General features: G+C 44.3%; 1 protein-coding gene across 4 annotated transcripts; it reads right to left on the bottom strand.

The window, feature by feature from the left end:
* Window positions 1-11,138: 11,138 nt before the first annotated feature.
* MGLL (monoglyceride lipase) lies at window positions 11,139-95,838 on the bottom strand. Of its 4 annotated transcripts, none has more exons than XM_030570903.1 (8): window positions 95,630-95,838; window positions 94,134-94,272; window positions 67,070-67,176; window positions 33,027-33,163; window positions 30,817-30,927; window positions 25,314-25,403; window positions 17,190-17,405; window positions 11,139-15,317 (listed from the first exon to the last, which is right to left on the bottom strand). In XM_030570903.1, the coding sequence occupies exons 2-8, from the start codon at window positions 94,256-94,258 to the stop codon at window positions 15,192-15,194; spliced, it is 912 nt and encodes a 303-aa protein (XP_030426763.1). In that variant the 5' UTR covers window positions 94,259-94,272; window positions 95,630-95,838; the 3' UTR covers window positions 11,139-15,191. The 4 variants fall into 4 exon arrangements, with proteins under 4 accessions (XP_030426763.1, XP_030426762.1, XP_030426761.1 ...); XM_030570902.1 differs by lacking the exon at window positions 95,630-95,838 and adding an exon at window positions 94,818-95,610; XM_030570901.1 differs by lacking the exons at window positions 25,314-25,403; window positions 95,630-95,838 and having other exon boundaries at window positions 94,134-94,294.
* Window positions 95,839-111,361: the final 15,523 nt, after the last annotated feature.

Genomic DNA, 111,361 nt, shown 5'->3' with positions numbered 1-111,361 from the left:
AGTGAGGGTTAGAAGCTGCTGGGAACTTTTTTTTTTAATGGGCAATAAGGTGCATGTGATACCGTTTATAGCTGGACATTTCAGGAGAAATGGAATAGAATTGAACTTTCTGTAGGGGAGTTTCCCTCCCTCTAATGGCACACTTGTAATGCTCCCCCAAAGTGCCAGGCTCTTTGACGGGGGCTGGTCAGTGGAGCCCATCAAATCAATGACATTCCCCCTGGGTGAGTGAGGGGCCAGATATCAACAGATCATGGCAGACTAATAAAAAAGTATAAACAATGAGGGGGTGCAAGTGTCAGGGTCAAAATGAGGGAACCAGGAGGGGTCATGGAGCAGAAAAACTCAGACAAGGCCCACTGCTGCAAGGTGTCCAAGGAGTCAGGAGATGCCATCCAGTGGCACTCTGCCCAGGTGTGTGAATGGACAAGGGCCCAGAAAAAAGACCCCACAGTTGCAGAAACCCCTCTTCCTCTGTGCAGGTTCCTCTTGGAGCATGCCAGCTCTCTATTATCCATGGATAAGTACAGTCTAGCACACACGGTATGAGTACAAGTGTCCCTCACAGCAGATACACCCTCATCAGTGGTAGGCACCAGATAGCTGTTTACTCTCTCAGGCCCATTCATTCGTTTGCCCAGCTGCTTTGGCTGCCAATAAAAGTATCGCTTGTGGGGGAAACTTTCTGTGATGTGAGCAGATGTCCCGCAAAGAACTGCACAGAGAGCACTTCATTTAGGCCCCTGACAGCTGTCCCTAGGCAATGACTCTGTCACTGTTGCCCAGGGAAAATTTGGCAAGCTCTCTTCAATTGCTAGTCCCCTGAACTCTCCTGCTCCTTCTGCCTGTGGAAGTAGAGAGCCAGGCCCTGTGTGGTATGTGCAACGGTGCGTGCTGTCTGGGTGGCGAAAGTGGGAAAGCAGAGCCAGGCATACCAGTGACCGTGGTGTGTTGCCTTTTTCTGCTTTGGGGGCTCCTGTGAGCAGCTTTGAGCTGTGTCAATGAACTTGCCTTTGAAACTGTGTATTTAAAAACCACTGCCACTGTGTATTTAAAAACCTCATTTGGGAAGTGAGAGCCAGTGACCCCAGAGAACCTGATAATTTGTTTACCATCACAGAATTGTGCCTGTAATTGGAAACTGAAGCTAATTTTGAAATAATTAGGCAGCTGCTTGTGTAGTTTGCATTTCCTCTGACAAAAGAACCCTACTCCAGTATGCAATGGAAGGGTTAATAGGCGTCTCCGAACTCTCTTCTCTTCTCTTCCACCTGTGCCCAGGAGCAGTGCCTTGCCCCACACAACACGTGAGGCAATCCTTCTTTTCAAAGCAATCTGAAATGTTGTAGACGGTCAAATGCTCTGCGTCCATTTAGAAATGGGTAACACTGAGCTTCCATTAGCCATACGTTGGAGAGCTTCATTGTGCTTCAGAGGGGTGTAGTAAACAAAGAAGCCACCCGTGACAGGAAATAAGTGTTTGCCAGAGAACTGCTCTGAACATTAGACAGAGTCTGTGGGTTCTACGTGATGTGTGACTTTGGGCAAGATGCTTATGACCTGATCTTGTGCTGTTCAAGCCACCTTCAGGACACAGATTAGGAGTCTGATTCAATTGTCCTATAAGTAAGATTGGGAAAAGCCTATTCCCCACCTCATAGAAAGGTCTAATGTATATGTATAAGGCAGTTCAAAGATTGGTGCTATAGCAGTGCAAAGATTTATAGCAGGGGTTGGCAACCTTTCAGAAGTGCTGTGCTGCGTCTTCATTTATTCATTCTAATTTAAGATTAAGCGTGCCAGTAATACATTAACATTTTTAGAAAGTCTCTTTCTATAAATCTATAATATATAACTAAACTACTGTTGTATGTAAAGTAAATAAGGTTTTTAAAATGTTTAAGAAGCTTCATTTAAAATTAAATTAAAATGCAGAGCCCCCTGGACCGGTGGCCAGGACCTGGGCAGTGCGAGTGCCACTGAAAATCAGCTCACATGCCGCCTTCAGCACACGTGCCATAGGTTGCCTACCCCTGGTTTATAGTCTAATATCAAGTGGCACAACACTTAATTCCTCTGTAATGCTGCTGCTGTTTTAACTGTAGGAACCTGAAGAGAACATATGTATCAAAATAATAAGAGAAAATAGTGGGGTGGTTTTGTTTTTTTGGTTGTTGTTAAGCATCAAGGCTCAGTGATCAGATTAGAAAGGCTGGGGTCAAAAACCCAAGGTTAATTAGGTGACAGATTGCACAGCCCCAGGTGGTGATGGTGTCATGCCTGCCTGCTGGAAAAACTGCAAAGCACAAAAGGCGTTTGCATGTGCATGCTGCTCCTCTCCCTTTTAATTTTTGGACAATTATCAGGAACTTATTTTTCCTCCCTGAGAGTGCGGCTTCTACATATGCCTACTTGTGGGGGGCAGGTGTGCAAGCTCATGTGTTTATAGAGAAGGCTATCGGCTGAGAGCCACTTGTTTCTTGTGCAGATTTCTAAGATTACAGAAGAGGGAGCAGCCCCTCCGGTTCTGGCTGACTGCAGTGAGCTCAGAGCTCACGCAGGGTCCTCACGCTGCCCTTGATTTCTCCTCTTCCTCCCCCACCCCCAATGCTTATTGAACCAAGTGACACCCTGCTCCAGCAAGATGCTTGTGCTGGCTGCTGAAGGAGTTCATTGCAGGGCAGTTCTGTGGATGCTGAGAAAAAAGTGTGCGACTGAACTCAAGAGCATGTGCAGCACAGAGTGGAGAAAGCAGAGCAGACCTGCACCTAAACGGTGCCTGCTGTGCAGTGGGACAGAAGGGCTGTTTGTGCCACTGTGCCTATCACACTAACACCCCCTGCCCACATTGACACTGCACCAGTATTAGAGATCATTACAGAAGAGGACCACGCAGCAGTTGACCTTTGGAGGGGAGGGATAGTTCAGTGGCGTGAGCATTGGCCTACTAAACTCAGGGGGACACTTAGGAATCAGGGGTAAAATCAGTACTTGGTCCTGCTAGTGAAGGCAGGGAGGGCTGGGCTCAATGGCCTTTCAGGGTCTCTTCCAGTTCTATGAGGTATATATTATATTTATAATTTTTATTTATTAGAGAGCATCTACTTCAGCTGGTGGTGTGGATTCTTCCAAGGTCTGATCTGGATCCTGCCTTGATTCCAGTTTCCACAGGTTTACATGAGCATAATCAATTGGAATCTGGCTCGCTCAGGGATTCTCTCCTGGATTCAGGCCTTGGGGACTTCCTGTGGCTTTTTTTAGTCAGGCTGATGAAATCAAGGGTTGGATTTACCAGATTTCAGTATCTGTCCATTTGCTTCTCATGGAGAGCAAGCTTCTTACTTGGACTAGACACTTGTGCAGCAGACTCAGAACTGCCACTGTGCACATTATACCCATGTGTGGGCGGCGAGGACCTTGGGTCTGGGTTCATAAGTAAGAAGTGCTTCACAACCTGCCTGCTTGCTCCCTGAAACGTGCTCCGGGAATGTAGAACCTATCATCTGACCCTTGCTACTTCTGGCCAGCGTAATTGAGTCAGCATGGCTGGGTGGGTGTAATGTGATGTACCATCTCCAAATAGTTTCTCCTTAGAATAAGAAGGAAGTGAGAGAGGATTGAGTCAGACTCACAATACCCTGAGGTGTGATGTGACTCATGTGCTCCCCATTTCCGAGGGCAGTGTCTAAGGTCACAATCTAGTCCTTTAAGTAGTGAGTATCCAGAAACCATAGAAATCACCCACTCTGTGCTCTCAGTTTTGATCTCTTCATCTCCCACTGAGGAGTCTGAGTCGGGTTGATTGACCTTCTAGCACTACATGGTTCCCAGTGGAACCTGTCAGGACTCTTCCAGCTTTGCCTCAGTGTGGATCACACAACAGCTATCCCATGTGCACCATTCGCCTTGAGATGCAACATGTTTCCTTCACAGCAGTGTCCTTCCTCCCCCTCCCCCCGCACCCCCCCCCCAAACACACACCCACACAAAATGTGGGCTAGCTCTCTCCCAACCCATCTTCTCTTTGAACCTGGCGAGTTCAGTGAAACTCAGCATCATGACTTCTCAGTGGGGTCTGAAAGGGCTTTTACTGGAATGCAGGGGGCTGCCTCACTAGCAAAGGCGAGCTAGAAAATGGCTCTGAATGCCTTGCAGATCCCAGACATTTTACTGGGTTGACCCTTTTCCCCCCTAAACTCTCTTCCCAGTGTCTCTTCAGCCTTCACCATCACAAGAGACCACACCAGGTTCCTGACAGTATTTTACAGGTAGATTTTTTTTTTCCTAGCCAAACAAAGGGTTTTGCTGGACATAATCCAAAACCAAAAGGACCTCAATCCACCTTTGTGATGTGTGTTCTGAGACGAGCTTCGATGCCTGGACACTGTTATCCCAGGTGGGGCCCTGAACTTGGTTTCATTTTCAAGGTGTTCCCCAGCCTCTGGTCAGTGCATTTACCATACATGGGTTACTGAGTGGGGGAATACTCTGGTGGTGCCAGCAGGCTTGGATTTTAATGTGTGTCTTTTTTGCCCTACTCTAGCATGCAAAGCTGTAACCCCCTACAACCAGTGCCCAGATCCTTATGTGCAATAATACCACTTGGTGCTTACGCCACCTTTCAGCTGAGCCTCATCATGTGCTTTGTCAAGCTGGGTTAGCATCATTATTCTCCTTCTTCCCATGGAGGCATAGAGTGATGGGACTTGCCCAAGATCACAAGTCAGGACAGAGCTGGGAACAGAAGCGAGGTCTCCTGAGGTGCAGACATTTTTCATAAATGTGTTACAGAAACAGGCAGGACAGCTTCACAGGAAAACTGACTGGCAGACACTTTGCCACACACAGCACAACCCAGGCATGTGGATATATGGTGCAAGCCTTTGCTTTTACACTATTGCTTCAATAAGCAGGGATGCTAACACCCTGCCCTGTTAGGTAGTCCGAATCTCCAAATCGATGTGCAGTGATGGTCACTGGCTTAAAGAAGTCATGCTTTTAGCTCCTCACAAAGTTTAAAAGGATGTTGGCCTGGTGCCTGCTGAGTCTGCATGTCGCTTTCCTTCCAGTGATCTCCCATTAGCTAAAGGCCTTTTCCCTTTTGTCCTCCTGCCAAGGCCTTACGTGAAGTGGTCAGGAAGAAGCACTTGCCTTTACTTTATTTTAAACTCCTTGAGCCTAGCACACGTATGTTCCCTTCTTATAGCATGTTATGGGTGAATTTCTCTTCTCATATGTATTAAAGGGTGCTCGCTCCTGCTAGCCTCAGAGGTCTAGTCTCATCTCTTACCCAAGTCTGAACATCTGACTTCAAACACTGAAATGTATATGATGTGCCTAATCACCCACAATGGCTCCACCTCTAGTCTCCATCAGCACAGTGGAGCTACACTGACAGACAGCTGAAGATCGAGCCCTAATTCTCCTTTGTGAAACTGTCAGGATCTTAATGCCTCTGTTAGTGTCAGGACAATGCTGCACATGGGCAGAAGGGCAATTTTCAAATGTTAACAACTTGGTAGGATGACAAATGGGAATGAAGATATGGAGGTAGATATTACCACATCCGAGGTCGAGTTTGGCTTCTACTAGGTTAATGGGACTAAATGAGGGGGCCCAGATAATCTTCATCTAAGAATATTAAAGGAACTGGCACATGAAATTGCAAGCCCATTAGCAAGAATTTTTAATGAATCTGTAAACTCAGGGGTTGTACCGTATGAGTGGAGAATTGCTAACATAGTTCCTATCTTTAAGAAAGGGAAAAAATGTGATCTGGGCAACTACAGACCTGTTAGTTTGACATCTGTAGTATGCAAGGTCTTGGGAAAAAAAATTTGAAGGAGAAAGTAGTGAAGGACATTGAGGTCAATGGTAATTGGGACAAAATACAACATGTTTTTTACAAAAGGTAGATCGTGCCAAACCAACCTGATCTTCTTCTTTGAGAAGGTAACAGATTTTTTTTAGACAAAGGAAACACAATGGATCTAATTTACCTCGATTTCAATAAGGCATTTGATATGGTTTCACATGGGAAATTATTAGCTAAATTGGAAAAGATGGAGATCAATATGAAAATTGAAAGGTGGATAAGGAACTGGTTAAAGGGGAGACTACAATGGCTCGTACTGAAAGGTGAACTGTCAGGCTGGAGGGAGGTTACTAGTGGAGTTCCTCAGGGATTAGTTTTGGGACCAAACTTATTTAATCTTTTTATAACTGACCTTGGCACAAAAAGTGGGAATGTGCTAATGAGGTTTGCAGATGACACAAAGCTGGAAGGTATTGCCAATACAGAGAAGGACCGGGATATCATACAGGAGGATCTGGATGACCTTGTAAACTGGAGTAATAGTAATAGGATGAAATTTAATAGTGAAATGTGCAAGGTCATGCATTTAGGGATTAATAACAAGAACTATTGTTATAAGCTGGGGAGACATCAGTTGGAAGTAACAGAGGAGGAGAAGGACCTTGGAGAATTGGTTGATCACAGGATGACTATGAGCCACCAATATGATATGGCTGTGAAAAAAGCTAATGCGGGCTTGGAATACATCAGGTGAGGTATTTCCAGTAGAGATAAGGAGGTGTTAGTACTATTATACAAGGCACTGGTGAGACCTCATCTGGAATACTGTATGCAGTTCTGGTCTCCCATATTTAAGAAGGATGAATTCAAACTGGAACAGGTACACAGAAGGGCTACTAGGATGATCTGAGGAAAGGAAAACCTGTCTTATGAAAGGAGACTCAAAGAGCTTGGCTTGTTTAGCCTAACCAAAAGAAGACTGAGGGGAGATATGATTGCTCTCTATAAATATAAATATACCAGAGGAATAAATACCAGGGAGGGAGAGTGTAGCAGGGTGGACTCCTGCTCCGGGAGAGAAGGGGTTAAAACAGCCCTGGCAAGGGGCCATAGCTGGAGCCAGAAGCCTGGGCTGATGGCGGGAGTGGCTGCAGCTGGGGGCCATGCCCCCAAACTGAGAGAGAGAGGCAGGCAGGCAGGCCTGGCTGCTCGGGGACTCACCCAGGGGACCTAAAGGAAGGTAGAGCTGGGGGAAAAGCCTTAGGAGCTGGGAAGCCCTAGGCCAGCAACTCCCCAGGCTGCAGGGCCTAGTTCTAGGTACTGGGCTTGCAGAGGGGCAGTCAGAGGGTGGGTAAAGGCAGCCAGGCCAAACCCGCTTTGCCTATGATGAGTGGCTGATACTGCAGTCTGCCCCAGGGCGTGGCGGCTAGACAATGACTGGGCAGTAGCCAATACTGAGGCAAAGTGGGGATAGTGGGGAGGGGGTTCCCCTGGGAGAGGGGAGACCCAGGTAAAGGGGCACTGAGGTCCAGGGAGGGGCCTGGGGCCAGCAGAGGACAAGTGGATCACTGGCCTGCAGAGGGTGCTCTGTAGCTGGAATTGAGCTAATTCCCCGAAGCAACCAGCAGGAGGCGCTGCGGGGGTGAGTCCACACAGTTACAGAGAGGAATTATTTAAGCTCAGTACCAATGTGGACACAAGAACAAATGGATATAAAGTGGCCATCAGGAAGTTTAGACTTGAAATTAGATGAAGGTTTCTAACCATCAGAGGAGTGAAGTTCTGCCCCCACTACTCCCCTTGGAAGGCTGTTGCAGAAGACATATCTGGCTTCAAGACTAAGCTTGATAAGTTTATGGAGGGGATGGTATGATGGGATAGCCTAATTTTGGCAATTAATTGGTCTTTGACTATTAACGGTAAATATGCCCAATGGCTTGTGATGGGATGTTAGATGGGATGGGATCTGAGTTACTACAGAGAATTCTTTCCTGGGTGTCTGGCTGGTGAGTCTTGCCCATCTGCTCAGGGTTTAGCTGATTACCATATTTGGCGTTGGGAAGGAATTTTTGTCCAAGGAGGATTGGCAGAGGTACTGGGGGGTTTTCACCTTCCTCTGCAGCGTGGGGCACAAGTCACTTGCTGGAAGATTCTCTGCATCTTGAAGTCTTTTAACTATGATTTGAGCACTTCAATGGCTCAGACACAGGTTTGATACAGGAGTGGGTGGGTGAGATTCTGTAGCCTGCATTGTGCAGGAGGTCAGACCAGATGATCATAATGGTCCCTTCTGACCTTAAAGTCTATGATCTATGGTCATTGCGAACATGAGGGTCTATTATTATCATTATTTCTTTGTAGGCCAGTAGTGCCTATGGTCTAGATCTTGGCCAGGCCTCTCCTGCCGTTGGTGCTGCACATACGCACAGTGTGCCATGGTCTCTGTCCTGCAGAGCTGGCATCCCATCAAACTGACCAGGGCGCTGGGGAAAGGGAACAGGAGTATCCTGATTTAACAGATTTGGAACTGAGGCCCAGAACTAGTCAATGACTTGTTTGCGGTCACAAATCAGGTTTGAAATATTTCGTCTACTCAAACCAGAGCCTTTAATTCTTAGGAATGCTGATTTAGCACTTCCCTTTCTACAGTAGTAGCAATAATAACTAGGGTTGCCAACTCTGTAATATTTAAGAACCAGACACTCTAGCAGGAGTGCCAGAACCTCCCCTGCCTTACCCTTTCCCCATATGCCCTGCCCCTTTCCCCCTTCCTCCGTTGCTCACTGCTTTTACCCTCTCCACCCCCTTCCTGTGTGGGTCGGGAGGGACTTGCCTGCAGAGCCAGGCCTGAGAGTTGCAGCCACCTTATGCAGTAGGAGGTGACTCTGGCTAAGTAGAGTATGGCATGGGTGATGACTCGGTGCCTGCAGTAATTGGATTTTGGGTAAATCTGACCGGACACCATCAGTCTGCCTTTTTTTTTTTTTAACCAGACTTTCTGGCTGAAAACTGGACACCTGGCCACCATAGTAATAACATGTAGCAAGCACATATGTGAAGTGAGTCCCATGTAGTTCTCTGTGTGTGTGTGTGTGTGTGTGTGTGTGTGTGGTGGAGGGGGGCGGCGGCTAGCACGGAAGCCTCTTCAAACTGGGCGACTCCCTGCTCTCCTTGGACAGTGATCCTCTAGTGCTGTTTGTAAATGGGGCTGGAGCATGAGAGGAAAATATTTCTTGTGTTCTTGGCCATAACCCACCTCTCTGCCTGAGGTTGTGCAGCTGTGTATGTAGGGCCCTGATCCTACAGCTCTCTTCATGTGGCTGGATCTCTTGGCCTTTATAGAGCCCCAGGGACTTCAGCAGGCTCTGTCTGGCACAGCAGGTTTGCACATGCACAGCCAGCTCCAGGATCAGGGCCCTAGTTTATAAAGGGGAGCGCTCAAGTAGATGGGTAGGATCTTTGGGGAAGGGCTTGTACCTTCATGTGTGAGGGCAGCCCCTAATGCTCTGAGGGTGCCCCTGAAATGTAACCAAAGGGCCAAGTGAACCTCAACTTGGGAACTACCAGCCTCCTAAACTTCTTGTTTCAAAGGAGAATGCCCCAGTCTCCAAAGCATGGTTCTGAGTTGCAGCCATGGCCAAAGGTAGCGTTTAAAATATTTCTACGACTGTAATGTTACAAACTCTTTTGGGTTGCTTTCAGTAGTTGTAGAATAACAGCTCTCATGGGGTTAAAAACTGGTTTGGTAACTTTCAGCTCAAGTCATCTTTTCAAAGCTTTTTATAAACCCTTGAAAACTGGCCTGTAGGGAAAGGTGAACAGTCCCTTCCAGCGGGGGTTACTGCTGTGTAGTGAAGGCATTAGGGCAGGCTATTGGATTACAGGAGTGGCAGGGGCACAATCAGGATCCAGTCCCCATGGTGCTCAGGGTTGTGCAAACATGTAACAAAAGGACAGGCCCTGTCCTGGAACGCTCGGGGCTTGTTTGCACTTGGATTCCTTGCATCAGTGAAGCGTCTCTGATCCAAACCTGAGGGTATGTCTATGATATAGTGGCACAGCTGCAGCTACGTTGCTGTAGTGTAGACACTTACTGCAGTGATAGAAGGGGTTTTTCTGTCACAACAGTAAATCCGCCCTTTTGAGAGGCAATCGTTAGGCTGTCGGTCAAGCTAGTGGTGTCTATACTGGGGTTTAGGTTGACTGAACTACTTCTCTCAAGAGTGTGAATTTTTCATACCCCTGAGCGATGTGGCTGGGTCAGTCTAAGTTTTAGGTATAGACCAGGCTTAGGGCATGGCTACACTTGCAGTTGTAGAGCGCTGGGAGATAAACCAGCCTTTGGAGACCGCAGCAGGGAAAACACTGCCGAGTGTTTACACTCTCAGCTGCCAGCGCACTGGCATGGCCCTATTAGCAGCTCTTTCAGTGTCACAAAGAACAGTGCATTGTGGTAGCTATCCCAGCATGCAAGTGGTTGCAACGTCCTTTTCAAATGTGGGGGGTGGGGTGGAGTGTGACAGGGAGTGTGTGTGTATATGTGGAGAGAGAGAGAGAGTGGGTTTTTGGGGGGCAGAGAGCATGTCAGCATGCTGTCTTGTAAGTTCAGACAGCAGCAGACCTCCCTCCCGACCCCCCCGCCTCTCTCTCACTCACTCACTCACTCAAAGCAAGCAGCATTCCTCAGTAATGGTTCCTTTGTCCCAGAGCAGATAAGCATCCGGCTGTCAGAAACAGAGCTTTGAAAGGGCATATCCACATTCCTACAGCAAGTTCAAAACAATGACAAAAGTGGTCACTTGACTTAAGGGGATTATGGGACTTTTCCAGAGGTCAATCAGAGCGCAGTAATGCAACACCTCATTCACACTGGTGCTGTGGCACTCCAGTGGGAGCACAGCAAACGTTATTCCTCTCACTGAGGTGGAGTATCAGGAGCGCTGTAGCCATGGAGTCAGAGTGCTCTACGTGTCTTGCCAGTGTGGACAGGGAGTGAGCTAGTGTGCCCAGGACTCCTTTATTGTGCTGTAACTTGCAAGTGTAGCCAAGTCCCTAGGTATACTGCGGGATAGCTACACTGGTGCAGACTTCCCCACCCCAAGTGTAAACTGGCCTTTACATTGCAGGTTTAGGACAAGATGACAAGTGGTAAAGTTGGTTGCACCTGCTATGTTGCTACACTGGAGATTGCTGTTCAGCACTATATCTGTGGCTCAACTATTTCCCCCCCTCCACAGCTGAAGTGTTTTAATAACCCCCCTTCTTTCTACTGTTCTTTCAATATAATCTGACGGCAGCAAGTAACGCTCCCAAATACACCACGTTCAGAAAACATAACTTTATTATTAGTTGCAATATACATTGTATTCCTTTAAAGAATCCTAAACTTGTACACACTTTTTGCACTGAAAATACATGTATGCACATGTGTATATATTGTATTAAACTGGAGCACAATGGAATGACAGGCTCAGAAATTACTTGGAAAAATAAGTGATCTCTACAGGTTTATGTTGATGGTGTGCTAGGGTGACCAATATAAAAAGAGCAGATTAAATAGAAAACTGTGTGCATTACACATTATGAGTATGGTCTTTCGATGCTATGCTTGATACATGTGGTATATACAGTAGTTACAGACTACTATTGCTCGGTCATAAATGCATTCTATTCTCAGAGGGAAACTATTCTCGTTTGCCTCAGCAGAGCAATCTGGAAGTTCATAAGGCCAACAGTGCTCCCCCTCAAGTGTCCCTGGGATTGAAAATAAAGATTTAAAATACATTTTCACTGGGGGCAGATCTGCCTGCTGCTAAAGAAGTTGCTCAGGAAAGGATTTCCACTAGGGCTTGGTGGAGACTAAATGTGCTAGTTTAAACCAGTTTCGACCTGTGGCAATGGATCAACTAGAGCAGCAAGAGTTTAAATGTGGGGCAGATTCCTAATTGCTGTCAATCAGTGTAGCACAAATGACCTCACTAGACCTATGTTGATTTACACCTGCATCCAGGAGTCTATATTGAACAGAACAGTCATTTACACCAGCTGAGGGTCTGGCTCTGTTTCTATATTAAACAGTGAGATTTGAGTTCTATTCTAGTTAGAAACCAGCCCTCAATTTCTCATTAGGTCTTCCCGAGGCTCAATTTCTCAGCTAGGTCTTCCCGAGGCCCAATTTCCCAAAAGATAATGCTTCAGAAAATTGTCTGAAAGCAGCAGCAAGTTCAGCTGTGTCAAATGTCATCCGAATATTTTATTTTCAAACACAGTTTCCCCTGCCTGGGTGACCTCGCTGAGCTTAGTTGGACAGAAGGACAGGTCTTCTTTTCATCATACTCGTTTTCTTCTTATATATTGCTTCCAAGCTCAGGAGGAAAGCAGCTGTCTCTCAGGCTAAAGAACAGAACTTATCAAAGGGACTGACCCCAGGCCTTCCTATGGCCACATACAGGTTCTAAGGAGCAGCAGGGCTGTGCCCATCACGCTGTAGGGTTAGTTCTTTTTTTCAAGTGCTTGTTCATTTTGGATTCTCTCCTCTCCCCTCAAAAGAGCTCAGCACTCAACTAATTCTGCTCCAATTTAAGTCAATGGTAGCAGACTCAGGACAACATTGTGTGCTTTTGAAAATCATACCTTCTAATCACCTCTTTTTTTTATTTATAAAATACTTCTAGTACTCCCCATGTTACCCTAGCACACATCCCTGTGTGATTATACCTATCCTAATGCATGCTCGAGGCCTAAGAGGTAGGCAGGGTCTCCCACCACTGTAATGTCTCCATGCTCCCCATCTCATGGTTACTGTGTGTGGGAGGGGCTGACCTATAGGAGAACAATGCAGCAACTAGTTCTTGAGCGTGCAATGCCTGAGCTTCATCTTGCGTTGATACCCAAAACCATTGTAGGGGATTTACAGTTGGCGGTGGTAGCAGTTGATTGGCTGGAACAGGGTTTTAAATTCAAGTCCAGCTGAACTGCTGAGATCTATAATGATTTCTCAGATTGCAGCCAGGAAGCTAGAGCTGTACAAATGCCAGAGCCAATCTGTAAAGAATAGCATTTCTGATTAGATGCACTACACAGTTGCAAGCACAAAGATGACTTCCATTAACTTCTCAAACCTTTGTTAAAGAACAGGTCTGAGCTCACGAAAGTCAGTCTCTGATGGTTATTGTTATTGCACAAGGTTATCTTTCCTGAGTCCTGCCAGAACGGGTTTCAAGGGGAAGTGAAATATTGGTGTAATAGTGGTACATTGCCTTACAAGCCATGGAAGCAGCAGCAATCTCTCATGATGGGAATACTACCCTATTCTCTTCCAGGCCAGAGTTGGAAAGGGAACAGCGAGGACCTGTGATAGCTCCAGCTGCTGTATCATGCCTGTATAGGACACATGTCCCCTCTACAGTGGGAGCCATGGAGGATACTAGCTTTTCTCTGTACTGAAATGCTTCCCCCATCTTTTGCAGAACTTTGATGGACTTATTGTTGGAATGCCTAAGGGAGTGGGAGGAAAAAGCTAAACTCCCTCCTGCATGTGGGCAGAGGCCTATTACTAATGGCATGGCTGCATGGGGCATTGCTTGGCAAAACTATCCTGGTACAATTATACCAGTATAACTGATCTAAGAGTGTCCACTGGTATAACTGCGTGGACACTTGTATGTTTAAACACGGAGTTTATACAGGCATAACAACAGTGGTATAACAGTATAGTTTTGGCAGTAGATTTCCCCGTGTAGACGAGCTGTAACCCAACTACCAGAAGAAAGGCTAACAGGTTGATGCAAACTCACTTGCCATGTGAGTGAGTTTTCACATGGAAAGTTCTCCTAGAAGTCCTCCTCTAGCCTTGCTAGTATGAAAGACCAGTCAGCTCTGGCACTTGGAGCTGTAGCTTCCAACCAGTATCAGAATCTGCTGGATTTACAAACTTTCTGGTGGCAGCTGTCCTCATGGTAGTTCATTAATATCCTTCTGTACAGCTTGTTCTATGTAGCCCCAATATTCAGATACAGATGTTTGGCTACCTAGTGTGCTCTATGATCTGCTTTTAGCTGCCCACCTACCTCTCAGGAGCAAGTGTGATCCTTCATTGCCACCCAGCTAAGACACAGCTGCTAAATCTAGGAGAATCACCCAAGAAATGACCATTTCACAGAATCAGAAGTGCTTGCAGGGGAACCTAATAACATGAGACTCTAAGTAAATAAGTGGACTGTGAGGGTACATGTCAGCCATCTCAATGCCCTTCCCTTCACTAGATGTTCTGAGCTTGACTAGCATTTCTGGCCATCTCCAGCTGATGAGGGGGAAAGGCCAAATGATTGCTGTAGAGTAGTTATGACAGGAATGGACCATGGTGGAACAACCTTGCCATGGCTACCACAGTGCAGGGGTGAGGACAGTTATCTCCTTCTTCAGACTCTGCTCCCTTCCTCTGTGGCAGCTCTCTAAGCTGCCAAGATACACATCATATAGTATATTAACATTTCCTCTTAAATAAAATTTTGACTTTACATCTTAAGTATCAGTAGCACAAGTAATTTTTTTTTAAAAAGCAGCCCCTAGGAATATTTACAGAGTAGCCCCTCTTGCAGAGGGGAGAGGGTTTGGTATCTGGAAGTCACGTGGTTTGTGTGTGCTTAGTAGGTTTTAAGTATCTTCTTTTACATTAGTCTTTCTCCTCTGTGAACTCTGATGCTGGGAATTAAAGAGCTGTTAAACAAGTCTTTCTAGAGTGCAAACTGGTAGGGTAGGTCCCTACCCTTCAGAGCTCATGTGCTAAAAGAGTTTGCTTCAAATTGGTTTGACCAAGAAAATTAGCTTTTCATTTTCAAGTATGGAATTATTCCTCTCTTCCCCATCCCCAAGCTTTCTTCGCTAACTCTCTCTAGTGTTCCCTTCTCAAGGATCAAGACTACTTATACAGTATGTTCCCCAACTGCGGGAGCAGGGAAAGGGACCATACTCCGCAGGAGTAGAAACAGAATGAAATGAAAGATGTAGAACTACTGAACATTCCAAAGATTATTGCAGAATAAAAACAGCCTTGGCACATCAGGAATTCCAGAGAAAACAAAGAACATGGGTGGTGGTAGTAGTGGGGATTTCTGAACAGGAGTCTTGTAGTACAATAACCAATCTGGAAAGTTTTCAGTGACAACTTCTGCTGCCATAACCCCGTTTCCTGCTTTAGGGCAATGGCCTCTTTAAATGACTGAGTGGTGTCTCCCTCCTATGTGGATGTCTATTCATAGCAAAGTATCCTAAGAGTCCCTCTAAGTTAAATCTTTTCCAGAGAGACTTTTTATAAACAAATAAACAAACAAAAACTTCCATCCCCAGAAGACCATTGAGAAGGTAACAAGGTGGCTTAAGTGGTGCTGGGTCCTCCAGCTGCTGAGACCTTCTGACCAATCCATGTTAGTATTTCCTTAAACACAGCAGTGCTGACCTCAGGCAGCTCTTTATGGAGAGCATGATAGGCCTCGTCATACACCTGCAATCGGAGAAAGAACACAGGTTCAGACAAAACCCCAAGAACAAAGCAGCCCTTAGGTCCCACTCACCAGTGCCCGCAGTCCTGACATGCCCTGCACACGTCTCGTTGGTCTTCCTGTATTTCTTAGACATGGTGAATGATGAAAATTAAGGGACACCACCAACTTGAGATCTAGTCTGGTTCAGCAAGGGAGATAATCTGGGAAATCCTGTTTCACACCTGTCCGCCCTGCACAGGTTTGTGGTGTTGCAATCACAATTCCGTCTCCTCCTGCAGTTCTTTATGCTCCCCTCTCCATGCGGGGAAGACTCACCAACAGGAGAATGTGACACATGATCACAGGTTCAAAAATGGCCTCTGATTTTGGGTTCCTGACTTGAGACACCTTTCTTCAGCAGTGCTGAGCACTCGAAGCACTGACTGACTTCAGCTGGAGTTGGGAGTGCTCATCGCCTTTGGAAAAAACAGGTTCCAGGGCCCAGAGCCACAAAAGTATTTAGACACCTAAACTCATTTGGTGCTTAAGTTTCCAGGTACTAGTTCCTCCTGTGCTTAGGCTTTGGCCTCTGGGCATTTGCACTGCTGTCTCACTCTAGGCCTCTGTCCATCTAGCTCCTGCCTGAGCCCTGGAGCAACTCTCAAACTGGGGGAGGGTGGGTGTTTGGCTGTCTAAGTCGCATGCAGAACCTGACCCTGTAGGTGGCCTCTGAGTACTGGACCCTGAGTTTCCCACCTCCTAGGTAGGCAGCCTAACCACCGGACCTCAGAGTCATTCTCCCCGCCTCCCTCTTTTTCTCTGGCACAATGATTGTTCCACTGTGGATAAAGACTTATAAAGTCATTGGGCCAGAGAGAGACCGTGAGAATAACTCTGTAGTCCAGTGATTAGGGCACCCAACTGGGAGAGGGGAGAGCCAGGCTCCAGTCTCCCTGCTCCCACCATTCTCTTTGATTATCCATAGTGGAAGAGCTTCAAGAGGAGAGAGTGCCCCATGCTGCTCCACACCCTCTGTTGCAAGGGGAGTTTAATAGTGCAAACTCTGGAGATGGCAGTGATGTTATCAAACCTAGACCCGCCGTGCCCAAGCAGAACATTCCTTTGCTTCGTGCCCTCTAGTAAGGGAATCAAAGCCATGCAGACCCATTGTCACTCTTATTTTAATCCCTATACAGTGTGTATGCTGAGAAGCACAAGTCTCTTGCGAGGGCTGCTTTCATGCACGTAAGCAGTGGATACAACCATTCCCTCAGAGTCTCACACCCACCTTCCCAGTCCGTGTATCCAGTGAGCCAACTGTAGCATATCAAGCTTGCAACCCAACGAGAGGCAGGAAATATTAATCACACCCTTGGTGTGTAAATGCAACGGGAGGTGTTCCTGCAACCCCATGTGTAATTTCACTCTTTTGATGCCTGGTATAGTTATTTTTCTGACCACAAAAGCTTTTGCTTGGTCTCCCCATCTCCCTTTCAAGCTCATTCATGTGCTAACAATTGGTTAATCAGCTATGTGCTCTCTCCAAATTGGCAGATGGGGAATGGCTTTTGTTCAGTTGCTTTTGGAACGTTCTTGCTGTACCTTTACGCCGTGAGGTGGGCTTGGTGTGAAAGCAGCCTGCCCTGTTGCAGAGTTTGGGGGCACTGAGTTACCTGGGTAAGTGCCCAATCCTGGAATGTGCCAAGTTCTTTCAACTCCCTTGGGAGTTCAGCACCTCCTAGAATCGGACACTTTCCCATGCTCTGCAGTCTGTCAAGTGCACCTGGCACCTGTTCTGACAGTGACTCAGTCAAATCCTTAACCCTACACTGAGCAAAGCAGAGGCTGATATGCACAACATTACACCCTTCAAATACAAGAAGCAAGGTGACCTTGAGTGTTTTGTCCTGACTCTGCACGGTGTCCATCAGTAAGTAGGAACCTTTGATGTCGCAGAGCTTGTCAGGCAAACCATGTAGCACCAGGATTGGCAGAGTCAATTTAGGCAGGGATCGTTCTATTTTGGCAATGGCATTCATCAGCTGGATGACAAAGGAGATCTTCATGCCCCCATGGTAGACCAGGGGGTCTGAGGTGTAAGATTCAACCTATTGGGAGGTGGGGGGGAGAAAAATCATTGTCAGCAACAGTCTGTTCGGAAAATGCAAGGCAGAGCCCTTCATGTATGATGAGTCTGTTACCATCTATTGCTTAGGCTATCCATTTCCCACCCTCAGTGGGCTCCTGTGCCATTTCACCCTCGATCGGGGTAGTCCATTATTTTTTGTCAAGGTCCAAATTTCTTGGTCAAGGTATAGTCAAGGTCCAGACTCCAGAGAAAATAATAAAAATAATTAAATAAATAGATTTTGAGGTCCTTTCAAAAGTGCCTGGTGGTCTGGATTGGCCCATGGTCTGCCTATTGACTACCCCTGCCCTAGAATAATAACCCCAGTTAGCAGCCAGGGCCCATCACCTCTTGTGCAACTGGAAACTGTGCTACTCCAAACTCCTCTCTTACACCACTGAAAAATGTTCATGAGTCAAAAATGCTGGGGCAGGCAAACAAGCAGCATCGGTCAATGACTTTGCCCAAGGGAGCTCCTTTTTGCACTTACTCATGTTCTGCCCTGGTCTCCTACCACTCAAAGGAGGAAGCCTTTTTTCCCCCCTAGGCAGTTTTTCATTCTGCTTTATTGCAAAGATGATATTGATACAAACGATTCCTGAGTACCAGTTCTGTCTCTGATGCTGAGTGGCCCTGCCATGAGTCACTTTATCTCTTTCCCTCAGTTTCCCCATCTGCAAAATGGGGATAAAGATATTTACTTGTCTCGCAGGAGGGTTGAAGGCACTGATTAGCTCCTGCTTCCAAAGCACCACTAAGATGAGGAGCTCTGTGCTGGTGTTGAGTGTGTATGTGGAGATGGTGCCTGCAATGATGATGGGTCTCGACAAGTCGTGCTGCCTTGCGCCTAATGGAGGCTGCTCTGCTCAAGCTGGAGCATTGCCTGTTGAGGCCTGTAGTCTCCATGGGCCACCCCTCTGCATTAAAGACGAAGGTAACTTCAATCTGCACACTCTATGCGCTCACTATGTATGGGCCTTGAGCTCCTGATTGGGCAAAGTTTTCCTTAGTTTAAACTATGACATAAAGTGCCAGTAGTGTCTCCCCCCCCGACCCCCCCCAAAAAACCCCACCAAACCCAAAAAAACCACATACCCCAGCACTTCACTTGCAAATTTTTATCCTTCTCTTACGAGCTGGCTAAGAGCAGAGAGTCAGCACGAAAAACCTGAAGTGATGAGAGTGCTGAAAATGAGGCACTGGACTAATCAGCACAGGGTCTGGGAGCTAGGAATGGGTAGTTACTGCATTAGGCATATCTACAGTAAATATTTGTATGCTGTATATAGAGAAACGAGTGTTGGCAGCCTATGCAGGCTTTACCAGCTCAGTTTTTGCCAGAGTGTTTTGATTATAGGTGGATCCCTGGCACAGCCGTCGATTCCTCTAAAGTCTGATGCGGTTTTAAAAAAAAATTTATCATCATTTATTTGTACGTTGGCGAAGGAAGCCTAATTTTTCTTCTCTAAGGCAGTGTTTCCCACAGAGTGGGTCCTGAGCCACGGGTGGGTCGCAGGAAGGTTCTAGATGGGTTGCCACATCCAGGGCTGGATTAACCAATCACCGGGCCCTGGCCCAAAGCAAATGTACACTTCTCCTAGCTTGGTGCGGAGGGGACACCCCGGTGGGGGTGTTCGAAAGCAAGCCTGCCCCGCTCTCACCCCGCACTGATAGCGCCTGCCCTGCGGGGCTGGGCATCGCTCCCCACTCTGGGCATTGAGACCTAGTGCATGAGGTTGCAGCGCCACTCGGGCTTCGCACGGCTGCTTCTCCATGACGAAAGGGCAGCCAGGCCAAACTGGGTGACGCTGCACTCATGTGTGCCAGGTTGCCGTGCTCTCAGCAGGGAGCTACACCCAGCCCTGTGGGACAGGAACCGTTGCTGCTGGTTCTGTGTGGGGCAGGCTTGTTTTTGTACACCCTTGGCCTCCTCTCCTCTCTGCACCAGGCCATGATTAGGGGAGTAATGCCAGGGTGGAGGGTGCCTATGTGTAAGGATGGGTCCTACAAAAAGCAGTTGGTGGATTAGTATGAGACCATTCAAAAATAACCCCTCTCCCCCGCTCTGGTAACAGTTCAATAGACACCAAAGTACAATGAATTCTTTGGCAGCTGACACGCCCTCGTAAAGTCAGTCAATTACAAAGATAGTTATTCTAACCGATGAAGTGTTTTAAAATGTGCCCGTTGCACCCTGCACTAATTCCAATGAGCACACAGGTTAGTCTAAACTCCCTCCTCACTGTGCTTACACAGACACCACATCTGAGCATTAGAAGGCTCAGAGATCGATTCTCTGCCCCAATCCGGTCTCTTTGACAGGCTCAGGTGGCACAAAGGGAGTGGAAACCATCGCCCTTGTTCTGGATACCGCCCATGTGTGGGGGGGAGTCCCCAGTGGATGTAGAGCCAGCCTCCCTCCCCACCACTCTTAGCACAAGAGGTGTGTTGGGGAAGGGACGGAATGGCTAGGACACAATGCACTCCAGCAATCCCTAGTTGGTGGGTGGTCCTTAGAGGAGCATAGCCAGCAGGCACAAGTTAAAGTGGCTTTTAGGCTGTGCTAATCTTTGCCAGGGCTGGCCCAGAGAATCGGGGAGATGTAATTAGCTACCTGATGCTCCCTGCTTGGCTGGCCCAAGTGCAGGAGAGAATCTGCCATCAGTATCCAACTCAGGAGCAGCTCCTCTACTCATTCACTGACTAAGCCTAATTCCATAGATTATTTTAGCAGGGCGATTATTTTCCTTTCCTTCCCCTAGCTGAGTTCTCACGAACTAAACAGTCTAAGGGTATGTCTACACTGCACTTTTGTCAGTAAAACTTTTGTCAGTATGGGGTTTGAAAAAATACCCCCCGACCGACAAAAGTTTACTGATGGAAAGCACTGGAGTGGCCAGCGCGTTGTTGGTGGGAGATCTTATTTTGCTGGCATGAGAGCTCTCTCCTGTTGGCAAAGAGTGGCTGCCCGGGAGACCTTACAGCGGCACAGCTATGCCACTGTAAGGTATGCAGTGTAGACCTAGCCTAAGAAGAACTCTCATTCTCTGCTGGGCTGATGGTCTGGAGGGTGATTACAGACTTGGGCAGAGAGAGAAGTCTTATTCGGAGCCCTGAAGCTCACCAAACTTGGGCTCTGGGTGACCCTTGCAGAAAGCAGGCTTCATAGAAATGGTCCTGCCACTGAGACATCCATGCTGCAGAACTTGGAGAGCTCAGCCCTAGGAATGGAGAAAAGTGACCCACATTGCACCAGTCCTGATGGATTATAGGAAACGAGAGCGAATCAGTCAGACCGCTAGGTCCTTGCCCATTTACTTGTGAATGTTGTCCCAGAGCGCCAGCATCCATCTGACTTCACTGGTAATATGGGATCCTTTTCCTGACCATGCTAGTGCAGTCTGGCTTCTCCTCTGGAATCACTTAAACTTCTTTCAAACAGCATACTCTGCTGGAGACAGCAAAGGGTCTCTTTTAGAGCCCCGCACAGTACTATTTTTTAATCCCGCTCCCGCTATTATGGCAGCGGGTCCTGCAAGACCCATAGGATTCCAGACCCGCTGCAGGGCTCTAGTCTATTTCCCCTGCCATGGCAGGTCCATAATCCCCATTACTGGAAACTCAAGTTATGGGCATGCTGGAGTGGACCCTGAAGTGAAGGGCAGTTACTGGAGGGGAGACAAATGCAGTATGGCTCCCCTCATCTTGATGACACACCCACCCTGAGGGTCTGAGACCTAGCCTCTGGGAAATGCTTGGAAGATCCCACTGGGGAGGTAAAATGCTGGCTGAGGTTGAGCTGTCAGGGCCTGATCCGAGGAGGTGGTAAGCATCTTCGACTCCCAGAGAAGTCAAAGAATCATAGAATATCAGGGTTGAAAGGGACCTCAGGAGGTCATCTAGTCCAACCCCCTGCTCAGAGTAGGACCAGATTTTTGTCCCAGATCCCTAAATGGCCCCCTCAAGGATTGACCTCACAACCCCTCAGTCAGTATCCACATAGTCTCTTCAGTGCCTGGAAGTCTTCTCTAGAACAGCTCTGAGGTTGCACCGTGGCTGCTGTAGGTACCTCTAACCTCCTCTGCATCCCCTACAGGCAGGCAGCCTTTTTCAGTGGGACTACACTCTCGTGAGATACAGCCCTGCTCATTTTAAATATCTGTCCTGTTCTGTAAACTGTCTCACTCCCGAGAGAGGCTGCCTTTCGTGAGAAGAAACCGACCTGCCTGTGAACGGGCTCATGGAAAAAGTTACACTTTGGCTTCTGGAACACCCAGTGCATCTAATTTTGTCAACTCTCACTTTAGCAGCTGGTAACCTGACATTTTCACCCAAACCCATTGACTTTTCATCTGCAATTTAAACAAAAGCACAGGGTTCCTCTGGCTACTTAGCAACTGGCTTCAGCCTAATCTGGGAGTTATTTGTTTGGAGCTGTGTCACAGCACTGCACTAAGGCAACACAGCTTTGAGGGATTTTTTTTTTTTTTTTACTGAAAGCAACAGATGAAAGACTCCGGGGAAAAAAAATCAAGAGGGGTGGGTGGCTGGATTGACAGACGTTGCCTTCCCATGGAGTAAAATAATGTAGATTAATTCATATGAGCTGCCCCCTTCCCCGCCCCCGTGTAGTGCCATAAATGCCAAGAGATGGCCTAATGCGTTTCTGCCTTTTTTTTCTCCCCTCCCCCCCAAAACAAGGAATTTTTAGTTACTGAACAGCAGACAAATCTTTTTTGTGTAGTTTGGGGGGGTGAGGGGATCTTTGAGAATGGTCGATATTGTGAGAGGGATAAAAAAAGCTAATGAAAAAAATTCTTATCAGAAAGTTAATGATCTGTGCATGGGGCTAACGCACTGCACAGGGCATGTCTTGGTGAAAGGAGGAGGAAAAAGGGAGAAGGCTTTATCTTGAGCCTTCAAAAGAAGATAGAGAAAAGGGGAAACCACTGTGCAGCAGGGCAGCTCGTAATGGGGCAGAGGATGAGGTTTAAAGAAATGTTCTCTAGAATACTGGGTGTGCTGAGGATTAGTTGTAGGGAGGGATAAGAGAAATTGGGGTGACCTTCTAGGCTCCGCATCACTCTGTCCACCTCAGTCTCTGCTCTTGTTTCTTAGCACTCCCCCCTGCCCACCTTCACTCTGCCAGTGAATCCTGACTCATCTCTTCCTTTGTGCCTTCTCCTACTCTCATGTCTGCATTCTGTCTGTTTAGGAAACCCTGGGTCACCTCTGCCTCCTTCCTCTGTTTCCTGTTCTTTCGTTCTTAGTTACAGCTAGCAGGGCCCCGCTTTCCAGGATAGATACCTTGGACAGAGTCTGCATAGTGGATCTGGTCTAAATATTTGGATCAGGTTCAGTCCATTGATCCTTTCCAGCCCTGGCTCGGGGTGGGGTCTGTAGAATCCATCACAACGGCCACCTGTTTTTTAAAAGATTCTCTTCAAGACAGAACCATCCACCAGGTCTCCTGGTGCATTTGGTGTTGCCCATCTATTTAGACCAGTGGTCCCCAACGCATGGCGCCTGTGGGGCATTTATGTGCGCCCGCCTACTGACAAAGGAGTGCTTCTGCTGGATGATCCACTGCCGAGGAGCACGGCCGCTGGACAACCAGCTGCCGAAATGCCACCGAGAAGCGGCAACGCCAAGAAGTGTCGCCGCTGAAATGCTGCTGTTTCTCGGCGGCATTTCGGCGGTGATGCTTCTTGATGACACCAGCTGGCGGCATTTCGGCGGCTTGTCGTCTGGCACCCGCCACACTCTTCTGGGAACATGAATATGCTATTGCAACAGAAAGGTTGGGGACCACTGATTTAGACTATAAGCTCTTCTGGGCAGGGGCTGCATCTTTCTTTTCCATCTTGCACAACACTAAGCATGCTGTAACAATATTTAGCACGTTCTTAGCATCTTCCATCTGAGGACAAACCTCTTCAAGGTAGGTATTTTTACAACCATTTAACAGATGGATAAACTTTGGCACAGTGAGTTTAAGTAGTCACATAATAAGTCAGTGGCAGAACCAGGCAGGGAAACCCAGGAGTCCCTGCTGTAACAGCCATGGCACGTTGTCTTCTAATATACAGGCTGTGACTTTGATAGATCTTTTACTTTATAAACCTGGTACCATTTATCCTTTACAACCTAGGAATATAATTCTTCCTTCATATGATTTTATTGTACCTCTTCTCTCCTCTGTTATTACTTACACAAAGAATTATTGGTAACACCTTCCATATGATGGAACACTAGCGAGTACGATGGTGTTCCTATAATAATGGAAACTGACCGTATTTATTTATTTACCTATGTATATTTTGTACATCTTTGTTATGATAAGGCTTACCAAAATATCTGAGGACATATACATTACCAAGTGGATGTATACTAATGCTTTCTATGTTGGTTCTTATACTGTGTCCAGTATCATGGAATTGCTGCATTTGCCCTATCTAATTCTCTCTTCTCTAGCTGAAAAATCTCAAAGAGCTTTTCAGTTGTGATGTTTTTAACCCAGTGAAGTATTAATCCCCTTTTAGAGGCAAGGAAACTGAGGCACAGAAAGAATAAGTCACGTGACCAGAAAATCTGTGTCAGAGCCAGGTACAGAACACAGGAGTCTATGTGGTTCATCCACAAGACCAGTCTTCCTTCCAATTTACCTAAAGGGCAGTTTGGCAAGTTGAATGTGCAAACAAAAGTTAAGTGTACTGTACTTTAAATATGTATTACCACCCTCTTTGCTCCTTATCTAGTCAGCCGGCATTCTGATGTCAGCATGGACAGGGACCCGCCTAGCCACCCACAGCTGGGGGATTCATTCGCATCTATTTAAAATAAGAATCCAGCTCATCTAGCCAGTCAGAGACATTGAAAAATTACAGCATGCCTCGGGGGCACGTGGGCTGCCACAGAAGTAAGCATTCACTACATTTACAAAGCGCTCCTGCTTTTTAGAGAGCCTTGGATGCCATCTTCTGTCATTCCAGTTGATCTTAGAAATGAACTAAAATCCTGATTTGTGATCCCTTTCCAGACACAGCTATTTCATTCACTTTTTTCCCTCCTCAGCAGTGCAAATACAAACCTAACCCTACATGTGGCTGTTTTTGTTCTGAAAGGTGTAGGAGCCTTTTTAGTTGTGCTGCTGCAGCAGTTGCCAAGACATCTGGTTTTGCCAGTATTGCCAAACCAGGCAGTCTATAAGCAGGAGGAGGGGTGTTGCTTTTCCACACAGCAGCCTGGTCCTACAAGCCTTGTCTAGACTGGCAAAAATGGGGGCCTACAATTCACAATGGTAGAAGCTCTAATTAGTTAGTTACAGTGGTTAAATGATGGGGCAGGGACCATCTTTGTACAGCACCTAGCACCATGAGGTCCTGCTCTATGACTGGAGTTCCTAGCCACTATCTCAGTACAATACAAATAATAGTAAGTGTAGCTGAGACTCAAGCATCCTTTGCTACTGTACTTGTGTGAAAAGCAGATTTAGACAACATGGTCTTCAAAGTGTCTGAACCCTGTTTAAACTACAACTTCTATCACTGCTGCCCCCTTGGAACTGCACTTGGTGGTGAATTATGGGTCCCATTTTTTTTTGCCATAGTGACCATCACACAGCTCAGATCTTAGATCTCCTGCCCAGAACAGGACATGGATGCAGAGTGCACCGAACTGGTGACTGAATGGTTCCAGACTGGACTAATCAGCTTATGAGCCAAATTTTCTGTTGGTGTAAATGGGCACAGATATTGGCTGTAAGGGCATTTCACCCATTTCCACTAGCAGAGAATTTGGCTCGAGGTCTTTAGCCCCATTGCAGAGGGCCAGCGGTGGGGCTATGTACCACCGTTCCAATGCCTTAAAATGATATTAACATCCTCACCTCCTTTTTGTTCCGGGAAACCACATTTGGGTCTATAGCTCCCAGTGTCAGATTTGGTAGAACAAAGTTGAGCACTTTAGCTGCAAAAACCTGTGGAAGATGAATGAAATGAATTAACTGGGAAGCAAGGAGAAGAAATATGTGAGCCAAAGCCTCAGCTGGCATAAACTGGCATAACATAGCACCACTGAAGTCAATAGAGTGTCCCTACTTGACACAGGCTAGGGATCTGGCCCTATAGTTACAAAACTGTCACAAAACCAAAGAATTTGGATTTCCACTGGCATCAATTACAAGAATGGGCACAATACTATGAAATACTCACAACTGCCCTCATACTACACTCTGCATTTCTTCCCCTTGCAGATGAGAGATCAAGTCAATGTGGGAAAGGCCTGGCTTAAGCAGCCTGCTAAGGGCCATTGTTTTACGGAGCTGGTGGTATCGCTGCTGCTGCTGCCCCTTCCTACCATCACTCAGTTCTGATTTCAGGCTGCAGCACTTAAGTGATATTCTGTGCAATTTACAGTACTTGCCTAGGCTGGACTCTCTTTGCTAAACAGATTCTCCAGGGAGTCTGCAAATAAACAACAGTAAAATGTGTATGCATTGACTAAGGAAATCTATCGCTCGCTTGTCTCCTGGGAATCAAACACAAAAACATTCAGCAGCCTGAGCTTGAAAGCACTAGCATGAGAAAGAACATCCTTTATTTCAGTAACATTCCACAATCCCCGCCCCCAATGCAAGATTCTTATCTGATCTTTGATAACTGTCTTCTAATTAAGTGGTCACCGCTTAGAAAAGATGACAATGTGTAATTGGCCTTTGTACTATCTTACTGTATCCAGAGACACTACCTGCAAGATTAATTTGTAATCTGCAGACTCTGCTTGTGTTTGAAAGCATAGACTGTAATCCATTACACAGGATTGTCTGATACTCTTGTATCAAAGATACTCTCCGAAGGAAAATTACCAGGCTGAAATTAGAGTTCTCCAAGAGTAGGAAGCAGTGAAGGCTCATAGTAAATATCAAGGAGACCCCATTCCTAGGGGGATATGTAACTTTCACCTTGTCTACTGAATACCCCATTGGTACTCCAACCCCATGTGCCAAATTCATCTTCACTGAGGTCAATGAAGTTGCACCAGGAATGAATTTGTCACCATGGGTATAAGTACAAGTTCATAACTTCAGATAAGATTCCTACCTAGGGATGGAGTGAATTTCCTCTGGTCTTCTTTAATTTAAGATACATTGTTATTACCTGCTCTCTCTGTAGGTATATTTATTTATACCCTCATGATGGGAGTCTTGCAAAGAGAGAGTAAACCCTGAATTTTTCCACATGTGAGCACATACTACTCTAATGAGGCTCACTTTTTGTTGTCTTGGCTCCACACACTTGTGGTTACCTAATCTTTAGAACATAAGAACAGCAATACTGGGTCAGACCAAAGGTCCATCTAGCCCAATATCCTGTCTTCCAAAAGTGCCCAGTGCCAGGTGCCACAGAGGGAATGAACAGAACAGTTAATCATCAAGTGATCCCTCCCCTGTTGCCCATGCCCAGCTTCTAACAAACAGAGGCTTGGGATACCATCCCTGCCCATCCTGGCTAATAGCCATTGGTGGACCTATTCTCCATGAATTTATCTAGTTCTTTTTTGAACTCTGTTATAGGGTTGGCCTTCACAGCATCCTCTGGTAAGAAATTCCACAGGTTGACTGTGTGTTGTGTGAAGCAATACTTCCTTTTGTTAGTTTTGAACCTGCTGCCTATTAATTGCATTTGTTGGCTCCTAGTTCTTGTGTTATGAGAAGGAGTAAATAAAATAATAGGAGATATACCAATCTCCTAGAACTGGAAAGGACCTTGAAAGGTCATTGAGTCCAGACCCCTGCCTTCACTAGCAGGACCAATTTTTGCCCCAGATCCCTAAATGGCCCCCTCAAGGATTGAACTCACAACGCTGGGTTTAGCAGGTCAATGCTCAAACCACTGAGCTATCCCTCCCCCTTCTTTATTTACTTTCTCTACACCAGTCATGATTTTACAGACCTTTATCATATCTCCCCTTAGTAATCTCTTTCCCAAGCTGAAAAGTCCCAGTCTTATTAATCTCCCCTCATATTCTTCTTTGACCTTCCTAATTATATTTTTACACTCCATTTGCCAGAGTTTATGCTCCTTTCTATTTTCCTCACTAGGATTTAACTTCCACTTTTCAAAGGATGCTTTTTTGCCTCTCACTGCTTCTTTTACGTTGTTGTTTAGCCACAGTGGCTCTTTTTTGGTTCTCTGACGATGTTTTTTAATTTGGGGTATACATTTAAGTTGAGCCTCTATTATGGTGTCTTTAAAAAGTTTCCATGCAGCTTGCAGGGCTTTTACTTTTGGTGCTTTACCTTTTAATTTCTGTGTAATAACCACCTCATTTTTGTGTAGTTCCTGTTTCTGAAATTAAATGCTGTGGTGTTGGGCTGCTGTTGTGTTTTCCCCGCCACAAGGATGTTAAATTTAATTATATTATGGTCATTATTACCAAGCGGTCCAGCTATATTCACCTCTTGGACCTGATCCTGTGCTTCACTTAGGACTAAAACAAGAATTGTGTCTTCTCTTGTGGGTTCCAGGACTTGCTGCTCCAAGAAGCAGTGATTTAAGGTGTCAAGAACCTTTATCTTTGCATCCTGTCCTGAGATTGGTACATGCTCTGGATATGTTCTCAAAGCTTTGACACATTTATGGAACCCTCGCCAACTTGAGTCAATAGCAACAAACCAGAACAGAAAGAGAGTGGGCCTGGTTCTGATCTCACGCACCTCCAGTTTTACACCGGTGTAGCTCACTGACTTCAGTGGAGTTACTCCTCATTTACAACTGCATGAGAGAAGAATCAGGCCGTGTGTGTATGTATGTTTGTGCATGTGTACACACCCACATCCTCTGTGTGTGCATATATACAAATATTACTTATGCACAGATATAACTAATCTTATGGTCAAAATGACTGACTGACAGTGATAAAGAGGTACTCGGACACTGTCCTCATAAGGAATTTCAGATATATGTGAAAAGCCACATTACCTGTGTACATTTAGTGTAGGGGGCATCAGTCAATACAGCTTATAGCTCAACAATTCATTGCCACTGGAAAAATAATCTTTCATGTTATAAATCTGAGCTTCCAGGGTCAAAAGGATCCAATGTGGCATCACTGATTTTGTGAGGGCCATGGTGATGGTCTATAACACAATGGGCTTTTAATTAAAAATACTGTGTTGAATACCCTAGCCACATTTGATAGCTGAAGATTTGATCTCCTAACGGGTTTGAAGCAGCAGGTGATGTAATATGGATTATTTAGGGAGTGGTTGGCAGGCCAGACTCAATAAAATGGAGAAGACAGTAATCAGGCAGTTTTGGTCTGGGATAAAAGAGAAGTGCACAGTACATCCATTCAGGCATGGCAAACCATTCAATCTTACCCTTGTCCACCCCAGTCTGTAAGAGAGAGATCCCAGATTGAGATGGAAAAAGGTGTTTTGAGTCTGAGGGCTTGCTACACACCAGTCCGTATGGGTTTTTAACTAGAAGTGTGCTTTAAAACTGATTTCGTTAACCTGGTGCAAAAGGCTTTGCGGGAACGCCTAAACCAATATATACTGGTCTTATATTGATTTATCCTAAATTGATTAGGAACAGGTTTAAGCTAAACTGAAACAAACCACGCTTAAACCAAAATAAGAGTGTCTACACAGGGTTTTACCCCAGTTCAACTACATCATTTTAAAAACAGATTTAGTTAAACTTAAGCAAACAAGTGAAATTATACTGTGTGAAAATAAGGCCTGAGTGATCACAGAAGTTGTAACAAGAAGTTTATTGGGACCAGGCACAAAGAAAAGCGAATGGCTCTGGTCAGTAAAGGCCAAGTGGAATGGAGAATTGTAACACAAGTCATACAAGTTAGAGATGGAAAAATCACATTGGGTTCCATCTAATCCTCTCCTGGGAGACCAGTGCGGGATTGTTTCTTACAGAAAATTTTCTTGGGGTTTATTCCACCCAGTTATAAATGTTTCAAGCAATGCTGCCTCTACCAGTTCCCTTCGGGCGCAAACAGATTCCAGGGCTTACTAGAGACATGCTTTCTATTATTCATCTTACATTTTTCTTTTCATACTTCTATATAAGAATGGCTGTACTGGGTCAGACCAAAGGTCCATCTAGCCCAGTATCTGTCTACCAACAGTGGCCAAATGATTCTCCCTGGTTCCATCTCCTTGTGCCACCAGAAATAATCCCTTGCCTTCTTGCTATTTACATCCTGCACATGCTTGAAAACACAGGGCCAAATTCTGGCTGCTCTTACCTAGGTGAGCAAGAAGGGAAGAAAGTGCATTTGTGCAATGAGTAGCCGGGTGTTTTCATTCTCTGTGTGAGGGAGTCACAGGGCACGGGGATAACACAGGCTGCATTTCTTTAAAGTGCATAGTGGCTGCCACTCCTGCATGTGCTCCCCCAGCACCCCTTGAGCTGTTCTTCCTGACTCTGTCCTCCACAGCCAGAATGCCTCCAGGTGCTGTCCTGGTTGCAGTACTTCTGTACCCCTCTTCTAACATTCTTGTGGCTGGTTAAGCTCTGTTCTGTGGCAGCAGTGTCTGAGGGATCTGGGCCTCTCTTATGTTCCCTCTGATTGTCATTTACCTAGGCCACGTCAAACTCTTCTTGCCACAAGAGGATGAGCGTGCTGGCCATTGCTCTGTCACCAGGGAGCAGGTTCGGGCACTACAAGTAATAACAGCTCAAGGGGCTATAAGCACCACTGTTAAAGCTACTGACTTTCAGCCATTCCTGAGAAGAGCAGACAAATGACCTGATTGTTTTTCTTTGTTTCCATGTAGAGTTTTAGAGCCTTACTGTGCAAGGTGCTGTGTGTCCGATGGGGAGCCCAGAGCCCTCCTTTCTTGCTGACTTCATTGGGTGCTGAGGGTACACAGTGCCTGGCAGGATTGGACCCCAAGTCAGTTGCCTCTGCATGCTCTGTTCTCATCACAGACTCTCTTCCCGCTTCAGTGCAGGAAGAATTTAACCATCTAGATTTTTAAATCACTCTTCCCTTTTCCGATTTGACTAATTAAAAAAACAACTTCCTGAACCAGAGGCCACAATTCATTCTCCTTTTTGAATAAATAGAATTTGCATAGAAACAGGGGCTGATGGAGGAAGAAAGTGATGGCCGGACCCCACCTGATGCAGAGAACGGAGATCTAGGTAGGATGCCTGCAGTTAGAGACAGGATTCCTTTCAGAGTTGCTTCTTTAAAATGATCTGATCACATGAAGAACAATGTGGTCCCACTCTTTCCTGTTTTGGTGTGTGTGTGTGTGTGTGTGTGTGTGTGTGTGTGTGTGTGTGTGTGTGTGTGTGTGTGTGTGTGTGTGTGTGTGTGTGTGTGTGTGTGTGTGTGTGTTTTACATCCATTGTTATTACCTTGATAGGCGTCGCTGCCTCTGGGCTTGCTACAACTAAAGGAGAAATTAACACCAGGCCTGAAAACTCGGTTGGTCTCTCGCAGGCAGTTAGGATGGAGATGGCTCCTCCCTGCAATACAAAAGTGAGAGGCAGCCTGAGCACTAATACAGATGATCAGACTTTACTATTTGTACAGCATGGTGGTGTGCTGGGCACTTTCCTGGCAGATACAAAACAAAGTTCTCTGCTCCAGGGAGCTTCTAATGAGCTAGACACCTTTGTGCAAGCAAAAGATGGAATAACTAGAAGCAAAGGGGTAGATTTGGTTGGGCTTGTTTTGGAGAGGGGTGGCTTTTGGAGAGTGCAGGTAGGATATTTTTTTCTGAGCAAGGCTTCAGCACTGCAAACCCTTATGCATGTGCTTAACTATATGCACGTGAGCAGTTCCAGAAATTTACTGGATTATTCATGTGCATAAAGTTTGCAGGTTCAGGGCTTGAACAGTCCTCTGTGGGGAGGACTAAAAATTAAAGGTCTCTTGGAACTAATATAAATTTCACATGAGACATGAAGGAAGAGAAGTAGGGACGTGGGGGACTGGAGCAGAGAGGTGGCTGCATGACAGAAGGGGTGGAGATGAGTGGGAATGGGACACAAAGATAACGAAAAAGCAGGCAGTAGTTTTACCCGGTACTTCCGAGTTATACTGGTATCCATGGGTAACAAAATATTGTCACCTGGGAATGGAAACCATAAAAGTCTGGATAATTACTGTAGGCCCCAAATTATCCTCTTGCAAATGTCTCTTTCCTCATTCCCCCGCGCCCCCCCATCCCAGCAAACAATTCACAGAGCTCTACTATCAGCAACCTACTCATGGGCTGCAAGTTAAACAGAGGTGCATTCCCACGTAGTTTCAAGCCAAGTGTTGGCAGAATTGCAGAAACTGTGTGAGAATTGTAGGAATTGGTGTGCTTGGCTCGCTTGCTCAGTAAAGATCACAGAGGATTAGTTGTTAAGGAAAATGCTTGGTGAACTTACATGCTGCTGAAGAACCAGTGGCTTGTTTAAATGGAGCAGCAGCAAAAAGAATCTCAATGACCTTATTTGGCTTGGTACTTGGAAATTAGCTCCCTGTTACAGAGGCTGAGAGCATAGTGAACTCTTAGAAGCACACCATGTGCTTTAGATCAGAATTGTTGATTATTGGACCATGGGGTTAAATCCTGAAGTGCTCATTCATTTTTTGTACGCAGGAACAGTCACTGTGACACCAATAGGAATATTGCCTGACTGAATCCACGGGATTTGGCCTGTGCTGGCAGAATCACACTTAAAATCTGCTCACAAAACCAATCCTTCTTTTGTTTTTCATCCCTAATCCTTGAAACACTGTCCAGTACAGTTATGTAACAGAATGAGGCTACAGTGTGTCGCCATGTTTTATTCCCAATCCACTCACAAGGCCACAGAGTGTATAACCTCCTGGTTACCAGTTCAAATACAAGCCTAAGTTGTTGGTGAATGAAAGAAGTTACCATCTGCCAGTTGTTCAGTGCCCCCCCAATGAGGAATGTCTTGGTGGAACTCAGTTCGGTTCCTAGTGGGTTGGTAGGGATGCGCATCATGAATTAGCCCATTGTTGCAAATGGCACTAATTAGCATCCTGATCTCAACAGAAAGGCCAAAGACGGTCACAGAGACTGAAGGTTCCTCTAGGGGTGAGGCTGTGAGGGGAAGCTTGTACAGTAGAACCTTAGTGTTATGAACATCTCGAGAACGGAGGTGGTTCGTAACGCTGAAATATTCATCATGTTGAACAAAATGTTTTGGTTGTTTTTTCAAAAGTTTACAACTAAACATTGACCTAATGCAGCTTTGAAGCTTTACTCTTGGAAGAAAAATGCTACTGTTAACCATCTTAATTTAAACGAATCAAGTACAGAAACAAACTTTCCTTTTATTTTTTAAATAGTTTACATTTAACACAGTATTGTACTTGGGAGGTTTTTTGGTCTCTACTGCTGCCTGATTGTATATTTCCAGTTCCAAGGTGTGTGGTTGACAGATCATCTTGTAACTCTGGTGTTCATAATTCTGAGGTTCTACTGTTTCTTAATTTGCATTTCTTATAGTAGGTTGTGTGATTCCCACCCTCCAGAATGGGATCCATAATGCTGTGGCAGATGTAATGATGACTATTAAGGTGTACGGTGTAGCATGCTTACCATGGAATGCCCCAGAATGAAAACTGGGAGGTCTGGGTGATCCTTCCTCATGAGTTCAATGTGCTGCAAGCTGTCTCTGATGAAAACATGGAAATCTGACACGACCATGCGGTCACCTTCGCTCTGCCCGTGGCCAACTGTATGGGGGAAAGGAAAACGTTGCTTCTACATCACACAGAACAATATTAACATTTTATTTGGCACCAAGATACTCCAGATATGGGTGCATCAGAAATGCGATAGACAGGTAGGTAGGCCAGCAATGTTCTAGTTCCCCCACACACTGCTTATTGCATAAATCCAGTCCCACCCAGCTTCCTTCCCCAATATCTCATAATGGATAACGTCAATGTCCTGTAGAAATACGCAGTACAACACACAAGAGAGAAAAGCAAGCTTATGGCTCCCTAGGTCTTGCCTAAGAGTGTTGTTAATTCTTCACATACACATGGGCTCCCCATCACTGGAGATAGGCCTGACGAACAGAGTTCAGATCTAGTCTCTGACTACTCTCAAGTTCAGGGGCTGTTCAGTTCTGGGAGTTTGGATTGGCCTATTATAGATACAGAAGGCAGATGCCAAGTTCAGAGTTTGATCCTGATCCAAAGTTACCCAGAATTTGTGGACGTTAAGATGCAGACACTCAGATGCCATGGTGAGGGGTGCAGTATATACACACAGAGAGACAAATAATTTTAGATATTGGATTAGACCAGTGGTTCTCAAATGTCATTGCACTGTGATCCACTTCTGACAACAAAAATTACTACGTGACCCCAGTCCCCTGTGTTACTCTAGATTCTAGAGTCTAGAATCTGGGATGGCATTAGGAGGCGGTAAGCAGGGCAATTTTCTGGGCCTGCATACCGCAAGGGGCCACACGAAGTTCAGTTGATTGGGCTTCGGCTTCAACCCTAAGCAGCATGGAGTCTAATGATGGCCCTGGAGGCCCCATTAAAATGAACTTGTGAGCCACTTTGGGGTCACGACCCACAGTTTGAGAACTGCTGGATTAGACTATTATAGGCATAGCAGGTCTCCTGCAAAATTCAGACTTTTGTGTACAAACTCTCCCAAATTCTGGGGCTCTTGAGACTCTGGACTTTGATTTTGCCACGTCTGTTCCAGAAACAGTTTTTATGTTTGGAGAGACCTGCCATGTCCTCTCCTGCTGTTTGGGGGCAATGGGTTAGTGCGCTAGCCTTCATCGATGGAGAGCTGAATTCAAATGTCAGCTTACTGTAGGGCCACAAGCGTGGGGAGTGTAAACAAGGCTCTCCTCCTACACAAGTGGTAACGCAAACCCCCAGCCTCCCACCCTGACAGTCTATTTATGCTACACACAGCATTTGTCTTGTTTTTGATCAATTTTTAGTCTCCTCTGCCTTTTTTCCTCTTTGAAGTACACTAGTTACTATGGAAACAATGGTATCTTTAGTAGGGGAGGGATTGGTGACATCCATAAGCATTGTACAAAGTCCATTTATTAGCATGCCAAGGTTAGAAACGTATACCACACATTGTGGAAACAACAGAGTATATATGATGATTATCATAACCACACACATTGTGTGATATATATATATATATATATATATATATATATATATATATATATATATATATATATATATATATATATATATATATATATATATATATAATTATTTTTTCCCAAAAAAGAGCCTTGCTGTTTCTATTCAATGTAGTTTGTCATTTAAGGAGATTTGGGGGAAATAAAAATTACTGGTTCCATGTTACAGGCTGGCCATGTCTGCCTCTAACACCCACCCTCTTCGCAGGTGTTGCTCCTGCTACGAAATGCTAAGTGGGCCCTTCTGACTCAGTGATGTATGTGCCTCTTACTTCCCCTGGATGTTAGGGAGGTGAAGAGGAGGTTCTCTAGAAATAGAGGATCTAAGGTGTGGGCTGAGCAAGCCAGAAGGAGGAATCCTGGGAGTAGCCAAGTCTAGGGAAAAGGTGTGAGCAACACTTTATATGATCTTATTAATTTCTGTGTTTGAAATCAAATACCAGGCAGAGGGTGAGTTTGGCTTCCACACAGTGTGTGGACTGTGTTTGTAGAGCAGATTGGGAAAGGCACTTGCTCACATTCCATATTCTTTCTTAAAAACATCAGTTTAAAATAAATCTCATCACTAACTCTATACATGGCTTCATTTCCACAAAAGATTAAATTCTGCATTTATTTTAATATTTGTTGGTCATTTAAAGCTGTTTTCAGTCTACGGATGTATGGAAGATACTTTGGGAGAAATATGCTAACTGCTTGCTAATGTCTCTACAAATGGTACAGTGATGTACTGTACCATGTCATTTGCAATATACTAGCATGTTGCCAACATGTGGACTGATCCTGCAAACGCGCTATTGATTTTAGTGCTTACTGCCCTGGTCTCAGAGTCAGGAAAGCACTTAAGTGGGCACTTTAGCCCCACTGACTTCATTGGCATTACTAAGAGTAGAAAGCATTGTGCCTGGTGGCTTTTGAAGGCTCAGACCCTCAGGGGGTCCCCTCTTTATTATGTGTAGTTGATTTTTTTCTCTTATGATAGATCCTGCCATGAATAGCATACAATCTTATATTCTGTGTTTGGAAAGTTCCTTGCACATGGTGCATGCTACCACATTTAGGCCAGGTGTACACCAGAAATTTTTGCCATTATAGTAATGTTGGTTTGGAGCCTGACTTATTTGTTTTAATGACATTTCTATACTGGCAAAAGTCCTAGTGTAGTTGTTGTTATGCCAGCATAAAAATGCTTTTGTTGATTCTAATGGGACATACATAATCCAGTGATACAAAAAAGAATTCAATGGAGCCAGAGAGCAGTTAGTGCACTTAGTTACACCTGGAGGATGGGTCAGGCCCAATTAAAGATTAGGCCTAGCTGTAGCAGAGTGGGGGTGCTTTAATTAGTCCCATGTGAGAGGAGCCATGGTCACTAATAAAGGAAGGCCTTCAGGGCAGTAGAAGGGAATCAGGAGACTGAGGAACAGAGTAGGCCTTGAGATCCTGTCTCAAGAAGGGAGCTTTGGCAAAGGGTTGAGAGAGATACTGGGAAGTTTCAGGGGTGTGGTGAGCCTTGACAAAAAAACAAGACACCCAGAGAAGCAAGACTCCAGAGGTTGAATTTCAGGAGGAAAGAGAGAGGTGTACACAGTGCCTTGAGAGAAGCAGACAGGAGCCAGATCTCCAGGGCAAAAGCCCTGGAAGACACTGTTCAGTTCAGGAGTTGCAAAGAACTCTGCAGAGCCTGGGGAGGGGTGAAGGTCTGTGGATGAGTGAGCCCAGGTAGGGGCTGGGGAAAAGGAGACAGAGACAGGCTGAGGAAGGCAGCAAGGAGTCTGAAGCAGCAGATGTTAGTTGTTTTCACCCATTAGACAAGCATTCCTCTCTCAGACTTCATAAAACAACGGATTAGAGGGATTTCCCCCTGTATGTGACAGGAGTGATGCATGTGTAATAAAGGGAGAACAGACTCCCCCTTCCCCTGTTAATATATTTTTATTTTTGGCATTGATACTATTATTAGCGATCCAGCAGTGTTAATGAGAGTCTGTGTAGATCACACTGACGTTCTTTTTTCCCCTTCATTTTATTTTAACAGAGCAGTCACTGCACTTTTATCTTTTTCTCCCTGAGAAACCAAACCTGCTCTGAACGGTAATGAGTCCATTAAAAGTTAGACTCTTCCAACTGACAGCTTCTCAGGGCAGGGAGCTGAATGAGCTAAATGAAAGGAGGTGGCACAATCAAACATCAATACAGTAAAGACTGCTGATATTTTTCATTCGAATTTTACAGACTTCAGAAGAGTTTGTGAGAGAGTAAAGGGGCCAAATGCATCCTTGATGAAACCCCAATATCTGCAATGGGGTTACACAAGGGACGAATCTGGCCTAATGGTTCTAAAAAGCCAGTTTCACGAAAGTCGGTGCAGAAAAAAGCTACATCTGTGAAATGTCTGGAGGATGAAACTAAGCAAGTGATGCTCAAAAGCAAGGAGCACAATAGTGGGTCACAGAAACGCCACAAGCTCCAAAGCCTGGTGATTTGGACAGCTTGTCTTTGAGGCGAGAAATACCAAAATACACGATCCAGTGAGCCCCTTGCTCAGAACTTTTGTCTAACGTACAGAGACAGACAGCCATTTTAATGACATGCCTTTCAAGACACTTAGCTGAAGGGGCTGAAAATGGAAGAGATATAATCACCACACAAATTCTATAACATGGGCTTGATTTTCCAAATTATGCCTACACAATTGTATATCTAATTTGCCCACTCAACCACTACTATTGCATATGCAAATAGCCAGAGAGATGACAATGCAATGGCTGTAACTAAGCACACAAACTCAGTGTACAGCTGCATGCATGTTGTTTTTTAAAAATAAATCAGGCCACTATTCTTTTTTTTAAATTGTTATTCGTAAAATGAGACGGTCTAATCTTGTCTTCTTTACTCCAGCAAAAGCACCTTTGCAAAATGTTGTGGTGTTTTGTCTGAGTAAGGACTGAAGGAGGATTGCAGGGATTTGGCCCACTGACATTAGAAAAGGAAAATAAGCATTAGGCCATTTTATACTCCTCCATAGCCAGAGCAGGACTGTTCCCTAACCTAGTCTCTCCACATTATAATGATACCTTAGAGTCCAAAACCAAAACAGCAAGAGGAGTGGATGATAAACTCAACCATGTCTGAATGGGGCCTTGGGCACATGAGTTTCAGCCAAGAGTCATAGTCATGGAGTTTAAGGCTAGAAGGGACCGCCAGGTCATTTACTCCAACATCCTGAATATCACAGGCTACCAGCACCTGCACACTAAACCCAACAACCAGAGCCATAACTAGGCATTTTGGTGCTTGGGGCAAGCAAGCATATTTGCATCCCCTACCATTTTTTTTCTGCCCCCTCAGCTTTGTTTCCCGCTCGCCCCATCTTGGTTACAGCCCTGCCAAGAACCAAAATTAGACCAAAGTATTATAGCTTTCAGGAACCTAAACTATTATGTGGAGTGTAGATCCTTCATTGTTACACATCTTTCCAGAAGAGGAACTGCTGACTAGCCCTGCTGGAAGGTGGGTGTGGGGGGGATGGAAGAGGGAGCATTTGGGGGTATATATATAGAGAGAGATACAACCATATAAGCAAGGATTTGCTAAAATATTCATCCTCCCTGTGTTCTGCTTGCTCCTACATCCTACAAGTACTTTGACCCCAGCCCCCTGATGTGATGGAGTCTTGCTCTTGAAAAAAGACTGCAAGGTGAAGTCAGCAACCCTTCAAGCTGCTATTAGTTCACACTCTTTAGGAGCAAGTTTGCAGAGGTGCTCAGCAAAAATGCACAGTGTAATTTACACACTTTAATACAGGGTGAATGGTGCATCAATGGCTATCATCCAGGATGGGCAGGAATGGTGTTCCTTGCCTCTGTTTGCCAGAAGCTGGCAATGGGCGACAGGGGATGGATCACTTGATGATTACCTGTTCTGTTCATTCCCTCTGGGGCACCTGGCATTGGCCACTGTCGGAAGACAAGATACTGGGCTACATGGACCTTTGGTCTGACCCAGTATGGCCATTCTTATATTCTGACATTTTCTGATGAGTGAGCTCAAGGAACTTGCACAGCCCTGCACTGCCATCACTGAAGGAACTAACATCACCCACAATGATAAAACCATGCTATGTGCTCAGGGTGACCAGATGTCCCAATTTTATAGGGACAGTCCTGATATTTGTCTTATATAGGCACCAATTACCCCCCCATCCCCTGTTGTGATTTTTCACACTTGCTCTCTGGGCACCCTATATGTGCTTCACCCGAAGCTCCTGCTGGTGACAGCCTGGGGAGGATTAACATATAGCATGATGCCTTCTCCTTGAAGTCAATTGGAGCTGCAGTTCTCAGCATGGCTGAAAAATCAGGCCTTTAAATACAGTAAATTAGAGCAGCAGGGCATTAGCCACAGTGGATTTCATGGTAGCATCTGCTGCTCGCCTCTCCCAGGTCCTAGGACCTCTGTCACATTATTTCACAGCGCACAGATGTATTAAAGAGTTGGTGAAGACTGTTTAAACCTCATCAAGGTCAAGATGTGGAGAGTTTGCTGGAGAGACCAGGTCCTTTGAAAGACTTTTTATAAAAGGTGCTAGCAGCTTTCATTGCAAACTTAGAGAGGAGTAAAGAGAACTAGGCAATGCGCTGATGTTTTTTATAACCTGGTTTCTTCTCCACGTCACAAAGTGATCTCTTCCTGGGGGAAGGAAGGCTCCAATCTTCCTGGAATCATGTAAATTATTGATGGAAAAATCCCACTAAGTCTTTCAGACCAGCTCCCTGTCCATGCAGGACAGGGGTGAAAGTAATACTAAATTTTTACTGGTACGGGGGCCAGCTCTGGGCCCCCAGAAGGGGCGGGGCCTCGGGCAGAGGGGCAGGGCTGCCACGGTAGCAGTGGCCAGGAACCCAAGGCCCTTTTAAATTGTCGGCCCTGGGGCAGCTGCCCCTTTTGCCCCTTTGTCGGTGGCCCGGGAGGGGACAAAAGGGGCAATGACATTAAAGCACTGCCATGGCAGCACTTTAACATCGGCTGGGTACTATCCGGTACCAGCTTCTTACTGGTAAGCCGTACTGGCCCGTACCAGCCCACTTTCACCCCACTGTAGGATTGTTCTTTATCAAATGACTGTTAGTTTTCTCTTTAGTTTTAAATGTTTTTCACATGATGATGGTTCCACTACTTCCCTTGGGAGATTATTCCATAGCCAAAAAGATCCCACGATCATAATTTCATCCTATTCCTCTGTTATCGCCCTTAAGGCATTTCTGTGTGCTACACTCCCTCGTTGGTGCTTAAACCCCTCAAATATTTGTAGACTTTCATCATCACTTTACATATTAGTTACAAGCCATACATATTTATTTATTTTAATCCTTTTCTGTAAATCAAGCCTTCTAAGACAAAGGCAGCAGCCTAACTCTGTTTTTTAGTGAATCGCTTTTCACAGCTTTATCTAGAACATTTCATTGCAGGACGATTAAGTGGTCAGGGAAAATGCAGCGACAGATACTGATCTCAGTTGTGCTGGGGTAAACCCGTTCATTTAGTGGAATCACTCCGGATTTGAAATGGTGTCAGTGAGATCAGAAGTTCTGGGCATATTCTGCCCTTTATCCCTTCACTCCCAGTTTACCACTGAAAAAACATGAGACTGGGAAGCATGGGGTGAAAAACCTTCAGCCTAGAGAGGAGCTGAGAGTGGTGTTTGAATCTGGATCCAAAGTTCAGCAGAGGTCAGGTCTGGAAGTCTGGGTTACATCCATTTTTACTTAAGACAAAGGTCGTTTAGTAACCAGGGAGCAGGATATTATCACAGGGCTCCCTGATGGAACTCTGTCCCTAAAGGTATGTCTACACTGGAGCTGGAAGGTGTAATTTCCAGTTTGAGGAGACATACCCATGCTAGCTCTGATTGAGCCAGTCTGCTAAAAATACAAGTATAGTCATGGCAGTGCGAGTGATGGGATGGACTAGCCACCCCAGTATGTACCTAAGGTTTCACACAGGATCTTATGAGGGGTGGCTCGCCCATCCTGCTGATCATGCTGCTGCCACTACACTTTGATCCTGCTAGTGCGTTAAAAATAGAGCGAGTGCAGGTACATCTGTTTGAGTTGGAAAGTACACCCGCAGTACAGACATCCCCCGATCCAACAGATTGTAAAATAAGGGGAAAGAATAAGATATGGCTCTCCTTTTACTCATGTTCTAGGTCACAATTTCCAACTAGGCTTTCTCTAACTTCTAGGCTTATCGCTTCTACAGTTCAAAGGGGAAGTTATTAACAGATGAAGGAGGGAGGGAGAAGATCATAGTCTACCAGCCCAAGTAGTGCTTTGCCTGTAGCCAGAACTCAGCTCTCACTCAGATCATAAATAAATATTAAATCCAAATGGCACTAAGAAAGAAGGTTGGATCCAGAGATTTTATTAAAGGTAGTTAAAGGTGAAAACTCTGTCATTACCCACATAGTCAAAGCAGAATCCACACATAAGGGATGCTTATTAATTATGCCACGAGGCCTTCAGCAAGGCAGAAATTAGATTCAATGCAGCGGTAGTGTGGCTGATTTAATAAGCTGGAGTGCAGCTGAGAAGCTCCTTTTCAATTCCCAATAGAGCCTTTTGGAGGCTAGAAAGGGCGGTTTTACTGCTTCAAAACTAGCTGGGCCGTAGCAGCAGGTACATTACAGAGGACCCTGCCATCACTCTCAGTGTAGCGCAAAGGAGGGTGTTTCATGAGAGCTCAAACCAAGTTCCGACTCATTAGTTACCCCACTGCCTCTCGGCTCGATAAGCCCATGCGGGAACCCAAAGAAACAGCAGGGAGAGATTTTTCTTACAAAGCAATCTAGTGGATGAATATCCAAAGCCTATGGGGGTAGGAGCGCATTATCCTTATTAGACCCCTCCCCCCAACAAAAAGCAGGGTTAAAACCCAGTTAAAATTGCTGTCAGAGTTATTGGGTGTGCTGCCCCTTTGAGGCTCCCTTGAGCGCCCCCCTCAGGGGACAGACTTGGTTTCCTGCACCTCACTCGAGGTGGAACCACATGGTCTAACCACTCTTAGACTGGATCTCTGCACAGCAGCCCTGTGTTTACCAACTGCATTTATCTGACAGGCCCAGGCACCCATAAGCTGTTTCCTCTGGGCACATGTGAGCAGCAGCTGATTAAACTGACTCTAAAAAACAGCCTCTTCAAAACAGCGCATTATTTATTCACCCAAGGTACACAGCGTCCAGACAAAAGGGTAAAAACAAGGAAGGTCTAGATGCATGGGTATTACCTACAGTCCTGCACCTTAATCTTGACCTTTCAAGCTTTTGAAGTTCTCCTCAGCCCAGATACCTTCATCTCTGGAATGAGTGAGACAGGATTTGAATAACTCAGACATAGGTTAGGGGTTTGTTATTGAAGTGGATGGGTGAGATTCTGTGTCCTGCATTGTGCAGGAGGTCAGACTAGATGATCATAATGGTCCCTTCTGACATTAAAGTCTATGAGATCGCCCTTCTGCAGCTTCTGCCTTGTTCTCTCTGCCAGAGGCTCATCTCTAGCCACTCAGACTGCCTTCCTCCCTAGGTCAGCATCTTTAAGGTTTAGGAGCCCCTTTGATCCTCCTTGGCTTTCAGCCTTGGGAGGAGTAAACTATGCTAGCCTGGTGGGAGCCAGGCAAAGGTGTTCCCCAATTAATAGCTTCCTCTGGGAACGCATTTGTTTCCTTATCTTTGGCATTGTTTCATTTCCTGTTTGCTTCCTCCTTGAACTTAACTCCTAGCAGTCAGAAGGCTAATATCAAACAGAAACTGAATTACCGATAATTCTGAAAAAAATACACAGCGTCAACAGAGCCATCAAAAAGCTATGAAATCACTGGTGATGTCCTCACCCATCTCTTGCAACCTACACCCATTATTTTTCTCCTCTCTACTTTATCTTGCCCACATCCACCTACCCCCAAAACATGGCTTCTCCCTCCACCTCCACACCAAACATGTGACTTTCACCTCTGACCAGGTGGAGCGGCTAGAAATTGAGGTGTTCCGGTTTTTCAGTGTTGAACTGGTTTTGTACTGAAGTTGATGGTTAGTGTGTAGATTTTTAGTTGATGGTTATGCTGAAGTGAGTCATGCTGGATAACTGTCAATAGCAGTGGAAACAGTTTGCATAAGGGTTTGTTAGTTTTGGAAGCCATAGGAGTTCAATTATTTAAGTAATGGGATTATGAAGAAGTAGGGTATTTTTATCATCTGATGTCTGTATTTAGATGATATGTACTTCAATTTAAAGCTTGTCAGGGCATCGGCTGTCTTTTGTGTGTGTGCAGCACCTAGTATGGTGGAGACCTGGACTCTGACTGGGGCCCCTAGGTGCCACAGCAATACGAATAATAAATAATTATGACATGATCAGATATAAGGTTGTACATTTTGTGTGGAGGCAGGAGGAGGCACCCAGGTAGTGGATGTGAGTGAGAAAATGAAAAGACGCAATCATAAATGTAGGTTGCAAGGGCTGTGTGAGGACGTGATTTCCTATTTTTTTAAGGTTGATGTGGAAAAATACCAAATGTACTAGTAAACATTTGAAATTACATCAGAACAGAGCAGAACACACTATTCAAAAATGAATCAAGTACATTCTTTTTATTGAGTGAGCAAAGTTCATTAATTAAACATACTGGATTTCAAAGCTCCTGACGCGGTTTTCATCATTTGTTTAACAAGTCACATACCTCATCTGCCATTCAGACACAAACAACTAAAGCAGCAGGAACAAACATCAAAGCAGGACAATCAACATCTGGAAAAGTCAAGAGACTGTTCCATATCCTTCATATCACGCAAAGCAAAGGCTACGCTCACAGAACAAACACACACAGGAAGCAACTCAGACTTCACCAGAAAGATGGGGAGCTGCAAAACAAGCTTCTTCATGCTGGGAACCATCTCTTAGCAACAAACACAAAATGAACTTGTTCTCCATCCACCTTCCAACAATCAAGGCAGGACTGTTCCCTGCAGATATTCCCCAGTGTCTGCCTAGGTAATTAGATGGCCCTCATTACCCTAGTATTTGAGCACCTTACAATCTTCAGGTTTCAGAGTAGTAGCTGTGTTAGTCTGTATGCACAAAAAGAACAGGAGTACTTGTGGCACCTTAGAGACTAAAAAATGTATTTGACCATAAGCTTTTGTTGGCTACAGCCCACTTCATCAGATGCATAGAATGGAACATATAGTTCTTACTATACGTTCTTACTATATGTTCCATTCTATGCATCTGATGAAGTGGGCTGCAGCCCATGAAGGCTTATGCTCAAATAAATGTTAGTCTCTAAGATGCCACAAGTACTCCTGTTCTTTTTACAATCTTCAATGTGTTTATCCTCACAACATGAGGTAAGGCAGTACTATTATCCCCACTGGACAGGTGGGGGACCCAGGCGCAGAGAAACTAAGTGACTTGCTCAAGCTGATGCAGGAAGTCGGTGGCAGAGAAGGGAACTGAATGCAGGTCTCCAAAATTCCAGGCGATCATCCTAACCACTGGATCATCCTTCCTTCCTTTCTTCCTCTTTAGTGTACTGAACAGTCTAGTTCTGAAATGTCTCTCAAAGCCCATTTTAGTGAACTATGTCATCTTCCACCTGCGCAGAACACACCAGCTATAGTTTATCACCTGCACACACAGCTAGTATATATAGTGCTCTCAGATGCTATGATGATGGGCATGTTATAAGATTATAGAGGGAGAGAGACCCTAGTAATATCCCACTCATCCTCTGTACAGTACACACCAAGGATACCATGCCTGTGACCTGCATAGGAGATGTGTCCCATCCGTCCTCTATAATACAGTGGGTTTTTCCCTACAGGATCAGGATGATCCATTTTCTTTCAGCATTTACAGGATGTTTTTTTTCCCATCTCCTTCCTCACACAAACACTGCAGTACACTGAGAGCCTTCTCCTCCCACATCAGCCACACATTTGCAGAGCCAGGATATTTTTAGACTAGCGCATGCACACACATACATTATTATTTGTTGCCTTGGCAAAAAAATAATTGGAAATGTGCAATTTTCTAGGCTAAAATTATTAGTGTCTTATTGCTTGGGATCTGAGAACTCCTGTGAAGCCATTCAGTCTTTTCTGTGCTCAGATGATAAACAAAATGACCTAGTATATGAGAATAGCTGTTAATTCTAACAGCTAGTCCAGCAAGGTAAACTGTAGTTCTGAATTTCTGTCAATGTTAAGGATCAAATTCAGCTCTGGTATAAGCAGGCACACTCTTTTGAGTTTAGTAGAATTGTCCCTCCTTTAAAGGAAGGCTGGATTCGGCCCGGAGTTATATTTTCTTAAAGGACATTATTGGAAGGTGATATTGATAATCCCACAGCAAAACTTCAAAGTGAGCATGTTGCAAAGTAACAGGGTCTTTGCAGAGTTCACTTGCAAACAGAACTGCAACTGAACTGGAAATCTTAAAACTAACTCCTGCAATGCACTGTAATATACGGGATGCAATGGTGGTGTGAAAAGCATCGTTTAACTAGCTAGTCCTTGTACCCAGCCCTGCCATGGAAACATTCACTGCAAAATCTTTGCACAGTTTTGAATGGCTTCTGAAGGGGTCAAGGCAGACGTTCTATCTCCTTCCAATATATCCCTCCACATTCATGGGAGATGCAGTTCTTTATTCAGCTACTTTTGAAATGCAGTTTCTCAGGCCAGCACTGAGCCCACTACCTTCACGCATATTAAGGCAACAGGCTGACAGGAATGGATGACCTAGTCTATCGATTAACTGTGATCAGTCATCCTAAACTGTTATGTAATGCTGCTGCGTGTGGTTAAATAGCTGTTGAGTTCCACCCCCAAAAGCTGCATTTCCATAGTAGATGAAGGGATTCCTATCAAATATTCCGTTCCTCGGGAAGAAAATCTCTATATAAATTTAAGATCTATAATCAGTGATGCACTCTAAGGAGCTATATATCCAGGCGTTAAGTGGCTGTGCTAAAGGCCCTGTAACAATTTTTCACTGTTGCTTCAGCAGAATGTCATAGATTTATCCCTCCTAACTGAACAGTGTTTGATTGCCTCCAGGGCAGAAAGGTGACAGTGGCTAATATCAGAGTTTGTCTCCAATGACATATCACCCTGGGAACTTTAAGATGACACAGGACTATGATGGGGTGTACAAACCAACCCTGCAATGGGCAGAGAGGGGTTCACTAGTTACTTTGGGCCCAGGAGGCCACACACCCTTGCCCTTGCTGGGCATGCTCCTGGTGGAGGAAGTATATAAAGGGAAGCAGTTCAGCTCAGTCTGGGCTAGCTGAGGAGAAGATTAGATCTGCCACAGGCTCCTGTGGAAGAACTGCCAAGATTTCAGATTGCCGAGGCGGGGGACCCTGACTGCGCTGCAGAGAACCTGTTGACTGTGGGGACTGAAGGGGATGCCAAGCCACTCTCAGCTGAGGAGATGCCTGAGGCAGGCATAAGGGTAGGAAGCGACCCAGGGAACACATTGGGTGACACAGAGATCTAAACCCTGCATCAGGGGAACTGGTTTTGCAGATCCCTGGGTGGGAACCTAGTGGAGTAGTGTGGGCCCAGGTTCCCCTACCCTCCCTGCACCTACGCCGAGGCGCTACTGCCAGGGACTGTCAGTGCTAAGTGCTATTGCTTTGGACTATTGATACTGCTGCTATTGCCTGAGGTTGCTGACAGTAGGCACTACAGTTGGAGACTATCAGTACTAAGCGCTACAGCCATGGATTGTTGATGCAAGGTGTTACTGCCTTGGACACTTGCCATTAGACCTCGCTGCCCTGAAGGTAAGAGTGACTCTGTGGACATTTGCCACTAGGCCTTGCTGCCCTGAAGGACAGGGTGGCTCTGAGAACCCATACCATTAGATGTCGCGACTGCAGTAGAGGGGGCAACCTTCATTAGAACCCTGTTGTCCCACGTGACAAAGACCAATTTCTACTCTGTTACACAGGAAAATGTTATTGGAGTTATTCTGGCTTCATACTGGGTACAACAGTTCAGAATTTGGCCCCTATGCTGCAGATCTCTTATGAACAGTGAGGGGGGTCTATATATTCTGTTTTTCCAGCACGAGTTAGGATTCCATTAATGGGCGTGAGAGTTTCACACCCACAGGAAGAGAAAATGAATGTCTGTAGCAGCCAACAAAATTTCCTTGCTATTTTTAATCTAGTAAGATTGCCAGAAAAACACCAGAAAAAATGCACAAAAGACATGCTTTTTTGTTGCTTTAGAACTACATGCAACATAATTGGGTGCATGTCTTTTTTTCTATTTATAAATAAGGAGAAAACAAATCTACCTTCATTAATTTGTTGGTCAAAATCCAAACAAAAGTGCTTTAAAAACAGTTGAGGTACTAACTCAAAACATCAGAGTTTCCTCTTGAAAAAACCCCACAGACCTGCAGTGGAGCTGTGAACTATACTTCATGATCACCCCCCCCCCCCCGCCCTTTATTTCCCAGCCATTGTTGGTGTGTGGATCTGCTTTCCGACACGCGCATGCTATTAAGTCCTAAATGATAGCTTGTTTAACTAGAAAACATTTCCATTTTTCCTCAGCAAAAGCCATTCATTTCTCACTCTTCTGTTTGCTTAAAGACTTTCATTCACTCTGCCTGAGAGTTCTGTACGACCTGTTTGATTGTTCCTCTTCTAATAGAGTCGCAAGTTAAAGATCCACCTTTTGATCTCTGAGGGGGGAGCCCTGCCCAGTGCATTGCAAGGCCTTCTGCATTCTATTAACCTTGCAGACTCCATACATGGGCCTCAAATATTTTTATGAGTGAGAAAACATGCAAATCAATTTATCTCGGGAAAGACAGTCCTGATTCTTCTCTGCTGAAGCTTCAGATCAGGCACCACGAGGAGAGGAGACAGAGAACAGGACTTGAAGTCACCTTTAATAACTTCATCCATGCTGCCTTCTCTGCTTGGAACTCCTTCCCTATGCTAATATCTCAGGGGCCTTCTTTCAAGCCCTCGTCAAAAAATTCTCCTTTCATGAAGACCACCCAACACGAACCCACATCAGTAAAAAGCTGTCACTCACCCACGCTATTTATTTTTAAAAAATAAACACATGCGCTTATATAGAACAAGGGCTCCTAGTACATTCTGTTTTGCCGGTAAGGTCCCTGGGGCTGGGAGTGTATCTTGTGTGCCTTAAGCAATGTTGGTATTTTAACAACTAGTAAATACATTTTATGCTTTTTAAAACAAAAAATGCTGCAGAGCATTGCAAAGTATTTTATACGTTAACCCACCAAAAGTATGTTCGCCGGCAACATTTTCAAATTCATGAATTTTGGACCTGAGTCTCTACTACCTGGCACCTTGTGTTGTCACTTACACCTGTGCAAAGTAAGTATGGAATTAGGTACAAGTAAAACACCACTATTCTGGGCTGGTGGCATTTTATATTCACTTTGCACAAGTTCATTGAGTACACAAGGCAGTTGGATTAGTTAGACAATAGTGTTTGGAAATACTCTCCTCTCACCGGGTAAATACCTGGGGAACCAGAATGGCAGAAAATAGCTCAATTCACCTTGGCATGTAGCAAAACTGCCTTCCTTTCTTATAGCGGATTGATCTCACTGCTACTGTTCCCTCTAGTCTTTAGCATTTGATTTCCTTTCTCTTCAATCCTCTTCCCTGTGATCCTGAATACTTCATCATATGCTCAGGCAATACAATTACCGGAAGAGTTGGGGTCAAATAGACACATTATCAACTTTCCCTGCCCTATTATGCAAATTAAAACCACAGTTGGTTTGTTGTAGACAGTGAATAGCACCTAACAAAACTGTGCTACTTTAAAACCCACATTTACTGCTTTTGAACTGTCAATGATCAGGGACCTGTATGTTGCTCTTCGGTGCTGCCAGAGCTATGCCACAAGACCTTAAACCAACCATAAAAGGGAGTTCCTCATCTTGCTGCTCTCTCTGCACCAGAGTAGGTTGTATGCTAGGTGTGGGAAGAGGCATGCGAGAGTAGGGGGGAATGGGGTCCCAGTGGACTGCTTCCGCCAGTGCAATTTAGAACAGCCCTCAGGCTGCTCTAAGTTACACCAGAAGCTGTTTATGGCCCCAGATTTTGGAACTGGAAAGGTGTCATGGCGCCACTTCCCCCCCCCCCCCCCATAGCTGTACTGAGCATAAACTTGGCACAGCTGAGGCTCTTGGCCCTCTGTACCTTAGTATTATACAAGGTGCCAGGGCTTTCCAAAGCTCTTTTTATTCAGCTCCAGAAAATAAATGCAGCTTAAAGAATGTCAATTTTAAGGGATCTCGGCTGGTAACATTCATCTTTGTATCATCTACAATTCAGCAATTTTTTTCTTCCAGGCTGAACAAGGATTTTCAAATTGCAGACTGCTGCCAAAAACACTGAACAAATCACAGCATTAGAGATGCTGTTGGCATAACAGCTTTTCCCCATGAATTGAATCAGCAGATAGTCTCTTTCGAGAAATTAACCCCTTCATGCCATGTGTTGGCACATCTCTTTGACATCTGTTTGACGCACTGAGAAATCTTGCCCTCTGGCGCCCAATGATTGATATTAGTTATTTTAACCCAGGGGAAAGAAAGCTGAAGATGGGAGCTAGAAAGCCAGGCCCAAAGCAGACATTTTAAGTAAAATACAGAATAACTTTAGTGCCTGGTTTGCAACAAATTGGGCATGGAGGTGCAATTACATGCACAAAGCGGGTAGGCATGCAGATAAATAATCAGTATCACATCTCACCAACCATTTGTACATGCAATTACCTGATGCATTCTTGTAATCTGAATAATTACACATACAGATTGGGCATGCAGTTGCTTACATGTTTTCCACGCAGTTGCATGCTTACATTATTTTAAAATCTTACAGTTTAGATGTTCTGAGATGCACTGTGAGTAATGCTCTTAAACATGTTACTGTAATTCTTGCCTCCTTGAAATATTTGTATTTCATTTATCCTAGGCGATAAACTATTTATTGCGGGGACCATATCTTGTTTTAAGGTTTTTGAAATGTCATTCATATCTATAGGCTACATGCTCAGCACTGACTCAGGGCTTTTCATTTATAGATCTCAAAGCTCTTTACAAAGGTGGGTCAGTATCACTTTCCTCATTTTACAGCTGGAGAAACTTAGACTTCAGGAGGTGGGTTTCGCAGTTTTAAGCGTTCTTAAATCTGTTTCTGTGAAGATTGACAGAGTCAGAAGGGTACCAAGAAGTCACATACTACAAGACAGGCCCAACAAAGAAAGTAACAGAACGCCACTAGTCGTCACTTACAGCCCCCAATTAAACCTCTCCAGCGCATCATCAAGGATCTACAACCTATCCTGAAGGACGATCCCTCACTCACAGACCTTGGGAGACAGGCCAGTCCTCGCTTACAGACAGTCTCCCAACCTGAAGCAAATACTCACCAGCAACTACACGCCACACAACAAAAACACCAACCCAGGAACCCAACCCTGCTACAAACCCTGGTGCCAACTCTGTCCAAATATCTATTCAAGGGACACCATCATAGGACCTAACCACATCAGCCACACCATCCAGGGTTTGTCCACCTGCACATCTACCAATGTGATATATGTCTTCGTGCCAGCAATGCCCCTCTGCCATGTACATTGGCCAAACCGGACAGTCTCTATGCAAAAGAATAAATGGACACAAACCTGACATCAGGAATCATAACATTCAAAAACCAGTAGGAGAACACTTCAGTCTCTCTAGTTACTCAATAACAGACCTCAAAGTGGCAATTCTTCAACAAAAAAAACTTCAAAAACAGACTCCAATGTGAAGCTGCAGAACTGGAATTAATTTGCAAATTGGATACCATCAGATTAGGCCTGAATAAAGACTGGGAGTGGTTGGGTCATCACAAAACCTAAACTTAATTTCCCCAATACTAATTTCTCCGTACTGTTACTCACACCTTCTTGTCAACTGTCTATAATGGGCCACTCTCTTACCACTTCAAAAGTTTTTTCCTCCCTTGGTATCCTGTTAATTGATTTATCTCGTTAGACTGACCTCACACTTGGAAAAGCAACCCCCATCCTTTAATGTATTTAAACCTGCTCCTGTGCTTTTCACTTCATACATCTGATGAAGTGGGTTCTAGCCCACAAAAGCTTATGGTCAGATAAATTTGTTAGTCTCTAAGGTGCCACAAGGACACCTCGTTTTTGTTTTTTTTTCTTTTCAGTCAAAGAGAATCTTTCCATTCGCTGCAATAAACTTTTGATAAGGTTCTACTTGTGCAACTAAGAGGACTGGTAATGAGTTATGAAGCTTTTCAACCTCAGAATCATTAGACTGGGGCTGGCCCTGGTTGGGACTGACCAAAAAGTGTTGTGAGCTGATCATAGGTGAGGAGAACTAGCTCAGTGGTTTGAGCATTGACCTGCTAAACCCAGGGTTGTGAGTTCAATCCTTGAGGGGGCCATTTAGGGATTGGTCCTGCTTTGAGCAGGGGGTTGGACTAGATGGTCTCTTGAGGTCCCTTTCAACCCTAATAATCTATGATGGATGGATGAGTGGTGGTCTTTGTGAAATGAGTTGGTGAGTTCTCACTCCTGTACTTCACAAACAGGTTTCCACTTCCAAAAATTCACCACCAGAATAGGCAGCCTCACAACTGATCTGGTGGGAGATTTCATAATGGGGGGACAGCATAAACCTTCAAATGAGATTTATCACATCTGGCCACTGTCTGAGTGAGAGCAAATGTTTTTCTTTTGCAATTCCACTTTCTTGTTCTATAGAGCAGGAAGGTACAACCAGCCTAGAAAGAATGTGGCTGTGACGCTGGAAACTTGCAGGTGGTTAGAAAGTGTGCCAGATGCTAACCAGATGCTCTGTTCAGTGTCACTAATGGGCTCACAAATGAAGATGCCCTCACTGTCAAAAGCTTTAAAAGATGATAATTAGACTTTAAAAAATTTCAGGAATCTCTCTCCCAAATCATCAAACCGACTTTTAAAATAAACATAACCTGGTTTCTCGAAGCTGCCTGTGCACCTCTGTCAACTGAAATAAAGGAATTTTTCTTCATTTTTAAAGAAGTGGTCCCATATATGTTTGTTTATTTTCTTAAATAACAGAATAGACATTATAATCCCTGGGTCAAATCCTGGCCCTACTCAAGTCAATGGCAAAGCTCCCTTTGACTTCTGTGGGTCAGGATTTCACCTTCTAAGAAAGCAACAATCCCTACTTAGGTGATCAAATACAAACCACTCCAAACCCTACATTATAAACACTATAACAATTTCCTTTGTAAATATGTATCAAATTTAAACTCAAATATGGATATCACTACTTCTTCGATATCTACTGGTGACCTGTGGGGCTTCCTAAACGATTATGTGGATCAGTGCCCTCCATCCATTCTGGCCCTGAAAGTACAAACTCTCTGCATGACCTGCAAGTAGGAATCTCGTAACTAAAACCCCACCGAGCCTGATTCAGCCACCCTCACTCATGCACGTTACGTTGGAAGCAGCCCATCTTTCAGCGAGGCTACTTATGGTGTAAACCACTCTTCATTGGGCTTGATTGTGAGCATGGGTGCATACCTGATCTGGGGATTATAGGAGCATAGGGAGGCTTTTTATTCCCGTGTGTGCCACAGATCCTGTGTAAGAGGGAGACAGCTGTCCCCCTCCCATACATGTGAGCAGGCAGAGACAAGGAGAGTGCAGAACCCTGACTCCTTCCATCTCCCCTCTGTGCCCAGCTCATCTGACACAGTGGGGGAAGTAATCTGCACCAGTAAAAGGGCTGGGACAGATTCCTTCCTCCTGGAGCAACAGGTACAAGCATAGATCAGATTGTGATTCTCAGAGCCGCAATCTAGTTCCTGCCCTGCTCCTCAGCAGTGCAACTAAAGGCTGCTCCCTACTCAAACTGGATTGTATGGGGACACTCCAACCTGATGTAGTTGGGTGGCAGAAATACACCCTCTGAAAATTAAGGGGACCAATGTATTTGTTTTTAAGAGCATTGGAGAAAATAAATTTTGTTATCCTGGGTAAGGCTATTGGTCCAGTGAATCCAGTATCCTCGAAACTCAATGATTTGGAGGAAAGCAAAAAACCCTCTTCCAGAATGCACCTGCTGACTGTGCAAAGGTGGGCAGGGCAGAAAAATTCCTTCCTGATCTACCTGGCTATCAGCTTCCATCTTCCCAATATTATTAATGTTTAGAAACAGTCCTCCACAGACTGGTAACTGACGCTAACTGAATGCAGCAGGGAGTACCATAAGTTGAACACAGGCTACGTGAGGCTGTGTTTCTTTTTATTTCTTCTAAATTTACAAGCCATTAACTTTATCAGATGACATCTGGTCTGAGGTTTTGGGACAAGATATGATCGAGGGATAGGGTAAGAAAGAATTGTCCATCTCAGCTGTAAGTGAAACATTCAAATAGATGGGCCAGTCTCTGCTTTTGTTCATAATGTATAAGACCAGGGTAGCTCTACTGACTTCATGGTACCTGAACTTTACAATTCGCTAAAAGAGAGCAAAATTTGCCTCAAGGCACTTGCTACTAAAAATGTCTACAGCCTATGTACATTGTTTACTAGTGAGATTGTTAGTATTTGGGCCAGGATTTTTAGAGCTGTGTGTACAAAAATCCACACTCATAATTGGAGAGTGGCAAACGCTTAGGGCCAGAATCATGCTTGGTACTTGGGGATGGTGCAAAGAGTCTTCCTACCACTTTCATGGTCTGCATAAGGGTCAGGCAGATTTGCACTGCCTGTGATCAGTGAGGTGCAGGTACTGCTCTCTCTCTACTTCCTAAGTGGCCCCTGGTGCCCCCACGGGAGAAGAGAGAAGGCAGGACCATGACCCTGAGTGGCATTCTGGGATTCAGGAGACACAGGTTCAAGTAATGGCTCTGCCACAGATTTCCCGTGTGACCTTGGGTAAATTATGTAGTCTCCCTGTGCCTCAGTTTCCCATCTGCATAATAGCTCTGCCCCACAGTGTGTTGTGAGGGTAAATGCATCAAAGACTCTGAGGTGCTCAGGTACCATGGTCATGGGGGGCATATTAGTACCTGGGATGGCTGACTTCCACACGCTGGCAGGAGGGAGAGGTGCAAGTGCACAGGCTGTATGCCATGAACAGGTGTAGTGGTAGCCATGGGGAGCTCAGAGAGGGCATGCTGCCAGCCCCACCGAAGAAGACTGCCTCTTGGTGTCTTTGTGCTGGGCTGTGCCTAGAATGCATCCTGTAACCCAGGGGTAGGCAACCTATGGCACGCATGCCAAAGGCGGCATGTGAGCTGATTTTCAATGGCACTATCACTGCCCTGGTCCTGGCCACCGGTCCGGGGGGCTCTGCATTTTAATTTAATTTTAAATGAAACTTCTTAAACATTTTAAAAATCTTATTTACTTTACATACAACAATAGTTTAGTTATACATTATAGACTTATAGAAAGAGACATTCTAAAAACATTAAAATGTATCACTGGCATGCGCAACGTTAAATCAGAGTGAATAAATGAAGGCTCGGCACAGCACTTCTGAAAGGCTGCCGAACCCTGCTCTAACCTTTCATAGCTGTGATGACAATCTAAACCAGAAGCCCAAGTTCAGCCAAGGAACAATGACTACATTTAATAAAACAAACAAATGGCATTTCTATTTCTTACCAGTCAAAAGTAATTGAGTGATGGAAAGGACACTGTCAACCTAAAAATTAGACATTGTATCAAAATGAATGTCTTGTGTGTTACTAACAGCACCCAGGATTATTAAAAAGAGAAGAATTCACTTTTGATTATAAAATGGAAGAATTTCACTTTTGTTTATTGTCGGTCACATTTTGAGGGGTTGGGGATCAAAGTGCAATACTTGGCCTGCAGATGCTGCTGGGGGATATTCATTTCTTTTAAAATAACTCTCTCCAATTTTTTAAAATATGAAAATATTTCTATTGGGTTTAGGGTTTGTAGAAGCTTGTTTAAAAAAAAAATACAATTTGGAGGCAAATCTGAAACGATAAGTGACCCTTCAAAAGCTCTCATGAAAATCAGTTCTGGGCTGCTATTTACAGAAGAAACAGACTTATTTGACTCAGGACTTGGAGCTGTATAGCTATGTATCATATTTTGTGAATGAGCAAGTCAATAAACAATAAAAGTAGACCCTAAAGCCACTGCAGAACAAAGGGTGCTTGGATTCATTTATTTTGACAATTGCAGTTCAGGCCCCAACCCTGCAATCGGATCTGTGTGGGAAGACCATTATGTCTGAGAAGAGAACCAGTCTGAAGTCAACAGAGCTCTGTGGGGTTTGAAACTCTGTCTGCACGGATCCAAATACAGGAATGGGGCCTTCGTTTTCATCAGCTGATAACACTTCATAAGGCTAATGTACTGTAATGTATTTAGCAAAAAACAATGAAGTCTTATCACACCACACACCTGTTAAAAACTTGCTGTGACGTGAGTGAGATTGCTATATTTTTACACAAATTCTAAAGCATGGGGCTTAGCGAGTTAAAGGTTAGTGAGGTTCTGACTCCAACTATGGCTGATGGTTATTTATCCTGTTTTGGATTCTGAGGAGCAGGTAGGTCAGATTTTTGATTTTTTAATTAAAGAAATCTAAAATACACCTCTACCCCGATATAACACGAATTCTGATATAACTCAGTAAAGCAGCGCTCCGGGGGGGCGGGGCTGCGCATTCTGGTGGATCAAAGCAAGTTCAATATAACGCAGTTTCACCTATAACGCGGTAAGATTTTGGCTCCTGAGGCCAGCGTTATATCGGGGTAGAGGTGTATCTTCCATTTTTCTTTTTCGTATGTGATTCTGCCCCGACTCCCCTTCCCTTAGTGTGGTGGTTGTTCAGTTCAGCTGTAGAAAAACCTACAGTTCTACCCGTTAGTTCCAGCACAGGGTACAATAATCATAAAAACGTCACTAAGATGAAACAGCAAAGCAGTCCATATAATCAATGGGGAAGCATTTAGCTTTGCTTCATGGAGTAGCACTTCCCTATCCATTGCTTGTGTCGAATAAAAGAGCAGTCATGGGGCCCTCTAATAATTCTACTCCTCAGTTTGCTGATAAGTGGGGGGCTGATCCAAAAAGTGCTCAGATTTCCCTCAACTCCCACCAGCCACCACAGGGTCTGAGGGTACTCGGTGCCCTGCAAGAGATACTCAGCAACACACAGAGAAGAAATTAGCGCAGCCAGTTTTACCCTGCTAAGATGACAAACTGAACATCTCTGTAAAGATACATTTACATGGGCGGAGTCACCCACAATTGCCTCATAAAACACAACCTTTCAAATTAGACACGGCCGACAAGTAAACAATAGGAAAACCAGTTAGTTGATCATGTTAATGAAATGCTGTTGCTATGGAAAAAATGGTCCTGGTAAAGGTGAAAACAGATACACTTTTCTTTCTATACCACACTCCAAGCGAGTAAGAAATCAAGTTCAAAACAGCTCCTTGAAAATGGATCTGCCATGATCATGGGTACAACCAATGACTGTTTTTAAGGTGTTCACTTCCTTACACCCCCCAAATATTCAGATAAAATTCACAGGGCACATGCCATATTTCCCCTATGACTTTCTTTCCTTTTTAGTCAGGTCCTTCTGAATAAACTCTTACAGCCAAACCTTTAGCTGCTGTAAAGGGTGTAGTAGCTGCATTGGAGTCAGTGCAGGTATCCTGATTCACACCAGCCCTTAGACTGATATTTACGGCAAACCTGACATCTGCACAGTAACCTAGGGAAGCAGACATTAGTGATGTTATATCATCTGCAGTTCCAGTAACAGAAACATCTGGCTCTTGTATTTCCATCTTCTAATGGGAGCACGCAGATGAATTCCTGAAGCTAGCAGTGCAGTTTTATTTTGGGGCGGGGAGAGAGTTGTTGAAAATGTAATGACAAGGGGCTGGCAACTGTACTTTACTAATGGTAAAATATGGAACAGTTACAAATTATGGGCCAAAATCTACTCTCTGTGACACTTTGGTGGTTATTCTGGATATGCACCAGTGCACATAAATGCATAATTTGGCATTTGCAATGGGAATTGATTTACATCTTGAAGGGGTACCTCCAGAACACAACACTGTGGCATTTGCCCAGCTCTTTGAGCCAACATTGTTGAGGTTCTCTGAACCAACAACTTGTAAATTTAAATGGAACTGCTTCTCCTTTCACTTACATGAGTTCTGTGTGGGTGTATCTGCAATGTCTTCAGTGATAGGTTTCACCTAATTCATATTGTACATGAGAGGAGAGTCATAGCCAGTGTACAGTAGAACCTCATCATTACGATCACCTCAGGAATGGGGTTGTTCGTAACTATGAACAAAACGTGGTTGGTCTTTCAAAAGTTTACACCTGAAGATTGACTTAATATAGCTTTGAAACTACTATGTAGAAGAAAAATGCTGCTTTCCCTTTATTTTTTTTTAGTAGTTTATGTTTAACACAGCACTGTACTGTATTTGCTTTTTTTTTTTTTTTGTCTCTGTTGCTCCCTGATAGTGTACTTCTGGTTCCAAATGTGTTATGTGTGTTTGACTGATCAGTCTGTGACTCTGATGTTTTGAAACTCTGAGGTTCTACTGTATTTACATGCATGGGGTTCCCATATTTGGACTCAGAATCTGATCTCAAGTTTACTGAAGTCAATGTAAGAGAGGTTGAATCCGGCTCAAGGTAGTATTGCAATTCAGGGCAGGGGAGAAGGCGGCATTATAACAACATTTCACTTAAAAGCCTATTAAATCAACCACTGGTAAAGAAGATTGAGCATCCTTCGCTGCTGTCAAGTGTTCTGTTTTGTAACCTGCAAATCTCCACTTGAGGCTTAGAAGCATGATGAGTGGTGTCATGGCAGTCCCTCCTGGCACACTGCTCAATGAGCAATTCCTGACTGCACGCGTCATATAATAGCATGGAATGGAGCTTCTGCCCTTTCCAGGCTTAGCCCCTGGCTCTCAGAATCATGACCTGCCTGAGTCTGAGCCTCTGAGAACTATGCTGGGATGTATGTACCCATGCACTGTGTCAGGCAGGGATGGAGTTAACTGCCTCCCAAGAGAATGGAGCAGGGTGTTTTGCTCCAGCAGGAAAGAGAGGACTCCCATCTGGTTCATCAAAGCAGTTCCATAAATGAGAAGGAAGTTTTCTAGGGGAAGGAGGGAGCAGGGCTAGAAGACTCCTGATGACTCCTTGACCAGAAGGCATGAAGACCACAGAAACATGCCTTTGACTGTACTCCTCACTAGAGGCTTTAAATTACAACTGTTTAGTTCCCTTTTATTTTGCTTACCCCTGGCTGGAGTGAGCCTGCCTAGGTCTGAGAGTGCTCTCTCACCTTTGGCCCAGGTTCCCCTCTGGCCCACACCTCTCGAATTTCCCTCATTTTATTCACAAAGTTGCCTATGTTCCATATAAGTTTGGTGTCCCTTTACTCTTATGATTGATAATTATTCATCTCACATATAAAGAATCATGGGGCTGAGGTTGAAGGGAGTTATTTACATAGAAAGATGGAATCCCTTTGAGTGTCCTGCCTGAATAATGTTTTGGTGTTCCTCATTCTGGATCTTTGTCATGCAGTGTGCCCCCTACTGGGGCAATGGCAGGTTGAGAAGTGTGGTCTGGAAGTCAGCCAGCAGCCAGGGGCTCTCTGATGGAAGGTATTTGCCTTAAAGAGACAGTGCTTTGTTTCTTCTGTTGTTGTTTCCCCTTTTTAAATAGTATCTGGTATTATGGTCTTTGGCCATCCTTGTGTGAGTGCCAACAGCAAGGTGATTATGTCCAGGGAGCAAGCTGTTGAGAAAATACATCACCTCACAGAACAACCTAGTGACACTTCTTTCTCTGTTCATTACTGAGAGTAAATTAACTATGAACACCAGGGCATGCCAGCCAGATCTGACAGTATGTTTAAATTTGTTCCTGATTTTTTAAAAAAGAACATGTTAATGTTTAATTGACATGTCTAACTGACATGTTCCACTCCCTTAGTTGTATGTGCATTTGTGATAACGCTGCATGCAATCTTGGTGTGCAATTTTGCATCTTTCTGGACTGAAAAACAGTCCCTGGGACTGGTTCTCCTCTCATTTACATCTGTGTAATTCTGGAGTAACTACACTGAAGTTCATGGAGTTACCCTAGTTTTACACAGAGTGGGAAGAGAATCAGATTCCCTGGGTCTAACATCTGGACAGGAGACTGAGAGTTGAATCCTCACTTCACTCCCTAAAGTAACAGAGGGGCAAAACATGCTGAGTAAATCTATGCCCATGCGCCAAATCTGGATGCTTTAAGGTAAGCATTCCACTGCAGCTTGTGCCAGTACTGTCAACTATATGCTGTCTCATTGTCTGTTTTTAGTTCAGTGTGATCCAACTGGTTCCTGGTATGACAGTGTTGTTGCATCTTACTTCACAAGGGATTGAGCCAAAAATAAAAACCACAGTTGCGTTTCTCTGTATTAATATGTGGTCTCTTCCAGCATAAGAAATGCTGTAGGTATTTGCTTTCATGACTCATCAAGTATTTTCCTCCTGTCTTACAGTAACCTTCAAAAGGAAGCACTGTAAAATACACTGTGGTGCTCAGTTCTATGTAGGCAGGGAATTTGCATTATATGATCCTGATAGTCATATTCAGATCTTATACACTGCTCATGCTAAAAGACAGATTCACTATTGAGATGACTGTACTCCAGAAGAAACTGTGTATGCAGGTCTAGAACATGGCCTGCAGATGACCTCCTCTTTAATAGAAGTGCAACATGGAAAGGCTACCTCCATGTCCACAAAAGATGGACCCAATTCATGCTGGTACCTGTGGGCTCTATGGGCTGAACCACTGTATTAAAGAGGAGGGTGGCTGCCATATGCTCCACTTCATTCAAATAAAAGGCCTTGAAGTCAATGGGAATTGGGCACTAGGTGTGGCCTTGGACTCCCGACAAATTGCCAGTGTGGCCCTAGTTTGAGCCGAGTGAAACATAATGCTAAAGTCTAGGCTCTCTTGGCCTCCGAGGGCTATTTGGGACCATCTCTGCTATTTAAAAATAATTCTATTTGTACAAAGTTGCTGAAGTACAAAGTACCAGAAAAGCCCATTCTAAATTGTGCTCGGGGGTCAAACAAACCCAGTTCCCCACTTACCAGAGCTGCTGGAGATAGGCATGACAGGTTTCGTTCTGACAAGAGCTCATCAGCTGTAGGCAACTGGCTTCCAAAATCATCTTCGGTTAATGTAACTTTTTTTTTTTTCCAGTTTTGTCAGCTGCTACTACTATGTCCTGAGACAAGGACGTTCATACACGTCCGACATCGTCAATTCTCTACTTTAAAGTTAGACTTTTAAATTAATATTTAAATACAGTAGAACCACAGCGTTACAAACGCCTTAAGAATGGGGGTTGTTCGTAACTCAGAAATATTTGTGGTGCTGAATAAAACTTTATGGTTCTTTCAAAAGTTTACAGCTGAACATTGACTTAATTCAGCTTTGAAACTTTACTATGCAGAAGAAAACCATCTTAATGTAAACAAAACAAGCACAGAAAGTTTCCTTACCTTGTCAAATCTTTTTTTTAAACTTTCCCTTAATTTTTGTAGTAGTTTACATTGAACACAGTACTGTACTGTATTTGTCTTTTTTTTTAATTATTATTATTGGTCTCTGCTGCTGCCTGATTGCATACTTCTGGTTCCAAATGAGGTGTGTGGTTGACTGGTCAGTTTGTAACTCTGGTGTTCATAACTCTGAGGTTCTACTGTAATCAAAATCAGTTAGAGCCAAATCCTCACCCTCCCACCATCCTCATTCGTTTGGCTAGACCCAGAGCTTCCACACAGGCCAGAGAGGGAGGAATCCAAGAGTCAGCATCTGCAGAACTGTTCCAGGGGTGCACTTGCTCTTGCAGTTGCAAGAACTGCTGGATGGGGATTCTACACTGCACTTGAACCCCTATTGCATGGGGTGGGGAGGGACCCTGGGTGGAGCTGCTGGTTTTGCCACATGCTAGGCAAGATGTGTCCCTTAGAGCTGTTCGGCCAAGCTCCAGGGGATTTCAGAGCTTTGCTAAGCTTTCACAACGTGAGTTCTCATAACTGAGAGTTAGCAAATGGCAGGGGATTTTAGCCTAGGTTATTACCAAGGGGCCCTTTGTTCCTAGCTCTCCAACCCAGAATTGGAATGATCTATTGTAATATCTAGTCTAGAGCCAGGCAGTAATAATGCTTTCCACGTTTACCTTTCGTCCCATGATTTCTAAGTGCTTTACATACGTTAAATATCACCCAGAATGCCCCCAGTGAGGCAGGTCAGTATTGTTATCTTAATCTTACAGATGGAGAAAGTGAGGCTGAAGGAAGTTGTGCTTGCACTGTGAATCAGCACTGCCACAGAACTGGAATGAGTCCGGGGATCACTACCTATTCTATGCCCTAGCTAGCAGACAACATTGCCGCCCTCTCAAGAGTGCAGCAATGTTTCTGTCTGTCTTTCTTTTACTTACAAGGAGGGGGATGGATGAGATGCAGTGGTGAATTCCAGTGAGAGCTCTATGGCTCTCATATAATAAATAACATGGCTGGACATTCAAAATATTGTCTAAGAGGTTTTGCAGCTGAGGAAATATTCCAATTACCATTGCTCTGATCAGAAGCTCTCCACGCTGTAGTTCTTATAGCTATAAGAGGTACGATTTACATTTATGGCTTCATAAATCCATCCTGCCTTGATCCCGGGGGCTGGAGTAATAACCCATTAGCAGCCCCTTTCAACCCAAATGATCCTGTGATCATAAAAGATTTAGAGACAGGTCAAGCCTAGGTAATTTGAAGAATAAAGATTATTTCTCCCCGCAGGGACTGTACTGCAAAGTCTAACCTGAAGCTCTGCATAACCCTTACCGGACTATGCAGACAGCAACTCAAAGTAAGAGAGTAAGGAGAAAATGACCCAGCCATAGACCCTGTCTGACAAAGGAAACTGAGTTCTGTGACTGTAGACTTAGAGACCTTCCAGAATCAAATCATTAGTAAAGTTATAAAAAGAAAGATACCAGGGTGTGAAATTAACTTCACTTGTATATAGCTAGACTGTAAACAGATGGAATGCATGGAGATAGCGAGGAAATGCAACCTGAGATCAGGTCTGCAGCCCTTTGATGTCACTTGTGCACGGAGTTAAGACCACTTGATTGGCATAATTGCAGACCTTGTGCCCCCTCCCTTGGCCGACCGCCAATGTTGCCCTCCATGGTGTGCTGTTGAGAATAAAATCACTGGGTACCAGGAATCCTAACAGTTCTGGGCACAAGCTGTCCCCAGCTGGGATCACAAAGACATTTCTTCCCCCCCACCGCCAGCAATATCCAAGTAACATTCTGGAGTTCACACAGCCTCCCATGCAAAATCTTATAGTAGCTACTGTCAGAGGGAATACAGGACTGCGCCTCATGGCAATTTAAGTTCCTGCTGCAGAGAAGTCAAGATTGTTTTTATTCTACTAAGCAGTCTTTGAATCCCAGAAATCAGAGACAGACTAGACCATTAGGGCTCACTGAGCTTACCCATAACCATAGCAAGATTGTTCCTTGTAGAACTGAGCGCTTTGTCCAAACCAACTCTAAATTCCTGCCAAGGCTTCCACCATCCCCCTGTGGGACTATACTGGAGTCTGATTGACATTATTAGGGAATGTTGCTAGCCAGACATTTTCGTTTCCTTTTATTACATGAGCTGTTGCTTCTCGCATGCAGGACCACCCTAATCCTTGCTCTTATTAACACTGACACTTGATTATTTTCACCCCTCCCACCCCAGCCTGTATATATTTAGTCCTTTTAACCTTTCCTTATAGTGCAGTCCTTCCCAGTGCTATGAACAAATAGAAGATTTCTGTTCTCACCAACAATGGTCTTTTAACAGTTGCAAGAACACAATAACGAGCCTGCTGAAAAATCCCAAACATTTGATGCATTTTTAAATCTACAGCTCCAGCTGGTTTCTTCTTGTTAAAGTAAAAATTTTATCAAGTCTGGAATCTAGTGAGAAAATTAATGGAAACCATAAGCATTAGTGGATTTCTGTCTGAGGGGACTTCCGACTCACCACCGAAGCAAACCACATACAAAGTAGTAGCAGGGTACTTCAGTTAGGAACATCTAAAGAATCTATATAAGCTACAAGAGCAACATCTTTCCCTTCATTTTGATCTGACTTTACAGATAATTTAGAGCACGCAATTCACCTACTGGTCCTCTAAGTTTCAAAGCATTGTGAAAGACTAAGAGGTATCTACACATTCTGTGCATCAGAAAGGGGAGACTTTATGGGAGTTCTGAATATACCTGCACAGATGTGAAGCACTGAGGGACTGGATACTGACATTGTACTTAAGCAAACTGAGTGGCTGGGAACCTCCCCATTGTGGGGATGGAGGGAGGGGGCAGATTATTTCGTCCTTCCTCCCAACGACAGCCGCTTATGTTACACTCATAAGGAGCACTAGCAAGTCCATGTAAAAGGAAAAAAATATTGCAACATGTACTGAAAAGGGATAAGAGGTAAGTAAATACAAGATTCTGTTGCTATCTACAAAAATGTAAACACCTTAGTAACTCTATTAGTTGATACCCATCTATAAAAGTGAAATAGTGGTCCTTTTGGGCTCTGGTCATGTAACGCAATCAAAGTAAATATAAAACTCACCACAACAGACAAAACAGGCTAGGGTCTACAATGAGGGTGGATGGAACACTTTGAACTTTAATAAATTAAAGTGCTTTGCACGTGAAAATGAAGCCAGGTTCTCTATCCTTCAGTTTCATTTTCTTTGCCTCTTAGCTTCATGGATCCCTAAGGCTATCACATCCTATCTAAAGTGTGTCTCCAAAACAGGCAGCAATCTCCCAATCCACAGAAAAGATAACATCACCAAAACTTGGCTGAATTGGCAACGTAAATTTGTTGCTAATGAGTGATTCCTCAGTGTGTCCCCAATAAATCAAAGACCTTCCAGGACAACCAGTGTAGACATATTCTCTCTTTTCTTTAACTATCATCAAAGCTTAACAAAAAATAGGTTTCCTCTTTTTAAATTAAACTGAAGGCAACACAGAAAACTTTTCAGTACTTGGAAAATAACTTCATGAAGTGAGAGGGAAGGTTGAGAGCACACATAAGTACTGTAAGGGTTAAAAACCTTACAAGAATGTTTCAGTTATTAAAAAACAAAAACAACTACAAAAAAAAACCAACCCTCAAACCCAACCACTCTGAATTCAGGAAATTCAGAATTTTAATTAAATTCAGAGGTTAAATTTCAAAGAAACCCAAATGTTATGAATATCTAGAAATGCATAGCCTACCTAATCCTTGGTAGCAAGGTCAGCCAAACAACCTTAACTCTGCCCCATGTTGCGATGCCCTGAGTAAACCCAGAAACTTTGAAATAACATTTTCCATTCATAACAAACAGTTTTATCACACAAAGGACCACAAAAACTTTGAAATAACATTTTCCATTCATAACAAACAGTTTTATCACACAAAGGACCACAAAAACCAGACACTGGAGACAATTGAGAAAATCTTTCTATATTACAAAGGAACTCTTCATTTTTCCTCTGCCAGATGCTCTCATGCTTTATCGTAGGCTCAACACAAAACAAAGTAATGTTTGACTGACTATTTTGGGAGATGTAATGGAGAATGAAGCATTCTTGTGGCATTAATTATCAGTTTGGGGAAATTTTCCAATAAGGGACATTTTTTACCATTTAAAACAGTCTGTTACTGTGTTTGGACACTTCTACTGGAGAGTATGCCCAAATAATATAACCTGACTCAGAACAATTATTTGCAGTGTTGTTGTGGGCATATTAAAGAGACAGGGTGGATGAGGTAATATCTTTTATTGGACCAGCTTCTGCAGGTAGGGTGATCAGACAGCAAATGTGAAAAATCAGGACGGGGGTGGAGGGTAATAGAAGCCTATATAAGGAAAAGGCCCAAAAATCGGGACTGTCCCTATGAAATCAGGACATCTGGTCACCCTATCTGTAGGTGAAAGAGACAAGCTTTTGAGTTACACAAAGCTCTTCTGAAGGAAAAGCTTTGTAATATAGCAAGGTTTTCTGCATTGTCTCCAGTATCTGACTTTTGTGGTCCTTTATGTGATAAACCTGTTTGTTATGGATGGAAAATGTTATGGCAAAATTTCTGGGTTTATTTTTCTGAAGAGCTCAGTGTGGCTTGAAAGCTTGTCTCTTTCACCAACAAAATTTGGTCTCTCTCAGAACAGTTAGTAAGCTGAGTATCTTTATCGGTTGCAAAGTCAATGATGATGCTCTAATTTGGATACTGCTATTCAAAGAAGGTAAGAAAAGAAAAGAATGGAATTGTTCTCTGTTAATAAAAGAATATTTGCAGTTGTCTAGCCTGAAAGATATTCAAGGCGACACAGAGTGAATACGCTTCTCTTTATACAGTGCAATAACTCCTGACAGGTACCTTTGCTTTCAAAGCTCCTTTTCCATCTCGAGATGTGGCTTCTCTCCCTATTAAATTTACACTATAAAGTGCTGTGTCTTGTTGCTGTTTCCATTTCCATCCCATTAAATATTATTTTTTAAATCTGCGACTTCAATCTTGTTACAAGTTTTCTTGTGAGGAGCATAAGGAACTAAAGTAAAAAAGCAACAACAGCCCCACAGTCCAGAGTGCCCAGATCTTTAAAGCTCTGGCATTCAAACAAATGGCTTAGGTGTGCACTAAAATTCTGCATAGCTCCTATGTGGAATAACAACAGAAATCTGGGTGGCTACAGAGGCAGCCTCGCATACAATAGGGAGTCTGCTCAACACACTATATGATCTTTCTCATCAGCTTTATGCCACATGAGAAAAAGAAACACTTTCCACCTGGATAACTACATACATAAAGCCTGACTAGCCTCACTTATGCATGTGTAAATCAAAAGGAAGTCTATTGAAATTAATGGCGTTACAGTAGTGTTAAAATTGTATAAGTGAAAGGAGAAACAGGCCCATACTGTCGGCAAAGATTTTTCTGCCCTGACCAACTGCCTGTTGTTAAAGCCAACCCTGTATGTGGTATTTCATTCACTCTTCATACAAATCACAGCTTTGTAAAAATATGACAATTAAATTGACTACCAGACTATCTTTATCCTAAGGAAACCTAGGGCCCATTTCTGCTCTGAGATGCCAGTGCTGAAACTCAATGAGAGTCTCAAGTGCATATCTAAAGGGAGAATGTGGATATTGGGTCTCGCTGAGGTTTTGCCATTGTTCTTGAAGACCAGATGAGTCTCTATTCCCCAAACTCTGAAGTGATCAGATTGGTGAGACACCTCAGGCTAAATTCAGAGGTAACGTGTACAATGATGTAATTTACATGTCAATAAGTGTGTGTCAGAGGGGCGGGAGACTACAGGCCAAATTATGGTCTTGATTTCAGTCAAGAAAAGCCAAAGATACCTAGCAGTGTCTACACTGTGAATTTTTCACAGCCCTGAGTGACAGAGCTAGGACAACCTAAATGTTAGGTGCAGACCAGGCCCAAGTTATATCAGCATAGATTCATACCACTTCTCCTACCACCCACCTTTGAATTTGGCCTCACTGCTCACTGCTACCCTGATCAATCTCATTTATTTATTTTGCTAATTTCTATAGCAGCTATGGCAGAGGCAGCTGCAGGCAACAATAAAAAAAAAAACAAAGGCTTGAAGGGGCAGGAGAGGGGCAAGCTGTGAGGGCAGGAAAAGGCAGGAGGGGGCTGCTTCAGGACAAGGAAGCAAATCATTTAAAATATTGTTGGGCTGTCCCAGTCCCTGGGGATTGCTAAGAGAAGTCTCTCACCCTTTGTTTGTGTCCTGAGGGAAGACCTTCAGGTTCAGTGAGAGTGTGAAAGACATACTGCCATTTCAGCATCAACTTGGGGTGATTCAGGGTAGCAGCTATGATGACCCTAGGAGGGAGGGGCAAAGATCCCCACCACAACCAGAGACAAGGCGCAACAGTGACCATCCCATAAGGTGATAATCAAAATAGAGTAAATGGTGACTCCGTAAGGACAAGGCTGAGAAAACCCAAGGAACCTGTGTGGCCATTTGATAGATAGGATAGATTAGACAGGCAGTACTACATGGTGCATTAATCGATCCTTTCCCTTTTACGCTGGTCTATAATTAATTTATTTTCTTTTTTCTTCTGCTGAACAGTTTTAACTCCATCCACCCTGCTACGGCCCTGATCTGCTATACGTCACATGCTGTTTCTTTTATAATACTCACCATGGTCATGAGCAAATACAAACAAGTTAAGTCCTGTCAGCATCTGGGCTAAGTCATCATAGCGGCCGCAGTGTTCCCCAGCACCATGAGCGATAAATACGAGGGCCCTAAATGGAGCATCAAGGTATAAAGCATTAACTTGGAAATCAGCCTACAAAGGCACCAGAGCTGTGGGTAAAAACAGCATCATAATTTTATCAACAAGCACCTCAGACATCAACAAATTCAAGCCAGGTAAATGTGGGGCCCAAGAGGCATTTAATTGATGGTACCATGGTGAGGAAGGCAACAGATTTCCATAAAGACCTAGGAGCATATGAGCAGGGCCGCCCAGAGAATTCAGGGGGCCTGAGGTCTTCGGTGGTGGGTCCCGGGGTGGAAGGACCCCCCACCACGGGTCTTCAGGGCACTTCAGCGGTGGGTCCCGGAGCGGAAGGACCTCCCGCCGCCGAAGACCTGGAATGGAAGAAGCTCCGGGGCCCTGGGCCCGGTGAGAGTTTTCCGGGGTCTCTGGAGCAAGTGAAGGACCCCACTCCAGAGGCCCTGAAAAACTCTTGTGGGGGCCCCTGCGGGGCCCGGGGCAAATTGCCCCACTTGTCCCCCCGCTCTGGGCGGCCCTGCATATGAGAAGAAATGACATCAAACGAACCTCTAACGGATGGCTTGATGGTAGCAGGCCTTTGGCTATATGTGAGCCAGTGGCGCACTGGATGGATATATTGTACTTTTCCACCTGGCTCAGCACGAGGCTGCCATAATGGGAAGCTACAGATCAATAATGTAGGTGGGTCCCTGTAACTCTCCTTTATCAGGCTAATTACATTCTGGACTGCACTTTGCTCCTATGGAAATCAATGGAAGTGTTGCGATTGACTTCAGTGGGATCAAGGTTAGGAACGCTCTCTGCAGGTTCACCTGGATATATTATTATTCACTTTCTGACTTACATTGCTGCACACACTGTTAAATGGTTACTGAATTTCAACAAAAATATGGACACAAACCAGAACCCAGGACCTGAGTCGAAGTTTGGGGAATGGTGGACTTGAGCCCAACATCAATGTTTTTACCTATTTTCAATTTCAACCCAGAAACAGCTACATTACAGAGATGAGTGAAGTGATTCCTAAACAGCTACAGCAACCTTAGGCTCACACAGGAGCGGCTCCAGGCACCAGCATGCCAACTGTGTGCCTGGGGCAGCAAGCCAAGGGGGGCTCTCTGCCGGTCGTCGCGAGGGCAGCAGGCAGGTTGCCTTCGGTGGCATGCCTATGGAGGGTCCGCTGGTCCCGCAGCTTCAACGGACCTCCCGCAGGCATGCTGCCGAATCCGCGGGACCGGGGACCTCCCACAGGCAAGCCGCTGAAGGTAGCCTGCCTGCCGTGCTTGGGGCAGCAAAATACTTAGAGCCGCCCTTGGGCTCACAGAGTGCAAACCACTCTGGGATCCTGCTGCATGAAAGGCGCTATACAAATGCTCATTACTAAGGACTCACATTTTACAAAATTTCTTACACATTCAGAGAAATATAATCAAATAATGAAAATAATGGTTTGAGTTCAGAGAAATTTTCCTGTGTCTTTACTGGACAACATTTACAAAGAATGTTGATTCTGTTGTAAAAATAATTATGGCCTGGTCAAGTGAAACGCCAGAAGTTTGCTCTGATTGATAGGTCTTTTTTCACCCCTATTAAATTTTAGTGTCACAAATCTGAGTTGTTCATTTAAAGGTGCAATCTGTTGTCAGAACACTTGTAACCACATCAGAGACCAGAGACTGATACTTCTAGTTTTTCAGTATATATAACAAAATCCCAAGATGAACTAATAATAAATGGTAACAACAATTTACATTTAGTGAAATCTTCAACTCTGTTTTTACAAGGGTTTTTGATACATCTGTAAAAGATGTATTCACACAAAGAAACTGGTTTGATCTTAGTTATATTTAAACTTAGAGAAAATGCTAGATGCTGTAGTAATTACTGCCCCATCTCTTTGATTAACACTGATTGCAAAATAATTGCTAATGCTAGGCAACTTGACAGACCATCCATTTGACCTAGACAGGTTTCACAAAGCAAAGTGTAGATTCTCTAACAGCTATATAAGGTTATCCTGACATTTCATTAATGCTAATCAGTAATGACAAGTCCCGGAAATGTAGCATCCCTAGCCCACGGTGTTAGAGAGCACCTGATAGGCCACACTAAGGGTTCCAAAATGACCTGTCATACAATAGTAATGCCTTGAGTTAACATTTCCCTTAGAAAAGGCTAAGAGATCTTAAGCCTTCAGAACATGGGGTGTAGGGCGGGGGAGAATTCTGAAGCAAACTCAAGATGACTAATGCACATGCTTCAGATCCTGCTTGCTTTGCTTGTCTACAAGTTGAACACCAAACCAAAGGGAATAAACCAAAGGGGATAAAAAGGAGAATTTTTTGCCTGTTTATATCAGACATTTCCAAGGTGTCCCTCACCATGGTCTCCAGGCACAACGTGTAGTTTCTCAGATGACAAGTCATTTAAAATACCAATAACATACCAGGTGACCTTCATGGTATGAAATCCCTTGTGAAGTGAGCAAGCTGGTAAAGTGAGAGCCTTGTAGGAAGACATTAATTGCTACTTTATCTTGCAATTACACTGGAGGCTAAATTTTGCTCTTATTCATACCCATGCAGCCTCACTGACTTAGAACCAGATCAGCTAAGGTGTTGAGCAGCTTACTGATATACGTGGAAATAGAGGGAGTTCAGTGCTTCACAAAATTAAGGCTATAAAGCCTGATCCTGCAGCCTTTACTCACAAGTAATTCTTAGTCCCAACTGACTGCAACGGGACTAGGATATAGAAGTTCCAGAATTGGATCCTTAAAGGTCATGTGGCAGGGACCTTGTCTTTTATTTGCCTGCAAAGCATCATGGATAAAATTCTCAAATGCATCTGAGGGTACAAACACCCATGGCTAGCCTGTGTCAGCTTACTCAGGCTCAGGGGGGTGGTTGTTTTGGGGGCTATAAAACTGCGGTGTAGATGTTCAGATGCGGCTCTGGAATCACCGTGGACTCCCTCCTATCATAATGCCTGTGAAAAGGAAGAAATACAATACAGCAAATAGGAAACTGTTTTCAATTTTTATCTTAATGTTCCTTTTTTGGTGTCATTTAAAATTAATACAGATACAGTGCAGGCTTTAGCACTTTGTAGGACTGCAGTGTTTATGGACCTGGCAAGCAACTGCAGGGTTGGCCTCATAGGAAATTGGTCTTAGCATGTTCCTTCATCTCCAATTGTTGTCATTCTGCCCGCAAGGCCATTTGGAAGTGACATGGCTCGGGTGGAAGCCAGTGCTCACAGCTTGAAATGCTTTTCTGAAGACTGAGTTATGCCTGAACCATGTTAATTTCATAGGCTCCATGAGCTCAGCCAGAGGAATGCTTGTGGCGCTTTGGATGCTTCAAATGACTCTGGGTGTGGGATCTGTAGTTGCTAAACTTTGTGATTAAACATCATTTTGGATTCAGTTCAGCAAGATACCTAAGCTGATGCCAAACTGTAAACATGGGTGTAATCCCAATGAAATCAATGAGACTACACATGTTCTTAAGTACCTTGATGAATCAGGGCCATTATGGATGGTAGTGGTAAGATTATGCCATTACTTAGAGAAAGCTGGTGCATGTTTGGAAAAGAATTTTTTTAAATGTACACAATGTTTAATTGGCATATTTTTGTAGCCATCTCAGCAAAAGTAGGTCTCAGCTCTCAACGCTTTGAACACTTGTATACTTACCATTATAATTACACATCCTGTAATATGTTATTTCTTACTTTTAGCCAGCAATTTAAATTATGTTGCTCTCAAGTCCAGGACACTATGATCCCTGTGCCAGAGGACAGCAGTTTGCAGGGAATGTATTCAGTCCTGGATCAGTGCCAAGAAAACACTGTTACACTGAGAGACTGGCACTGTTTTAAGGGCTGGTGTCTTGTGATCCCTACCCTTCCCCAAAGCTAGAAACAAATGTTTCATACCATTAGAAAATAGGGATTCAAGTCTAGTTGGGCCATGAGATATACTGTCTTGTATTATTTTATTTATCAAGATAGAGACCACTACAAGTATGAACTAGATGGGGTGGAGTGGAGGGGGAAAGCAAGACTGTAAGCAGAATGATGTGATTGTAAAATCTGTTATCTTGTGACCAGACAGGGCTAAAGGCATTTTAGTTGGACCGGCACGCATTCTTTTAGGACCAGAAAATGTCTCCAAGCCCTGAAACTAGACCAGTGATCTGAAGAAAAATTTCACTCCTGTTTATACTATCAGAAAAAAAACACAAGCCAAGACCCCAATTCAGGAAAGTATTTCTACTCAGGGCAGTACTTAACCACATGCTTATATTTAGCAACCTGCCTAAGCCCCATTCAGGTTAGTAGGACTTACTAAGCACGTGATTGAAGTTAAGCACATAGTTAAATGTTGTCCTGAATAATGATAGTCTGCAGCACATGCATAAATGCTTTCCTGAATCAGAGCCCATCTGACTTGAGCTTATGGCATGTTAATCCATGCTAGACAAGTCTATCTTTTTTAATATATATATCAGATACATTTTTTACAAACCTATTAAATTACACAAAAAAGCTATGCTAAAAGAACATTATTAAGGGTATGTCTACACTACGAGATTATTCCGATTTTACAGAAACCAGTTTTTTAAAACAGATTGTATAAATTCGAGTGCATGCGGCCACACTAAGCACATTTATTCGGCGATGTGCGTCCATGAACTGAGGCTAGCTTCGATTTCTAGAGCGTTGCACTGTGGGTAGTTATCCTGTAGCTATCCCATAGTTCCCGCAGTCTCCCCTGCCCATTGGAATTCTGGGTTGAGATCCCAATGCACGATGGGGCAAAAACAGTGTCACGGGTGATTCTGGGTAAATGTCATCACTCAATCCTTCCTCTGTGAAAGAAACGGCAGACAATCATTTCACACCCTTTTTCCCCTGGATTGCCCTGGCAGATGCCATAGCAACCATGGATCCTGTTTAGCCTTTTGTCACTGTCACCGTATGTGCACTGGATGCTGTTGACAGATGCGGTACTGCAGTGCTACACAGCAGCATTCATTTGTCTTTGCAAGATAGCAAAGACAGTTACCATCCCTATTGCACTGTCTGCCATTGTAAATTGGCGGTGAGATGGTGGTTATCAGTCATTTTGCACCATTTGCATTTGGAAATTGGCGATGACGGTTATCAATCCTTTTGTACCGTCTGCTGCTGTCATGGATGCTCCTGGCTGGCCTCGCTAAGGTCGGTCGGGGGCGCATGGACAAAAATGGGAATGACTCCCTGGGTCATTCCCTTCTTTATGTTTTGTCTAAAAATAGAGTCAGTCCTGCCTAGAATATCTGGCAAGTGTACTAGAGAACCAGAGAGCACAGCTGCTCCGTGTCAGAGCCCCAGAGATCCCGCAGAAATGATGAGCTACATGCCATTCTAGGGGGTGCCCCTGCAACAACCCCACTCGTTGCTTCCCTCCTCCCCCAATCCTCCTGGGCTACCGTGGCAGTGTCCCCCCATTTGTGTGATGAAGTAATAAAGAATGCAGGAATAAGAAACACTGACTTTTTAGCGAGATAAAATGAGGGGGAGGCAGCCTCCAGCTGCTATAATAGTCCAGGCAGGACATTAAAGGGTACGGGGGAGAGGAGAGCAGCCTCCTGCTGCTTTAACAGTCCAGGGAGTACAGAATCTTTTCTTTAGACATGAAAGGGGGCGGCTGATGGAGCTCAGCCTCCAGCTGCTATGATGAGGACGGTTACCAAGCCTTTAGTACCATCTGCCAGGAATGACCAGGAGTCATTCCCATTTTTACCCAGGTGCCCCCGGTCAACCTCACCGAGGCCAGTCAAGAGCACTCACAGGATGATGAGAACGGTTTTCCACCATTTTGTACCATCTGCCATCAGGAAAGGAAGGGGAGGGGATGCTGCTGTTCAGTGCCGCAGCACCGTGTCTACCAGCAGCATGCAGTAGACATAGGGTGACATTGAAAAAAGACGAGAAATGATTTTTTTTCCCTTTTCATTCACGGGGGTGGGGGGAGGGTAAATTGACGAGATATATCCTGAACCACCCCGGACAATGTTTTTGACCCTTCAGGCATTGGGAGCTCAGCAAAGAATGCAAATGCTTTTCAGAGACTGTGAGGACTGTGGGATAGCTGGAGTCTTCAGTCCCGCCTCCCTCCCTCCATGAGCGTCTATTTGATTCTTTGGCTTTCCGTTACGCTTGTCACGCAGCACCGTGCTGAGTCCCTGCTGTGGCCTCTGTCTATCATAGCCTGGAGATTTTTTCAAATGCTTTGTCATTTCGTCTTCTGTAACAGAGCTCTGATAGAACAGATTTGTCTCCCCATACAGCGATCAGATCCAGTATCTCCTGTACGGTCCATGCTGGAGCTCTTTTTGGATTTGGGACTGCATCGCCACCCGTGCTGATCGGAGCTCCATGCTGGGCAAACAGGAAATGAAATTCAAAAGTTCACGGGGCTTTTCCTGTCAACCTGGCCAGTGCATCTGAGTTCAGATTGCTTTCCAGAGCTGTCACAATGGTGTACTGTGGGATACCGCCCAGAGGCCAATACTGTCGAATTGCGGCCACACTAACCCTAATCCGACATGGCAATACCGATTTCAGCGCTACTCCCCTCATCAGGGAGGAGTACAGAAATCGGTTTAAAGAGCCCTTTATATCGATATAAAGGGCTTCATCGTGTGGACGGGTGCAGGGTTAATTCGGTTTAACGCTGCTAAATTCGGTTTAAACGCGTAGTGTAGACCAGGCCTAAGGCTGCAAAGTCAAACACCCAAGAGTTAGGACATTCCAGAACTAAGGTTGTCTGGGTAGCCTTAATTTAGTGTCCTGGTGCATAAGCCATTGTGATACAGTCATTAATTCCATGATCGCATACTGTTTTTACCAAAGGACCCCTGCCTCATTCAGTGCACGGGATGGACCTGTTCTGGGATAAATTAGAATTGTGTGGTGAAGGAAGCTGTTGTCTGTAGGACTCCTGCTTCATTTCTTGAAGAGGCTGGAAGGTATGTCTTATCTGCAAGACTAGGACAGGTGGGTCTAGGCCTGTCAAAGACTAAAGACCTACCCCCTCAACTAAGGGAGAGGAAGAGCTAGGCCCAGGCCACAGTCGAGTATGTGGGACAACAGATGAAAAAACAGGAATAGGAGTGAGGTAAAATCTTGAATATCAAGGATCCTGAGGGGTACGCCAAGCAGAGAACCCCTGACAGCATCCACCACTCCTCAAAGTAATCCAAGGTGTCAGTGGGGACTGCCCAGAGGAACTCTACCTGGAAGTGTGATCATATGAGGCACTAGTTGGAAGGTGTGTAGTGAATACGGCAGGGGACTGCAGGAAGACAAATGATAGTCTTATGGCTAAGGCAGATGAATGTTGCCCTGGAGAATTAGAGTGTATCCCTGCCTCTGCGACAGATTTCTTATGTGATGCTGGCCAAGTCACTTAAACCAAACTTTCCAGGTGATCACTTGCGGTCTGATTTGCAAGAGTGCTGAGCACTCACAGCTGCAGCTGAATTCAGTGAGAACTGTGCTTTGAACATATAAAGTACTACATCCTTAGTACTCTGAAAAAATCAGATCTTAGGCATCTAAGATTGGGCACACACTATCGGTGGATACTTTTGTCCAAAATCTCTCTGTGCCTGAGCCGCCCCTCTCCCCCTGTATGTAAAATGTGGATAACACCACCCCCTCACTTTGTAGGGATGTTGTGCAAATAAATTAATTAATGTTTGTGAAGCACTCAGGTACTATAGTGATGAGTGCCATTGAAAAGCCCACGAGGAAATTAATAATTCTGTGTTCAGAGCAGGCTTTAAACAGGGCGCAGTAAATAAGACCTGGGGCCATTCAGTGAACAATGAAGATAAAACAAAATATTAAATAGCTGCTTGCTAAATGAGCACCATCCATTTTGTGCACAGAAGCCTGTGCAAAAATGGCATGTGCTCATGTCTTTAAAGACTATCATAATGCATATGCATAGGGGGCTGAATAAAGATTGCACAAGCATTTCCAATTCTGGAATTTCCTAACTTTTGAGTGCTTGGCTGTGCAACCTTAAACGTTTAAGACAGCATTTGTGTATATATATTTATCATATGTGGTGCAGTGTCTGAATAGCATCATGCAGCTGCAGACAGGGCAGAAATCATGTTGACACTGACAGGGTGTCATCTTGACATATATGATCCTGCAGCTCTAGAAACAAGACTTTTAGGAATATGGATTGTAAACAAAACTAGTGAAATACTGCAGTGTTATCCCCTGAAATCTTTATTCTAATCTGTGGGCCAAATTCTGCTCTCATATCTGTATACTTCTGGAGTCATTCACTGGCTCCAATGAAATCACACCAGATTTACATCAGAGTAAGACATTTGATTTTATGTTAACAGGCAATCACTTACTTATTCATAGGCATCTCCGTATGCATTTTGCACAGGCTTGGGTCAGGAAAATGTAGTTCAAGTCTGTATTGCACCTGTAGGAAGTGCAGCATGCAAGGCACAGCCCAGGGGGAAGAAGGGACAAACGTAGCTTTAAATCTTTTTGTCCTTCTGATTCTGGTACTCTGGGGCTCAAAACGGCCCTTGGCATAATTTAGGCAGTCTGAAGGGGCTGCTCTGAATTATGGCTGCCTCTCTGCTGCTGCCCCTGGCTTGTGGTGCAAGCCGGAAGGGCCAAAGGAGTGGATGCTACAGCCTCCCACTCTCCTGTCCCCTACCCTGGAGTTTATGGAGTGCCAGCATAGGGCCACACAGCTCCTATGTGGGGTGGGGCAGGGGGATTCTCCTCTGGCTGCTACGCTTTGCCAAAGCAATGTTTTGGGGCCAGAATCCCTCTCATGATGCCCCACAGCCATTTTTATGAATATATTAAAAACCTACAAACTACACCCTCAAAGGGCTGCATCTACACTCCCCCTGCCCGAAGCGTCACTTGATTTACTGGACTTTGAGAGCACATGGAACCCTGCAAGATCAGTCCCCCGGCATTGTAGAAATTTCAGGCCTAATTCTACAGTTGTAACGTTCCACATACATGAGCACTTTCTCTGACTTTCATAGGACTACACACTAGTAAGGGTTTGCAGATCTAATATCTTACTGGAGCCCAAGATAGCAACAATTCCTTCATTTACATACTGTTGGGATGACATTTTTACAGCAGACATGACCGCTAGAGTAGAATAATGTTGGTAGGTTATTCAATGATCCCAGAAAGTGTTGTTGCTATAAATCAATAGAGCTGAGACAGAATTGCACAGCACAGATAGATTTCCATACAAAAGGCTCCACTGGAATCCATCTAGAGCCAGCATGAAACAATGCAGAGAAACAGCTTGGAATGTATGATTTATCGGGCCGTTTGAAAAGGCAAAACATCAATGTGCATAGCTCGCAACTGATCTGCTAAAAAATGCAATGGGGCTGAAGCAAACGATGGAAGGATTCTCTGGACAGTGCAACTGAATGAGTAAAGTGATTCCATGCAGATCTCTGCAATGTAACATTTTAATAATGGATGTTTTGTTTAAAGGATATTATCTTTTAGGAGACACTGGACTTAAGTCTGAGGTGAATTATGTGGTGTTGTAAAGTAAAATTCCCAGGCCTAATCTTCCTTTCCCATCCCATTCCAGAAGGGGTCACAAGGATCCTGTCACAAAGTCTTCCCCAACTCCCCCTTCCACCATTTCCCCACCAAGGTGGTGGGATCTGCCCCCGTGGAACAGACTGCAAGGTCCACTGTCCCAAACCTGGCAGACTGATGGGCTCTTTGGAAACACAGACAGGCTAGACAGAATTTTAAAGGACTTTGTGCTTGAGATGCCTCTCACACCAGTTTTATGCTATTGTAATTCCATTGATTGCAATGGGATTAGTCCTTAGTTTCACTGGAATAACTAAAAGAAGAATCAGGGATCCTAAATCTAAATACACAAATGCAGGCTCAGGTCATAAACAATTGAGAAGTGCATGAATATAAACTCTTTGTACCAGGACTACTAACTCATCCCTCCCCCATTAGGATCTGGTTGTTTATGAGCCAGACTAGATTCAGTTTTGTACTGGGTTTTACTCTTTGCTGTGCTACAGACTTGTTGTGTGACTCTGGGCAGGTCAATTCACCTCTTTGTGCCTCAGCCTCCCTCTCCCAGTGTGTAAAATGGGGATCATGTACTTGCCTATCTCCTAGGAGTGCCATAAGGATTAATGCATTGACATCTGTACAGCACTCTGAGACCCTCAGATGGAAGATGCTATAGATAGCTTATGATGGGCTGGACTAGGCCTAAAGGGCCCCTGAGGGAAGCCTCAGGGTTCTGCCACACCCATCCCAAAAAGGAACTGTGGGAGAGGTCCTCAGAGCAGCCTAGAGTGGTTGGGAGGAAGCAACCAATCAGAGGGGCTACTAGAATGGCCAATTGGGGGCCAGGAGGGCTATATAAAAGGAGCTGCAGAAGAGCACAACAGTTAGTTGCTGCTTGGAGCTGGAAAAGAAAGAACTATGTGCCTGGCTGGAAGAGCAACAGGACCAAAGACAGTCTGCTGGCAGGGACTGGGGGAGCAATGAAGGAGCTCCTCGCTGGCTGTTGGGACTAAGTAGGGACTGAGTCTGAGGAGGGCCACAGGATGATAGTATCTCCAGGGAGGAAGCCCTGGGAATATGGCCCCATACCAGGACTGGACTACTTAAAGACTGAGCCTAGGGAGGGCTAGAGAGACATCACCAGAGGGGTGCTGAGAGGCCCTGGTAAACTGTATACCCCAGAAGGGGTTTGCTCTGGTTCTTATGCAGTGTGTGTGACTCAGCCAGAGGGCTCAGTTGCTGGAAAAAAACACCTGAGAACCACCAAAAGCACCAGAACTGAAAGAATGCAGATGTATCCAACCAGAAGGGTGCTCGTGAGAGGTGGGTGCTGACCTTGTTACATATGTACCAAGTGTAAAAGAGAGGCCCAACCTGCAAAATCCAGCTCTGGATCTGAACTTCCCCAGAGACCTGTCACTAGTACTAAGATTCAGGGGGAAATTTTCAAAAATGCCTAAGGGATTGAGACACAAGTCCCACTGACATGCAATATGACAAGCAACTTTCTATCACATTTATGCCACATTCATTTTCACTTAAAATGAAGTTGTTATGGATGAAAGATAGCTGCATGGCCACAATGCCATGGAAAAGGACGAATGTGAGAGCTAGCTAACAGCTGTCAAATGCAATGGGTAAGAGCTAGAGTTGCCAGAAGGTTACTGACCCAGCCCCTCCTCCTCCACCACCTTTTAAGAGGCTTGTACTAGCCTTGAAGGGTTTCTGAAAGGCCAGAACTTGCAGTTCAGTGGGTCAGCTTTATGAGTGGTTCATTCTTAAAATCAAAATGCAACGGGTGCCAGCTGAGTAGATGCCTAGGAAGTAGTAAGAATAGTGCAATGAAAGAGGCTGAGTTTTCAGGGCATGAGAGAGCTACTTTTAAAGGGCCAGAAGCCCTATGCCAAGAAATCACTAATATTTAAGGCTATTTTGTTTTTTTGCCAACCGAATTCAATATTGAAACCTGTTGATTTAATAACCAGACAAAAAGCTTTGCTGTTTAAAAGTGTGGTTCTGTTCTGGGAAATGACTGTAAAAATGACCCTTTCTTACTCAGCCAATCTGCTGGCAGGGTGTATTCAGAGCCATTTCTACTGACTCCTCTGACTAAGTTTTTACTCATTTTTGCTCCTGTTAACCCATAGCTGTGCTGGCTTTGCAGAGCTATGTGTGGGGGAGCTAGACACTACAGCTGCTCAGACATGACCTTCGTCTTGCATACAGTTTTAGAGAGGTAAGGTGCCCCAGAATGCCAGTGCCCCTAGGCACGTGCTACTGTGCCTAATTGGAAATCCAGCCCTGGACATGCTGTGGCCATTTATTCAGTTCTTACTCAGGCAAGCTGTCCAACTGAGTTCTCAGCAAGTAAGAATTTCAGCTTTTTGTCCCCTGTGAACTTCAAAAGTGTCTGTATCCTTTTTTATAAAGCAGGATTGCACATTTCCCACCCAGTGGCAACGGTTTGAAGTAGAACATATAAATGTAATTCACTATAATACTTGGACCAAACTGTACGGTTTGTAACTAGGCAACTTCTATCATAATGTGCAAAAAGAACTCTTGATTATTTCCTGCATAGGCTCAGTTATCCATCCTCACATTTATCCCTCCTATCCAACTTAGTCTGCAGTCCTCTCTGGCTACAGAAGTCTTCATCTGTTATCTTCAAGCAAAGTAGATAATTTACTTTTTATAAAGTATAGATTTCAAGGGTAATACAAATCCCCATGTATCCAATTTCTCCTGGACTGATTTCAAAGAGGCAATGGGAAAGGTCTTAGAATCCTATATGCTTTGGAGACCGAACTTGAAGGACTGATTTATTTCTTAAGTGTAAGGCAGTTAGATATTTTTAAAATATCTAGAGGTTAAGCACAGTAATTTCAAATGAGTAATTCTCTCAACATATTCCAGAACTGCATGTCAGCCCATGTCATCTATGAAAAGGCTCTTTGCAGTGAAAGGGTATTTTACAAGCTGTGTCAAAAGCAATATTAGGAACTGATCTATTGGGAAATTAGTAATATCATCAGCAAAGCATGCGCCAAAGGTCTGGGTACGTTCCAATTAATTAAATACTCCATGTCTGTTACAAACCAGAGAGGAGGAGAATGTTGAGTGTAAATAGTTAAATGTGACAGTTTATAATCCTGTTAAGCCAGTGATTACTGGAACATGTGCTTTATGGGTTGAGTCATTTTCCATGCTTTGGGTATACAAAAGCTTGTGTTACTGGCACATTAGACATTATAGTCCATCTACAGCTGATTTACAGTTAACAAAACTTTACATACTTTTGCCTACTGCAGAGTCAATCTAGCTGGGCATTATTCCTTGGTCACAGCTACCTACCTAGCTAAGACTAGCTACCGTAGACTTGTTCCCTTAAACATTTCCACCATTGCTAACACCACTTCAGCTTTACCTGTGGTCACAATGGTGGCAACATTAAGTAAAGAAGGAGTCAGTTGCCACTGGCATTTTAAGCACTGGTCTTGTAGATTGGCCTTCTACAGGGTTAGCTACAGTGCTTAGAACACCAGCAGCTGAATGGTGCACAGCCTCCATTAGAGCTCCACTGGTAGAATGACAGCTAATGATAGCAATGATGGGGAAACAGCCCAGTGCAGACAGTCCCTGAGTTGCAATTACTTAGGGCACATGCAAGCAAAGCTAAAGGCACGTTGGATGCATTTACTGCAGTATGGCTTTAAATAGAAAGGGAAGTCAATACTCATTTACAGTATCTGGCAATCACTGAACCAAAACATACATGCACAGCTACAGCAAAGCAGAAATAACACTTAATGAAATGGCAAGCTGTTATTCTGCTGAGGGAATGCTGTGTCTTATATGCATTCTTTCATTAGAAACTGAGAATACTGCTCATCTTTGCACATTTAAACTATAACAATGTCAGAAGCAAACAATCAAATACTATGATTGTTAACTCAACAGCTGCTGGACTCTGCTCCAGCTTCTGTGCTGTGGTGAAAGGAAGCAGCGTTCCTTTTGGACTGCCAGCATACCAAGATGTCATAGTTAGTATATGGGATAGCACTTGGGAGCGTGCCTCTCACTAGGTTTGGAAGGGCCAAAGGATTGCCATCTGTCTGCAACGTTGCAGAATTGTCCAATCCATGTCTGGCAAGCAGGACACTTTTCTCAGTCTGAAAATGATTTGCGGCTGGCAAAATGTGATGCAGTCTTAATGTTGCATTACAATGTGATGCTGCTTTGTATGACGTCACTACGCTGTGACATGACTCTCCTTCCTGATGTAACAGAGAGTTTGTATTCCAAAGTGGGATATATTCAGCTGCTGGTGCCTGGTGCATCCCAAAGTGGTGATGCAGACTCCAAAAGGTGGGAAGCAGTAAAAGCAGAAACTGCAGTTTTTAAACAAATAAACATTCCCTAACCACTGCAGCAAAAACCTGAAAATGAAACTGGTGATAAACAAAAGTAAAACTCTTTATTGATTTCCATTGCCCTATTTGGGAGCATGCAACCAGTAAGCAACTAGCATAAATAATAACAGCTAGCTCCCATACGGTGCTTTTCATCCACAGAACTCATGGTGCTTTACAAAAGAGGCAAGTATGTTATTCCCATTTCACAACTGGATAAACTGAAGCACAAGAAGTGAAATGCCTTGCCCATGGTCACACAGCAGAGCAGTGGCACAGATGGAAATAAAATCTAGAGGTGAAATCCTAGCCCCACTAATGTCAATGGGAGTGTTGCTATTGGCTTCAATGGCATCAGGATTTCACTCTAGGTCACCTGAGTTCCAGACCAATGCCTTGTCCACTGGGCCACAGCGAACGGCAAAATGTATTTTTATAAGTCTTCCTTTCTGTTTTGATAACCGATGGAGGTGTTAGTAATGTAGAAAGAGAAATGTACTTCTTTACAATAGAAGGTATTTTTAAGTTTATGGTATCCCTTGCTAAAATCCTTTACAGTCAGCCTGAATGATGGTTTATATGTTGACCTACTGAATATCCCTTTAATGAAATGAGATTATAAATGAAGTTCATAATACAGTTTTTTAATATTCCAAATATTGTAAAATAGCTTTCATGTCAGATTAAAAAAAAAACAGCTTCACCACTAAGTCAGCTAGATGTTATCTCTAGAGGAGCTTAATTACTTACTGCTTCCTCATCACTTCTCATTCCTTCAGCCCAGGAAATTAAGCCACCACAGATCTGCGGAGTTTGACAGGTGAGTTTGAAACCTCACTGAATTGGCATTGAATAACAAAGGTAAAAACATTAAAAAAGGCCCATCTGTGTAGCTGCAGAGAGCTGACAGACACTGCAGATTAAATCATCTTTCTAGTCTCAGATAGGACAGTCTTTTCCACCCACTTAGCCTCAAGCCTGAACAGGGAAGAGGGAGATAAAACACAATAGCCTCTTGTTCAGCTCAGGTCAGTGAGTTTGTCCTGAAGAGAGAATACTAATCTTTCTTCCTTGTAAACGGTGTTTGTTTACTGCACCTTCTCTTAATCTATCTGGCTGGTACAATCTATACACAATAATAGAGTACACAATTACTGTATTTTATTCCTTATGAGTGTATGAAGTCCTTAAAATTCTGTTGATCTTCTTGCTCTTCTTCCTTTATCTGATCACCATCCGGGCGGCTTATTCCTAGGCTTGGTCTGCACTACCAATGTATGTCGGTATAACTACGTTGCTCAGGGCTAGGAATTTCCACACCCCTGAGCAATGCAGTTTTACCGACCTAACGCCTGGTGTAGACAGCACGATGGGAGGGCTTCTCCCATCAAAATAGCTACCACCTCTTGGGGAGGTGGATTAACTACGCTGACAGGAGAAGCTCTCCCATTGACATAGATAGCATCTTCACTAAGTGCTACAGCTGCACTGCTGCAAATGTAGACAGGCCCCTAGTTGAAAGGTAGAGTACACACCTTGAATCACAGGACATCAGGAACAAGACACCTTCAGGGAACGCTGAGTAATATTTTTCCCTTCTTCTCCAGAACCTTCCATCTAAGGACATCAGCTCTTGTTACAAATAATTAATTTAACCTTACAATACCACTAAGGCTTATTATGCCTATTTTATAGATGAGGAAATTAAGATGTGGAGAGATTAAGGGCTCACTCCTGCAAACCACTGGTCATGAAAGGTCCTTGCAAAAAATGAACCCCAGACTACTACAATATCAAACACTGTATTAAGACACAGCCGATCACTGTGTTTTGACTGTGTTGTTTGTATGTTGACTATCTGTTGTCTTTTCAGCTTCTGAGGCTTTGTGCCTTCATCATCTTTTTTTATGGTAGTGTCCAGAGACCCCAATCACTATGCTAGGTGTTGTACGAAGACAAGTCCCTGCTTGAAGAGCTAAGCGCCTGGTTCCACAGACTTACATTACGTAAGGAGTCTCTTTGGTGTCAGTGGGAATACTCGGGTTGTATGGGACAATTCAGTGTAGAAAGGTCCTAATAAAATAAATGTTGTTTTTGTGAGCACTACCAGCAACTTCCTACAACAATAACAACAGTTCCATTGATTTTACTGGGATGCCCTGCGCCAGTAAGGGAGTGCAAGATCAGGTGTTAAGTGACTGGGTGGTCGCACAATAAGGCCTGTTCTAGAGCAGTTTTTGTACCATTATAACTATGTCAGTTGGAAGTGTGTGATTTTTTAATTTATTTTTTTACTGATACAGTTATATCAGTACAAGCTCTAATATGGATGCAGTTATCCTGGTATAAAGGTGCCTTATTACCTTTCCTGTACAGCAGTGGTTCCCAAACTGGGGTTCGTGAACCCTTGGGGGTTTGTGAAATGTTACAGGGAGTTCTAGAGGAAAAAATTCCCTAATGGTGGACAGAGCTGTCCCTAGGGACCTCGAGGCCAGGAGCCTGGAGCCCCTGGACTTCCAAGAGCTAAGCAGATCAAAGCAAGCATATCTACCACACTGAGGAGATTTAAACTTCAAGACTTCTTATAAGAAATGCAAAGGGAGGTGGATAGTTTTTGCTGTTTTTTAAATTAAATAGGCAGCTAGTATTGTTTTAAAAATTATTAGGAAGAACAAGTTTAAGCTTTGTGACGTGCGTTGTTTGTCTGGACTGCTGAAGACCTGAATGCTTGTGTAGGAGGAACTCTTTGAGTTGGCTTCTTAAAGACCTTCATGCTGTTTCATCTGATACTCCTTGATCAAACATATGAGCCTTGTCTTATAACAGGCTTATTCAAAATGATACACAAGTTATGAAAGTGAGATCTTGGAAGAGTATTGCCATTTTCATAATGTAATAAAAATACTGTAATTATAATGATAGTGTGCAATAAGCATGTCATAAAAACAAATTTTATATTTCCAAGATCACTGCTTTTATCATTTATACTCAGGTAAAGGAGAAAATCCTGGGAAATATTCATTTTTAGGCGGGGGTTTGCGAGACTTGACATTTAAGTGAAAGGGGTTCATAGGTTGTTAAAGTTTGGGAACCACTGATCTAGGGGGAGAGATCTTCCTGAGCAAGCAATGGGTGGAGTGACTCCTGAAGGCACAGCGGGCCACCCACAGCCCTACAGGGAATGCCACAAACTCCCAGGGTATGTGACAGAATGAGCCTGATTCAGCTACCCGTCCAGAAGAGCTCCTAGAAAACTGCTATGCAGACAGTTCTGAAGTAAGAAGGTACTGCGACCTTTTCCCCTTGAGTTAGCTCCAGGAAGAAGTTATTCTTCGGTGTGTTGGAACATTTATTTTCCTTTTGATCCCCCACTGGAAGGGACATAAGAAGGCCCGTAAAGGGCAGGGTCTCCCTTGCTAAAACTAAGAAAGCCAGGCCTCAATGTAAGCCACTCAGTGTAGCTAACTTGGCATGGCCAGGGTCTCCCACATCTGGGAGAAAAACCTAAGGGGCCTTGTTTACAAACAGAGTCCTCATTTTTACAACGGCAGAGTTTATTAGTCGGGTAACAACCAACTAGGCACCTTTGTTTTGTCCTTTGCTTCTTAAAGGAGGTGGTGACCTGAGTGCTAGAGATGCCCAAACAGGTCACTTTTCTAAGGAGCTATTTACCATCATTCGCTCTGGGGAAGGGTTTTGTTTCTACAGGTGGGGTGGGAGAACAGAAACGTAACTAAGCTAAAGTGTGTGAGGGCCAAATTCATCCCTGGTGTAAGCTGGCTGATGTCAGTGCAGTTACACCTGGGATGAACTCAGCTCACTTTACCAGACATCAATGGTTTTCAGCCTGTGGTCTGCAGACCTCTGGGGTTCTGCAGACTATATCTAAGATTTCCAATGGGGTCCGCACCTCCATTTGAAACTGTTATGGGCCCACAAATGAAAAACAGTTGAAAACCACTGTCATACATGATATGCAGCACATAGAGGAAGTAACATATTTTTGCTTAAAGATTAACACTGTCAAATCAACACTCAGGGCTTTATATACTACAGTGTTGTGTTGTTGCCTGTATTTCTAAATGTTTCCCTCTTCTATATCTCAATCATTTATGCTTCTCCTTAATGCTAATGCTTTCTTTGCACCGTGGTGAATTACCTTAACTGGAAATGGAACATCCTTTGATTTTTTTTCTTTAATTTCCAATGGAAAAAAAGTCAAACCAGCTTCAAATATGAGAAACCCTTTGACAGCCAGAAGGGCTGCTTCTATTCTTGCTGTAGATGTTTCCAACAGCCTTCATTAGTAGGATGATTTTTTATCAGTTACCACAAGAATATTCCACATAAACAAATCTGTCTTTGTTTTGCAATGGGACCCAAGAAAAAAGGCAAACAAGCTGCTTCATGAATAGCAGCTATTATTATCCTGCCTGTGTCTTTGGGACACCTGCACCAGTAGGGTCAGTTTCTGAGCCCAGGTGTGCAACACTCCTGAATGCAAAATGAAAGCAATGCACCACGGTGGATACCTGTATGAGAGCAGGAGCTGCTTTTAGGAGTGCCCATGATGAATGCTATAGATAAGGGATTCCAAGCTGGTCCTTACGCAATTGAAATGAAAGCAGAATTATTTTAGCTATCCAGGTTCCTCCAGCCTGACACATTCTTGGACTCGTGCTCCCCAGCCATGTGAAGATTGATAGGGGAGGATGGATGAGAAGGGAAGAAGGATGATTGTGTAGTTGATTTGCAGGACACGGAGTCAGGAGACTTGAGTTCTGTTCTGGGTTCTGCCACTGACTTAAGGTTAAACCTTTCTCCCCTCAGTCATGCAAACAGTGCATTTAACATTACAGGGATTACTTGTGTGGGAGTAGGGTTTGACTCTGAGGATATGTCTACACTGCCAAAAACGAAAAAAGTGTTCTTAACTTGGGCTGAACTAGTAGTGAAGACATGGTTACTGGGGTTCTCAGCTTGAGTTCAAGCTTAAGCTTACAGCAACCTGGGGTTGATCTCAAGCTGCAAAGCCAAATAGCTGTGTCTTCGCTGCTATTTTAGCATGGGTTAGCTAACCCAATTTAAGACTACTTTTTTTTGTTTTTATGACATGCTTATTACATAACTATTATTTATAATTACAGTATTTTTATTACATTATGAAAATGGCAACACTCTTCCAAGATCTCATTTTCATAGCTTATATCACTGTGAATAAGCCTGTTTATAAGATAAGGCTCCTATGTTTGATCAAGGAGTATCAGATGAAACAGCATGAAGGCCTTTAAGAAGCCAACTCAAAGAGTTCCTCCTACACAAGCATTCAGGTCTTGAGCAGCCCAGGCAAACAACGCATGTTACAACAAAGCTTAAACTTGTTCTTCCTAATAATTTTTAAAACAATACTAGCTGCCTATTAAATTTTAAAAACAGCAAAGATTATCTACCCCCCTTTGCATTTCTTATAAGAAGTCTTGAAGTTTAAATCTCCTCAGTGTGGTAGATATGCTTGCTCTGATCCGCTTAGCTCTTGGAAGTCTAGGGGCTCCAGGCTGCTGGCCTCGAGGTCCCTAGGGACAGCTCTGTCCACCATTAGGGATTTTTTTTTTCTTGAGAACTCCCTGTAACATTTCGCAAACCCCCAAGTGTTCACAAACCCCAGTTTAGGAACCACTTCCCTAGATGACTGCAATCTCCTCCTTTTGAAAGGCCTGCTCTCTACTGTACATGACTGACAGGGCTGGAGAGACAGGGCTAGCCTCCCTCCCCCATGGCCTTTCTGGTGCCTGCCTCATTAGCATGGTGATGCACCCTGTCACATACCCTCCCCCCAAAAACAACACAAGCGTGTCACCTTCTGGAGTGGGTTTGCCTTCCTTGTGTATTGTTGTGTCCGTGCTATATTATATTACTATAGCTTTGCCTGGCCGATGAGGCACCTGGAACTGGTATGGTTGTAGAGGTTCCAATGCATGATTCTCTCTCATGTCTGTGTCATTCATTGTGCATGATCTATAATCAGCAAAAAGGGGTTCCATAATAGGTCATGATGTAAAGCGTCCATGGCCCACTTCAGGCCCAGGGCTTCCTTTTCTGTTACAGAGAAGGTCCTTTCATGTGGTTTTGACTTAAATACAATATGGCTCGTTTCTCGCCCTCAGAGATCTAGGAGAACATCCCCGCCCCCTGTCCGATGCGTCTGTCTGAAGTATAAACTCCTTCGAGGGGTCTGGGTTGAAGAGTGTGGGATCATGACACATTTCTTTCAACATTTTAAAGGTTGCATCCCAATTGTCTGACCACTGCACTTTGTGTGGTTTCTTGTCTCTTGTCACGGATGTATGTGGGGCTGCAGTGGTGCCAAAGTTAGGGACAAAGCAGCTGGAGTATCCAGCCAACCCTGAAAATTGTCAAACTTGCTTTTTGGGCATTGGTATCGAGTAGTTGGTCAAAGCCTGCACCCTGTCCACAAGTGCGTGTATATGTCTGCCTCCACCGTACAGCCCAGGTATATGGTTATTTTATTTCCAGATTTGCTCTTAACCGGCTTGGTGATGAGGCCTGCTTTGGCAATCTACTGCAGTGCCGGAGTAACATGGTGGAGGTCTAGGCTATGTATGACTACATCGTCCAAATAAGCCGCAGCATATCACCCATGTGGAAGGAGCATCTGATCCATTAACCTCTGAAACGTTGCCTCCACCCCATACAGCTCAAATGGCATCATTAGAAAATTGTACAGTGCAAGGGGCAGGGCGAACACAGTGTGAATTTGGAACTAACCAAAACACAATTGAAAAGGCTAGTGAGGCAGGGCTATTGCTGCACAAGGAGCTTTCCCTGCACCTTCCTCATCAAGGTGGGGGTTTATACACCCTGTCACATTCTTCCTTTTTTTTGCTTTGGTAAGTTGCTTATCTATTCATTTTGTAAGTGCCTGAAAGTTTTATTAAACCGTATTACTTGGCCTTGCTGTGAGCTGTGCTGTTTCTCTGGAAATGCTATAGAAATTCTGGTAATGAACTGCCAAAATCAGCAAGCGATATGTAATGATTTAAGGCTCCATTCAAAATAAAACCTGCTTGGATTTCTACACCACAGGGGCAAGGCCCAAGAGGGAGAGTGATTTATTTTAACATTGGGTTGGTCCTTTGGTGCTGTTGAGCTGGAAAGAATTAAAGGGATTTTACAAAGGATAAAGGCTCTAAAAACATTAAATGCAAAAATAGATTTGTTGGTTTTTTTAAATGTTATTTTTAATAGTAATTTAACTCTTTTCAGCTGTAGATTGGAAGGCACTTCTCAAAGGTGGCTAAGCTTCATGCGTGCCATATAAGCAATTAGATAGCTAGACAGATTATTTCCATTGTACTGACGTGGAAGCTGAGGCCAGGTCTACACTAAAAGGTTAAGTGGACCCAGCTACATCACTCAGGGGTGTGAAAAATGCACGCTCCTGAGTTAGATAGTTAAGCTGACCTAACCCCAGGTGTAGGCAGCACCAAGTCGACAGAAGAATTCTTCCCTCGATTTAGCTTCTGCCTCTCAGGGAGCTGGATTACCGACAGTGACCGAGGAACCCCTCCCATTGCTGTAATGAATGTCTATGTTGAAACATGACAGTGGTGCAGCTACAGCCATTTAAATGTAGACATAGCCTGAGGCACTGAAGTACAAGATCCACATTTTCAAAAGTGTTCTCTAACTTAGGGTTGTCTGACCTGACAAGCACAAGAGCTGTTTTTTTCAGACGTGCTGAGCACCCTTACCCCCTGCTGAAGTCACTGGGAACTACATGCACTGAGCACTTCTAAAAGCTCAAGTTTTCTCAAATTTGTACACACAAACGTGATGGCATCCAAAACCTGTGGCCCAGTGCTGGGCAAACTGTGGCCCATCAGGGTAATCTGGTTGCAGGCTGCGAGACATTTTGCTGACATTGACCATCTACAGGCACAGCCCCTTGCAGCTCCCAGTGGCCGTGGTTGCCCACCACTGCTGTGGATGCTTTTGAAAGTGTCAGCTTATAGGACTAGCTCAAGCCCACACATCTATGAATGCTGGGAACAGAATATGGGTTTTGTAACTCCTTGCTTTCATTTCCATTCAAACAGCCAGTCAGGAACTGTACTCTTGTTCTTTTTGCGGATACAGACTAACACGGCTGCTACTCTGAAACTTAACATGCTATGTGTTGTTTTTTTTACTGTAAGTACTATTCTTTAACTAAGACCTTGTCTACACTAGCGATGTAAGTCGATCTGAGTTACGCTACTTAAGCAATGTATGTTAGCGTGGCATAGACACTGTATGTCTACGGGAGACACTCTCCCACTGACACAGCTTCCGCCTCTTGTTGCTATGGATTAATTAAGTCGACTGGAGAGTGCTCTCCTGTTGACTTATTGCGTCTTCACCAGACCCTCTAAATCGATCACAGGAGTGCCAATTTAGCCCATAGTGTAGACAAGGTCTAAGATAGGATTCCCTTAGTTGCATGATGTCCTGCATGTAGGCAGAAGTGAACCTGTTCTGGTATTAATGACTAGCTGATACTCCAAACGCTGCTGAACTGTCCTGAACATGCTCTGCCACAGTCCAGTGTTAGCTTGCAGTGCGTTGGTTAGCACCTGATGCAAAAGAGTTAACGACTATCATGCTATAGAACACGGGTCGGCAACCTTTCAGAAGTGGTGCGTCAAGTCTTCATTTATTCACTCTAATTCAAGGTTTTGCGTGCCAGTAATACATTAACGTTTTTAGAAGATCTTTCTATACATCTAGAATATATAACTAAACTATTGTTGTATGTAAAGTAAATAAGGTTTTTAAAATGTTTAAGAAGCTTCATTTAAAATTAAATTAAAATGCAGAGCCCCCCAGACCGGTGGCCAGGACCCGGGCATTGTGAATGCCACTGAAAATCAGCTCACGTGCTGCCTTTGGCACGCGTGCCATACGTTTCCTACCCCTGCTATACAAGATATGCCTTTTGTATCGCTAGGATGAATGAGTCAATCTTGTTAACCACACTAGCATGTCCCTACCCTTTTCCCCACATTTCCTTGGATGTTAACTTGGCCTCTGAATTACATTTTCAATGCAAAAGCTTCATTTACAATAAAACAGGTTCAACAAGTTGAACAACTTACAGGTGTTACCCAAATGCACCTGCCTTGCTGTTTCCAAAGAGAGCTGAGCAGAACAAAACACCCACTCCAAAGCTCCTCCATTGGGAATAACATCCCACCCTAAAGGAGGGAGAGGAAAAGACCACCACCTCCTTTCGCTAGCCCCATTATTATCTTATCTATCCCATACCCATCACTCTGACATCAGACTGCCTTTGCTTCATAGGAGGTAACTACCTCAATCTCTCTTCTCAACAAAACAGACCTGGCTGAGGGTCTCTCAGTGGGGATGGGGGTTCACTCTCTACATCAGGCCTGGACAACATGCAGCCCACGTGCAGGGCCGGCACTACCATTTAGGCAACCTAGGCAATGGCCTAGGGCGCTAGAATTTTTAGGGGGGCGCTATTTTGGCGGGGGGCGGCACGCGGGTCCGGTGGACCTACCGCAGTCATGCCGGCGGACGGTCCACTGTTGGAAAGCCTCCGGTGGAGCTGCCGCAGTCATTTCGGCGGACAGTGCGCTGGTCTAAAGGCTCCGGCGGACCTACCGCAGTCATGCCGGCGGCAGGTCCACCGGAGCCTTTAGACCAGCGGACCGCCCGCCAGCATCACTGCTGCAGCTCCACCGGAGACTTTCTAGCAGCGGACCGTCTGCCGGCATGACTGCGGTAGGTCCACCAGACCCGCGGGGGGTGGCGAAATGGCTATCCGCCTAGGGCGTCAGAAACCCTGGCGCCGCTCCTGCCCACGTGGGCTCACTGTGTGGCCCGCAGGGGGTGAGTAGGCAAGCAGCGGGTGAGGGAGGGGGGCTGAGGAGGCGGGTGGGAAGTGGCAGGGGGTGAGTAGGTGAGCAGTGACGGAGGGGGCAGGTGAGCCAGTGGCAGGGGAGGAGGCAGCTGAGGAGGCGGGCAGTGGCAGGGGGTGAATAGACGAGCGGAGGGGGGCTGAGGAGGCGAGCGGGTGGGCAGTGGTGGGGAGGGCAGGTGAGCTGGTGGCTGAGGAGGCAGGCAGGCAGGCGGTGGGGGGAGGGCGGGGGCAGGTGAGCTGGCGGCGGGGGAGGGGAGCTGAGGAAGTGAGTGGTGAGTTGGTGGCTGACCTGTTCTACTGATTTGATCTGGCTCCCATCCCCTCTCCAAGGGTTGCAGCTGTCTGGAGGTGCTGCCTTCCACAGGAGCAGCACCAGGGTTTCTGGCGCCCTAGGCAGAATTTGGGGGGTGGCATTTTGTGCACTCCCCACGGGGCATGCGGGAGCTTCCGGTTCCACTCCCATCGTGCCGCCAAAGAAGGACCCTCCGCCGAAATGCTGCAGGCGACAGCGGCAGTCATTCAGCTGCTCAATTGCCTGCCGCTGTTTTTCGCGGCATGTCGGAAGAATGTCCTTCTTTGGCGGCGCGACGGAAGCAGAACCGGAAGCTCCCATGGGGAGCGCACACAAGGCCGCCCCCCGAATCCTGGCACCCTGGGGGAAGTGCCAGCCCTGGCCTTCCATGCCTTCCTCATTCATTCAACAAGGCAATTGATTACAAAGTGGGGGGAAGATCTTATTATTCTTCTAGCAAAAAGACATTTTTTTACCTTAATTATACTACCTTAGGGGCCTGCTATAACATATTACCAAGGTTCAATACTGCTGTTTTGGTGGGGTGGCACTAGGGAGGGAGGAGTTGTTTCCATGGGGCGGGTGCCATTGGGGGGGTTGTTTTGGGGCAGCTGGGTGGCCCTAGGGGGGTGTGGTGTTTTGGCAGCGCTGGGGGGTTGTTTCTGCAGGCCGGGCAGTGCTGGAGGGGGGTGTTTCAGGGGGCTGGGTAGCACTGGGGGTGGGGTTCGGCAGGGTTTTGACCCTCAGTTGTTTTCTTGGAAATAAAAAGGCCCTTCGCCACTTTACGAGTTGTGCAGGCCTGCTCTATATCCTTGGCCTTTGCAGTTCCCTACATTCATTTGTAACAAAGATTCCCTATACACAAATATGGGCAAAGGGGATCTGTGGATACTCAGTGCCATACAGGACCAGGCCTTATATATTTCTATCCACTAAGCAAGAGATCCTATAAACAATCCTTTTCCTGACAAATCATTTGACACAAAGCTGCAGCCTTTCAGTCTCCTGTAGCTGTTGTCCACCTTAACATGCCTGTTTCTAGGAGTAAAAGATTGGCACTTTGGAAAGGGTAGTAGCTGTCACCTGGCCTTGTTCTCAGGGGTATTTAGCCATCATTTAGAGCATGGCTCCGGGCAAATGGATTTTTTTATTTTATGTTTGGCAAATTTCCTGTTTCTTTCCCCTGGGACGGGACCAAGGGTAATACATTCTCTGCCAGTGGAACCCAAGTCAATGCTAACCTTTGGACACCTTTAGCTTTCTAAAGCCCTTAGCTGGGATTTGATCTACGAAAGATTCTGTTTGAGCATTATAGCAGCACATGTTAATATTAAGGTTCCCAAAGCAAGTCAGCAGTTGAATAACACTACATATATTGTAGCTAAAATAATAATGGCAATAGTTGCCCTCATCAATATTTGAAACAGAATACATTCATAACGGGCCTGTAAACCTTCCCTGACATCTCCTGATCTCATTTTCATTGAATGTTTAAAGTTGGATAAAAGTGACTGAGCTTCTGCATATAAAAGAGAAAAACTCTTGGATACTTTTGAAGAGAGAGATAAATGTATTTTCTGTTGTTCCTTTGATCAAAACATTCCCAGAGCATTCATGACAATAGCATCTAGGCAGTAAATTGTTATTCAGTTACTTACACACACACTCTCTGATACACACAAAGCAAAGCTAACACCCCCCCACACACACACACTTAAGAGGCACTTGTAAATGAGCAGCACTGATCCTGTTTACTTTGTTGTTACAAAACTAGGGCAACCTCACTCTCAATTAACTGCTTGGTGTGCAGAGCCCTGAAAAGATGAGCCAGTGCGAAGAATTAAACACCAAGTTTTAACTTCCACTCGATTGCTAGCATTCATACACATCAAGCCAGCATCTTGTAACAGTGACTGACAGGTAGAAGTGAGATCATAAATAACTAGAGAAATACACAGGCAATTTTCTACCATACTACCATATTCATACTTTTAAAAGCACATAACCTAACTCAGAAGCCATTACAGTAAAGGATTATGAATAATAAGAGATTACTTAAATTTCTTAATCTGATTATTTGTCCACATTCCGTCACTGAGTTCAGCTTTGAAACCAAGACAATTTAAAGTGGAAGATCCATCCAAGTAATTTTCCAGCTATAAATTTAGTAAGAAGTAAATTACATATATTGTGTAAAAACCTGTCATTGCACTGGGATTTATAGCACTGCTGTTACAGCTGAAGCAGACCTCTAGTGTTTGATTTATTAACACTAAAACTAATGACAAACACTGGGCAATGAAAGCCTGTGTACTTCACACATCTCTGAAAGTTGATGATATCTGATTAAAAAATATCTATTATTGCTGAAATGCATCATATGCATGATATTTCCAAGGCTACTGAAATGTCACCCTGTTCAACTGAGCATGAAATGAAAGTAAGTACAAATCTTGCAAAAAACATTACTCAAGTAAGTAGTCCTCATTTATGCAAGTAGTAAGGCCTGCTCGAGTGAGTAAGGAGTTATAGGATCTAATCTTTACATTGGACGAGCTCTGGGGCAGGGATATGCCTTTTTATTGGTTCTGTAAAGCGCCATGAACACCTATGATACTGTATAATCTATAGATAACAGTTAAGTTACACTAATGGAGTCTTATTTATTGAGAACAAATGCATCATTTGAAAGTGCTCACCTTGGAGTTGTGGCTGGTTTCCAATATCTGCAGAAAAGATATTGTCCATCTGCATTGACCATATGAGGGAGGTCCTGATAAGGGATATTCTGAGGACTCCGTCTTGGGGAATTTTCCTCAGGCATTCTAGAAGACTGACCTATAAGGTGTTGGAAAAAACAGGACATACTTTAAAGAGCAGGAAAGATATTGGCAGAGGGGTTTACTACGGACACACATTCAATAAAGTCAATAAGGCAACTGACAGTGATGGAAATGTTTCTCCCTCCCCACCAAAGAGCCACAAAACTGGGCTCAATCTCATCTGCTTCTTGCAACTGCTCTGAGACTGAAGCCTCAACATTTTTTTTTTTTTTAGAGAAAATGTTCACATTATCAGAGGGGGGAGATAACAACCCAACCACACAGCTTCATTACTGCTTTTTTCCCCTTCTCCCATCTGTGTTTATTTTACATCGTTTTGAGAAACGGCTCTTAAAAAGAATATTTAGCTGCAATCAAGTGCAAATTGTAAAGCACCACTATGGATACAAGGAGACAGCTGCATAAAAGATTCATCTCTCTTAACATCTTCAAAGAACGGCGAAGGGTGTGCAGTAATGAGGTGCCTGGTGGCACTGTGTGGTTATGATGCTCCTTTCTGACATCTGAAAAGGAAAACATATAGGAGAATTCGCAGCAAACCTGTTTTCATCCTGTGCAAGGGTTTGCATCCCAGAGAGACGCCGGCATTGCAAGTCAAATAAAAGCAGATAGAGCCTTTTGCATATCGCCGCTAACATACATTAACACCCAGCCCCAGATCAATTGCTTTCTGTTGCAAAAAAAAGGGCAACAGAGATCTCTTCCCCTTGCAAGCTTCTGTGCTGGCTGCGATCCGCTCCCCCAAGCTCCTCGTTCCAATCTCTCTTTAGGGAAACTCGCCCGTAATTCATCACTTCATGTTCATTTCATCACTTTTCTTAAACAAATCGCATGTGTGGGCTGAGGTGGTGGTGGGAGGGGAGGTGATGGGATGGGAAAGCTGCAGTCCACTTTTCAGAAGCTGCTGCACACACATCAAAGGCACCTTGAGCCCAGGCAGCTGTGTGGCACTGGGAGACTTGTACAGAAAGTTACTGTTGCTGCAGGTTGCTTGCAAACTTTACTTCCTTCCTGTCACTTGCTGTGAAGGGACATGAGGGGTGGGGGTGGGAGAAGGTGGGGTTCTCCACTCAGCTCCCCGCTGCAGTCATCTCGAATGAAAAAAAACACAGCTTCCCCAGCAGCCTCTCTCTAGTAGCGAGACCGGGCAGAGGAAGAAGAATTCAGACATTTAATTTTCTCAGATGCCAGAGAAAGAAAAAAAAATCCCCCTGGGTTTCAAATGCATCAAGGAGCCCTGGTTTCAAATGCAACAGCCACCCCTGGCTTCCAGTGCAGCCAGGGTTCTTTGCACCCCCCAGCCCCGGGCTCCGGCACGTGAACGGCGAGGGAGCTGTTTAAAGGGACGTTACCCGTGGCTGAAAAGCGCGGCGTGCTCGCAGCTGCCCGTGGAGTCAGTGGCCCCGGGAGCAGCTCGCTGGCTCCGCGCCGGCGCCCCGCTCCATTCACGCATCCGCGGCGGTTCCGCTGCCGAGTTAATCCTGGAGCTAGAGAGGAGCCGAGCAAACCCCGGCTGGCAGGGGCCCAGGAGGGCAGGCGCACTGGGGCCAGCTCCGGGAGGAGGGTGGAGCAGCAGCAGCCTGCTGGGCACGGCGAGGATCCTGGCTCAGGGCAGGTCGCTCTGCCCGGTGCACGTGTGGCCAGGCAGGGACCCGCCGCAGCCAGGCCCCAGGATCCTAACGGAGTGACCCGACCCCAGGTGCTTAACTCAGGATCTCCCCCAGGGCGCAAGCAGCGCTCTGAGTCACGTCGTTGATCCAGACGGCAAGGCAGCCTGTGTCTCCTCCAGCCTGGCGTTCAGTCAATAATAAATTAATAATAACTAACCTCATTTCTAGGCGAGCCAGGGGAAACCCCATGAAAGAGGCAATCCCCACGCACGGTGTATTGCTCGCCTCCCTCGGCTCCGGTGGCACCTTGGCACAAATGGCCAAGCATCGCTCTAAGGGCTCCCCGTTCAGAATAAGGGCATGGCAGGATCAACTGCCCCAGGAGCAAATCCAGTGGGAAGCTTTTCATCGCAATTAGCCAGGTCCTCCCTTACTGCCAGCTGAGAATCGGGCTCCATAGCTAGAAATGGGTGCTCTAATGCCAGAGCTATGCGCTTGGGATGGACAGGCAGACAGACATTAGATGCAGGGGAAACGAAAGATACAGTCTGAAGAGAAAGGAGAGAATTAATCTAATGCCCCTTTACATTTCCCCAGCTTTGATCCTACCCCCGTGGTTCTGGTTCTAGTCTGATCCCAAACTAGAAGCAGCCCAGTTTGTTGTGCTGGTTCGGATGTGCAGTTGTTCTTGTGAGATTTCTGCCGTTTGGAGCTGAACGCTTTCAAAACTTTTGGAGCCACTCAGTCCAAACATAAAAGCCTGAATTGTGCCCGGAGTCCAGATCAGTATCCCAACAACACCTGGTTTGCTCCTCTGTAATTATAACCTGCTTTATGGTATATAACAAATGCTTAGGAAAACAGTCAAAATTAATTTCTCTTCAGTGAAAATCTCCTGGGTTTAAAGGCAAATGTCCAGGTACTGAATTTAAGAGCTTGATCCTTCAGTTCTAATGCTAGCCAAACTCCCTGCTTAGCATTTATAGAGTACTTTGTGTATTGCCTACCTCAAGAATGCAGACTCAGGCCTTTTATGCTTCATCATTTAATCTTTAATTTCTGGATGCCTATGGATGTCCAAGAGCCTCCTGGCATTTTAAGAAAAAGCAGCTACAAGAAGATGTTTTAAAAACTAGGCAACATGCCCAAATAAATCCCAAAGTGGGAACAAAGGCCGAGGAAAGGAAAGAAAAATATAACCAACTACTAATACAGCAATCTCTGAGCCAAAACATATACATATTAAAGAGGAAATCAAAAGCACATTTGTATCTTATTGTCATTTATATTAAACCCCTTAAAGGAGTTTGTTCATTACAAACGCAAAGGCAAAAATGTATAGTTCCAGAAACGCTAATATATGGAAATCCATCCATGGACATTTATAATAAGCAGGATTCAGGATTCCAGGTGAGGCAGGGGCCTTCTCAGAGCCTGGAGAATAGTATGTTCAAATAGCATATGACTTCTTAGCTCAACTACTCTACAAATGTTGCTGACTGTTCCATTTCAGGGGTGGATGAATCAATCTTATGTATATAAAACACTTTGTGATCCTTTGGGTTACAAGGTGCATTAAGTGTAAATTATTATTATATATATGGCTACCATCTGATCAGTTGACATTTAGTTCAACAGCACTATGGGCCCAATCCTACATTCTCTGCATGCTCCCAAATTCCCACTAGTTCACTGGGAATCCTGGGTGTGCAAGGAACGTAGGATCAGGCCCTCCAGGGGCATTTGGGGATAATTCCCTTTTATAGACAGGCATTCTGTCTTGTGGTGTAACTGTAGAAATTAGAAGAAGCATCTGACTGTCTGTCTGATATTCCTCATGACTTGTGAGTCCTAAATAAGAAAATTATTCCTGGGAAAATTGCATGGATTGGGACTGAGGGACACACTTGTTTGAGATCAACACAACATGGAAGGGTCCAGCTCAGCAATTATTGCAGGCTAGTCTCCTGTGAGAAAACAAAGGGAGCTGTGAGAGTGCAGTGATTGCCAGATGGTAACATCGTTTGCTTTCTCTAGTCAAGAGTGAAGCATAATTTGGAAATATATTTTAAACACAATCAAATTCCTAATAAAAATAGAATTAGGCTCGTTTCTATCTTTACAGTAACTTGATAACAGCTTGGATTTATGAGGTGCATCCAGAAAAGTTGTTTAGTGTAGGAAGGGCCAAATCCTGCTTGCTATCAGAAAGCAAGCAGTCCCATTGACTCCAGTTGTGCATATGTGAGTACACAGAGATGGATTTGGCCTAAAATAGGGCAAATGACAGAAAAAGAATCCAGCACTGGAAAGAGAAAATCACCACATACAAATGAGGGATGGATAATGGAGGGGGGGATGGAGGGGCTGCAAGACATTAGGAGGGAGAGAAGGATGATGGAGGAAGGGATGTATGGAGGGCAGGGAAAGTGACACTGGAGCAGAGACGGGCATACGTTTCTCTTTGCCATAAGACTTCCAGTCACAGAATGACTTTTTAATGGATTATTTCCTGTTAGCATGCACAGGTAAAGAGATTTTATAAGATCCTTCTGTTCCAGTTGACTGTCTCATCCTCGTTAATTGCAAGAGTAGTCTGATTTGAGAACTGGATTTAATTGGAGATTTTGCTAAACCATTTGCAATTCTGCTGAATAGGATCATAAAAGAGTGAGCTTCACTGATGATGAGTGATGAAAATTGGATCTCGGGAAGCAGAATTAGAACATAGCTGTGACATATCTGGATATGAAAGAATTAACTATAAAGATGAGATATGCCATAGGTTACAATACACAGAGAGCAGATGGAAAGAGTGACAGAAAATGTATGCCAAGAGAGCACACGGGGAAAAAGATGATGAAGAAAAATTAAATGCAAGAGAAAAGCAAAGAAGACAAAGTAGCAACTGCAATCAATTTGCAATAATTGTTTTAGTTTTGCCAGTCTCTTTGGCCAATTCTTTATTCCTCCCTATCCAGAGTTCAGTCACCAGGATTTACTTCTTTTGGGCTTTCTACTTTAGCTTGACTATTGATATTACAGGATAAGAAAGACCTGTACAGAGAGAGGCAAGGGGGTTGGGATAAGCTGCTTTTCTTTGACCCTAAAATATTTATATTAACTCCTTGCCATATGTATTAAAAACATAGGCTTGGTGCCATGCAAACTGGGTTGAGAAAAAAATAAATCAATTATAATCTCCCTGTTGGCAGGGGAGGCTCTAGGAATTCTGCCGCCCCAAGCACGGCAGGCAGGCTGCCTTCAGCGGCTTGCCTGCGGGAGGTCCGCCAAAGTTGCGGGACCAGCGGACCCTCCGCAGGTAAGCCGCCGAGGGCAGCCTGCCTGCCACCCTCGCAGCGCCGGCAGAGCGCCCCCCATGGCTTGCCGCCCCAAGCACGCGCTTGGCGTGCTGGGGCCTGGAGCCGCCCCTCCCTATTGATCAAATTCATGCTTAACAATGGCCTCAAAGACTAGCTCTGCACTGGCCTGCTGTCCTTTGGGCCCATGCACCAATTCAAAGTCAGTTTTACTTTAGAAGGAGGGTTTAGAGCAAAGACCCGAGAACCAGAAAGCCTATTTCCAGGCTCTTCCATTGACTTGCTGCCCGAGTTTAGGCAAGTCACTTTGTCTCTGTTTCTCTGTATGTGTTCCAATGGAAATAATACTACTTAATCTTTAAAGCACTTTAAGACCCTGGGTACGAAAGCAAAGTAATCTCATTACATGAAAGAAAATGATTAATGTTCATAAGAGTCCTACTTAGTTGCAGCAGAGAAGAGATTCTTTTTGCCAAAGGTCCGATCTTGCTCTCATTGAAGCCAGCAACAAAATTCTGGCTTGGTCTACACTTAAAAATTAGATCAACCTAGATATGTTGCTCAGAGCTGTGAAAAATTTTGCACTCTCAGCACTGTGGTTAAGTTGACCTCACCCCTGATGCAGATGCAACTAGGTTGACGGAAGAATTCTTCTGTCAACCTAGCTGCTTCCTCTTGGAGAGTTAGTTTAACTATATCAATAGAAAACCTCCTTCTGTCAATGTCTACACTACAAGCACTACGGCGGCATTGTTGCTGGTATAGCATTAGTAATGTAGACATAACCTCTCACTTCAAACAGACCTACTTATAAGGTGAGCAGGATCTGACCCTAAGTCTCCCTAAATACACATATTTAAAAAAAATCTTGTGTTTAAAAATACACCATTTTGAATATGTTTCAATCTTTTTCATTAGTATTTAAAAGGTGACCCCTCCTACTCAGAGTTCTAATTTGAGAGCTGGCTGTTTTAATGAAAGAAACAATAAATGTTAAAACCCACTGAAGAATATTCCTACTGAGAATCAGAGGCATTGCGCATACAGAAAACATGAAGCACATACCCTTCAAAGACAGACAATTCAAAGCTAAAGGCTGAAACTCCACCCCAAAGCCTTGTCTCCCTGACAGAAATTGACCAGCTATTCCAGAATAACTATTCCCATATAATTTAATTATTCTAGAATCACTGTCCTATGTGGACACTCTGTTCCAGAATAAAAAAATGATTTGTGGAAGGAGTAATTATCTTGGAATAGTCACTTTTATTCTGGAATATTGTCCACATGGGGAGATATTTCAGAATAGCAATTGTGGAATACTTTTTCTGCCACAACTTTGGTGATCTATTTCTCCATGTAGACAAACCCTAAGTATCATGACTGTTAACGCTCATAGTTTGCAGGAGGTAAATATTGCAGAACTCGGGCACTAGAGGCGCAATAATGGCTTCTCTTTATCCATGGCACATATGGGTATATTGAAGACTATATTTTAACAACCTTCCTTTGTCATGTGCTTTCTCAGCATTTCCCTTTGTGTTGTTACCAATATTTGTTTCTAAACAGAAGCTTCCTGTTATATAATTAGCCTGTTTGTCCTGCATGATTTACTCACATTGTGAGAGTGAATTGCCCTGTTAGTACTGAAGCTTTTGAAGGGAAATCCTGTCCCCACCATTATTAGGACAGACAGCTTAATAGATCTGTTCTGGGACGGTATTTCATGTGTTACTGTGGTGTGGTTTCCTATAGTCATATTAGGACTGACATCTTATCAATGTACTAACAGTAGAAACAGGAGTTTTTCAGTGCATAGTATGTTACCAAAAGATGCCTTAAAGGAAAACGTTCTAATCTTTGAACTTTAAAATACATAAAAGTAAACATATAACATGGTAAATTCTCTTGTATTTCTTTGTACAGCCTATCTATTCTTTTCTCATTTTCTGATGATGGCTACATAATCCACTTTACAAACCTGGCATAATTGTGTCAGGACTAAATAATATAACAAAAAGACATCGTAATTCTGTGGTGGATGGAGTGGTGCTTTATTTTGGTAGCCAAACTGGAAGCATTGACTAAAGAAGAGGTGCTATTGTGCGGCTTGGTTCTCTTGCTGCTTTGCCAATTGAGAAAGCATCATCCATCATGTTTTGCATTCCAATTTATCCTTCCATGTTTCTCAGCTCATCATAACATAATTATGTTTCAGTTTCTTCTCGTCAGGGACCGATACTTTCTTTTACTAAGACAACAGCTGCACAGCACAACCTTGATGAATCCCCATAAGGACAAAAATGTGTCTGCGGTGTTTGTTTCTGCCTTAGCAACCCAAATGTTAAAGCTGCTTCTGCTTCTTTTTCTTCCCTTATTTTTTTTTTTTTGGGACAAACCATGCTATTGCTTCTCAAATGCACCCAAGCCTGGTGCTTTCATAGCTGTTCTCAAACTGGCACCCATGTTGTTTTGTACTGTAATTTATACTTGAAATGTTAAGCATCCTTGCTGGGTTGTAATTTTTAAGTGTTGAAAGGCTGATTCTGTGGAATTGCCTTTTATAGGACCATAAACACTGACATGGTATTTTATAGGGTCATAATTACTGATATGGAATTTATTTTATAAATGACTGAAAATCATGGCAATAGAGGCTTCCACCTCCCTCCACTCTGCTTCTGCGATACATGTGAAGTAGGCTTCAGTATTGTATATGGCCTTATTAAAATACTTAGCTCTTATATAGCCAATATCAGTGTATGTCAAAGTGCTTTGAAAAAGATATGTCATTATCTCTGTTTTATAAAGGGGGAAACTGAGGCCCAGAGCAGTGAAGTGACTTCCTAATGTCAGAAGCAAGCTGGGAACAGAATCAAGTCTCCTGGCTACTAGTCTAGTGACTGGTTCACTGTATCACAGTATTCCATGTCCCGGAGTAAATTTCACCCATAGGCACAACAAAATGTGACTCCATCTTTCAGATCATATATATCAGGAATGTTGTGACCCTGTCACACTCATGGCACTCTTTGGAAGCATAGAGATGTTTGCTACAATGTCCTGGCCAAAATACAGTTTGAATGATGTAACAGGGTGATCTGTCCCCTTAAAGGTAGTGGGGATTAGGGGTCAGCCAATCCCTGTTCCATGGCATGGCCCTGTTTGGGAGTTCTGACAAGGGCCTAGGAAATGGCAGAGGCAGATACTGGGAGAGAGGAAGTGGTCCTAGGGAAATAATGAGTATTTGGGGGAAAATCCACAGTACTGTTTCTTTAAAGGTCTGGGACCAGGAACCTTGTAGTGAAGGATGGGGCAAGGCTCACCTCTCCCATATATGCTGCCTCTTGCCCTCTTCCCTCACAACAAAAAGGCAGTAGAAGGGAAAGGACTGCTTGCCTGCTGATCCATCCCAGCCCAAGGGAGAAAGGACTGAGGGGGTGAGACCTGATCTCCAAGCCATGGAGGAAGGCCTGGGTGGAAAGCACTTTGTTAGGAAGGTTTTGTTTTGTGTTCTGTTTGTTTGAAAGACTTTGTTGACAGTTCAGGTGGAACTGGATGAAAGTGATTTAAAGGGGCCAGCTTGGAGAAGCTGGCTTAAAGCAGATCACAGCCCCATGGAGGAGAGTTGTGGGGAGATCACAGACCTACAGAGTGGGACTTTATTGATCCCTTTTCCAGGGAGTGGCAAGACATAGCTCTATGAAAGAGGACTGTGGGACCCCCAGAGGGCCAACAAAAACTGTTTGTAAAGACTCAGTAAATAAGTCATCTCCTGTCCTGTCCCCCACAGAAGGGGAGTGTTGTTTTAAGTACTTGACTTTGGGATTTATTAGGAGAGTGGTTCTCAACCAGAGGTATGTGTACCCCTGGGGGTATGCAGAGGTCTTCCAGGGGGTACATCAACTCATCTAGATATTTGCCTAGTTTTACAACAGGCTATGTAAAAAGCCGTAGCGAAGTCAGTACAAAGTAAAATTTCCTACAGACAATGACTTGTTTATACTGCTCTATATACACTATATCAGCAGTTCTCAAACTGTGGAAGAGTTCGTTTTAATGGGGTTGCGAAGGCAGGTGTTAGACTCGCTGGTCCTAGGGCAGAAAGTCGAAGCCTGAGCCCCACCGCGCAGGGCTGAAGCTGAAGCTTTTAAGTGAAGTGAAGCCTGGGGTACACAAGACGAATCAGACTCCTGAAAGGGGTGCAGTGGTCTGGAAAGGTTTAGAACAACTGTATTAGGAAGAACTGAGGATGAGGTGCCTGCAGGGCCACTCCATGCTATGAGGGAGTGCTCTAGAGCAGGGGTTCTCAGACTGGGGGTTGGGACCCTTCAGGGGTCGCAAGGTTATTACATGGGGGGTCATGAGCGGTCAGCCTCCACCCCAAACCCTGCTTTGCTTCCAGCATTTACAATGGTGTTAAATATATAAAAAAGTGTTTTTTAATTTATAAGGAGGGCTTATAAGAGGCTTGTTATTTGAAAGGAGTCACCAGTACAAAAGTTTGAGAACCACTGCTCTAGAGAATGCACCCTGCCACAGCTGCCTCTAATTCTTCCTATAGTTTCACTTTCTGGGCTGATCTTTTGGGGTTTGTTACTGCATGCTGTTAAACAGCTGCTACCTTCCATTCCAGGAATCAATGCATTTCAGCAGTAATAATAATAGTAATAGTGAAATAACTCCTATAAGCAGAGCCAAATCAGGCAACCATGAGGAACTCCACTCCTGTGAGTAGTTCCATTTATGCATAAATATGTAAATGATCAAGTCCATTAAGTTTCTAATGTGTTCTGAGATCCTTCAGTATGAATGGCATATATACATGCTGTAATAATAATTTTTGTTACTATCCACCACATCAATTCCTGGTACAACTGGATGAAACTTCCTTTGGTGTGGATGGAAGTTGCATTCACTTATGCCAGGTTAAATATAGCTCTTCTTATATCTAGCCAAAGAACTGTGAGCACAATTACCAGCCATTCTTGTGTGTTTAAAAAAGACAACTTGTTTATGGCCTTGGTCCTTACCACATATTTATGGATCACTAGTATCAGTATAGCTGGATAACTTGCCCTATATTATTTCATACCTATAAAAATGTGTATAAGTTCCAGCAGTGGGAATACAATCAGACGTCTCTCTAGGTTTTCTCGCATTCATATTTGGTTTCTTTGCTTAATCCACTTACACATACCAATATATGGCTGTGTAAGATGTGAATTTTCTTTGATTTATGTGCAATAATTACTTCCTAACATCTGCATAACAGATTTTGTAGGAAAAGTAACTCTGCGATGTTAAAAAATAAATGTGTGAAATCTTTAACATCTCTATTACTGGGTTTTGTTATCCACAGCTGACTGGATACATTCCCAGCCAGGAAGCTGGTTCAGCAAAACAGCTGCATTAGTGATTTAACTGTGGGCCTTAGATTGCTCCTGTTTACACCAATGTAAATCAGGAGTGATGCTACTGAAGACAAAGGAGTTACACCAGTATGAAACATGTGTGAAAGGAAAAGTGAGCATTAGGGTACAGAACAACCAGGGAACATTCAGATATGATGCTTTGATGGTGCAGGACACTGTGTTAGGGCCTGATCCAGCAAACCGTTCCTACCAGATACATTGCTTTCCGGTGAGCTTATAATTATTTAATATTTTTATATTGTGGTAGGGTCTGGAGGCCAACTAGGTCAGGGCCCCATTGTGGTAGGCACTGTACCCTAGTCCCATGGACTTAAGTGAAACTATTTTTGGTAGTAAGCACTGCACTCAGTACTGAGTATTTGCGGTATTGGCCCCAAATTATTCATTCTTATTTATATAGTGTCAAAAATGTTCAAGGGTTCATTATAATTTACTGTGTGATTTGTAGGTCTGGAAAATGTATTCACTGACATTCTTTCAACACTGCCTTAGTACAAGTGATAATTAATCTGGAGCTCTCCTTTGAGAAAGGGAATTTTAACCAAGGATTGTTGAAGTCAAATACAAGCTAGAGCACCTCTCAAGAGCCCAGTACATTCCCAGTATTGGACTGACTTCTACTCAGTTGTAGAACAATATACAAGTGTATTACCCAGAAATCTTATCATTCTGCCTTGTAGATGGGCTTTCAAGTAGGACAGATATTAAACCTCTCTAGGCCTCTACTGCCTCCTTTAATGAGCTGATTTGTTAATTATTTGCTAAGAACAACAGCTACTGTTACAGAATGTGTGAGCTCAAAGAATGCCAGCAATGAATATCTGATCTTGGATGTAATCTCTGATTACTCTTCTAGCAAAGGCACAGGTAGTTTTGTAAGTGATCTGGACTCAGAGTATCTGCGGTAGCTGGAGGGGTGGCACACATCATAAGAACGTAAGAACGGCCATACTGGGTCAGACCAATGGTCCATCAGCCCAGTATCCTGTCTTCTGACAGTGGCCAATGCCAGGTGCCTCAGAGGGGATGAACAGAACAGGTAATCATCAGGTGCTCCATCCCCTGTCACCCATCCCTAGCTTTTGGCAAACAGAGGCTGAGGACACCATCCCTGCCTATCCCAGCTAATAGCCACTGATGGACCTATCCTCCATGAACTTATCTAGTTCTTTTTTGAACCCTGTTACAGACTTGGCCTCCATGTGGATTCATACTGGAGTTCCATGGATAGGACCCCTTGTATTCCAAGGCACAAATGACCTAAATTCTGCAACAGATACCCATCAATTCTGGGGCAGAAAACCCTCCATTCTATGGCAATGATAATTAAGGCTATGATTTAGTCATGGGTAATTTTAGTAAAAGTCTAAGCACTATGCCCAGCAATAAGTGTTTGCAGGATTTAAGACTTTTGAAAATATTCTGAGGATGCCCAGCATGTCTCAGTATAATATGAGGGCACACTTGTGCAGATAACCCAAAGTTTTAACACTATCTTCCTGTTTTGGTTTGTTTAATTCCATGTGAAACAATTTTTTTTCCTCTCAAAAGAGTTTGAGCAGAACAGTCTGTGACCATATACCAAATCTCAACATGCCTGAGGGCCATCCTGCATCTTCCAAATAGAAACTTTTTTTAAACCAACTTCTGCCGAAATACTGGAACTTCACCCATTTATGGCCCTTCTTTTTTGATCTTTGAAGGCAGCAGTGACATGATGGCTGGATGAAGTGCACATTACAATTCTGGATGCAGTGCAACATATTTTAAAAGCTTTTTACTTAGAAACTAAATAAATGTGTTAGTCTCTAAGGTGCCACAAGGACTCTTCATTGTTTTTGCTGATACAGACTAATATGGCTACCACTCTGAAACCTGTATGCTATATATATATTCGGATGTGTTTTTTATTATTACTAGGAGCATATGTATAAAAACATGGTTTTTGTGTTTTTGAAATCAGTAATTCATTTGGTTTTGTTGGTTATGTCTTACTTGAATAATTAGTATGATAATGCACTTTTATACAGGGCCTGTGTACTCTGCAGAAAACTGGAAATTCTGTGGCACCTTCAGTTAACGTCAGCTTCTACTGATTTTAAATATGAATATGAATAATGAATTCATTGCAGTATCCCTTGTGCTATTCATTTTTATGATATTTAAATGAATATTACATTGCCTCAGATTTTCAGTCTGCTGTACATTTTTGTATGGACAATACACAGTTGTATGTTTGAACAAAGCCAGAGATTTTGGCAGCAACTTGGAGTTTTTGGCACCGAGGATGTAGATGGGAACATACGGCACCGAGGATGTAGTTGGGACTTTCACAATGGTGAATGGCTGCATTTCTTCTCTTCCTCCTAGTGGACAAGGGTGGAAGGGATTGAAATTTTGGGGATGGTATGTGCCCTCCTAATTCCCCACCACAGCATCTCTTGACACAAACATTGCCCCAGTTCCCCTTGTTCTAGTATCAACAACTATGTTTAAGCAGAATTATCTAGATATCACTGCCGAAGTGATCAACAGTGAAACAGTTAACAATATTGACAATTAAATCATCAGTAAGTTTCAGAGTTAACACAACACTACAGTTAAGGAAATTCACACATCACAGAGCTATTGTTTCAAGCCAGTCTGTTTGCAGACTCAGGAAGATGAGACAGCAATTTGGTTCATGTTTGGTAGTTTTCCTTCAAAACAACAACATTTTGAAATGTATTGTTTAAAATGAAATTTGAGAGTCTGTTGCTCAAATCTGCAGCAGGATGTGGATTTTGTGGCAGTGCTGTAGCTACGGAACTTCAGAATATGGGCGACCCTTTTAAACATCTTCCACATAAGGATCTCACAGCACTTTGAGTACTAATTAATCCTTGTGATGTAGGAAAGTATAATTATCCCCATTTTACAATGAGGAAGAGAGGCCTAGAGATGTGAGAGGCTTGCCCAAAGTCACAGAGAAAGCTGAGGCAGAGCCTGGATCAGAACCCAGGACCAAATTCTTCCCCAGTATAACTTCACTGGAGTCAACTGAATTACACCGAGGACAAATTGGTCCCAAGTCTCCTAACTGTACCTTATCCATACAACCACTCTTGGTTCCTTTATAACTTGTGGTCATAATCCTCTGTTTCATCACAACCAACTCCAGAGCAACCAACCGAAGGTGGGGCTGGGGGAAGCTTCTGGTAGTCCTCTTCCAAGAGTGTACCAGGGGCCATTAAGGGTATGTCTCCAGAGCAAAGGAAAACCCATGGCTGGCCTGTGCCAGCCAACTCAGGCTCGCGGGGCTCATGCCGCAGGGCTGGTTCATTGCTGTGTAGATTTCTGAGCTTGAGCGTGGGCTCTAGGATCCTGGAGTTGAAGCCTGCGGCCCGAGCCCTGTGAGCCTGAATCAGCTAGCATGGGCCAGCTGCAGGTTTTTCTTTGCAGTGTAGACATACTCTAAGGCCTGGTCTACACTACGCGTTTAAACCGAATTTAACAGCGTTAAACCCTGCACCCGTCCACACAACAAAGCCTTTATATCCATATAAAGGGCTCTTCAAACCGATTTCTGTACTCCTCCCCAACAAGGGGAGTAACGCTGAAATCGGTATTGTCATGTTGGATTAGAGTTAGTGTGGCTGCAATTCGATTACATTGGCCTCCGGGCGGTATCCCACAGTGCACCATTATGACCGCTCTGGAAAGCCATCTGAACTCGGATGCACTGGCCAGGTAGACAGGAAAAGCCCCGCGAACTTTTGAATTTCATTTCCTGTTTGCCCAGCGTGGAGCTCTGATCAGCACGGGTGGTGATGCAGTCCCAAATCCAAAAAGAGCTCCAGCATGGACCGTATGGGAGATACTGGATCTGATCGCTGTATGGGGAGACAAATCTGTTCTATCAGAGCTCCGTTACAGAAGATGAACTGACAAAGCATTTGAAAAAATCTCCAGGCTATGATAGACAGAGGCCACAGCAGGGACTCAGCACAGTGCTGCATGACAAGCGTAACAGAAAGCCAAAGAATCAAATGGACGCTCATGGAGGGAGGGAGGGGATACTGAGGACTCCAGCTATCCCACAGTCCCCACAGTCTCCGAAAAGTATTTGCATTCTTTGCTGAGCTCCCAGTGCCTGAATGGTCAAAAACATTTTCCCGGGTATTTCAGGGTGTATGTGATCAGTTTACACCCTTCCTCCCCCCCTGAAAGAAAAGGGAAAAAAATCATTTATTGCCTTTTTTCAGTGTCACCCTATGTCTACTGCATGCTGCTAGTAGACGGGTTGCTGCAGCGCTGAACACCAGCATCCCCTTCCTGGTGGCAGATGGTGCAAAATAACTGGTAGCCATTGTCATCATCAGCCCGTGAGTGCTCCTGGCTGGCCTCGGTGAGGTCAGCTGGGGGCGCTTGGGTAAAAATGGGAATGATTCCCGGTTATTTCTGGCAGACGGTAGAAAAGGCTTGGTAACCATCCTCATCATAGCAGCTGGAGGCTGAGCTCCATAAGCACCCTTGCCCCCTTTCATGTCTAAAGAAGATTCGGTACTCCCTGGACTATCATAGCAGTGGGAGGCTGTGCTCCTCTCCCCCGCACCCTTTAATGTCCTGCCTGGATTATCATAGCAGCTGGAGGCTGCGCTCCACTCCCCTGCACCCTTTAATGTCCTGCCTGGACTATCATAGCAGCTGGAGGCTGCCTCCCCCTCATTTTATCTCACTAGAAACTCAGTGTTTCTTATTCCTGCATTCTTTATTACTTCATCACACAAATGGGGGGACACTGCCATGGTAGCCCAGGAGGGTTGGGGGAGGAGGGAAGCAACGGGTGTGGTTGTTGCAGGGGCACCCTCTAGAATGGCATGCCAGCTCATCATTTCTGCGGGATCTCTGGGGCTGTGACCCGGAGCAGCTGTGCTCTCTGGTTCTCTAGTACACTTGCCCCATATTCTAGGCAGGACTGACATAAAGAAGGGAATGACCTGGGGAGTCATTCCCATTTTTGTCCATGCTCCCCCGACCGACCTCAGCGAGGCCAGCCAGGAGCACCCATGACAGCAGCAGACGGTCCAAAAGGATTGATAACCATCATCGCCAATTTCCAAATGCAAACGGTGCAAAATGACTGATAACCATCATCTCATCACCAATTTACAATGGCAGACGGTGCAATAGGGATAGTAACCGTCTGTGCTACCTTGCAAAGGCAAATGAATGCTGCTGTGTAGCACTGCAGTACCGCGTCTGTCAGCAGCATCCAATGCACATATGGTGACAGTGACAAAAGGCAAAACAGGCTCCATGGTTGCCATGCTATGGCGTCTGCCAGGGTAATCCAGGGAAAAAGGGCGCAAAATGATTGCCCTTGCTTTCACGGAGGAAGGATTGAGTGATGACATTTACCCAGAATCACCCGCGACACTGTTTTTGCCCATCATGCATTGGGATCTCAACCCAGAATTCCAAGGGGCGGGGGAGACTGCAGGAACTATGGGATAGCTACAGGATAGCTACCCACAGTGCAATGCTCTGGAAATCGACGCTAGCCTCGGTACATGGATGCACACCGCCGAATTAATGTGCTTAGTGTGGCCGCGTGCACTCAACCTTATACAATCTGTTTTAAAAAACCAGTTTCTGTAAAATCGGAATAATCCCGTAGTGTAGACATACCCTAAGTGGCTGCTAATTAGTCAATACTCTCTTGGAGTTATAATGCCTCAAGCTCCTGCTGTTTCAGACTGTGCACCTCCTCTGCCCACTTTCAATATAGTTCTGCTTGTGCTATCCTTAATTTGGCCCCATATGTCTAATACAATTGCAGCTATACTATTCTTTCATATAGTAAAAGCACTAAAAATGATGTACAGAAATGTGCTTGTGCAAAACTCATTAACCTTACACTGTAAACTTCTTTGCATTTCCTTTCCCACCTCAGCTGATATAAAAAACTGTTCTGTCCTGTCTGATCAGCCTCTTCCCGCTATCTGATTAGTTCACTGACATCACAGTTCTTTGTGCTATTCCAAGTCATTTCCAGAGAAAGAACCATGATGCTGAGATGCTGGACTGTGGCATCGCTTCATGAAACAGGCTGAGGGACAAGGAAGAGGAAAACTTTTCTTTATGTACAAAAGGTTTTATCCCGCACTTCTTACTTGGGCTATACATTTGCGGAAGTCAATGGAGGTTTTCCCTATAAGCCTCAGCCAGCACATATTACTCAGTAATAACCACTTATCCGCAGTGCTCAGAAAGGAAACCCCAGAAGAACTACTGTACGTGACAGTTACATGGGTTGTTTTAGTTTTTTTAAAGCCACCTCAGTGTGATGGAGGCTCCTTTTCATGTAATAGACAGAAAGAACCTACAAATGAAACAACATCAAGCCCTAAAGTGCAAAACTGCAATTTGCATACTTCAGGGCAGCTGCTGTGTCTGTCCTTATTACCACCACTGGGGTGCTAATTTAGCCACAACTTTCTCATTTATTTAAATGAAAAAGCAGCAGGTGGCTGGCATGCCACATTAGCTGCAAGGCAACCCGGGAATCAAGTTGACAGAGCTGGAAAGAGATTTCAATTCAGATGGACTTAGGGGTCTTACTCCCTGGACTGGTAGACACTGGCAGGTTCAGAATTGCCCTTGGTCTACAGTATAGGTCAACACTTATCTTAGAAAAGATCAGTATTTGTATTTTGACTGAAATGGAGAACAGATAA

The sequence above is a fragment of the Gopherus evgoodei genome, chromosome 7 (assembly GCF_007399415.2).
Source record: "Gopherus evgoodei ecotype Sinaloan lineage chromosome 7, rGopEvg1_v1.p, whole genome shotgun sequence".
In the NCBI taxonomy this organism is placed as follows: Eukaryota; Metazoa; Chordata; order Testudines; family Testudinidae; genus Gopherus; species Gopherus evgoodei.
The sequence above is the reverse complement of the archived record's forward strand: the minus strand, read 5'-3'. Positions and strand labels throughout refer to the sequence as shown.

What these genes read in the sequence shown, in the direction of transcription:
- MGLL (XM_030570902.1), bottom strand. An exon ending in TGTATTTGCTCATGACCATG is followed by an intron (nt 33,164 to 67,069) that starts GTGAGTATTATA and finishes TCCCCCATACAG; the next exon opens with TTGGCCACGGGCAGAGCGAA. An exon ending in GTCAGGACAAAACACTCAAG is followed by an intron (nt 15,318 to 17,189) that starts GTCACCTTGCTT and finishes CTCCGATTGCAG; the next exon opens with GTGTATGACGAGGCCTATCA.